The 137,500-nt window shown below is 40.8% G+C and overlaps 6 protein-coding genes and 2 non-coding genes across 10 annotated transcripts in view; 3 read left to right on the top strand and 5 right to left on the bottom strand.

The window, feature by feature from the left end:
* Nucleotides 1-20,076: 20,076 nt before the first annotated feature.
* xxylt1 (xyloside xylosyltransferase 1) lies at nt 20,077-56,778 on the bottom strand. Its single transcript, XM_041271276.1, has 4 exons — nt 55,960-56,778; nt 48,146-48,293; nt 42,078-42,210; nt 20,077-20,904 (listed from the first exon to the last, which is right to left on the bottom strand). Exons 1-4 carry the CDS (start codon nt 56,506-56,508, stop codon nt 20,508-20,510), a joined length of 1,227 nt encoding a protein of 408 aa, XP_041127210.1. The 5' UTR covers nt 56,509-56,778; the 3' UTR covers nt 20,077-20,507.
* A 166-nt stretch (nt 56,779-56,944) lies between these two features.
* Nucleotides 56,945-78,145, top strand: LOC121327021 (lisH domain-containing protein ARMC9). Of its 2 annotated transcripts, XM_041270776.1 has the most exons (26): nt 56,945-57,172; nt 57,821-57,908; nt 58,950-59,075; nt 59,272-59,442; nt 60,169-60,324; nt 60,616-60,708; nt 61,363-61,387; nt 62,011-62,168; nt 62,660-62,758; nt 63,289-63,330; nt 64,584-64,618; nt 64,888-64,999; nt 65,490-65,582; nt 65,820-65,910; nt 66,060-66,183; nt 66,523-66,662; nt 67,020-67,096; nt 67,468-67,542; nt 67,622-67,712; nt 67,870-67,925; nt 69,755-69,859; nt 70,279-70,394; nt 71,285-71,424; nt 72,308-72,419; nt 73,546-73,724; nt 77,442-78,145. In XM_041270776.1, exons 2-26 carry the CDS (start codon nt 57,858-57,860, stop codon nt 77,462-77,464), a joined length of 2,490 nt encoding a protein of 829 aa, XP_041126710.1. In that variant the 5' UTR covers nt 56,945-57,172; nt 57,821-57,857; the 3' UTR covers nt 77,465-78,145. The 2 variants fall into 2 exon arrangements, with proteins under 2 accessions (XP_041126710.1, XP_041126711.1); XM_041270777.1 differs by lacking the exon at nt 63,289-63,330.
* Nucleotides 78,146-85,558: 7,413 nt separating this feature from the next.
* On the top strand, nt 85,559-90,124 carry LOC121326744 (UDP-GlcNAc:betaGal beta-1,3-N-acetylglucosaminyltransferase 7-like). Its single transcript, XM_041270191.1, has 2 exons — nt 85,559-85,758; nt 88,869-90,124. Coding segments are annotated over exons 1-2 (1,209 nt in total). The 5' UTR covers nt 85,559-85,756; the 3' UTR covers nt 90,076-90,124.
* A 5,428-nt stretch (nt 90,125-95,552) lies between these two features.
* Nucleotides 95,553-103,688, bottom strand: LOC121326743 (nucleolin-like). Its single transcript, XM_041270190.1, has 16 exons — nt 103,577-103,688; nt 102,609-102,713; nt 102,216-102,339; nt 101,576-101,698; nt 101,148-101,267; nt 100,726-100,866; nt 100,523-100,609; nt 100,183-100,306; nt 99,949-100,085; nt 99,463-99,589; nt 98,752-98,906; nt 98,230-98,347; nt 97,573-97,718; nt 97,137-97,263; nt 96,552-96,802; nt 95,553-96,044 (listed from the first exon to the last, which is right to left on the bottom strand). The coding sequence occupies exons 1-16, from the start codon at nt 103,592-103,594 to the stop codon at nt 95,989-95,991; spliced, it is 1,959 nt and encodes a 652-aa protein (XP_041126124.1). The 5' UTR covers nt 103,595-103,688; the 3' UTR covers nt 95,553-95,988.
* LOC121327446 lies at nt 97,838-97,907 on the bottom strand. Its single transcript, XR_005951563.1, has one exon. It is a non-coding gene; the product is annotated as a small nucleolar RNA SNORD20 (small nucleolar RNA).
* LOC121327441 lies at nt 101,032-101,103 on the bottom strand. Its single transcript, XR_005951559.1, has one exon. It is a non-coding gene; the product is annotated as a small nucleolar RNA SNORD82 (small nucleolar RNA).
* A 7,597-nt stretch (nt 103,689-111,285) lies between the features above and the next one.
* LOC121326508 (C-type natriuretic peptide 4-like) lies at nt 111,286-116,677 on the bottom strand. Its single transcript, XM_041269817.1, has 3 exons — nt 116,464-116,677; nt 113,496-113,779; nt 111,286-111,723 (listed from the first exon to the last, which is right to left on the bottom strand). The coding sequence occupies exons 1-2, from the start codon at nt 116,554-116,556 to the stop codon at nt 113,522-113,524; spliced, it is 351 nt and encodes a 116-aa protein (XP_041125751.1). The 5' UTR covers nt 116,557-116,677; the 3' UTR covers nt 111,286-111,723; nt 113,496-113,521.
* An 11,723-nt stretch (nt 116,678-128,400) lies between these two features.
* The window catches only part of LOC121326805 (DIS3-like exonuclease 2), an 82,369-nt gene continuing 73,269 nt past the window's right edge, over nt 128,401-137,500 (top strand). For both annotated transcript variants that reach the window (XM_041270325.1, XM_041270323.1), the window contains exons 1-5: nt 128,401-128,509; nt 129,662-130,486; nt 132,858-133,003; nt 133,410-133,463; nt 136,763-136,864. In XM_041270325.1, the coding sequence (XP_041126259.1) occupies nt 128,416-128,509; nt 129,662-130,486; nt 132,858-133,003; nt 133,410-133,463; nt 136,763-136,864 (1,221 nt within the window). In that variant the 5' untranslated portion in view covers nt 128,401-128,415. The remainder of the gene's footprint in view (nt 128,510-129,661; nt 130,487-132,857; nt 133,004-133,409; nt 133,464-136,762; nt 136,865-137,500) is intronic.

Raw genomic sequence — 137,500 nt, 5'->3', positions numbered from 1 at the left:
TTTATAAGAAGGGGGACAGCTTTCAATAACGATGCAGGTTAAGTGAAGACCAAGCAGCCTGATCTTTATGAACTACCTACATTCAATCTGGTGTCTCTCCATCAATTGCACTTCCTACTGTCAATCTTTACATTACAATATGTTCAGTTGCTGTGCTGACCTTTTAGTGATGATGTGAACACTGAAGAATTGCACTGCTGAATAATGATTGCAAATGAAAATAATTTCAAATCCAAACCTGCATCCCCCAATGCTGCTCTCAGCCCTTGTGATCAGAGGTGGAAGCTGCTTGAAGAACAAACAGACTTTAATTAGCCATACAGGCAGCAGACAATGAAGTGCTTTTTTGCACTGAAGTACACTAGATATTTAAAAGGACATAGGTTTGAGTGGTTGTGGTATGCAGTACTATTAAAGTGCAGTTTATAAATCTTTGTATTCAGGTTTGTATGCATATGCATGAGGACTGTACGTCCCCAAAAGTATACATGAGCTACTCAACACAGCATACAATTTATTGACAAGCAGAAGGAAATTTAGACTGTGGCTGAGCGTCAGTTAAACACACATTTTAAAATAACAAAATAATACAATTAGGTTTATTTGATATTTGGGGGCAAAACATATTAAGGGTCTACCTACTTTCTTACATGAAATATTACTCAGGCGTTGGGGAATTGACATAATATTGTGTATTACAAATTCCGCTGGGACGACAGTTATGCAAGGCCAGGAGAATTGCTGCATTAGCAGCATTTAGATGTTAAATACTCAATCAGACCCAAACCAGCATGTTTTGTGGATACCAGGGTAAACAGAGCTGACTCAGTCAGTAGACACATAGGCAGTGCTGCATTTAGCAGAGAAGTAAAACAAAGAGAGGTCAGAGTCGTGGGTCAGGGCCATGTAGCATACATTGTACTGTGTTGACATTCCAGAATTCACTGCAAATATCAGAGCAATAATGATGTGGGGCAACACAGCAGATTAATGACCCGCCCTACCACAAGAACCACAGGCAAACAGACTTCCTGACTCTGTGGATCAAAGGCATGCAAACACATGCACGCTGCCATCACAATACAATTACGGTGGCACTCTCAACAGCAATCAAGTGGGCTGAATGAATTAAAGGCACTGGGAGTCTAATTCTATTGATCCAAACAGTGCAAACCCAAATACATCCTCCCTGCTTTTCTGCAGACTACACTGTTGATGCACAATTTGCTCCATTACCTCCCTAGTGGCTTGAGATAAAGACAAGCAGGTCTGATGCTGAGTTTAATTCAGAGGTGCAAACGTACCTGCTTGTACCACTAAGAGCGCTTTGTTGCATTTAAATTTCAACACATTCAGTTATGCCCTTAGGGTAACGGTACATCCTAGCTTTTATTATGCACAGCTATAATAAAAAACTAGACAGTTTTTTGTGGTTTATTTTGCATAAATTGTTCTCCAAGTATAGAAATAAAATACTGCAAGAAGGTTCCCCCCAGCTCAACCACCGGCGTTCCTCTTCTTGAACTCCACTAATGGGAAGAAGTGTGCAGAGATCTAGAATTGTGTGGGAGAAAGACCGAACCTGAAACACTTTTTTTGAAGTAGGTCAGAGCTGTGGAATATACCTCATGATATTTTGATTAATGTTACTTTAAGCAGGCCAGCCTGTACATTATACATTTCCAACAACACTGCATTATGTTGTATCTGACTACAGTGTAATTACACATTCATTGCATGTGTGGAGGTTGCACAGAGTAATTACATTATATGTGTAAATATGGTGCAATTTACAACCGCCAGCATTTTTCATGTTGTAATAAAGCGGCTGCTGCATTGTAACTACACAACCATACTGCCAGAAGCAAAACTTGAGTGTTAGTGCTCACTTAAGTGTGCCAAGATAATTGTGTAATCAGACTAGATGCATGTCTTCTTAACAAATCTCTTTCAACTACTCATTACTTGAACACCCTTTCCACATAAAATGTGATCACACCGTGTTGAAACCAAATGATTTCTCTATGTGCTTCATGCACCTCATGCTTTTTCATGATGAGCATGCATTAGGTGGATAATGTGCACCTGGGTAGAACACTGTCTTCTCTTCACCAGCGTTCGTTTGGATTCAGAACTGGAGATATGGGCTAGGAACCCTTCTGCGTAATGAGATGCAATCTCAGAGAAGGGTTTCAGAAAGGGCTGATTGTCCTTAGCTTAAACTCTGCCCTTTATTAAATCATGCAAGCTCATAACAGCCAGAGAAACACATTGCCAAACTGCATTAAATCAATTCCATGCAGTCCTTAAAGAGGTAAAGCCCATGAGGACAGCTTCTCTTCTGCAGTGAGGACCTGGAGGCCCTGGGGTTCAGCTGTGCCGGCTTTGAGAGAAAAGCAGGTGATTAGGTTACGCAACGTAGCGTTGTTGAAAGCAGTCTGGGATTCTTAAAGAGATTAACACCAGCATAGTTCACCAGGGTCAGGAATTAAACTGAACCTTCATTGAAAGGGTTCATTCAGGTCACTTTGGAATAGTATCTGCTGTACTTAGTCTACAAATTGCATTTGAATTGACCATAATAAGTGGCTCAGGATTAACTTAATAATATTAAACCCTGCAAACTTGATGTCAGTTAATCACAAACAGGATAGTACTTCTGACACAGAGGAGTGTTTTCATTTATCAGTGGCGGATCGCTATATACTAACACCATGTAAGTACGAAATCTGCTCATTTGAATTACTTTTAAAGGCAAACATACTCTGAACAGGCTAGCAGACTCAATGTAAGAGATGTGTTCTAAATGTCCCTTCCCTTTATTGATTCAAACCATGGTCGATAATAGATCTACTGAGATCAAATGAATTGGCTTTACTACATATAATGACATTGTTATTAAAGTAACTGATCTGTAACCCCCCCCCCCAATGCACAGGCTGAAGTGGTAGCAGGTGTCATCAATATCAATATAAAGCATGCAAAATATAAGGCATTCTTCCTGGTTTGTCTTGGTGCAGGTAGGTGCATCTTCTTAATGTCCTGTTTGGTATGCAGGAATCCCAGGCATTTCGTTTTCTAATTAATTCTGCAGTTTGTAAAGGTTGGTTGATTGCAGAGAGTGATACCACAGCAAACCCAAGAACACTCTTCTAAAGTAAATCCAAGCTGTAGATATACATATGTAAATGGAATGGTGTTTTTTTTTTTTTTTTTAATGCAGTTCACCTTGATCACATAGTGCCCACATGTGTATGTTTAAGGGAATTGTACTGTATTAATGCTCTCATTGGTATTTTACCAGTGATTCAAGGTGTGTTCAAAGTATAGCATTCTTCTTTTTCAATTTAAGATAAGTAATGCTGCTTTATAAAGTAAAATTAATGATGTATAATTCAAAAGATTCACAGTACACACTGCAATATCAGAATGCATTAATTACAAATCGAAATTTGTACAAGCAACTCCCTTACAGCTCCAGTAACAAGCTTTCTTTCTTTCTTTCTTTCTTTCTTTCTTTCTTTCTTTCTTTCTTTCTTTCGGTCTTTCTTTCTTTCGGTGTGGCTATGTTAAGTCTAGTGTGGTTTAATGGATATAGCCAGGTCTGGACACTGTAGACATATAGGCTATATCCATTAAACCACACTAGACTTAACATAGCCACACCGAAAGAAAGAAAGAAAGAAAGAAAGAAAGAAAGAAGGAAAGAAAGAAAGAAAGCTTGCATGTGACGCGACCCTAACCAGTTTTCAAAGACTGGCTGTGCACAGTGAGGGCTGACTCCCTCCTCAGTGATAGCAACACCAGCAAGCCTCTCACCAGATGTGGAGGGTTATAAAAAGAAAGAAAGATGAAGCAAATTGCTAACAAATGGATAAATACAGCTATTGCTATTCCCGTCAGTCTATTTTGATATACAGTCAGACTTCTGGAAATTGTATCTATTTTAGAACAATTTTTTAGAGTTCTAAAACAAAAATTGCTGTTATTTTCAAAGCAGTGGCCACATGCAACAGATTTGGGATTATTAAAATTGCAATCATACATGGCTTTTCGCTGCATTTCCTTTTTCAACATGTTACCCGAGATTAAAATAGGAATACATCAGTACAGTGTATTTTAACTGTTTTATTTATTTAAGTACAGAATAACGTCATCCACAACTTTGAAATGCTCCATCAGAGTTCTAAGAATACACATACAAGCAGCCACAGTGATACAGAGATCCAATGGGTTTATTTAGTATGGTCAGCACTAAATAGCGTGCACACTGTTATCACAGTTTGCAGGGTTTAATGTGTGCTGGATCGCATCGTATTCCAGATCTGAAAACTTTTCGTCTGACAGATGGCAATTTTAGGAGTTTGCAAATGATGAACAGTATAAAAACAAATGTATATACACAATATTAAAAAACTCATTCCTGTTTCATGAATTGAATGACAAAAGTGATATTTTAGGGTGCCAAAAACTGACTCTTCAAGAAGTGCATTAGAAAAAAAGCTACAATTAGCTTACCATGGTCACGATTAACATTAAGTGTCTAATTACTCTGAATTTACATAGTGGTTACTAAGTAAATACATGTGTACTGACACATAATTACAACAATATTATGCATAGTTACAATGTGTATGTCTTTTTTGCATGATATATGTAAGCACACAATTCTATCAGAAAAGGGGTTAAGGTTAAGGTTAGGGATAAGGTTAGGGTTAGGGTTAGAGTTAGAGTTATGGTTAGGGATAGGGTTAAGATTAAGGTTAGGGATAGGGTTAGGGTTAGGGTTAGGGATAGGGTTAGAGATAGGGATAGGGATAGGGTTAGGGTTAAGGCTATAATCAGTGGTACTCAACTCTGGCCCTCGAGAACTATTCCAGTCCTGGTCTTTATTCCAACCAGGTACTAAATTAGTTAATTACCTCTTAACAGCTTCAATTAACCACATTAAAACCTGCTTGGACTAAAAATCGTGGACTGGATTGACTTTCAAGGGCCAGAGTTGAGTACCACTGGGTTATACAATGCAAAAGGTTCACACATTAAATACATTGTAACGGTGCATAATAAAATTATAAAATATTACCGTTACCATCATAAAACAGAGACTGGGCAGGCTTTCCTGTATAATTTAAGAATGTACTTTTAAAAAGGTTCAGTGTATTTCTGTAAAAAGACCTTCCATTTCCTGGTTCTTGGATTCCAGCGGTAAGACTTTTCCACAGCAACTAATTCCTCTGCTATTTTTATCTCGCTTGTTTCCTGTTATTGTTGACTCCAGGACCTCTGATGCCATGCATTTGCACCTTTCAGCCTCTCAACTCAAATCACACTTGTGATCATTTTGATGTGCAGTAGTTAATATTTCATAGAGCTGGGGGTCTGGCGATCAGCAAGAGCTTGTGTTTTACAGATAACTACAGTAGCTGGGAACAAGCTGTGGGTTTCATAGACACTGCATTGGAAACTAAAGATAGAAATGGATTCAATGATTTTGCTTTCGGGTACTTGAATCAATTGTAAAATACTGCACCCCTTTACAACTTGCAGTGAGCTGATACCTGTAATCGAAATTGCTTTTAAGACGTATTTATCAGCAGGCATTGCATCCATCAATCAAAACAAGCTGTCCTTCCCTCATCTTTACAATTGAGCACCAAGCAATGGAAATTCACTTCTGAGTGTTTTAAAAGTGGATTGGAAGTGAATTCTCCTCTTATCCTGGGTGCTGACGCTTTTTTATCATGCAGAGGTCATAAAGCTCATACTTCTTACAGGCAATTCTGAACATGAGAATTAGCACACCCCTATTTGTTCTGTTTCGTGGGGCTAGTTTTCAAGGATCCTTTTTCTTTTTCTATGTACACTAGTCCAGAGACTTACGTTTAGCAACCTAAAGAAACGTGGCGCTCAGAACCCCTCTCTCTCTCTGTTCCGCTCCTTTTCCAGTGAATGTCATTTTTTAGTGATACATTTTCTGTACTCTTCTAGCTGTGAAGTAATAGGATGGGATTACTCAGAGGCACATGCAGTCCTGTTGGGGACTCTATACAATAATCTTTTTTGTTTTGTTAATCTTCATCGGCTGTGTATGCCTCAAACACCCACGACTCAGAAACACAAGCGACACATTCATAAGAGCTTAATGGCTCAAGATAAGACTCACAGAGGATGTTGAACCTGCCAGGGTAGCACGGCTCCGGTACGCTCTGCCCTATGTCGGGGTGTGTGTGTGTGTGTGTGTGTGTGTGTGTGTGTGTGTGTGTGTGTGTGTGTGTGTGTGTGTGGGTGTGTGTGTGTGTGTGTGTGTGTGTGTGTGTGTGTGTGTGTGTGTGTGTGTGTGTGTGTGTGTGTGTGTGTGTGTGTGTGTGTGTGTTTGTGTCGGTGTGTGTGTGTGTGTGTGTGTGTGTCGGTGTGCGTGTGTGTGTCTGTGGGTGTGTGCACAGCCAGTAGCTAACACTGCCATATTATTTATGGATTCGGACAGATGGATCAGAAGGACCTTGGGCAGACTAATCCAGCTGTGTGATCTGTGGGAAACATGCTGTTCGGGACTCTTGTTAAAAATGGCAGAGAATCAGAGGTCTGCATTCTGCAAGCTGTTAATACTGCTGCCCAATCTGTTAGAAAAGTACCAGCATGGATTAACATAGAGGTCCCAGCCCCCCAGAATAGATTAACTGCGTGTATTGAAAGCTGCGGCTCAGGATGGCACTGATGATCAGCCAACACAAACTTAAGACCCTTGGAGGCCATTAAGAATTTGGAAAAAGACAGGCATTTTTAACAGTAGCTATGGGGTTTCCCATGCTCCTGGCTTTTACCTGCATCCATGATTAGTCGGCCAGTTTTTCATTGATATCACCAGAGAGATCTTCAAAGACATGGATTTTGGGTACTTAGGTATTGCAGTTCGATTACAGTTAGTTGCACCTGAAATCTCTCCCTGTTAAGATGATATTGTTTGCAATAGGATTTTTATGGATCATTTTGCCAGAGTCATGGCTCAGCCAATGCCAGGCCTCTGAGTCATTGGTAGGGCTCTATTTGTTTCACAATTAAAACCAGGTGCCAGGTTTACTGTCAGTAAGGAAAACTTTTGTAGTATTTAATATGCTTACGATATTCTATATATATTATAATATATTATTCATATTATATATATATATAGTGTATATATATATATATATATATATATATATATATATATATATATATATTTATTTATTAATATTTATTTACATATATACATATGCACATAGATTATACCGTGATATACTACTTATTATATATATATAGGCTATATAGTTATATATATATATATATATATATATATATATATATATAGATATATATATACTAATTTTATATTATTTTACACAGGACCGTGATAGAAAACCCCTGTACTACATGTTCAGAAAGCTTGTGTCTTAACTGCTGTACATAGCCACCAAACAAGTATTTAATAGCATTTACAGTGTGTACCATTATCTCATCTCACTTACAGGAATTGTCCTGAATAGTGCCAAGCAATGGTTGTGACAAGGCATGCAGCTGCTCCACATAATGGGTGTATAAAGCAGTGGCAAAAGGAAGAAAACAAATGGGGAAAATAGAACAGTGGCAAGAGGTGGAGGCTTAGGTAACATAAACACATGTGCCAATTAATGCAAACAGGCCAGTGAACCTGTGAATTACTGAACCATTGTATGCAACAGAAGAGGCCCCTGCAATGTGCTTTTGTAAAGAATGGCAGAGACTATGAATACCTCGCCCCTGTCTCTTAATCACCAGATATTCTGCAACACGTCTGCACCACATGCCATATCAGAGGCAGATAAATGCCAATGTCTCACTCACCAGGCTCCTGATGCTGATAGATTGCTGTCATATAAAACTGCCAGGCAAGGTGCTAGCAGATTACGTCATCTAACATCATGAAGACCACAAGAACAGCTAATTATTTTCATTACTGTCTGTGAACTTTTTATATTGTACTGTACACCATGTTATTTTGGGAAGATGATAGACCTGTCTGTCAGAACCCCTAGGGGTGTGCCTGTTGTTTTTGTTGTTGTGCTACTGTTTAAGTTGTTTTGATTCAGGCTGGGATTCTTAATTATAAAACGGAAGCTGTCATTTTATATCTGGGTTTGCTGCCTTCCTTATGCAATGTGACTATTTACAACAGTTGTATTGCTGTTATATACAGTACATTCAATTCACCATGCAAGGCCATAGTCAGCTATGAGGCACCTGAGGCATGGGCCTCATTTTATTTTGTCACAAAATAAAATGCATTTCATCCCTCGTTGTGTGCGTACATTAAAAGTCCTGCTGATATCTACAGCCTCTGTACTCTTACAAATCTCTTACTGTCATTGCAGGCTACAGCAACACTGTACAGCTCAATTCATTCCACCGTAGCTGCTAGTTAAACGTGTTTGAATGGCTTCAAAACAACCAAGGATTATTAACGACTTTTTAACAGGGTGAGGCAAAGTAATAATGTTGATTAGAAAAAAATACAAATCAGCCTAATAATAAGGAATAATAAAACCCCTTGGTAGCCATAGTTTAGCAAAGCCATCTTATTAATATTGCAATTCTAACCGCTATAGAAGTGAATTATAAACTGCAGTTTAGCGACCCAGTTTATGCACATTTTAACAATTCTAACAGTAGTTTAGAGGCCACTGGTTGGGAATTTTATTAAGTTCTTTTATGTAGGGGTTTGGGAGCTTGCCCCTGATAGACACTGTAACTTTTAAGTGCCTCAGTGATTTTTCATGGCTGGCTACAGCCCTGCCATATACCCAAAAGCACATTGATACGACTGCATCCATGAACTCTTCATGTTTACCAAGACACTGTTACAATTTCCTGTTTTAAAACAATCCTCTTTTCAGTTTTAAGCAAAAGTTGCCTGTATCCCCAGAACACCCAAATAGCTCAATAGTCTAACATGAGCTAATAAAGGGGATGGGGGGGGTTTAACTTCATTAATGTTTAGCAGTTAAAAGAATGGCCGGGGAAATCCAAAAGCATTATGCAGTGTGGTACAGACCAGTACGGGTTTGAACGTCAGAACAATATGTAACACTAACTTTTTAATCTTTGACAAAAAGTCTCGGCATGTTACTCTCTCTCTCCTAACTTGCCAACCTAGATACAAAAATAAGCGTGTTAAGTGTCAAAAAGCAAGACGGAAACTCAAAAGGATTTGAAATCATCTTTGTTGGTGTTCAGCTTTACATTTGCGAGCTTAGCAGGGGAGCAGTTGCTGAAAGAACTTTAAAGACCATCATCAGTGTGTCTCTATTAAGGTTAGCACAGTGCCCCACTGAGCAAAATGTAGGCCAGCCACATCCTGGATGCTTTGTGCCCTCTCAGTGCCGCCAATTGCATGCCACAAAAAATCATCTCTGAGGTATTTAATTCCTCTGCGCACCTCCGTCCAGCTGGAATCGTATTTTTCATGTAATGCGCTTGTCAGGTGTGCTTCTCTCAGGTGCGTATCAGCGGCTGTGTGTTCTTGTACAGTACTGGTACAAAGTCTGGAAACAACAAACGATTTACAGCAAGAAGAGGATGGGGATAGTGGTGCCCATTTTCCTCAATCGGATCCATACTTATTAAATATCTTGGTATATCCCTGAATAGATAATTGTGTCCTCTTTAAAAAAACATGCTAAATATTTTAATGATCCGTTAAAACTTGAATTGAACTAGACCTGACCCAGTGGCAAAAATGAAAGGAAACTCCCCTTTGACTGAGGAAAAGTGTAAATGGAATTACAGGACAGGAGCCAAGGACAGACCAGAGAGAACAGAGGCCAATCCTAATGCTGACTACATACACATCAATAGAAGAATGCAATGTATGTTATGTTGCAAATAGCCTAAACCTACCAGTTTGTCAAGGGGATTGGATATTCAGCATTGGATTAATAGCCTCTCGTTCCACTCTCATGTTAGTGGTTAGTGGTGTCTGTGTACTGGGGAATGGCACATACACAATTGAGATTGGTCTCTTTATTCAGTCCCTGTCTCCAATGGAACAATAACCCTTCAGCTTCCTCTTTATTTTTCTGGATGTCACTTCTCCCTATTTATTGCCATTAAAGTCTCAAACACAAGGTAAAAAAAAGTATTTTATCTCCTTTCCTTTTATGCACGTTAATGGGTTTTGTCCCGCATGAACACTGAATAAGAGTTTTATTCATTCTTTGTTTCTTCGGGATCAATGAAACTCCACACAAGGTGTTTTTTTTTACTTTGTTCTCTTTCACACAGACAAATTCTGTGGTTATGAATTTTTAGCACCACATTGAATAGAAATGAGTTTGTATTGTATACTGACAATGACCCATGTTTCAGGAGTGCACAGTTGATTTGGAGCCACACAAACTGGCCTTCAAGTGCATCAGGCAGTTAATAAAAACAAGTTGTTTTTTTTCAGGGCTTCAGCTCTGGTTTCACAGAGACGATTGCATGCCTGTAATTCAGAGCACAGCAACTTGTTTTTATATAAATGCAATTGATAGCAATGTGAGGTTTGAAGATTATGACTTCATTGCCTATGATTCCAAGACGTGTCCTTTAAAACATTTCATAGTGTAGAAAAAGCTGCACTTAAAAAGCCAAAACTGAAGTTAATTGAACCAAATGACAGCATGCCTTTGATGTGTCTAATTTGCATTACTACAGTACATCTGCTATATCAGTATAGTTAGGCAGCCGCTACCCACGACTTTGCTCAATCATACTTCTTCTTGCTTTTCCAAACTGAAAAAAGTGATTTCTTGTCATGGTGTCGCATGCTGGTGGTTCTGAGAAAAATAATTCTTCAATCAAGGAAAATCTGAAAGGGCTTCAATGCTGCTTTTTTCTATCCATAAATGAGGTAGAGCTACTGACTAGGTGTGGATTATTTGCCAAGCTTGTCCAGGAACCCTTCACCCAGTAGATCCTGGAGAACTGTGGATTGCTAGAGCAAGCAATAGTATTTCCTCTAGATGAAAAAGGGACTATGCTTGGAGCTTCTTCAGAGTGCAGGGAGCATTCCATTTCTTTATAGATGCTTGGCGGTTCTTCAGAGTGCAGGGAGAATTCCATTTCTTTATAGATGCTTGGAGGTTCTTCAGAGTGCAGGGAGCATTCCATTTCTTTATAGATGCTTGGAGGTTCTTCAGAGTGCAGGGAGCATTCCATTTCTTTATAGATGCTTGGCGGTTCTTCAGAGTGCAGGGAGCATTCCATGGAAAATCTGAAAGGGCTTCAATGCTGCTTTTTTCTATCCATAAATGAGGCAGAGCTACTGACTAGGTGTGGATTATTTGCCAAGCTTGTCCAGGAACCCTTCACCCAGTAGATCCTGGAGAACTGTGGATTGCTATAGCAAGCAATAGTATTTCCTCTAGATGAAAAAGGGACAATGCTTGGAGCTTCTTCAGAGTGCAGGGAGCATTCCATTTCTTTATAAGGGTTAAAAAAAATCCTAGTTCTGTAGGGTAGGAAAAATAAATGAGCTTCAGATAATTAAAGCAAAGGTAGAACGGCTTGGAACTGGCACAGTTATATAACCCTGGGAGTTGTCCATATTAACCTGATGAAGCACTGAGGTTGTGCAGTACAGAACTGAATGGGGTTTGAAGGGGATTCAGATGAATAGGGTTAAGGACCAACTGATTGATAATGAACAACCATTACAAAAGAGCTGGGCTCGTTTGCATCCATGTTTTTAATGTCATCTCATCTCACCGATGGGACAGGACAAAATATTTAATTAATCAATCAATCTTTATTTTATATAGGGCCTTTCATAGTGGACTACCATCATAAAGCGCGTTACAAGATGCAGTAACAACAAGAAAATCCATAATACTTCAAATACAGAGAAATGTATAATACATGATATACAGTAAAAAAAAAAAAAAAACAATGTATAATACATTGGAAAGTGAATAATACATGATAATAGCATAATACATGAAATAGTACATGAAATACAGTGGAAAGTGCATAATACATGATAATAGCATAATACATGAAATAGTACATTAATTACAGTGGAAAGTGCATAATACATGATAATAGCATAATACATGAAATAGTACATTAAATACAGAGGAAAGTGCATAATATATGATGGTAAAATAATGTGTGAAGTAGTAGCAACACAGCAGCTAACAGCAGATATCAATCTTCAAGAGCATAGAAAGCAAAAGAGAACAGGTGGGTCTTGAGAGTTGATTTAAAGCGAGCGACGGTGGGAGCATCATGCACCAAAGCTGGGAGAGCGTTCCAAAGAGTCGGAGCAATGAAACTAAATAAACGTTGTCCAAGTTTTGCTTGCGGATAACAATCAGGCCAGAGAAATAAACAGCAATGCTGTGGACAGATTTAAGTAAGATTGCCCACAAGCGGAGAGATTCCCTGGTTTTAAGATTGTTGCCAACCCTCAGTGAATCATAAATTAAATAAATAAAGAACTGATTAATCTGTATTTAACCATAATCTCCACAGATGAGTGCATCTCTCTGGGTGTGTGAGAGGGAGCTTTCAGAAGACTAAAACAGAGAAAAGTGCTAAAAATAAATAAATAAAAAGAACAGATTTTTTTTTCTTGCTAATTAATGTTCAACATTTGTATTCAATATAGTTATCCTACTAAAGCTGGATTTCTATCAGCACAGCATTAAAATAAAAATGCACAGTTAAAGTTAAATAGACAGATTTTGACAATACAGTTTGCTTCACGTGTTTTTTTTCTTAGAATTATAGAAATTCAACAAAAAAAAAACGTATCTTTTAGGGGCATCCTTTTAAAGCTGGAGCAATTTGCATGTTTTTTAATTGTATTTTCTATCACAATACAATGGTACTATCAAATACTATAATGGATTATTATCAATAGAATGGGTCTCACTGTTTGGCTTTTATTTCATAGCCGTGAAACTGCACAGAACTCAATAAAGAAGAATCTGATTGCATTAGTGCGGAGATGCAGGCTGATCCACTTTCTGCAGAGAAGACTCTATCTCTGCCACTGTGCATTGAATCTTAATGCGCTGGTAGACAGCACTGCACTTGCGAACCTGACAACAGTCACCTCCTTTCTTGCTTTCTTTATGTCTCAGTGCCATCATTCCAGTTTTCACCGTGATCAGAGGCATTTAAGATACGTTGAAGCCTGACTGGGATTGGATGTGGGGATCATTGTCCTACCCGTTTCATTTCTGTCTTTCTTCTGTTTCTGGATTCTGCTAATCCCTACAATGCCCCAAATATGTGTAGAACAGAAACCCTTACTTACACCATCACACTGTCTACAGTAGGGTGAGGTGGGACAGTCTTCCACTGTGGCTTATAGCTTCAAACCTGGTGCAGGGCTACCTGCTGTCGGTACAGGACTGCTGGCTCATGCTTTGTGCAGGTATATGTAATGTATATGTAAGGTCCACAAACCCAAAGTGAGCCCTGCAAAACACGCTGTGTGCGTGTAATGAAAACATTAAATGATGTCAATAAACCCAAAGCGTGAACTGCAAATATCTACAGCTATTTCAGATATAGGCTACCTGTTCTTTCCTGAAGTCACTATAATAGTCAAAATAATTAATTTCATTTTTCAACTCAAAATTAGCGGTTTACATTTTCCCGTTAGGCAGCACTATTAACAGATTTATAAGAGCCTGATCTGAGCCGAAGAAAGGGAATACTGCATATCTTTAAGACAAGCCCTTGTTAAACACCCCTCTCCCTGCCCTTTGCCTCTATGTGTAAAGCTATGGGGTGTTAGTGAGTACTAAGAGTAGCTGGCTGTTATCGTTTACCAGCTACAGGCTTATCATTAGCATATTAGCTAATCACAATCTTAATCTCCTCAAGGCACAAGAAGAGCTGAACATCACGGTCTACGCATATCTCTCAGCAGCACAGTACATAATAACATTGAGCAAAATGCTGGCAAACAAAAATTCAAGAAGACCATTTTCAACTATAATAAAAATAATAAAAATAACTTCCAGGCAATGGATTTTGTGTTACACACACTGGGAGTGTGCTGCTTCTGCAGACACATATTGTCAGTTTGTTGCTTTCAACACTCAGCAGTACTGGGATCGTTTCCAGTGCAGAATGTCACTTTACTCTGAGTTAGGAAGAAACCATGCACAGCGTTTTCCATGTAATTATTACCTTGAGCTCAATGGAGAGCAAAAAGGGCTGTAGTTTAGACCTAGCCTCATGTAAGAAGCATGGTGTCCTGCCTGGAGCATGAGCTTTTAAATAAAAGACTTCTTTTTCAGATTGTCACATCGACTAATCAGAGGAAAAAGGCTTCCTGAGCAGATAAAGGCAGTGGAAACCTGGCTCCTGTTGTCCTGTTTTATAAGATTGTATGAAGCAGGCGTATGATTCTTCACTATCATAGTAGCAACTGGTACAGTCACTGCACTCAAACAATATCAGGAGATCAGTTTGTAACAATGACAAGGTGAGATTGTGAAAGGGATGCACGCAGACTGCAGGGGAGTCATTGAGAAAATTACAATTACTAACCCACAAGCCAGCCATGTCCTCTGTGTTATTGTCAATAATGAAAGACTGTTCATAGCTCTTCAATGCATATACCATCCAGTCATTTGCATTACAAAGTTGCATGTTCCTGTACAGGTGTTCGGTGCACAACCCAGGTCCTAATACAGTTCTAGTTTGCATGCCCTCATTTTGCAGTAGCCCCTATTAGCTTTGGAATACATTCAAAAGCATATAAATGATCTTTGGTTTATGCAATGCATGTGACTCAGTAGAGAATGAATCCACAAAACATTGCGATATCTTATTAGCCCCTCCATTCCTAAGGGTCTTCTTAAGGATCAATAATAATTATTTCAATTCTGTCTCACCTATTTTGAATAGATCTATGCAAACCCACACTACAAGCGTATTGGTAGGGTTAGGGTTAGATTCAAGTTTTCGTTTTCTCTCTTACTTGGACAACAGTTTGCAATAGTGAGAAATTCACAAGCTACAGCCAGGCATGTATATTTTTGGTCTTTTGCAAATAAACCAAATTATTTGTTTTATTTAAACATGAAATTGTTTTTGTGCCTACAGTGTAACTGGTGAACTAGATGCACCCAAGTCATTATTCTTGACATTTGAGTGGTTGCAGATTGTATAAATCATGCAATCATTCTTGCTCAGTGAGATTCCTATAAGCAGTGTTTGAAAACAAATGTAGACATCACAATCTGTCCATTCCGAACAACAGAAGCATGTGCTGGCTTCACATTACAAACACTGGCATGCTTTCTGGAGTAACTTGCTTTGTTTGGGACAGAAGCAGGTAATGAAGTCAATGGGCACTGTTTCCTAAGTTTGCTAACATTTCTGAAAAATCTGAAAAATGTTCACGCAAGTACAAAGTGTGGTTCTACACTGAACAAAAATATAAACGCAACATGTAATGTGTTGGTCCCCTGTTTCATGAGCTGAAATAAAAGAAAAATCCCAGAAATTTTTCATACACACAAAAAGCTTATTTCTCTCAAATTTACCTTTTTTCAAATTCTACAAATTCTACCTTTTTTTAAGGTATCTGTGGCCAACAGATGCATATCTGTATTCCCAGTCATGTGAAATCCATAGATTAGGGCCTAATGAATTTATTTCAATTGACTTATTTCCTTATATGAACTGTAACAGTAAAATCTTTGAAATTGTTGGATGTTGCCTTTATATTTTTGTTCAGTGTGCTTCTGTTCATCCAGTAAAACATAATAACAGCAAGTGGTTCTGCAAAAACTGCTTATTCGAACAGCTCACCACAGAAATCAGGTGCTGGCGATCATTGGTGTTGATCGGGTGAATTTTCCATTCCAAGTGAAGAAACAGCTGCTTGATTCGTGTGAATTGCTTTTTTTTTTTTTTTGGACTCCGTGGAGAGCAGCAATCCACACAAAACAAGTAGCTGTTTCTTCACTTGGAATGGAAAATTCACCCGATCAACACCAATGACCCTCACCTGTGCAGAGCGTGATCTGAATAATCGAATGACTGGTTGGTGCAGCTCTGATAATATGAAACAAATCCTAACACAATATAAATTATAGAAAAAGAAAGAGAAAGCATAACCAAGTTTTGTACTGCGGTGCCCAGGATAGAACACAAACTAGCATCTGATTCCTAGCAGGGAAGCAGAGACAGAACAGTTCACGTCTGAAGCCAATTACACTCAATATTTGTTTTGGACTCTTAATTACTCAGCAGTTGTGCATGGTGTGTGGTAATGAGTTATGAATATGTATAACAGCCTATTTCAATGTAACCTGCCCACATATAAACGGCTCATTTGCACAGACACAGCATCCTATCCTTGTTTCTCTATTTAAAGAACACTAAAGGAGCGTAAACGACTCCTACATCATATACAAAGGCAATATACAGTAACCCTGCTTCATCGTCAGCTCAACTACTTATCTAATAGACCCCTGTATGTGTTACAGAACACCTGTAGTTTTACAGTATTCTTGCACCTGGGAATTGCTGCTACTTTGTAAGTCCTTGGTCTTGTCATCAACAAGGACAAGTAGCGCTTTTAAGTGTTTCTAACTACAGTGTAATTACCCTTGTCTATACAATATGAAAGTCCTTTCTGTGACTGCCTTGGGATTTCATGGCGGTCTTGGCTTGCTGCAGAGCACTGTAGATCACTCATGCAATTGTTCCAAATTCCAAAAAATAAAATGAAAAAAGCGTTAGAGCTAAGGATAACATGTCATAAAAGAAACCCAGATTTAGAACAGTGCATTGTCAAATGAGAAATCTATAAAACACTACCATTGTATATGCAGTATATAGAGAGAAGAGGAATATAGGGTTTCAACTCGTCTTTCCAACATGCTGACCCCATTTCTCTCACTCTCACATTGGAAATAATAGATCCTCACAGCTGCACTAAAACAGTGAGCCATTAGAAGCTGCTGCCCCAGGCTGCTGATCAGAGCTGTCACACGTTGTAATGCAAGAGCAATTACCTTCTTATTTGAAGGACCTCATTATAATTAAGATATTAAATTACAGGCTTTGATTCAAGGGCTCTGTTATCTTAACAGTGCTTGATGCATCACCTAATGCTGGCCATTAGATAAGAACTATCTTGCATATGGGTAGGCACAATCTTGGACCTTACTGCTGTAGTTAGGTAGTCCCCCTGTCGTGCTGATTCAAGAGGAAGGACACTGAGGGGAGACGGGGGACGGGGACTGGGATGACTCAAGCGAGTGTCTCTGGGTATATGGCCTTAGACAAGCTGGTGCAGGGCTGAGACAGCCTATCCAGATTTAATTCTGGCAGTTTTGGGTTAGCAGTGTCCTCCAGATTGCGTGCACTGCAAAAATAATTGGTACTAGAGTTTGTTTCTCCAACCTGCTGAAAGCGTTCCAATAAAGCAGGCCTTCAGCTACAATACATTCTCCTAATGATACCTTTGGATAGAGAGACCCATCCCGAATGAACTGATAATAGAATCAGGTATCACAAAAAGTGGGTCTGTTTTTAGAGCTAGCACTGCTAGTTTGTGTGACTTGCTGACCCCTCTTGGTGAGATGAGGTAATATAGTAGATGATTTTGTAAAGCAGTTAAGATGCTGGTCTGGGAAATGCCAGCTCGTAGACTGAAAACCAGTATCCTCCAGCTTGTTACACTTGATTTCAGAGCCCCCCCCCCAAAAAAAAAAACAACCTGATCACATTAAAAAGGAGTGACATGCACCTGTTCATGCATCATTAAAGATTTCCAGATTGCCCAGCTCCCTGCAGAGCCCAGGCATCTTAACCCAGATCCACAATTACACATGAACAGGTGTGCAGTGCTGCATCGTTATCACTGTCAAGCTCACACTGCTACAGCTGGCGCAGCACTTCTCTAATGTATTTGATCCAAGGTATGCTAGGTATGGTAAAGCAGGGTGGAAGGCCAGGTTAACAAACCTGTTTAATGCATTGTGAAGGTATGGGGAAAAAACCTCTAATCTACAGTATTTAAATATACTGTATAACTCTTATGACTGGTTTAACTGGTTGGTTAGCCTTCTAAGTTCTCCTGTTAGTCACTGTGGTAAACTGGGGGAAGGGTGTGTGCAGAGCAGAGGCGTTGCACATGGGTGCACATGTGTGTGGTTGTCTGGTGATGGAAATGGTGTTTAATTGTTTGAGTGACTGAGGTATGGTTGGAAAAGTGTGGAATGTGGGCAGAAGGAAATTGAATGATTAATTGTCAATCTACCCCTGGCCACATCCTATAAAAGGAACAAAGGAAGGAATGTTTGGGGGTTGTGTAGGTGAGTGCTTGGAGCAGAGACAATAGAGTAAGGTACTGTGATAGCGAGGCTTGGGTACGGTTTTGTTTATTTGGAAGAATTCAGTGTGTATGGTATTTTTATTTAAACTGTTATTTTGTTTCTGTGTTTTTGAAAGTGCTGAACTACAAGTCCTCTGTTATTTTACTCCATTGTCTATCTTGGCTGCAAGCCACTTTACCAGTCGCACATACCAAGATGGCGAGTTCAAAGAGCCCACTCTGCACTTTCCTTTTCTAATACGTTTTGAAAGCACAACTGGCACAGGCTTTGTATTGAAAGATATCTGTACCAGTGACTCTCAGCGGATGACATCTAGAGCTGAGCTGACTCACGCTGGCAAACCCCTGCAAGGCTCAACAGCACTTCCTGCTGCACCCGTTGATTCTGGGAGACTATGTCTGGCATTGATACAAATCTGTTACATAAAGAGAGCGAAGCTGACCTGGTGGGAAACAGAACACATGAAGACAAATGTCATCAGATCCCAAGCTAAGAGGGACAGGCTCCTGCTTTAAAGCCAGCCACAGAGTTGTACTAGTTTCCAAAGGTGCCGCTTCCAAATTGTGCTACGTAATTGTGTGTGTAATGTAATATATATACACACACACAGGCAGTCATTTGATTTACATGGAAACTGTTTGTGAAAGGGTTTGATGCCCTCATTTAAGTGGTAAAAACTAGACTGGTTTGTCCACAGTGGTAAAACAAATCAGGAAAGCTATGTATGTGAGGTTTCAACTTTCATATTATCCATGTGCAATTGCAGTAAGTGTACATTCAATCATGAACTGAAGAGAAAAATATTAGTTTCAAGTCAAAGTCTTAAGCAAAGGAGTGACAAAGCTGAATGAATCTGCAAGTTTCAGCATAATTCACAGCTGCAGCGTGTTTTGGTGTGCTGTTCGTTCTGTTTACCATCAGCAGGGAGTCCTTGAGGCCTCTCCCTTGTGTCTGTGATGCAGTGAACACAAGCACACAACAGGTGGTAAAGGGGGGGCTCATTTTCCAGTTTCAGTTTTACTAATCAATTGAAACCTGCTCTCAGATGGTTTGCTGGTTTTAGAGAACCGGCCAGTAAGCTTGAATAGCAACATATTATTATTAATAGAGTTCTACTGTAGAAACAAAGACAATCGCAGACTTCCGTTATATATTTTTTGCTTTTTTCAAATTTACACATTTTATTTAAATAAGAATACAAATAATAAAAACTCTATTTTAGTTGGTCTTTAATGTCGATCAAGTAAAACACACTGCAGGTTCCGTTTAGCTTTTTCTCCCCAGTTATCATACACGTTTCAGACTAAACACCCACAACCACACTAAAGCTCAGCATGAGGAAACATGTTTCTACATTAATATAGATAGAGGTGTGTGTTTGAGACAGTTCAGGCTTCTCAACTCACATTTGCATTCTGGAACGTTTTATCTCTCCGGTACCTTCCACAGCAAGACTACACCTACCATAATTCTGTACTCTGTGATCAAATAGACATTATAGTGTAGGATTTTTAGACTTGACCCTTTATTGATCATGTGATCTATAAATCACTTAAAAACCAAGTACATTTAATACTTATCTTCTTAATCTAAATGAATTCTACAAACCGGTTATTCAAAAAAAATAAATAAATAAAAATCAGTCTAACTGGTTACATATATTATATTTAAAAGATACACTGTTCATTAAAGTTTAAACTTATTCTGAATTGACTGAATCAATAAAACGGAACTGGTGTGTATGCAAAGCATTAGTTACAGTGGTTATAAATACGACCAGCGTGCAGAATATGAAACAGAAGTCCTAAAAAAACAGAAGATTGCTGGGGCACACTGGGCAGAAAAAAAGACAATTACAAGAGGTAAGAAGACTGTTCTTGCTCTTCATCAATGTGTATCACCTCACATTACAGAAGTAATCACTGATAATTCTTATTTGGTGCAGCTTTAGATGATCTGACAGTTAGATCCTTTATCCAACGTGCTGGGGGTAGAGATTCTGGGGCCGAGGAGGGGTGCTGCAGAGCAGTTTCTGTAGATGACCCTGAAAGTAAGTGTAGCAAGCACAGTACGCTCAGTTAGAGTGAGTACTATCAGCTAAACCCTCACTGAGTTTTGGCTGTGGTGCTCCAGCCCTCAGTCGTCGGGAATGGGCGTATTGCAGTTCCCGTGGTAGATCTTGACGGGACCCTGGCAGTGGTAGTACAGCTGGAAGACGTTCCCATACCCGTGGTCCTTCCACCAGGTGCAGAGCTGCCGGTTCCACACGCAGTCCAGCACATGGAAAAGAGAGGGGTGCTCCATGCTGATCATGGTGAAGAAGTCCTGGTCGCCGAGGTGCCCTTGGAAGCGGTACTTGTCCGCCAGCCGGCCCACGCTCCGGGGCTCCAGCAGCTGGTTGTATGGTTCTGAGCGCCGCATGGCCTCAAGGTCGAGGAGCATGACCCCGCTGTTGAACCCAGGATTGCCATCTGGGGGAGGGTCACCCACTTTGGAATCAGGGTTCTCCCTGCGGTACGCCCAGAAGGTGTGCCTAGAAAGCAGGAGGAGAAACAGATTTCATCCAGCAGGCCACTGCGCTCGTTCAGCATATCAGGGAATGATACTGTGCTCTACTTATATACTTATACATTCCCATGCACTGCAGACTCTGGAGTTTTCTGGTTCTACTTTCCTATCCTAACAGACAGAGTCTGCAATGAGAGGAAAGGGATTAGGACATTGAAGAAAACACAGATGCAATGTTACAAAGAGGTATTTTACTTTTGCTTTATAGCCAAGGAAAGAGAACACAAGTGCAGTATGCAGGTGTATCCAGGAAAGGAAAGCTGGACGCTGGCTAGCACACAACAGGAACCCGCCACTCAAACCTGGTTACAAGCTCAACTTGAATAAAGAAGATACCATTCAGAACAAAAACGCACTGGAACTTTTTTGTCTTTTTGGAAGGCATATTTAGTGCTAAAGAGGTGTTTCACAAAGTGGGGACGTCCCCACAACGTGTTTTTTTTCAGGAGTTACTATCTTTGTGGGGACATTTTCTCACATTTTGTCTGCACATTGATAATACCTGCCCACACACACTTTGCATAGTTGTGATGAGGCCTACAGAGACTCCTTTAATCTCTTATGACATCAATTAGTGAGCCTTATCTCCACTATAAAATTCCACAAGGGCAACGCGGTCAGAACCAACAACTAAACACTTTCCTTTCGAGATCCACCGGGGAAAAAAGCCTAAATTAAAAGAAATTCAAGTTTTCACGGAGACCTGAAAGGTACTTGTTTTGGCTTCCACCCATCTCCCAGCAGGGCTGGTAGGGACAAGCTGTGTTTTCTGGTTGGAAATGTTATTGAGGAGGCTTTTTGTACACAAAACTACAACCTTGGTTTGCTTCCAAGCTTCCTTACTGCAGTCTCATGATTGTTATTATGGATTTAACAAAATGTACAAAATTGTAACTAAATGGAGGGGGGCCGGCAGTCAGTTTAGATCTTACAATATATACACACACAACACTTTCTTTAAAATATATATATAGAACATACGTTTTTGGTTAAGAATTACGGCTGCTAATTTTAGCTGGGTTGTTAATGTCCCTCGGAAAGGAAACATCTGGGTTACAGTGTCCGAATCCTGGAGGCTGAGAGAAAAGAAAACTGGAAATGTACTTTGCAACTGTGATTGGTTACTACAGCGATACGGTGTTGTAAAAAAAAAAAAAAAAAAAAAAAAAGAAAAAAAAAAAAAATCTGTTGTCCCTCTCAAGCCTGCAGCATACGCATGGTCACATTTTCATAAAATGTTAAAATGTCCCCAGAATAATTTCCTAAAGTTAATACACATGTTTTTTTTTCCTCTCTCTCATCAAAAGGCATATTTCGCTCTAATCAGCCTGTTCTTTCATCTGAAGCTTTCTGGAACAGAACACAAAATTGGTTTGAAAATTAGGTGAATTATCCGACTGTATATGAGAAACAGGAGAAAAAATCAAACCTTGTCCTCAAAAGGACTGCAAACCACCTAATCTCTTGAAGAGGGCTGTATACTGCTTATATGTGGTTCCTGGCACATGCAGTGTGGACAGCTAGATCCATCTATACTGTACCACAGGGAAACTGGTTTAAACTTCTTTTTTACTGTATCTCTGAACTGAAAGCTAAACAGGTTTGTGCCTGTCCAGCGCCCGGCTGTGCTGCAGGGGTGATAAGATTGTGGAAGCTGGTTCACCTCACACTGCTGCACAATAGGAGTTATGTTTCCTGTGCTGCGCTGGGCTGGGCTGGGCTGTGCACTGTAGGTAGGGAGTGGTGTAGGTAGCTTAGTACTGGTGGCACTGTGTCTTCTTTGGGACAGAACTCAGAGAACATGATTATATCAACATCAAAAAAACCAAACCTTTCCCTTGCTATTGGATAAAGCTGAGGACAGGGGCCAGGAGCGAGACAGCAGCACAATCACAACCCAGGACAAATGGCTTAACAACATCCTTGTACTTCATTTCTAACCATGAAAGCAGCCACAGTTAGCAGGATGTCAACTGGCAATGTCAGGAGTATTCTCTGCTGGGCCATCGTCAGCAAAACAACATTCCCTCTCCTGGTATGTGACACTTCATAGTAACGCGAGACACAGGCCCGTGCTAACTCCTGCCAACTTAACTCCTTCCAAAGCAAACATGCACTTTACAGCACTGCGATTGCAGCTACAGGCTGTCTGCAGCTCCTCACAATATCACAGGATATGCAGTGAACACACATGGAATTGCAGGGCACACTGTGCAGCTTTTTGTTCTAAATAATCAGCATACAGTACAGACACAACACATCCAAACGACGCCTTGCTATGTAGCTCACAGGAAGTCCACGCTTGCCTCTTCATTTTGCAAAAGCCAGTAACACTGAAAAGCAAACCCCTGTACCCTTCTCTAAACAGACTGTCTGCTGCTGTACATGCAGATGAATCAAATCATTTTGCCCGACTGTGATGCAAAAAAGCATCCAGTGCATCTTAATTACATGCGCTTGTTCCAAGCCACACAGGAATCCCATTAGCACAAGGGTTTCTTAAAGCTGCCGTACCCCACAATCAGGTTTCATTTTACAAATATCATTCATTGGTGCCCATTTACTATATGTTTCCTTCCTTCTCCATTGCTTTGTTGACAGTAGTTTGTCTACATTCCCCAACATTCGTTTTCACTCCCTCCTCCATGTGGCTAGTAGATTGTCACTGTATCAAATATTCACTAATACCAAATACCAGCTCTCCCAGTCATGTGCCTTTTATCTTCAGTGTTGCTCAAATAAATAAACTGCTGTAAGCTGACATATTTAGGTCAGAGCACAAAGTACAAGTGTGTATAGTAAGCATGCTTATTGAGGGACTGGCACAGTGACAGGTCACATGATGTAGCAGTAATCCTCTGGACGAGGAGAGTTCGGATTCACAGGCAGCTTCAGTACTGAAAAGTTCTCTCGTATGCCAAAGGCACCGGTACGTCAGAAGTTCAGGATGTCATACAGGACTGTGTTTGGTTCAGTTCTTTTATGCACTAACAGTATGTCTGGGTTGAATTTTATTTTATTCCCCCCCAGCCCTTGAATTGATATGTATGACGGCACAAAATATTCAGCGAACTGGACCGAAAATTCTATTCAAATGAATTAATTTATCAGGGACATAAAACCATTCTGTAACATAAAACTCATCTCTTCGGGGGGGGGGGGGGGGGTAATTTAGTAATCTAAATTACAAATGAGATGAGACAGAGATAGTTCAATTTGTTTTTACTAATTTCTCCCACTGAATTATTCATCATTTGATATTTCACCCTCATGAATATTCAGGAAGCTCTTTTTAAAGCAAATTCTCAATTTTGTCTTTAATCTGTTTTTAAAATGATTATTACTATTACATAACAAGGACACGTCTCCCCTCCCCCCCAAGCTTGTGAGTTGACAGCACTGATATAATATTCAGATAACTGCATGAGAAGACATCATTTTAACTTCACAACACAAGAATATATTCCCAAGTTACAGTGGCTCTCAAAAGTATTTACCCCCCTTGGACTTTTCCACATTTTATTGTGTTGCAACATGGGATCAAAATGGATCCATAATGTCAAAGTGAAAAATAAAATCTACAAATTGTTCTAAATTAATTACAAATATAAAACAGAAAATAACTGATTGCATAAGTATTCACCCTTTTGCTATGACACACCTAAATAAGCTCTGGTGTAACCAATTGTCTTTAGAAGTCACATAATTAGTTGAGTGGAGTCCACCTGTGTGCAATGAAGGTGTTTCACATGATTTCAGGTTAAATACACCTGTCTCTGGGAGGTCCCACAGTTGGTTAGTACATCTCCTAACAAAAACTACATCATGAAGACGAAGGAACATTCAACATTTCCAAGGCATTGAATATCCCCAGGAGCATAGTAAAGTCCATTATTAAGAAATCTAAAGAATATGGCACAACTGTGAATCTGTCTAGAACAGGCCGTCCTCAAAAACTGAGTATCCGCGTGAGAAGGGCACTAGTCAGGGAGGCCACCAAGAGACCTATGGCAACTCTAAAGGAGTTACATTCTTCCATGGCTGAGCTGGCAACAATAGCCTGGGTGCTTCACAAAACTGGCCTTTATGGGAGAATGGCAATAAGAAAGCCATTGTTGAAAAAAACACACATCAAATCTCGGTTACAGTTTGCCAGAAGACATGTGGGAGACTCTTAGATAAAGTGGAAGAAGATTCTATGGTCTGATGAGATCAAAATAGAGCTTTTTGGCCTCAACGCTAAGCTCTATGTTTGGCGCAAGCCTAACACTGCATATCATCCTGAGAACACCATCCCTACCGTGAAGCATGGTGGTGGCAGCATCATGCTATGGGGATGCTTCTCTGCGTCAGGGTCTGGAAAGCTTGTGAAGATAGAGGGCAAAATGGATGCAGCAAAGTCCAGAGAAATCCTGGAGGAAAACCTGCAGGAAAGTCTGCAAGAGACCTGGGACTTGGGAGAAGATTCATCTTCCAGCAGGACAATGACCCCAAACATACAGCCAAAGCCACACTGGAGTGGCTTAAAAACAAAAAGGTCAATGTCCTGGAGTGGCCCAATCAAAGCCTGGACCTCAATCCAATTGAGAATATGTGGAAAGAGTTGAAAATTGCTGTTCACCAAAGGTCCCCATCCAATTTGACGGAGCTTGAGCAATTTTACAAAGAAGAATGGGCAAAAAATGCAGTGTCCAGATGTGCAAAGCTGGTAGAGACTTATCCAAATAGACTCATGGCTGTAATTGCTGCCAAAGGTGCCTCTACCAAATATTGACTCAAGGGGGTGAATACTTATGCAATCAATTATTTTCTGTTTTGTATTTGCAATTAATTTAGAACAATTTGTAGATTTTATTTTTCACTTTGACATTATGGACTTTTTTTTTGTTGATCAGTGGCAAAAACTCCTCATTAAATCCATCTTGATTCCAACGTGGAATTGAAATGTGGAAAAGTCCAAAGGGGGGGTGAATGCTTTTGAGAGCCACTGTATGTGTGTCTGGGTAATACTGATGTGGAATTCAATTTCTCTTTAAAAATTAAAAGACTTGAGTAAACTGGGAGTTGCACAGATAAATGATGGTTTAAAAGAACCAATGCTTGAAATAAACATTACTAGAGTATTTTTCTTACTCCTAGATGTCGCATCCTAATATATATTGTTACAGTACACCTTTGCCAGTCAATTCATGGAACCCATACAGTTCATCATTTGCAAACTATACAAGTCTCGTCTATCAGACAGAAAAGGTGCTGGATCTGGAATCCAGCCCAAATGAACTCCAACATGTTTGCCAATGGCTATGACTCTCATTGCGTGTGCCTCACCATGTTCTGCACTTTACTATACTGTTCCTGTGTCTACCTGCACTGCATCTGCCAAGGTCATCCACAGCAACAAAGCAAACCTCCACAAAGTGCCATGCAGTGCCAGTGGAAAATCTGTGTCAGAGGAGGAGGGCAGTGTGTGCCGCGGCCTTCCGCTCCATCGCTCTGCACAGCAGAGACATCTGCCACCCTTCCCTCACACTGTCCCCTCTCCCTGAGCCCAGCTGTCATCGTGACCCACTAGCACGCAGGGAAACTGGTCTATTACAGCACAGCTCCAACGTCAAGAGTGAATGCCCTGGTTTAAACCCCCTGAGGAGATCCAGCAGCACTCCGATAAGCATCACTTCCTGCCTGCTCTGTCCCGTGGCTCAAACAAAAACTTTATGAGTGGGCAAAACAAAGGCACACGTTCCCTAGGTTACTGTGGAAACACGTAAAGGTTCCATCCTCTCTTAGTGTACAGCCTACCCAAGGGAAAAGGGATGCCAGAGAGCCAGTCTGGACCCACCCTATTTTTAAAAAAGAATTCCCTAGTTTGTCTCGTTTCAATTAAAGGCCTTTTAAAAGGGACACATTAATACAAAAAGTGATGATACACCACAGTTTCGGGTTTAACTGCATTTCCAAACTTTAAAAGACAGTTTCAGCAAATGACTTTTCAATAACATTAGTTGACTATAATGAGATCTTCATTATTGGATATGTTTCAGTAATATTCAATAGTGCACCGAGTTCAGAGAGCGGATTCTATTTAATTTACTACTCAGATCAATTCAAATAATTGTACACACATGCCAGATAATCCAGCTTCCAGCATAATGGTTCATTGTGTGGCACCACAGGATAAAATCAATATTTTTCAGTGCCGCTGTACTGTACCTGCTTTGTAGTTCTTTAAAAGATCGCCACAGGATTTTTTTATGTCTGTAAAGCACAAAGTACTGTGCACCCTACCTAGCAGCAGGCTGGGCATGCCACAAAAAAAAGCACCAAAAAGCATGGGATCTGTGCACTTAATGTCTTCGCTCCTTCAGCTTTCACAACTGCCTGCTGTTTTACTGCGTCTGGCTGTCAAATTTTCAGAAGTGAACCTGTCCATCAGAGTGTACTAGAACACTCAATATTACTAGTTGCGGTTTTTTGTTGTTATTTTTAAAATGCGACATTTCTCCTGGGCAACAATGCTCTACTTGCCTTTTCTAGTCTACATTTCCAAATAAAAAATAAATAAAACATATACCCAGAGCTGAATTTATGCATGCAGTCTTCTGTGTGCCTTTAGATTAAAGTTCGGTGACTTAGCAAGTTGTATTTCATTAGCTTGAGTAACAACAGAAGCACTTTTGCATACAGTGAATATTTACCAATTCAAACACAGTTAAACCTGGCAAAACATTTAAGATGATAAAACCGTAGAAGGAAGGGACCAGCAGAGAGCATCCACATGACTGATTCCCATTAGGGTTCATGCTGTCCTTTTAAGGTACTACAGTTTATAAAGTTACACCCGCCAGGTTTGGCGTGGAGTGCTCCGTCCCACCAAAAACATTACAGAAGACGGAGGAATATTGCAAAACAAAGGGGAATCCATCACAGTTACTGCTGTCTTCGAAGCCCAGCTGCTCCCTATGAAGCACATCATCCAGAAGCCAAAGCAGATGTTGCCAGACACTTAAGGACTCCTGGTTTCTGCTAAAACATAAAAGAAAACCTCTTCAAGTGTTTGAAAAATTCTCATGCAGGCTCAAACCTCGGTCAGCTGTTGCATCAAATGACGCACAACATCTCCAGTAAGTCTGCAAGAAGAATCTAGAGTTACTGTACAAGACTTAACATGGGACTGCTGCCAGCAGCCAGCTACATCATTGAGAAACCAGAAAACAATTCTGCACATTTCTGAGGGATAAAAACAATAGTGCGTTTCAAAACAAGTTGGTGTCATTTGATTGATTTATACAAGACCCGAGACAAACATCTCCTTATTAGGGAGGTCAGTACAAGACAGAAGTGTAGAAAAGACAGAAAAAAAAACAATTTAGATCAGAAACTAAGGTCACAGACACAAAATCAATATAAACTCTAGATATGATTTAAACCTAAGATACGAGAACAGTCGCAGGTAGGATTACATCAGGAATCTGCCCTGGTATTTGTAGCCCATTAAATTCAGAACACAGCTGCTTTGGGAATCAAGACTCTCTCAGATCCTGCATCTTAGGATAAGCACCATGGTTACAGTACATTAAATCAATCTTGGTGCACAAACACATTTCCGTCTTTGCAAGGCTTGTGGTATAAAGAAAAACTGTCTGGAATGAAGCAAGAACAATTTCTCCAACTGAAAAAAATAAGGTGCAATAAAAAGTAGTAAAACGTGTAGGAAAGGATACTTCACAGTGGGACAAAGCATAGTAAAACCAACAAGTATAGTTTAGATAATAGAGCTTTTCAACAGTATGTCCTGCTTATATTTACTGTGTTGAAGTGCATTGTTGTTTCTACACAAGGCTTTGATGTTGATGTCACTTCTTTAACAGAGCTGGTTTGGCACCAGTAATCAATACTGCACCCCCTCATCCTCTGAGATGCAAAAGATTGGAAACAGCATAAAGGTATCATTCCAACAAATACCCAAGCAGGGCAAGGTGAGAATGGGTCAGCACTCTCTCTAGCTTTATTCTTCACACATTGCAGCCTTGTCTTTACTTGAGCTGCAATTGGACAGCGAGGCGGCACGAGCTCGTCCCTTTGAGAACAATGCCAGGAAGCACCTCTCCGGCAGGGGATTCCCTGGGCTGGGCGACGCTGCATTGTGCTGAAGGAAAGCAGAGTTCAGTGGAAGCTGCTCATCTCAGTGATTCGGTTTCATGTCTATCTGCAGACTCTCTGGAGAAATGCAGCTCCTGGTGTCTCCTATTCATTCTTTTTATCCAAGAATGACACCATAATGGAGTTATAATAGCAACTGCCAGGGCGTAGATTCTGAATCCCTATGCCGTCTATATAAAACAATCCAGCTACATCTTGCACAAAGTGGCTTCTGTGGTTTTCAAGCAGATTAACATATTTGGTTGCACATTTGAATGAATAGATATTGATTCAATTACTTATTATTATTTTTAAATGGAAAAATCTGCCCCATTAAACCAGTTCCATAAAAACTGTTTACAAACCACCCTCTGTAGCACAAGAGGATTTAGTATACCTGAACGTTTTCGTTTCCAATATAAAATTTAGTAACAGATATTCGGATTACTCAGATATGTTTGTCAGACTCAAATGTCCTAACTATTCCCTGTGGCACACACAGTTTCTGCTTTAATGAAAACCTGCTGGATTTCAACACAGAGCAGAGTTCTGCACTCAATTAATTTACTATGACGATTACCCCAGGATGAATACTCCTGGGACACTGAAGTACTTTCCACTGTACAGCGCCTGGCCAGAAAGGCATCAGCTCCAGTTACAGTACATTTAATTCATGATCTTGCTGTGTACACACAATGTAATCAAACAGCAAAAATTACACAGAAAGCTGTACTGTATTGTCATTGTAAGGCTGAACACAAATTGGCTCTTACTTATAGCTCCCGACTACAGCGTTACAAAGGGGGAGAACTGAAACAACAACAACAACGTAGGTGGTAGTAACAGGAATCCCCCATCACAGTGTCTCGGTCCTGGGTCACTGCTAGCGCGTCTCACACAGAGTCTCGGTCCTGGGTCACTGCTAGCGCGTCTCACACAGAGTCTCGGTCCTGGGTCACTGCTAGCGCGTCTCACACAGAGTCTCGGTCCTGGGTCACTGCTAGCGCGTCTCACACAGAGTCTCGGTCCTGGGTCACTGCTAGCGCGTCTCACACAGAGTCTCGGTCCTGGGTCACTGCTAGCGCGTCTCACACAGAGTCTCGGTCCTGGGTCACTGCTAGCGCGTCTCACACAGAGTCTCGGTCCTGGGTCACTGCTAGAGCGTCTCACACAGAGTCTCGGTCCTGGGTCACTGCTAGCGCGTCTCACACAGAGTCGCGAGTCTCGGTCCTGGGTCACTGCTAGCGCGTCTCACACAGAGTCTCGGTCCTGGGTCACTGCTAGAGCGTCTCACACAGAGTCTCGGTCCTGGGTCACTGCTAGCGTTTCACACAGAGTCTCACACAGAGTCTCGGTCCTGGGTCACTGCTAGCGCGTCTCACACAGAGTCTCGGTCCTGGGTCACTGCTAGCGCGTCTCACACAGAGTCTCGGTCCTGGGTCACTGCTAGCGCGTCTCACACAGAGTCTCGGTCCTGGGTCACTGCTAGAGCGTCTCACACAGAGTCTCGGTCCTGGGTCAGTGCTAGCACGTCACTTAGGACAGTAGCGACCCCATTGACATTGTCTGCTGCACTTCCAGATGCCCTAAGCTCACTCAGCATTCCCATATCCACTGTGCCTCGGGCCAGCCAAGACAAACAGACCGGCTTGGGAGCTGATCAGGCATACTTCACAAGCACATCTTAAAACTCTTATGAAAGTTTACCATAGTAAAAGTTAACAGCAAAACTTGGTAAACATTGGTAAATGCATAGCATAGCCATGGGGAAAAGTATTGAAAAACTACAAATTACTGCGCAAATTTACTGTAATAATCTTTTAAAGGGAACACAGTAATAACAAAAATGTCCTGTCTGAATCTGAAGATGGTCACACTGCCCTGCAACACATATCGAGGCAGATGAATAAGTTAATGGGGGTTCCATCATGGGGCATTTATTTAAAACCCATTGCTAAGCCTCAAAAACAAGTTAAAAAACAACCAGTGCAGTGGTGCTGCATTTGCTGCTGATGAACACAGACAGGGTGGGATGTTTGTTTAGTGATTTCTTGGCATCTCACAGAGCTCCCAGGACCAGTATTGCATAATAATCCTGATGTTTTCAGACAGATCCATCTGTTTCTCATCTGCTGTTCTTTCTGGACATGCCAGCGCTGGGTATCACTGTTAAACACCAGGGGAGCTCCTGAGCGCTACTCACAGCTCATTATTTCAGGGGTCTTGCTCCACCAGGGGATCATGTTACCTTATCAGTTAGGAAAACACTGTCTAACAGTGAAGCGCAGGAGTGCGAATACTGGACTACACAAGATATTCACTGGCATGCAGCACTGCACTCCATTTCCTCCCAGTCAGACTGGAATCAAACCTACCCTTATGAAAGTTTACCATAGTAAAAAGATAGCAAAGTGTAGTAAAGCATGGTGAAACCATGGTAAAGCATATTAATAAACAAGGCAAACCAGGGGAAACTATGGGAAATGCACAGTATGATCATGGGAAAACTGCAAAAACACTGTGCAAAAATTCCACAGTAAAGTTTTGCAAGTCAAACCGACTTACTATAATTCCTTCCAATGTCACCACATTGAAATGCGCCAGACAGAATATAATAGGAGTCAATAAAAACAAGCTCCTGATAATAACAGCATAGGACTGACCGATTTACATGCAGGTAAGATTCTGTGCAGTATTCAAATGTAAACATTACAGTACAGCAGCACAATAGAAGTAAACTGTACTGATAGAAAACCCATATTATTACAAGAACACTGATGTAATCAGTGCACAACAGGTATCAATGCTGCTCTGTGTTTCAATGCTTGTTTTGCCATGCTGGTGACCTCATGATATACTTCCCTTATTATCACTATTTTGTCACCCTCTCTAAGGCGGTCATGAAGGGGTTGACTGTCAAAGCAAAAAGAGGTTTTCTTGTTTCAAAAACATTTTAGGAACCACAGAACTGGAAAATAGAGCAGGGATACAATGAGGCAATGTCATGAAAATGAACTAACCCATGTGACATGTCACATGATCGACTCTGCAGTATACAGTCTTAGACAGGGAGGCAACCAAACACTTTGCAGTTATCTAGTTGGCCGTAAAAGTGCTAGAAGCTGACGTTTTCCAGAGCCTGAAAGGATGACAGTTTTACTCTTGAAGGGTGAATTCAACAGGAGCATGACTCAAAACAAACTTTTCAGTTACATTTCGTTCCAGGCAGTATTGCAATAACAGGAAAACAGTCATAAAGAGATTAGCCTGATCTCAAGGAAATTTCCGTAACATTCAACAGCACCGAGGTTCAAACTCCAAAAAAACGCAGGACTTTCTGGAATCCAACAAAAATAAACAATGTAACAAAAAAATAAATAACAAAACTCTTTATTGAAAAGAAACACTGATGCAGGGAAATTAGAAACATTAGCAGCCCTGGGAAGTGTATTTAAATAAGGGTATCTACAGGCACTCAAATACAGTGAAAATCTTCTGCTTATGAAGTGTAGGAACAAGCTGACAATATCACGACGATTATAGTCACGCTTGTATCAGCCATGCTGCCAATTTTCTCCTGGCCGAACATCGCTTGGGGAAATAACAGCATAAGCCTGGCTGATTTACATGCAAGTAAGATTCTGTGCAGTATTCAAAGGCTCAAATATTGTAAGACAGGAAAACAATATACTGCTGCATGGTTTTAAAAAAAGGGTGTGCTGTACAGTAAAGTAAAACTGTACTGCATGGGTGTTCACAACACCACAGAGCCGAGCAAAGCTCTCACTCGTGGAGGGGAGTTTACAAGAACAAAGCAGAGCTTCCAGTAACAACCCAAACAGCCTGTGGTATCACAGCTATCCTGAACCCTGCATGCCTATTCTATGCAGTGTTCACGGAGAATGCTGAATAATACCTGAATGTCTGCATGCATACAAATGAAGACATCTTGTCGATACAGATATACCATCATGCAACAAACCAGAGAATTCAGAATTTGATTTTTAAATGGTCAACATTGTGCAGTTAGCTGATTAGCACGTGTCCTATTTTGAGTCAATGGAAATAATGCACACATACTAATTTGGTAGCAACATATAAGCTTTAGTAGGTAATTATGAAGTCTATGCATAGCAGTATAAAGTATAGTAAAGCCCAGTAACAGATAGTCAGCCTACAGTATTTAGTATGGTGCAAGGTTTTAATTGTACATGGGCTACTTCCAAGCCATGTTTCATACAGTAGTCTTATCATGTAATAACATTGGCAGGGATTTCCCAAAAGCGCTGGCTCGCTGCCGTGGTCCCATGCCAACCAGAACAATCAGATGAGCCTACTTGGCACTTCACAGCAGAAACAGCAGCAGCAGCCACTAAGTTCAACCGCCCTCACCGTTTAATCACAGGGGGTTTTGCTCCAGTGCGGTTCAGTCTGGGAGAGAAGCAGCGGCAGTTCAGGATGACACTGCTGTTGCTGGATAAGGGATGCAGGATTGCAGCGAAGTTCCAGGACACTCGTATCAGGGTGGGTTTTGAATTCGTTCCTCTGCTGCGCTTATGTTTCACTGTTCAAACACAGCCACTGGGGGCAGCACTGCATTAGGGCCCATCTCTAGTTGGGGGCCCTGCCTGAATTGTGAGTTTTAGCCTGCCTGTGACTTGTGTCTTACCAAGTTACCACGTCATTTTTTGTTTGTTCGATTATGGAATTCCTTTCGTTTGGTGCAATGAAGCTTTGACACTGTACTAAACAACTTTCTCTGTGGCACCTGCTGAAGTAACTAGTTGTATTTTCCACCAAGTTGCAGAAATCAGGAAAGTTTAGATGGTGTTGCTCAAGGTTCGCAAAATTGCTTGAAAATGTCACTTAAAATAAGTATCACAAAAGAAGTTTCCTCAAGATCATCTTGGGTTCCATGGTCTTTGTGAGGTCTTGAGAAGGTCTCATGTAAAGTCCTGGCTTGTAGAAGTTTGGCTGTCTGTATGAGGCAGTATATGAACGGCAGACAACAGTATCAATTTATTTCCCCACATACGCAACCTTTCGAATATATACTACCAGACCGGGTGACCGGGAAACATTACTGCAACCCAGGGGGATCAATTCTTAAAAACTAATATTACAACCCCAGTCTTGAGGTATAATGAGGGTCCCGGGGCAATAGTCAAATGGATCCAGTGCATTGGTCTGGCAGACAGCGAGCTGTTGTGCTTCAGGATACCAGGCAGACAGCTAAAAGGCTGATGCATGTCCAGTCTACACCACAGAAGCCCATTAGAGGCCAGAGCACTTTTAAAAGCTCTAAAGTGGGTCAGTGATCTAGGGTGACAGACAACACAGGAGGACAGGGCAGGCAGGCAGAAAGGGGCTTTTATATAAAAACAGTATTGCTAAACTAGACACTAATAACAAGAACACAGTAGATGTGTACACTAATGAGGCAGACACACACAAAAAAAAAATGCAGGAAACAAGCAAACAGGCATTATTGTCTACGCTCTGTGGTTTCTTTAATTAATAACCATTTTTAGAAGCTTAATGGTTATCATTTACATTAAGCTAAAGCATTTGGCAGCTCCATGTGCAAAGTGTGCAAACTCAGGCATGGAAATAAGACTCACATTGCATAGTAGTTTGATCTGTTCCTGGTTTTACTATGTTTTTAATAAGACACACCTAAGCTATACAGTGTGGCTAATCACGCTCATATTAAAACATGAAAATGATGAAACAGCTATTCCTGAAACTGCTGCAATTGCCTTTTAAAAGAGTGAAGGGCAGATCAGACTCAGCCTGTGGTTATAAAATATTGAAACTGCTCTCATTACAGCGCACTACATTGCGGTTACATCCTCTGGTGGTACTGCAGGAAGCCTTCACAAACACTGTAACAAAATAATACTACTGAAAAGATCCCATGCTTTGCTTTCTTTCTGTATACAAAAGTCACTTTTGATGAATGTCCAATCTTTAGTATGCTGCATGCTGTATCCCCGTCAGTCACAAATACATTTTTTGAAATTTTCAAACAGTTTGTCTGAACTCTATGGATTTCGAGAAGTTGCCCTGCCATAACTTTAAAAACAAATATATGTACATAATAAAAGTGACTTCATTAGATAGGACACTGAACATGGTACAATAGTGCACACAGTGACTGAAAGGGATACACAGCTACGGGGAGAATAAAACAAACACACAATTATCTGCTGTACAATAAATCTGTGTTCTTTACAGGAAAAGTGCAGAGGTACATTTTGAACCGAAAAAAATTCAACGGCAACAAAAGCATACAGGAACAGAGCAATGCATTATGCAAGAAGGTAGGAATGGATTTATTGGAACATTGCAAATGCAGATTATCCAGCACTGGTACAGCAGCGCAATCATTTCTAGTGTCACCTAAAAACCGAAGCCTGCCAAAGCAAATTACATAAATGGATGTACAAGTACTACACATACAGCAGGAGAATTTTAAAAACACTGAGTCCGGTTCCTGTTTGGGTTCACAGAGCTGGAATATTTGCAAAGAGCTTTTTGAGATATAAACTGTTCTGGGTCCTGCAGTACTTTTCAAATGCCAAGGTCTATATTTCATATTTTAGATTCAAGAACAGTTGAGGTGGTCAGAGCAAGTATTGCCTTGTTATTCCTAACATTACCTTGTAGAATGTGTTGGGTTGTTCTAGGATGGATAATCTTAGAATGAATCAATTTCTGACTTCTCCTGTCTAAAAGATTAATTCTCAAACTAAACGCAGTTGGGATTCAAGGAAACACATGTACATGGATTAGGGAGTGGTTAACATGTAGAAAACAGAAAGTACTGATTAGAGGAAAAACCTCAGAATGGAGTGTGGTAACCAGCGGCGTACCACAGGGATCAGTATTAGGTCCTCTGCTATTCCTAATCTACATTAATGATTTAGATTCTGGTATAGTAAGCAAACTTGTTAAATTTGCAGACGACACAAAAGTAGGAGGAGTGGCAAACACTGTTGCAGCAGCAAAGGTCATTCAAAATGATCTAGACAAGATTCAGAACTGGGCAGATACATGGCAAATGACATTTAATAGAGAAAAGTGTAAGGTACTGCACGCAGGAAATAAAAATGTACATTATAAATATCATATGGGAGATATTGAAATTGGAGAAGGAATCTATGAAAAAGACCTAGGAGTTTTTGTTGACTCAGAAATGTCTTCATCTAGGCAATGTGGGGAAGCTATAAAAAAGGCTAACAAGATACTCGGATACATTGTGAAAAGTGTTGAATTTAAATCAAGGGAAGTAATGTTAAAACTGTACAATGCACTTGTAAGACCTCATCTTGAATATTGTGTGCAGTTCTGGTCACCTCGCTATAAAAAAGATATTGCTGCTCTAGAAAGAGTGCAAAGAAGAGCGACCAGAATTATTCCGGGCTTAAAAGGCATGTCATATGCAGACAGGCTAAAAGAATTGAATCTGTTCAGTCTTGAACAAAGAAGACTACGTGGCGACCTAATTCAAGCATTCAAAATTCTAAAAGGTATTGACAGTGTCGACGCAAGGGACTTTTTCAGCCTGAAAAAAGAAACAAGGACCAGGGGTCACAAATGGAGTTTAGAAAAAGGGGCATTCAGAACAGAAAATAGGAGACACTTTTTTACACAGAGAATTGTGAGGGTCTGGAATCAACTCCCCAGTAATGTTGTTGAAGCTGACACCCTGGGATCCTTCAAGAAGCTGCTTGATGAGATTTTGGGATCAATAAGCTACTAACAACCAAACGAGCAAGATGGGCCGAATGGCCTCCTCTCGTTTGTAAACTTTCTTATGTTCTTATGTTCTTATGTCTTTTTGCTAGGCATATGAACGTCCGCCTACAGCTTTTTAAAAATCATAATAAAGGCTGCACCAAGCGCTAATGAAGAGCGGGACTGTTGACTTGTGTTTGAAACGTAAGCTAGTTGTTTCCCCTGAACCCTGCAGCTCTAGTTAACTATACAGGTGTAACAAAGTCTTTCTGAAAAATGTATTGTAAAGCATAAGAATGCCTCCTCAATAAAAGGTACAGCTTATTTTCCATCTTTTACTTTCCTCGCTGGAATTGCTAATTGTGACACTGTATCAACATATAATAGGTGCTTAGAATTGAGTAGAATGGAATGGCTGAACTACCTTCCATGATTTATAATAATATCTTCTTTATGAAACTTCTCATAGAGGTGTATGGTCTACATAGTACAGACAGACAGACAGTCAAACATACACACAGACAGACACAGATAGTTGAACAACAACAAGGTGACCCAGAGATAAAGCCGGATGCAATGGGCAGGAATTATGGTAACATGCCTGGTTTCAAAACAGTTTTGCTATTTAGCCTGCAGTGTTGGGTAACCAAGCTTCTCAGAAAGCTTACTCCTTCAGCTACACGGACGCTGTGAAACAACTAAACCAGTCTTGAATTGGGAACCCCCAACTAAAAGCTGGGGGACAGGAGAATCACACACAGCAGATGTATTAGGCATAACGTCTGTACTGGCAGTACTACAAGACCTGTCTCTTACCGCAACAGTAAAACAATCATTTTTTGGTGCATTGAATATGTATACTATTTTACAAAATAGAAGAGTCCAGAATTTCCTGGGATCCCCTTTGCTGTCTTCGTTACTTGCTAGCTGAGTTTGTCCTTCAAGATCGCCAGACAAAGAAACCACTTCATTTGTACGGTCAGTAGCCAGCAACAAATAAGGGCATCTGAGACTTGAAGGGGTTTGAGATCGTTCTGAACTACAGAGTGGCAACTGATCTCACCAGACAGACCCACAGGAGAATAAACGACAAGACTGGAGAAAGACAAAAATCAATGCAAACCTTATAGTAGGGAAAGGTTAAAAAAAAAAAAAAAAAAAAACTATTGAAATAGCATATCGGTCAGCAAGGAAAAGGCCTGCATTTGTTAAATGGAGTCCTTATACAGCGTATTTAACCCTTTACTGCCCATGGTATGTTCCCATACCTATTCATGCCTATGTTCTCAATGCCAATATTAGACACTGGGCAGCAAAAAGTTAAAAATGTAGAAATATTAAATTATGATGACAAACTCTCAATTAGACATTTACTCCATATATAAATGAATACTTTACAGTCGCTTGTAGTAACTACTCTCTTTGATTGCACTCATTTTTGTATGCGTGCAATCTAAGGGTGCATCCTGAGGCTGCTAAAAGATCATTTGCTTATTTTGCTCCACGGTCTTGGAATGACTTACAGTCTAAACTTAAGTTGCAGTCCCAAATAACTTGAGTACATGATTATCTAAATGAGAGTTGAGCTTGTTTTAAGTAGTTGATTACACCTGTCACTAATTGATTGTCACTAACTGATTGTTTATTATATTGAGTATGACTTATCTGTGTTTTAAATGTATTTAATTTTTATATTTGCATTTTTGTATTGTAATATGTTTTGCTGCTACCTTTCTTGGCTAGGTCTCACTTGCAAAAGAGGTTTCAATCTCAATGTGATTTCACAGTAAAATAAAAGTTTAATAATAAATGGACAGATAGCCGTGACGTTTCAACAGGGGACATTAAGCAGATTATTATTTTATAATTTTTTTAAATGCAGATTTTTTTAAGTTTCAATAGCTTCCCTGGTTTTGCATCACTTCCTGTTTTGTAGGTAACGTCACTCCCATTGGCCCTAAGGCTAAACGTTAAGTGAAGACTAAACATTGACTGAAAACGTCCATCCATCTCTGCTATCTAGCGATCTCGTTTCATCTCCTGCAGCAGTTTCCTCAATCAGAGGTCATATCCCTCCACACGGATTGCTAAAAATAAAACGGTTTCATTGTTTTTCCCTGGAAAAAATATAACACCAGGGGGATCTATCATTTCACTTCAGGCATGCCCAATGCTGGGATCAGCAGAAGCAATGCAGCCACGAGATGAAGTGTGCAGGACATCGAGGTGCCAGTAAAAACAATGAGTATGACACAAAGTACATAGAGAGTGAAAGACTGATGAGGCATAACCTACACTGCAAAACACTGGCTCCAAGCTATAGAACTATAGCTCAAATCAGAGAAACCGAGAAAATATAATTCAAGAAAGCAAGTGCTGGTGGATAGGGCTGTAAAGATGAATTGTGATATTGTATTTACACGGTATATCGTATCATAATAGAGGTCTACATCACTTGTATCGTGAAACAAGACCAAAAGCACAGCTCATTGCAGCTTACCAAATAGTTCTCGAATGAAGAGGAACTGTTTTATCCTTTGTATGGATACATGCTGTCTTCATCTCATTACACTGTTCATCATTAAATCATTATTCCATCTTGAGCGCATATCTTGCAATCTTCCCAGAGAGATTACATTGGCTCTGCTCCTCTGCCAATAGCCAGAGCGGAGGGGGTTTGTGTTGCAGCCTGGCACAACCCAACCAAAGCAAAGAAGTTCCCTTCAGACAGGCATGTGTTTCCACCAGCCTCTGTCTTCTCCTCCTCACAATCCTAATGGGTTTGTTTTTTTGTCTTCACACCGCAGTCCGCATTAAAATCCCTCCTTGAGCAGAATTTCACAGCTGAAAGCTGCGGGGCATCAATCAATCTGAGCACTTTAAACAAGCAAGCCTTTATTAATGTATCTGTCAAACTGCAAATACAAAGTGAGAGCTATCTCTACCATGTACATCTCCTGGCCCTACACAGACGGCATGCACATGGACAAATGTCACTATCACAGGGCAACCTCCATACTCCCCCAGATTATAATGCACGAACCGATCCTGTAACATGCCCTGCCCTCTATTACCTGGTGGACCGCTGGCACGTGTCACTTATACATGTTGCTACCAACTAACTGCTACAAATGGAAACTGATCAATGTACATTTTATTATCTGTCTAAAACAGTACATTCAGCTCCTAACCAGACAGAAATGAGATCTCAATCTTAAAATTCTACGTGGTGCAAAACTTTTGGCCACAGCTGGACACTACAGGCAAGATACTTTGCACATATTTCTATCAGGCAGGCCATACTTCTTTTTAAAGAGACTTACTAATCTGAAATTCTGGAGATCTGACAAGATAAAAGGTTCTTGAATACCATATGAGGAATTAGTGCTGGTACATTAAAATTAAGAAGAACGCCGGCATGCTGATCAAAATATGATGAATAAGACATGGGAGCGGCTCTGTTACCAAAATCAGACAGCAGTTCAGCTGCCCACTTCTGAGAATTTGTATGAAATACTCTGTCTGTTCCAAATTTAATTTCCATTGCACATGTCAGGAATGCACAGGAGCAGGATGAATGGGTCTACAGTACTGATTCCTCAGAAGCTGTATCCCACTGGGGCCAGAAGTGGGAGTGTGAGTGGGACTGTACAGGGAGTGTAACCCATTACCTGTTCACAAGAAGCAGGGTATGAACCATGCAAACCCAACATTAGTTGAGGAGTAATGTCCAAGGGGATGTTCTTTAAGCCAGCACACCCTTATAAAACCTGACCCTGGTAAAGGTTGCTGCTTTCCCATGCTGATGCTAGCTATTTACCAATTTATCGTGGTTTGCCTAATAAGCTGTAACATACATTCTATGCTTCATAGTGCTTACCCATCTAGACCTGCAAGATGCACGTTAATCCTGACCTGATCACCCTGACAAATAATCTGGAGGATAGGCCAACAGCACCAGACTAATTGAAGGGACAGGCATGATAGGCTACTATAACAACAGATTTATATCAAAATAAAAAAATACAGTAACAGCAAGTTCTAACAACAATTGCACTATTTTACTTCTGATTGATATGCGGTTATACAGGCAAGGAAAAGCTGTCTCAGGGTAGATGAAGGGTGAGGGATGGGGTGAACCCAGTGGCTGGGTCTTCAGCCCCACCTAGTGGATTCAGATAAAAAGTACAGTTCAGGTACCAAAAAAGGTCACAGTTTAAAAAGATAAAAGGTAGGTGTATGAAATGACCCAATCAAACGCTTCAGTACTTCTCTCACACACCCACGCGGTATTGAAGAGAAGGCTAAGATTACACTCACTCTGATACCCAGCACAAAGCTCTGCATGTCTTTTAAGAAATGTGGCATCCTTAAAGACTCAGAAGAGATCACATTAAATTCGTCATTTTAAAATATACGCTCTGTTTAGTTTTGTACTGGTTTTCCTGTCCCATTGCCCGAGGAATTCGGAGAAGCCCTTTCCTCGCTCTCTCAGTGACAACGGAGCCCCCGTGCCAGTCGTTCGCAGCTCTGAACTTGCTCGTTTGCTCGTTTGCTTGTTTGTTTAAAACGCGCTGTTTGAAATTCAAGAGGCGGCTGCAGTGGCCTCTGCTAAAAGCGATGTCAAAGACCCGAAAACAAAACACATTCCAAACATGCATTGTCCTCCAGGAATGAGTCAAGCAGAACAATACCGCCAGAGATATCCTGTTATTCCGTGACCTCCAGGATACGAAATCGTGCAGAGTTTCCTGCGTTTTTATTCCAAGTCAAGGTTTAACTGGAGCGAGCAGCAGAAACCACAGCAGGTCACTTTTACACTGTGTGGTGTTTGTAACAATCATTCCAGCATTTCCCTTATGGTTCACTAGACAGTTCTCTGTTGTCATAACTGCAATCCCAGTACAGCACAGACTGTAGCAGATATGCACATCTCAAATGCTATTTAAAAACATCCGGGTGTTGCAATATGAGAAACAGTATGAACACACAATGCACTTGACCTGTATATGACCCTCCCCCACTAAGACACATATACGCTATATAAAACAAGACCTTGAGAGGTTTGTCTTCTGCAGTCATAAAACACAACTCCTGAGTTCCGCTAACCCACTAAAGACATAGAAAATGTGTGAATGTAAATGCAATGAATACACAGTCAGTTCCACTCATGACTCCCTGCCAGACCCTTCTGTGTGTCCTGCATGGACCGGGAGCTGCTGCTGCCATAGCGACACTCCCGTCACCACGGCGATATACCTGTAAACCGGCTGCATCTCCCTGGCAATCCCGATGACGGCTCCGGCAGGGAAGTGGTTAAACTGCTCGAACAGCTCCCGGATGTTGGTCTTGTACTTCAGGTCCAAGTCTAACTGCACGATCCGCTTGATTTCTGAGAGGGGAAGAGAAGGGAGGAGGACTGAGAGTGATGCAGACACACAGCGCACTGCCCTTCAGTGCACACAAGTTCGGTGAAGCAAGATTAATTTGATTCAGCGTATCACTTGTAAAACAGATCCAAAAGAGGTGAAGAACTCTGAGGTGGTACACAAAGGGCCTGACTGTAACTACAGAACGAGAAAAGGCCATTCGGCCCATCAAGATTTCCCTCGTTAGCTCACCATTCTCCCCTACTGGAGGGATCTCATTTAAAAGCATCTAGTCTTTTTATAAAAGTTCCCAGTGTTTTTGATTCTACTATGTGTCGTGGTCAGCTATTCCATGCTTTTATAACTCTGTGTAAGAAAGTGCTTCCTATCTTCTGTTCTAAACTTACTCACCAGAAAGAAAACAAATCTGGATTTTAATACAACACAGTGCTTGCAAGTTCAAACCAATCCTCAAATGACCATCACTCATAAGAGACATGGCTGGGGAGCTGACGTGTGCAATGGGAAGAGCTTCAAGGCATAGAGAGGAAAAATTGTGCATGTGCTATCTAATCCCTGTAGGACCCACACAGCTAGCGTTCTGAACTGTTATCCAGGTGCAGAGCACCACAGCCTGCTCAATGACATGCACCAGTCAGCAGGGTTTAACCATTTGGAAAGCAAGTAAACAAGGAGATGTGAAGAGAGGATTCATAGCTCACTGAATCTATCCTCAGGGGGTCAGAGACTGACTGTGCTGTACGGCAGCGGCAAACGCGGGCTGGTAATACTGGGATTTCTGGCAAAACATCCGACGCTCATTGAAGACGCGGCTGGAGGGCCATCCAGACCAAGGGGCTGAACAGCATCAGCGGCTGGAGGGCCACCCAGGATAGTCACAGATGAGCTGCGGTGTGCGATCCCTCTCCCCTCTCAGGAGCCCAAGCTGTTTGTGATAAAGTCCACTGACAGCTGGTCTGGGAGTCGGACACACCACCGGCACTCAATTTATTCACTCCCCTGGTCAGACTGGAACCAGCACAGAGACGGCTGCCAAAAGCTTCAAAGAGAGAAAGCCATCATTATATACCAATGTACAAATATGCCCTCCCAGATCAAGAGAGATGCAGCGTCTCTCCAATGTGAATCAATGACAAATTAAAAAATAAAAACCACGATGAGAATAGCCGCGTTTCAGCGTGTTGGAGCCACAGTCAGTATAAAGTGTCTGCATGAGTATCTACTACAGACCAGAGAGCTTGCATGGTTATCTACTACAGACCAGAAAGCCTGCAGGCGTATCTACTACAGACCAGAGAGCCTGCATGCGTATCTACTACAGACTAGAGAGCCTGCATGCGTATCTACTACAGACTAGAGAGCCTGCATGCGTATCTACTACAGACCAGAGAGCCTGCATGCGTATCTACTACAGACCAGAAAGCCTGCAGGCGTATCTACTACAGACCAGAGAGCTTGCATTGTTATCTACTACAGACCAGAGAGCCTGCATGCGTATCTACTACAGACCAGAGAGCCTGCATGCGTATCTACTACAGACCAGAAAGCCTGCAGGCGTATCTACTACAGACCAGAGAGCTTGCATTGTTATCTACTACAGACCAGAGAGCCTGCATGCGCATCTACTACAGACCAGAGAGCTTGCACTGTTATCTACTACAGAGAGCTTTCATGCATATCTACTACAGATCAGAGAGCCCCTCTTAGCAACAGTTGCTCAAAGGTACACAGATTACGATTAGAAAGAAAGTTCACAAACTTTCTATGATTCTGTTTCAGGTTCAAAATGACCCCCAGTGTAACAGTTTGTCTCAGTGCATGCTTTGTGCATCAGCAGCAGCACAGTGGAGATGGTTATTTGCTCGCCTCAGGCCCCCTGGCTGTACTGCATTAAGGCTCGGGTATCTTCTCACATTAAAGATTCAACTCACTTTCATAATAAACTGTCCTGGATGTTGAAAGTGACGAAAGCTGCAAGTATTAGCACTGCTGTGTCAGCATGGCAACGAGAAAATGAAGCTCAACTATCTTTCAGTGCAGTCACTGGGATCAAATGGGAGTTTGGTCCGTCTCAAAGGGAATCCTGACTGATAGGGTTTCAGTGGAGAGACTGCCATGATTGATTTTGTGATTAAAGAAAAAAGAGAGAGACTTGCTGGGTCTTAGTTGCAGAGTCTGGATTTGACCCATTGGGCCTTACTTTGAAGTGCAAACTTTTCAGAGAGGAATTAAATAATTTAAATGGTATAAAACAAAAAAAATGACTCATAATGATGAACATATATCTGATTATGATTACATCCACAGCACATCTGAATTGCAAAAGGTAGCACAGGAAAAGCCTCGCTTCTGAGGAGGAGACAGGCTTTTCTCACTCCACATCTGATTGGCGGTTTTGTTCAGAGTATTGATCGGAATCTGTACCACACTAAAAATGCTTGTTTAAGGACTGCTCTTTATAGAGTGTCTATAAACATCCTTGCATTCTAAACAGTGCTTTGGAAAATGAGAACGAACGAGAGCGATTACCCCCGATCCCCCACTCAGTTGTGATCCGATCTGCCTCGGCTTCGCACCTAGCGCCGCGCCCCCTCCCATGTAAGAGACAGCGGAATGGGCCTGCTCTGTATTGACAAATCCTGAGCAGGAACCCACTTGATCGCTGGAACAAGCCTCGAGGGGCAGAGGTTGGAAGTAATGCGAGCTGACCCTCACCCTCCCGGTGTCCGCAGTCATGTTTGATTGCCAAGCCAGCTCTGCGACTCCTGGGAACTACTAAAGAAGAAGAAGCAGAAGCAGCAGCAGCAGTAGGCACTGGTGTAAGGCGTTTAAAGCTTGGTTCTCATTTACTGAGCTTACGGCTTTTAGAAATCAGAATTTAACATTGTAGCTAATTATTAAAATAGTGAGTTTTCAATTGCTTTGATGATTTCTAATGACTGGTGAGTATCCTGGTGGATCCTGATTCTCCCTGGATATAGGGGGGGTGCTGTTTCAATATATGTATGTCTTAAAAGTGCATTATATACTAAAGTACAGTATATACTAGTACATTAATACTATATACAATGCTGCGATGAAGACGACCCAGTTGAACAGGAACCCGTTTTTGAAGTCACAAACATAGCTGTGCTTTCTCATGCATGTTGCTGAATAGTTGCACACAACCTTCACTCAGCTTATTTAGGCCAAGCAGATCAGACAACACATCGATTGAATGCATTCATTTGCATGCTGACTGGAGGATAAGGGGTTAACTTATTGTATTGACATTCTCTAAACTAAAACTTCGAGCAGACAAATGTTTGGTCAAACAAATGACCTCCACCCTCTATATACAAGCACACTGAATCAGCGAGCCTGTGTCTGCTTTAGGAGGGCCTGACGTGCATCTTTGGAAAAGAAAATGCACACTTAAAAAGAATAAAATAAAGAGCGCAAGGCTGGCTGCAAAGCAAAAGCAGCAGGACTTCATAGTACCTTGCCCTACTTTGTGCCTGGAACTGCTCAACATATTCATAGAGAGAGACAGGAGGGCTGTTTTGATCTTGTAAAAGCACAAAGCCAGATGGTGCAGAGAAGAGAAAAAAAACAAAAATACCAGGAAAAATACCAGGAAAAATGATGACACCCCCCACTCCCCCACCCACCCACACACCCACACACCCACACAGGTAAAAATGCTGTTGCAAATCGAAATCTCTGCTTATTCACAGCAACTGGCTGGACTTCTTTGCAATGCAACACCAAGGCACAATTCAAGACAAACAGTGACACATTGTGGCCTTATTTATTTATTTAATTTTTTTACAATGCTAGAAATCTCATACTGTCACTATACGGGATTAAAACAGTTAATAAATGGGATTTTAGTAATGTTTGATAGTGACTGGGTCTCAGACTATTCCAAATTCTTTGCTGTTTTCATTCGTGTTGAGTAAAAATAAACTAATTTCTCTTGTGACCTAAAAAAACAAAACACGTTAAACAAATTGGATGGGGAGCGCTTAACCCTCTTACAACAATGTCTGTAGTGTAATTAGAGAAAGAGGCTTTATCTAATCCAGAAAACAAAAGGGCTACTCCACATTTCAAGTGGCACAATTACTGTACTTATTGACCTACATTTGAACCGGGCCCCAGAGCATACAAAGTAATAAAACACGCCCGATGAGCATGTGAATAACAAGGTGAGCAAAAAGACAGACACGACAGTGAAGAGAGTTGATTTATAAAAATAAAAGACTCATTTTCACTTAATTAGGCTCCAGATGGAAATGAAGGTGCCGCTTGTTGCAGGTGACAAACAGCTTTTCAAACCCGCAGTGGAGGCAGAAAAAGTGTCTCTTTTGTTCACACATTCTCTTTTGCTTGTTATATTTTTTGCCTACTGTTCAGCTCTGCAAGTTATCATGCGGCTCCAGTCCTGACCTTAGCACCCCCTGCCTGCCGTTCAATCCTGGGCCTCTGTGCAGCAGATCACTGGGGGATTAATCGAGACCATCTGAGCCGGATTTGAACCCGGGTCTGCAGGGCATCACAGGCTTGTGAATCTGTCCGCTGTGCCACATATCCCTTTAATAATACTTTCAAATATGACCAGGCTCACAGATGAATCGGCGGCACCTGCATTAAGATCTGGAGAGTGTCAGGGATCGAGTCAGCCAGCTTCATTCAGGCAGAAACCAGGCACCTAGCTGGAATTGTTCACAGCTGTTATAATCAAGTACAACACGGGTAAATCAAACTAAATGAACATAACGTTGATGTGAATTGTGAATTTTTTTTTTTCTTTTTCTCTTTTTTTTTTTTTAAGGCAACATCGGGTATTAGCCTCATGCATCATAATGATCCACTGTCATTTTTGTATTAGTCAGGGCATGGTTTCATTCTGACAAGTCTGCAAGGGTTTTAAATTGTTCTGGAGGGATCAATTACTGTACCAGAGCCTCGTAACTCCTTCAGGGAAGTTGGGAGTGGAAATCTGTAGCTAAAAGATCCCAAAGAGTCATGTGAAGCTTGTTTACGCACTGGCTCTGTGCATCACTAGCATGGTCAATTCTTGCTAACTTCAACAGAAATGTGCCTTTCATGAGTGCCCCCTCTCCTCTCCATGGACAGGTTCAAATTTTATTCATGGTCGAGTCTCCTCAGTGGCTTCCCAGGGCCTCAGTGTGTTTGAGAGGAGCAGTCGGAGGGGACACCCTGTCTGGCTTTGATCTGCAAGGCCCCATGGCAGGGGTTCCAGCGACCAAATCTGAACTCCACTCTGCCTGCACCCTGCAAACATTATATCCAGCTCTACTACTGACTTGCAAGTGCATTGAGAGGGTAGACGTCTCCAAATATCAATACAATAAATTTTACATTTTCTTATACTTTTGCATGATATTGTTATACCATACTGAGAATGCTGCTCTAATATATATTTTTTGTTGTTGCATTTTTTGCTGCTTCTTCCTGACTTTGAATATTGCTAGATGAATCTTAGTTACCAGCCACTGTGCTTGCATTCTCATTCTAGAAACTGTCCAGCCTGTGACCTTTCAACTCCATAGCGCTAGATGCTCTATACAGCACTATATTACACAGCTCTGTACAATAAGAAGACAAAAAAAATGAAATGCCAGACATTTAGACCAAAAGTCTTTCTCAAGGTCTTCAAAGAGTTTCGGGTCACGTTTCAATTATTTTTTTCTCGAGCTGAAGAAGGCACTCCTTTACTGAGTCTAAAGGAGAACAGTATAAACATTATTTTTTTACGTATTTACACACAACCTCAGACTGGGACCTAGGAGTCCTGTAAGGTTCCAGAGTGATTTCCAAAAGCACCTGTTAACAAACCTGAAAGGTTCAGAGCAATGGTCTACACCCCTAGCTCTGCTCTGTGTTTTGTTAGCTATGGAGGACAGTGATGAGAAAGTGGCGTGTGCTCACCTGCTGGCATGATGCGGTGCATGGCGACAGACAGGAAGAAGATGGAGTCACTGTAGTAGGTTCCTGAACCAGCGCTGAAGTGCTTCTGCATGGCCTCCACGATGGGAAACAGCTTCTCCGTCAGTGCCTTGACATTGTGGAAGCTGACCTGAGAAGAGACACAGAGCACAGCACGACGTGAGAACGCTCGCCTCTCACACACCCTGGAGGAGACGCTGAGCACTGCTTGTGTGTCATTGATCACGCTCCTTCTCCTGAGGGACAAAAAACATAATGTTTCACTTTTGTTCCGATAAAATAAAATACTTACGGTATCAAGTAAATTACACTTTAAATAGATTACTTTTTTTTTTTTTTATGTCAGCCTGTCAAGAGAGGTCAACAGATCGCTGGTACGAGGGTGGAAATAACACTCCTATTGCATAGCAGTTTCACACATTCTAGGACTCATTACAAGCTTGATTAGTCCAAGTGTACAGGTATCAAGCTCAGGTGTGTTCTATTAATCTCACAGTACACCAGGAATAGATCAAACTCCTATGCAATGGTAGTATTGGTGAATGACCGTCACCAACACACACAGGGCCCTGTGAAGATCCAAGCTGGCACGCTCCTCTGCTATTGTCAAAAAAGCCACTTAAGAGTTCAGAGTAAGCACCATGTGTCGAGGACAGAGCTGCCAGGAACAAGGCTTTCAGTCTGACAACAACAAGAATGGACTAGAAAGACTGACAATGTGTGACGTATGTTAACTGGCAGCACTGTCCTGTGGGGGGGTATAGATAAGGATAATGACACACCAACAAAAGAATGTGGGGGGGGAGGTGGGGGGGTATAGATAAGGATTATATACTATGGGGGGGGGGGGGGGGGAGGGGGGGGGATATAGATAAGGATATATAGCACCCAACCCCCTCCCCCCACCCCATATCTAGATAAGGATATATAAGCACCCACACCCCCTGGGTGGTGGGGGATCTATCCTTATATTCGAGTTATATAGCTATCTAGATAAGGATATATAGATGCTGTAGGTACAAGTGAAAGACTTTAATACGGGCATCAAAAGTGTGAATTCACAGCAGACCACACTGATGTTACCTTGTTTTTTACAGGTGAGAAAACCACTTTCATAATTCTTTCGTTCTGAGCCATTATTCTGCAGCTGTGTGGGGGCGAGAAAATGCTAAACACTGCGTAACACAGAAAGGTATTTCCCTGCAGCTCCCCCTGCCGCCTACATCACTAAGCAGGATGGCAGTATAGTCTCTCATGCATGGACAGTACCAGCCTGGCTGGCGTGAGGCGTGTTTTGAAGCAGCAGTGACTCCTCTGTAGGCGTCGACTTGCTGTATTGCGGGGTCTAGCAGTGGGAGGGAGCATCTCAGTACAGACAGCTAAACCCTGCTCTGTATGACTCATTCCCCCAAATCCTTACTGGAAGCCTTGAGGTTGTGTGCAGCAGTTGCTGTTTTTGGCTTTCGAATGTGTAGGATGTGTATGTGTGCGTTCTTGAAACCCGTACCGGCTTGCTGATATATTTGATAATATCTTCTTGCCTTGCTAGATTCCACTGGTTTTTTTGTATTATTTTAAATTAGTTCAAAATACAACATTACATCCATGCTGTTAACTGCAGCCAAACAGCCAGAAGTTCACTGAAGTGATCAAACTTCATCCAGGGTGAAACAAAACACAATGACAATTGTTTGCTGCCCGCTGGCAGGCAGCTATTAAGTAATTGTGATGAAGCAATGCGTTTCACCACAGAGGTTTGTTAATATGACGATGGGCTTTGCTGTATCAGATCCAAATGAAGAGGCACGGTTCAACTTGTAATCCCTTCTACATTAAAGCACAGATTGAAACCAGTGTCTTGTGGGAGGCATGTGCAGCGACTGGATCTGAATCATCATCAGGGATCCTAGTCTTCCGCAGTAAAAAAAAAAGAAATTATCCGATAAAAAAAAAAAAAAAAGAAAATCGGAGAGTAAAATAAACAGGTTAAAAATTAGTTTTCCCTGCCACTCATCAGCTGTCTTGTCCTTTTCTATTGGCGCTTTACTGTTACGTGTGTTTGATGAAACCAAAACAACTTTTTATGAAAGGAAAATAAAAGTGGATTTTTTGTAAACTAAATTCGTATGAAGCTTAGAAGGGTCACTTAAGGACTCTAGAAGATTTCAAAGATCCTAACGCTCAAACTGCCAGGCAAATATTCAATTATTTCAGCATGCACTGCTTGAAATGCAGCCAGTGGCAAAAATGAATCGGTCATTAGAACCAGTAGAAAACCTACTGGCAGCAGTCTTTTGGGGGTTTCCTATTCCCAGTGCAAATTCTACTGCCAGTAAGAAGCCCCACAAACACTGGAGTATATGCCACACATACATTATGAGACAACGCTATGCAAACCAGCTGGGGCATTTGACATGTCAAGTGATGAACTGTGCAGGGTATACTAGCCCCAGAGCAGTCAGCCATACAAGGAGTGCAAGAAAGTGTTCAACAGTTTGAAAGGGTACATAAGAAATAGTCATTGGTTTGAAAGAATGCAAGACAGATTAAAACATGAGAACTGAATACTAAAAAGTTATTCAATGCTAGAACTTCAGGGACAGGGGTAGAAATATACTGTAGCCTATTGCTTATTATGTGTTTTATAAGTCATTTGTCAAAACAGTGTTTGATTGATGAGCAGTTCTGATGCATGCATAAACCTGTATGAATGCAGTGTGCAGTGCTGCATTGACGTGCAGATCTGATGCATGTCATGTATCTGAAGTGATCAATGTACAAGTTGTGTACAAAGTATCTAACAAACCTGCTGGAAATGACCTACCCAGACAAGCCTGGGTCAAGCTGAACAGACTAAGAACTGGACATGGCCGTTACCAGGCCACCCTACACAAGTGGGGTCTCACTGATGACCCAATTTGAGAATGCATTGACGGCAAGGAGCAGCCAGCCGACCGCATTCTATACACCTGCCCTCGCTTCAGGTGCCCCAGCAACATGTTAAGCTCATACGAAAATATATGCGAGACGCACTGTGCATCTACAGTACATAAACAGAACTCTGCAACCGGAGCAGCCCATCCCAAACAGTGAACATTTACTTCATCAGCCGCACTTAACTGAGCAAAACAGACGGGACATGCAGGTTCAAATAGAAAAACAAAGCAGATGCAAATCTATGTAAATAATATTTACATAGATTGCAAATATAGCAAACATCTAAAATACCTCTACAGTAAGATAACAGTAAACTAGTTGAACAAATATCATGCTTTTTTTATTGAAAACATCATATAAGTGATATACCAATGCAATACTGTAGGGCAGTAGCAGTTTTTACTGATGTGCATTTTTGAGTGGATTGATATTTTCTATAGAGCAATAGCAGCCTGACTGCAATTTAAAAGGTAAAGCAGTAAACAAGTGAAACAAATAAACTACAGGGAATTCAATTACCTTTCAGGGTTAACTGACAAACAGAGCAATGATCCTCTCTTTATTGAGCGCAGTACAAGCAGTTGTGAAATTAAAAGGAGATGTTTACCAGCAACTCACTACCTGATCCAGCTGGAGGAGAAACACTGGGATTAGTGCAGGGAAGCTGGCTGGGCTCTTGTCTGCCTGGCGATGGAGAGTGACCCAATTCAGAGCAGGCATGCTTCCTTGGCACCAGAGCCTGGTAATGAAACGCACTACTAACAGCGCCAGCCAAGACTATCCCCAATGCAAGCCTGCCAGCATCTCCACTGCTAAGTGGCGCCAATGGATCATTCCAGTTAAAATGCAACTGTTAGTATTACAAGATATCAAGTGAAACTCAAAGACTCTGAGAAACCAGTTACAAAAGTAACACCCAGAGCAGAAGCAGGATATTTAAACCCATTTTACTAACGGTCCCATTCACACTTATCTTGAACTGAACTTTTTTGCTTCTTTGCAATGTGAAAACAGCATCATCTGAGTTGACATCCAAGCACACTAGCTAACTTCTTCAGCATTGAAGTGTGATGTGTGATGTGAATTTACTGGGGAATTCTCTTCCAAATACACTGTATTGAGTACATTGTGTAACATTACAAGTTACCAAAACAAGATACAAACTCCTCCTCCCAGCAGGACACTCGGGTAGAAGCAGGACCTCGCCCTGGAAACTACGCTGCACCTCACCTGGCAATCGACAGCGCATTGCAGGTCTCAGGGGGCTAGACAGAGAACATTGTGCACCGTGTCTGTAAATGAGACACAGGACAGAAAATAGATTCCACAGCTTCTGCAGGTGCCAGTCAATACACATGAGGACCTTTGCGTGTGCAGATGGCTATTTTTACAACCGCAGCGGCCCCAAGCATCTGATGTGTCGAACTGTCGAAAGACCTGGGGATGTTACATTGGGTTTGCAAAGGAACGTCAATCTCAGGATTAGATATCTCACACATCATCATGCGAGTGGTACAGCCGAAATCACACTTGTGACGATGGTGCATCCTTACAGTAACTGTGTGCGAGGCAGGCAATGCATTTTGGTGCACTGATGTTACCGATTCTGACCCCAACTGCAAACAGGCAATGTTAAAAACCCCTGAAGCAGCTTCTGTGAAGATCTCTTTTTGTACAGTGGTTAGGAGGATTGCTTCGGAGAGCGTGGGTGGCAGTTGGCATCTGTGCTTTGCATCAATCAAACCATGCCAACAACAGATCCAATTGTTCCCTCCTTACTTTAGATTATGGTTTGCAGTAAGCAGATGAAGTATATCCACCAAGTGCTCTGCAGTGCTGTACAGTAATCACAATAATACTACAAAGGCAGCTGCACAGTGGATTACTGCAGGATGAGCAGTCTGTAGCCAGAACCAGCTTGCTGTATAGGCTCTGTCAATAAGATGTGTGTGTGGATAAGATGACATAACCTCCTTGGGACTGCAAGTTTTCTGAGATTAGAGCTGTGCAAGCTGGTTACCTTTAGGATATAGCTCACAAACGATTGCCTGCCACCTGTATCGTATAATCTGTGCATGTGGAATTTTGTTATATATAAAAGCTGCATAACCCTGAAAGTCAGTTTCAATCACATTGCCTCAGCAGGACTTCTAGAGAGATTACAGTAAGATGTTCAGTTGGCAGGGGCTTCCATACCCTTGACTGTACAAGTTACTAATGTTTCACAAGACAGAGCCATGTATGGAATATTAGTCTTTAATCTTAAAATATATGGATGTGTCCATGTGTCTTTGTAAAAACATCGAAAAAAACAAATCCTGTTTACAGCAAAACAAAAGAAAACTGTTTTTTTAATCTTTACAGTAAACAGTCTCTGCTGGGTGCAGCTCTGGTTTAAACCAACAGTTTAACGTGTCTGAAATATCTGACCAGCGATCGCTTTTCCCAATTGACCGAAGCCGTTTTTATGAAGCAATTCTCAGAGGAGGAATAATGCAAGTCCACAGTCTCACTGCTCCTGCCATACATCCTGTGCAGTGCTGTATATGAGGAGTACACTGCTGGCAGCTGGTTCAAGTCATATGAGGACAATTACACTGGATTAGGCTGCTCAGCACGCTGGCACACATTCTAAACTATGTTTAAGGACTGCACTACTTCGAATTATGAACAAGGTGTGGCAAGGCTTTAAAAGGTGCCAACCCTTCAGGCACATTTTAAAGTTCTATACCATAAGCGTGGAGGTATTTGTTGTATCTGATTAGCAACAGGATCACCGTGTTTTGTTGTCCCAATGAACGTTCTGTGCTGTACTTGTGTTTTTAAGGATAGGCAGATTTTTGAAACACAGCACGTCATTTAAACAGCCACTTCCTGTAATGTAGGTCACCCTCACTCCAATCACTATGGTACACGTTCATTTTATTTTCACCATTCACCTCCACCTATCCCATCACTCCCCTGTAACACTGCATGTGTAATGTAGAGCTGTAAAGTAATAACATACTAACTTGTTTTTTTTTTTTTTTTTTTTTTTATTCAGTTAGTTCAAAATGATAAATATAGTCAGTTGGAATTTGAAAAAAAAAAAAAAGTATATTCAAGATCATGAAAACCCCACCCGTAACTACTGGCAACAGTGCACAAGCCGAGTACTGGGGTGGCACTTTAAAACATTAAAGATTACACCTTGAAACAATCAATTAAATAATGTACTGCCATCTCCACCCATACGCCACTCAGGCAACCAAAACAAAGGAGCAGGCTTTCAGTCTTGAGGGTAGGGGAGCGTGTGGCCAGCCTGATAACTAACAAGCGTTGTAAAGTGCAACACTGCCCCCTAGTGCCTCATACTGGATATTACATTCTGAAACACAGAGAGCAAACATGTCACAGCATGTTAGCACTGCCTAGAACTGCTATTCAAATCGCCCTGCCTGCACATGCAACACTGCGTGCTCATCATCATGTACCTGTGTTTGAAGAGCACACGGTTATGTATTCAGATTCCAAGATGTTTAGTAAGCACGCTGCCTGACTGGGGGGAAACAGGCAACAAGAGCCCCATTGTAGAGGATTATGGTATACTGAAACCTACTGTTTTATAAACTATTGCTCAGAAAATTGACTGGAATCAGGGATGGAAATAAGACTTCTGTTGCATAGCAGTTTGATCCATTCCAGGTTTTACTATAATAAGACACACCTCAGCTATTCACCTACTGTATACACTGTGGCTAATCAAGCTCATAGTAAAACCTGGAATGGGTGAAAATGCAATGCAATATGAGTCTTATATCCATCCCTAGGAATAACAACAACAATAAAAAAATTAGTCACACCCTTGTTATGATGTTATAACACTAGCCACTACAGTCTGCTTAGTCATTTACCAGGTACTTCAAAAAAGGGATGGGGACAGTAGACTACAAGCTAGTACTGGTCTCACTTTAAAAAGTGACAGTGTCCTAAAATCATGCTGGGCTTTGTGTGTGTCAGTTCCCAACATTCTTCCCGAAATGAACCCTCCGTGCCCTGTGCTCTATTAGAAACCAGACTCTGTGTTTCTCACTGTGTTTACATCCAGGTAATGGAACTTGCTATACAAGTGTCACCCCCTTAGGGAATCCTACTTGTCAAACAGGTGTGTTCTGGAACCTGTCTGCAGCAGCAGGGGGTCCAATGGCAGCTGCAATCTCTGTTGCAAGCTGTAACTGTGGGAAAGCAACTGGAAACAAATAAGGAAGGCGTTTTTGTATTGCATTTACTGCTGATAGAACTGAAAGAAATGTATTTTATAGCCCAGAACTCCAGGGATTGAGGGCGATTACAGTACAGGTGTAAAGATATAGGGTCAATATAAAGTTAGAGTTACAACTGGTTCCAAAGTAATCACATGGTTGGAACATGTCCATAAACAATGTTCTTCATGTTATTAAGACTGAGAAGTGGCCAAACTGCAGTTATTGATAGCTGAGACATCTGTAACAAGGGAAGGTGGTGAGGCAAGGGAAAGGTTACTGTGGGTTATGTTAAGATTTTAAAATCTAAAAAGTTGTTACTAAACCTTTAGGAATTTGAACAGAAGTTTAGTGAGGTTTTTTGTGGGTTTTTTTTTTGTGCAGAGCACATCACAGGTTTACGGCAATCGGATGCATTTAAAACTGTGTTAGATAATGACATTATGCGTTTAGAATTGTGTTGCAAAGGGACTGGGCGGAAAAACCCTAACTCTAAACCTGCAAGAACACTGATACACCTGTGATGGTAAAACAAATAGTTGAGCAACACATTCTTGGCACGGTTTAATTGGCTTTTAATCAATCAAAAACCTGGCCGGTCCAAAATGGCACCCCTACCTCACACCGGAAGGTGGCGCCCTGCAGCAAGTCTTTCAGCATCTTTTCCCCGATCTCTCTGCTCGGTTCGTCGCTCACAAAATGCAGGGTCAAGACTTCCCCGTCCTCGAACCTGGCATGCTTCAGCATCGATCTCATGGCAATCTGGAACTTGTGCTGCAGCGACTGGCTCTTGTCCACTTTGGCGAACATCATAATCGCGTGAAAATACCGCGGACGCTCCTCCTCCGGCGTCCCTCTCTTCCACGCCGCTGCGTTAACACTGTCCGTGCTCGCTGTGCCAGCGTCTCGCACGCTTGCAGCTGCTGCAGCTTTTGAATCGCGGTGCTCGGTTTTGGTATCGGGGGAGAGATCGCAGTCGTTGCTGTTTGCGTGGTTGGCATGAGTCTCTTTGATACGCTTGGTAGTGCTGGAAAAGTTCTGTCGATCCGATCCGAAACTGTAAAATGCAACAACAGCCAGCGCGGCTGCGATAACCAGCACTGTCTGGTAATATCGGACTGTGCTGACCCGACCCATTGCGTTTGAGAGCAGCCTCGGGATGCCCATGGTATCCCTACAAGAAGCCCAGATATCGTGATTGCGTGGGATTTCCTGTGCACTGCACTACTTCTCCCCCAAACTATCGCTAGCTGTCTTCTAGCTCCAGGAAGGAGCCATGCTGGACCGGAGTCGCATAAAACACGTGGGCGGGGTTATCCTAACGTCACTGCTCAGAGCAACGCCCTGGATAGGAAGAATATACACGACAATTTTGTAAAGTTCCCTAATGTTTATCGTGTTTGTTGTCGTTCAAGCATTTTTCTTTTTTGTAACTCCCAGTTGGTTGTTTTAACAACAATTCATAAATAAAACATTGACAATTCATAAATAAAACATTGTTATAGTTTTTGCAACATAGGGGAGATATATATATATATATATAATCAGAACTGTCTGGGACATTGTGGTTCCACCATTCGCCGCTGGTGGCGCTGTTGCTGCTCGGTTGCTAAGAACGTCTGTTTTCCGGCAGCTGGCTGGTCTCGGTTGCCTGGCGTCACTTGGAAGCGTCTTCCTCGTATGGTTGCTATCAGGACGCGAAAGAAACAACCTACTTCTGGGGGCTCGATTTAAAATATCTATGAAATGTAATATTGTTATTCTGAGAATTAAGGGCATTTAACAATGTGATGTTGACAAAACGGGAGCGGATTTGATTTCCTTCTACTCGGTAAGATTGGACATTTTTTATGTCGGGGCGGAACGTGCATCGTTGCATTCAAAGGGGGCCTTCTCGCTGTAATGCTGGTTGCGTTCACGATAAGCGTCTGATGCTAATTTCAGTAAATTGTGTATTTTTCTAAACATTAAAGTAATACAGCAGTGTTTATTTATTGCATGCGTTTTCTTCAACGACACCAAACCGCCTTGATTGTGCCCGTTTAGCTACGATTGTAAAACTTGACTGATTTGTTATACAATTTTGCAAGTGATTTAGTAGAATTAAAGTCCCTTTGTATCATCCATTGACGTTAATTGCTGTCACTGCATATTCGTGTTTGTTTTGCAGCATATTTTGGGTGAATTGCTTAAATAACTGCAGTAAGTTTGCGTTAGGAATCATTCCATGTATATCCTTTCTCTCGAAAAAAAATTGAAATTCACATTCTTTTTCATGTAGAATTGGCAAAATGATGTAAAAAAATGCATTTCCCCTTGTGTATGCATAGCAAATCAGTTTTGTGTCATTGACAGACACGTGCAGGTAGCTATCATCGGTGTGTGTTTTGATTTGCTTTAAATGTGATGCTTCTTTGAGTTAGATGTGTATGCTGTTGCTGTTGCCATCTACACTGTACAATGTTGCTATCAATTCCAGAGACTTTGGATATGAAAGGGCACAGACATATTTGACAATGGGGGATGTCTTGGCTTATGAATCTGACCTCCTTGGTCTAGTTAAGGAGGTAGGTGATTTGAAAGCTCTCGTCACACCAACTAAATGAATCATATACCAAGCATCAAAATAAACTTATTGCTATTATAACACGTTCATTTTCCAAACAAAATAAGGTATGAACATTGATGAAATGTTTTTTATTTCTTTTTAATCACTTGATCATTCATCCTTAACCATGACACGCTTGAGTGACTATGCCTGAAGCATATGCACGTAATCACCTAATTAGTGAGGCAGTTGATTGGACACTGGATATGGAGTGATTTCGGCTGTTATATTGCAAGCTTGAATAAAAGAAATTAAAAAAGAAAAAAAAACAACAATATGCAACGTCTGTCGAGAGCAACACCTTCGTGAAATCTGCATGTTGGAGGCTGGACTAGGGCAGTGTACTGTGGCTCGCCGTCTTGGGTCAAACCTGGCGTGACGGTATAACCAGACACACTCTGCCAATGACAGGCCACGAACTGGGAGACCAAGAGTCACAACACCTGCCCATGATCGACAGATCATTTTGCAGCATCTTCCCGATGTCAGTTGTTAATCAGCACAACAAAAAGTCACTGCACCAGCTCTAAAACAGAATTTGTCATTTTTCAATAACATCTAGTAAATTTTATCCAAATATAAGTGATATGTTTCTTTTGATGCTCAGTATATATCACTTTATCACACCACAGTTTCTTAAGGTGGTTTATAATAAGTTAAATATTGATTATCTTATAAATAATGAGGTGTTCCTGCTGTTGAATCTTGCAATGTCACCGGCTTGTCATACTCGTGTGATACGTAGGGAGTGTATCCGTCTTTTCACCGAAATGCAATTTGCACCATTTAAACTGTTAATTTAACATAGCTAATGTAAGTTGAACCTTACAGTTTTTTTCTGTAAGTTTACTAGATGTTTTTCATTTGAACAAAAAGCTGATCAAATTGTCTTCTGGTGAAAAGAGCTTGATAAGCATGTCAACATTTTCTCTTTTCAACAGTTTGAAACACAGGAAGAAAACACACATGACACCTTTTTTTCTCCCCTCTGTATTTCAAGTATTTAGCATTTGGTGATTTTGAGGAAACTGTGAAAGTTTTCGAGAAAGAATGCAAGAATAAAGGAAAGCCTGTTCCGAAAAGTGCAAGAAATGTCTTGCGAGATTCAAAAACCTTAATTATTCAGGTAAGGAGCCCCTTCCTCATATAACGCATCACAATTACTGATATAGAATATTTCAATCTGAATAACTCTTTTCGGATCTTCTTGGTGATCAGATTAGCATCTTTGACTTGCACGCTTGTGTGTCCTGTGGTTGGTTCTTTGTTAAGTAGATTATATCAGAGACTTCAATAGTACACGTTTCTTTGGTGCTGAGCAGAAGGATATGATTACCTCGTTTGAAGATGGAGATATGAAGGTGTTCCTGGACCTGTGGGCAGAACATGTTCCAGCTCAGGTTCGAGACTGTGACCTTCTCGCCCAGAAGCTGGAGTTCTATCTGCACATACACTTTGCCGTCTACCCTCTGAAAAATCCCCTGGGGAAGCTTGTAAGATATATATTTTATCGTAACCAGATCGCTATGCTTCTAATATTTTCCATTTCAACATAAGTAGCGTCATATGTAATTTGCAACACTGCATTGTTTTAAAGAGAGTGTGATCTCCCCCTGGTGGTAGTGATGTAGATACAAGGAAAAATATGAGGGCCTCGTTATATATGATCCATTCCATTAACCTTTCTAGATGCAATTTAGCACTATGTGTGTGCAGGGGGATTTCTGGAACTTGCAGATCCCGCTATCTTAAAATAAATATGTAAATTCAATTCAATTAAAGGTGGATAGTGTGGCTCTTGAGTGACAATGGAAAAACAGCCAGTGTAGCCACCAGGTGTCTCAGTTGCTTCACACAGACAATCCAGCTCAAAGTCTGCTCCAATATTGATGCAGTGGACATGCACAATGAAGCTGCTTGTTACATATCCTCTTTTAAAATGTAGTTGTTTTTTGTAAATATTTTCAACACTGAGCTTTCTGTTTTAAAAAAAAAAAAAAAAAACTTTTGCAGGGTGAGCATTTTTTAGTTTACTTTCTCGATTTAGAACCTGTTATTCAGACTCCAGTTTCACTTGCATTACTTTTCTTCTTGGTCATAAAAGCAAAAAAAAAAAAAAATAACATTGCGTATAGGTGAAATAGTGCATCAGGTGATCAGTGAAACACCTTAGCAGAGAGTTGCTAGATTTGGATTTGATGGATTTGTTCCCTGTGCAGGACAGGGAGGATTTGGATGAAAGGATCATTCACTTTAAGCATTACCTGGAGACCAGAGGAGCAGCACTGAGCCAGACCACAGAGTTTCTGCCGTTCTACGCCCTGCCCTTCGTACCCAACCCCACAGTGCACCCCTCCTTCAAGGAACTCTTCCAGGTACATCTTTAACACTTCCCAACAGCTGAGAACCGCAAGCACAAGAAAGGACACTGCTGGCTGTAAATATTGCTTTGCCTGTACTATTCATTCTTCACAGCATGTTTGCACTTTAACAAAATGTTCGGTATTGGATCATCTGGGCGTAGTATGTTAAGCACATGAAACACGAGGCAACTTTTAGGGAAATTCTTCTAGCAACCATTGATGCAACTTGTAAGTGGCATTCTAAGTTATTTCATTGTGAATAGTTAAAGCCGCAATATCAGCAAACCATGTTGTTTTCTGTAGGAATCTTGGACTCCTGAGTTGAAGAGGAGACTGGAATCATTTCTGTCTGTGACACTGAAAGCCTGCAGTACGCCAAAGCTTCTCACTCTATATGTATCCTTCTCTGGGATAGCACTAACACTGAGTTAACTATTGTGGTAAAAATACATTTACGTATCTAGGCACATTTGTTTTTCCTATTTTCCTGACCTGGTTAAACACTGTTAATATTTTCTGTGATGTAATCTTGTAAGTAGTCTTACAAAAGCCAGTTATGTTAATTAAATGTCAGCTGCTGTAAGAAGACTGAGGCTTCCCTGATCATATAACAGGCAACGTTCGTTTAAAAGAGCTGCATTCCTGGATTTTCATAATACTGTTCATGTGATCATTCAATTCTGAAAGACCATTGGACTAAATGCTCAATATGTCTGTCAGAATCAACCAATTGCCTTAGGAACAGATTATTAAAATTGCATGGGAGTGGATCAGAAGTCTCCATAGGTAGGTATGCTAGTAGGTGCAGTCTTGACTTGGTGAATGTGTCTCTGCTTTAGAGAAGGCTAAACATCTGTCTGAGAAAGGCCCTGAGTTTGCACACTTGAGTCATATTTGATGTGCATACCTTTCTATTCCGAAACTAAAATGCTAAAAGGAATGGGCTGGACCAGTTAGGAAGGTCAGTACTTGGATGTATAGTGGGGTAATGCATTGGGAAATATTGACTTACTGAGTGCTTTGAGCTTTCCTTTAACTTCAAAACCACAGAAGGAGAACAGGCAAGGCAATAAAGGTAATAAGGTTCCCTCATATCCCCTTTTTATTCAAGTGTGTCTTTACAACAGGATTAGCAAACAGCTACAAAACATTAAACAGATGACATCAAGACACCGTTAATCAATTGCTTTGGATACCAGAAGTCCAGAAATCCAGAACCCCTCTTAGAAGTCATGAAGAGGTTTATTGTTAGGACCATGCTGCAAAAGTTAATTTAGTTTGATTATACTCACCAGGTTATGTGGGTCACATTCATTCTGGTGTACAGGGTGGCTATATTACACATTACGTTGACTGCTGAGACTGTTGCTGTGGAAAAAATATTCAAATCCAAACTGAAGGACGCTATTCCCCTAGACTAGGTATCGACAAATATTGCAGCCAGTGACATTTATCGACAGGCTTTGCCCATTGCCTTCATCCGACAGTCTTTGTTACTGTGCTGTGCAGCACAAGCGTGAAAGGGCCACGTGACTCTAAATCCACCTTGTGGTTTTTGGGTGTCCTCTGAATTTGGGTTTCTCTCACTCTACCTCCTAGTAGACATCATTCAGAGTGGTCCTGATGTATTTGTTACATGTATGTCCTTCTTAATCCTCCAGTTGAGCATTGACTCCATTGTGTCATTGTCTGCCACAGAGGCGCTGAACAGTTTGCAGCAGCAGCTGCTGGAGGCGGAGAGGAAAGCTGCGACCTACATGAAAAAGTACAAGAAGATGCAGGCTGACTACCACAACCTCATTGGGGTCACCGCAGAGCTGGTGGACTCACTGGAGGCTGCTGTGAATGGCACAATGGTAAGCCGTGTGTCTTCTGCACATCAAAAACGGTCTGAGTCATTTGTACCTCCTGCAGTCACCTGTGTGGGACTTGGACAGATCTTTAAATCTTTGGAAGTCACCAGTGTGTTTTTGTCTTTATAGCTGCTGTAGACAGTACACTTTCAGGCTAGTGAAGGAAGGTCAACCCACTGCTATGAAAGTATACAGTGGGTGGTTCTTTTCTTTCTGTTGCAGCTACAGCATTCATGATAACATTGTCTTGGAAACTCAGATGTTTCAGATTCATTTAATGGACACCTGTATGAGAGTTGTAACGTCAAGTGATTCCCCAGGTGTCTGTAGATCTGTAGATTGCATTTTGTATTGCTTCAAGGTCAAAGCAATCCAGGATCCAGGATGGTCTTTTTCTGGAAGTTACTGTACTAGCCTGGTCCTTATTATAAGCCTAGTTCAGAAGGTCCCTATTGTTTGTGGATGTTAACCCTCTGCCTTGTTCTCCTTGCCAGATCACACCTGAATATCTCCAGAGTGTCTGTGTGCGTCTGTTTAGCAATCAGATTAGACAAAGCGTGGCCCAGAGCATTGACTTCACAAGGCCTGGGACGGTAGGTGTATTGCATTTTATTACTTGTGATGTAACTGTTACCTCTAACAGGAGCATTTTCCTAATCTGGTTTCACGTAAGAAAGACATTGGAGTGGAATTCAAGGAAAAAACTGTGATGCATGTATCATATTATGTCTGTTTAAGATTAACAACCAAGTCCAGATCAGAGGCACAAACTGGAAGACAGTTTACCTTTTGCCTTTGTGAAATTTATATTCTGTTTGTTTGGGTGGAAACAAGTATGTTTCACTGCGTCTTTCCTCCAGGTAAATTGCAGTGTTTTAGTTACCCCAGACAAACTTTATTTACAGCATAGGAATTCTGGAACAGCAGGGGTAGTTTTATTTTGGCTTTCTTACTTCTATAATGTGTATGTATATATATATATATATATATATATATATATATATATATATATATATATATATATATATATATATATATATATATATTATATTTTTTTTAAAGCATTTGTATTTATCTAAAATCTTATATAACTATTCTTTTTTGTGAATGTCTATCCTTAAAGGGATATTACTCTATGAGCCCTTATGACAATGATGGTGGATATGTAAGTTACCTACAGTTTCTTCATTTCCCCTCACACTGTCTTGCTTGCACTTTGCCATCCCCTGTCTTTGGCATATTCAGTAGGTCATCAGCTCCAATGTGCACCCTGACGCAAACGTAGTCAGTTTCTTGAAGTTTCATTCTTTCTGCAAGACAATCTAAAGGGCATCTGCTAGCATGGCCTCAGACTAAAGAAGACTAAAACGTGTTTAGGGCACTAATGTGCTTATATGAGCCTGCATGCAATGCTCCAAATTGCAGTAGCTCCTTTCTTTCAACATCATCATTTGTATATAAGCTTTGTTGAAGTTTTGCAATGGTCGAGCCATTCCAGGTTTTCATGATTGCTTTACTTGTAAGTGGCTCAAAAGCTGGAATGGCTTTCCAGTGGGATTCTTCAATTTCACCCTGAAAAACACATCACACAGCAGTCTGAGCCCTTTGCAAGTTTTACTGGGAACCTAGTAAAACCAGGGGTGGCCCAGACTGCTACAGTTTTGTCTTTTGGATCCATTGTAAACCTGCAGATGGATCTGGTGCCCCCCTGTGGTTACCTTTTAAATCTGTATAGAGCATGCAATATATTATTTTAATTCTGTATAAGGCATTCAATGCATTCTTTTAATTCTGTGTCGTATGTCTCCGGATGAGGAATGGGGATACTGTAGTTTAACTTTGTGCTTCATGGTAAATGCTCAGCAAAGGCTAGACATGTCCTGTGCAATACTGTGTACTTACTGCATGGTCCTGAAAGCTGGTTCAGCATGGACCCAGGGGTTCAGCATGTCTGTGGGCAGGTTTACCAGCCCTTTAACCTTAACCCTAAATGTTTTCATTGTTTCCAGGGGGATAGTCGTGGTAAGTTTTTGGCCGTATAAGGAAACATTGTTGAAAGGTTAAATTTCTATGGTTTTACTGTTTTACGATACAACAGCAACAATATATTATGGAATGTCTAGGATTCCCTTAAAAGTAAATAATCACCTCTTGCAAAAGTATTTTATTGAGCGATTCATAGCAGGCACCATAACTATGCATTTTCTATTACTGAAGAATAGATTCTGTAATCGTGACAGTCAAACCAACAAAAGAATAAAGAACATATTATCGATCTTCTGTTTCTAGTTAGAACACTTTTAGAATTTTTGTATTTCATTTAGTCATTTTGCTCAGTTTAGTAGCTCTTCTGAATGGAAGCCTCTCCAGATTACTAATAGGTACTAATCCCTTGCTTTCTCTGCCTTGTTTATCCAGGCATCGTCCTTGCTGAGAGCATCCATTGCCCCTCCGTAAGTAGACTTGTTATTTTTTAAATATGTCCTCTGAATCCGACAGCCAGATCACCCTAGAGAAGAGGGTTGCTATTGTAATGTAAATGAGTAAGAAATGTACTCAAAGTTTGAACCCTAATCCATGAAAATTGGTTTTCAAATTAGTGTGTGGATCTCTTTCTTGCAGAAGTCTAGCATTGAGAAGGTGCAGCAGTGCTATGAAATCAGGTGCCCTGAACAAGTGTTAATGCAGTCCTGTAAATACATTTGAGTTTTTTTTCTGTTAGGAAGTCCACAGACGTGCCGTTGCTGCCCTCCTTGGCCTACAAGAAGCTGAAGAAAGACCTGATTTACGGAACCGATCGTCTGAAGGCCCTGCTGTTGCAAGCGCTTCGCTGGGTGAGTTTGCCCCTCTCTGGAACATGCCAAAAATAATAAGAGGTGGAGTAATGATTGAATATTTAGACAGTAATTCAGGTTATTTTGCACTGAAAAACAGCCAAGAACTTATTTGAGTCTGCTTTGACCCTGTGAGAGAGAATTTTTCAGAAATGTTGGAACCAAAAATGGTTTCACCAGATCTGAATTCAACAAGTTCATGTATTTAAATACATTTTTGTTTGCCCTTAGTTTAAATACATATTGCTGTGAAGTAGACCTGTGTTTCCTTTTGAAAGCTTCCCAGGGTAGTAGAGACATTAGTCCCATAGAGATCCAGCAGAGAGCCTGTGCCTGTTTTTATGTATGTTACATTTGTACTTTGCATAAAAAAGTCTGTCATTTTTGTAATACTTGTTACAAACTGTTACCACCCTCTTCAGAGATTTGTTCTCAGTGGAGTAGCACTGACGTTGCATATCAAAACCTTCTAACATTTTAAATTCTTTAGAGATTAACCAGATCACTCCATGGAGAGCAGAGGGAGACTGTCCTGCAGGCTTACATCGGCAACGATTTGCTTGACTGCCACAGCAACCACCAGGTTTTAGTTTTAGTTTATTAAGGATTCCTCCGGAAGAGAGCCAGGTCGACGTATTCTTTATCTTCCTGCATTTTGTTTAATGTTCTGCATTTGTCTTTATTACTATGCTATTCTATTTCAAGTTTTGTTTACATTTTATTTGGCTGTTTAGAAAGAATCCAATTTGAACCTTTTTAATGTTCTGTTGCCTTTATTCAGTGCCAGATGTACTTAACATGGTGCTACTTTGCTTCACAGAGAAATGTACTTCAGCTGCTCAATTCCAAGAGCGAGGTTGTCCGACAGTACATGGCACGGCTGATCAACGCTTTCGCCTCACTCGCAGACGGTAACCCCGCATCCCAATTCCCACATAGCATTAAAAACGCTGATATTGCTAACTGAAAGACTGAACAAGCTGCTTATTAATGAGCTTTGGGTTTTGAGATGGTTGAAGTGTTTCTGTATTTAAGTCTGTTTTGTGTGTTGCTGTCCCAGGGCGCATGTATCTGTCCCAGAGCCCTGTGTTATTAACCATGTTGGAGAACACGGTGAAGGCAGAGGAGAAGGATTCGCCCACAAGGGAGAATGTGCTGGGTGCACTGCAGAAGCTCAGCCTACGGTAATTACACCAGCTGCTAGAACTGAACTCTGAGCACTGTTGGAAGAAGAGACCCTTGCTTCTCCTCTCCCAAACTTGAATGCACTGACAACACTAGAATAGGAATGTATATAAGCAGCATCGAAGCAGAAGATAAGAAAGAGAGTCTTCTCTGTCCTTGTGACCTTCTTCAGGGCAAAGTAACATAAGAAGTAAGTGGTTCTAGGATTCTGAAACCTAGAAATTGAACAGCATCCTAGCATGATGAAGGAGGGAACTGAATTACCATGTTTACAAATGTGGAATTTAACACATTTCAAACCCGGCTTTGCTGACCTATTTAAATAATACCATTTACAGGCGCAGTCTGCAGTCTCTTATGATCGGGGGTGAGATTATACTGTGGCTGGTGAATCTGCTGGAGGATGCAGACTGTCTTTCCGATTACACCTTGGAGTACTCTGTGGCTCTGCTGATGAACCTGTGCCTCAGGACAGCAGGTACTGTGTAATACTGCGCTCAGTGAGAGCATTCAGCCACATGGTGGGGGAATGCAGGGCACTGGGTTATGGTGAGAATATCCTGTGGTTTTACATGCAGAGGTGCAGTCATTCATATAGTAAGACATCTTTATTTTGGATGGCTACACCTAAACTTCATTACTACATTAATCATACAGTATTGAGTAGAAACAGTTCCTAAATGCGGAATCTTGCCTGTTAAAGGCCAAATTCAGACTGCTACCATAACTTGATTACAGTGTGATTGCAGTAACCCTAACTGCTTTTGCTTTTTAAAGTTTTTTTTTTTATTTATTGCTTGACCATTTAATATTTTGTTAATTAAAATAAATTCAGGAAAGAAGAAATGTGCAGAACATGCTGCACACGTGCTGAAGGTTTTGTCTGATCTTCTGGGGCACGATAACCATGAGGTAAGTGGAACATGAATAATGTTTTTTTGCAAGAGTGAATTGGAATTGGTTAGACGAGTTTGTGTCCTCCTCAATGAATGGGTAAAACAGCATGTTTTCTAAGAAGATCTGTGTTGCAAGAGGCTGCCAAAAGAGAAAAGCTATGGTTTAAAAAAAAGAAAAAACCCGCTTTCTGATCAAAAGTGTCTCCCGACGAAACAACAGTCACTTTTAAACAGATGTTGGTTGTGTGTAAAGTATTCTGTATTGTTAACCAAAAACCTGGCTGGCTTTTGATAATTGATGTTATTGTGTGATATGAAAGTCACTTGCAAGTGAACGTCCATGTGTGTTGCCTTGACGTTGTTTAATTTTTGTTTTTTGTTTTTTAGATTCGCCCCTATGTGAACGGCGCTCTCTACAGCATTCTGGCTGTTCCTTCAGTCCGGGAGGAGGCGAGAGCCATGGTGAGCAACACTCCAGGACTGCAACACAGTATCTGGAACCCGGCTGTTTTACTGAGTTCATTTATCTTTGTTGTTGCAGGGAATGGAAGAGCTCCTGAGGTGCTTCAGCAAGGAAGGGAACGCTGAGATGAACAGGCAGATTGAGTTTATCATCAAGCAGCTCAATTCAGGTTGCTAAATATCCCAGTTCTGGTTCACATGCAGTAATATTAATCGCAAATAAAGTTTGCAAATTCCATTTTGTTTGTTTTTCTATGTTAAAAACACGAATCCCTAGACTTCGCCTTCGTGCCAGTATTGAAGTTATTTTCTGCTTTCTTTTTCCAGAAGACGTTTCAGAAGACGGGGTTGACTCGGACGATGAAGATGAAGATGATGATGAAGTAGGTGTGGAGCTGTTGTGAAAGACTCTGTTGTGCAAAGTAGGATGATGGTTTTTTTGCCAGCTTGACATTTTGCAGAGAGAAGCTACAAAATGTGTAATTAAATTATAATGTGTTGTGGGTGCCCAGTGGCTAGTAAAGGCACTACCACATGGAGGTCAGGTTGAGTCGTGCGATCAGGAGCTTGACGGTTTGAATCAAGGTCATGCTGAGTTGTTGATCTTGGCTGGGGTTCCACAGAGAGGGCTGCATTGGCCCTTGCGCCCATGTTGGTTAGGGTGGGGGAATCGTGTGGGGTTGTTGAGCCTCCCCGCACTGTAGCAACCCGCACCGGCCAGCAAAGCGATTGGCATTCCAAGCTTCAGCCCTCGGGTAGGTAGGTGAAAAGTAGCACCAGGGGTGACTCTAGGATTGGTCGTTTTAAATTGGGGAGAAAATCTGTTAAAATTTGTAAACATAAGAATTGTGTACAATTCGTATGTATTTTCAGCAACAAAAAAATCTACCTGTCTTTTATTGAATATTAATAATAAATAATCTTTTAGTTTTATATAGTGCCTTTCATAATGGCCGACCATTATAAAATGCATTACAAGATACGAGACTAGATTGACAGGTTTTAAACTTCGGATTGAGCTTTGCAGTTAACAGTTTTATTATCTCTCCCGGAGGAATGTATATCCTCCAGCAATGTTGATTTAATTTATACCTACCTCTTAATAACAGCTAATCTAGATGGTGATGAAACTTTATATGAACAATCCCTGCACAAACCCTTAAGTATATCCAAGAGGTGAATAGATTGAGTCACACATTATGAATAGATGGCAGAACAATTCCACAGCTTTGTTACCAGCACAGTTATTTTGTGGGTTATAATTTTATATGCAGTCTATGTATGTAATAATGTGCTCATTGTTTCCAAGAGGAAATAGGTCAGTACTGTTCTTAATGTCATCCAGTAAAAAAACATAATCTTACCTCCAATCAATTTGATAACCCTGGCGAAACAGGTAAAAAGAGTAAAAACAGCTTCAGGTAACTGATCTACAGCTTCATTATTTATCATTGCCCGATGCCTTATCAAACAATGTAGCATTCCATCATGGTCTACAGAATATTACATTTGCTATATCACAATGACAGTCTAATATTTCAAAATTGAAATAACAACTATTAGCATCTGTGCCAGCTAAAAGCATACTTCTTGATTTCTAGGTTTTCAATTTGACCTACTTTATCACTGTAAACGAAGCTACTGTAGAGCACTAGTCTAAAGTGAGATTTGACTGAGGAGACTAGAAGCCCTTACTCTATGGATCTGCAAAGTGTGTGAGAAATCGTAACCCGCTTTGAGCATACTCATTCAAAACAGCATTGGACAGAAGCAGTCACGTCACTTCAAAACCTAACATGCATAGATAACTGTCCTTGAAGCCTGACAAATATGACGCTGTTACAGCTGAGCATCATGTTTATGATTAATTTGAACTCTCCATTAAAATCATAATCAAAAATCCAACCAAGTCAACTTGAAGTCCTGGACAGGTTAGCAGAGATGTCATGGCGTTGCTTCCAACAGGTGTGTTTGAGATTGGCCCCCACTGTTTCCAATGCTCTGTGTTGGCATCGTTATTAGACTTGACTCAGTAGATCGTGTGTAGAAGGGTAGCTTTGTTAATGTTTGAATGTAGCTTGGTCATTGTTTTTGCACTGTGTCTTCCTGTAGATCTACCAGAACCATTTCCTATAACCATATTGTGGGCTTTGAGGGACTTGTGTCTTAACCAGGCCCATCTCTGATTAACTATAATGTGCTTTTTTCACAGGAAGATCAGGATGCGATGGAAGCAGATTTGGACAAAGAGGAGGTTCTTCAGCCCCAGCCCAGGGAACTGTCTGGAGAGACATTGCTGACCACAGAGTACCTGGGAGTAAGTGTTGTCTGTGAGGGTCAGTCAAGCCACAGATTAGTCTTTGATAAACTAGAAACTGACTCAAGTTAGCATTCAAGTAATCTTAAGGTTTATCACCAAGAAGCCAGGCAGCTGACTAAAGTACTTTATTCTGAAGATCGGCTATAGCTCTGTGTCAGGGCATTGGTATGTTCTATTGTACCAATGTGTCTACAGCAAGGGTGCAGGATTGTTAGGTGGCAGATGGATCTCATCTGTTGAGCAGATCAATGCATCTGAATGAAATTCCCCGCCCTGCCATTTATAAATAAGGAGGCTGCTTTCCACAGGCAGGCACAGGCTTATTTTTGCATGATGGGCCCCGATGGGTGTTCACAGCTTGTCTACTCTAAGGAATTGTTTTGTAGCAAGCTTATTTGTTAACTGACCCTTGCTAGATAATGACTAACATGGTGAAGGCAAAGAGGAAGATGGCACCAGCCCTGAGCCACGTCATTGACGAGCCACTGCAACGACCAGTCACACCCAGCTCCCACAGGACCACCTTTGCACAGTGAGTCCACCTTTACACAGTTTCCACGGGCCCCAGGGCTAGCCGGTATTACCCTATTCCATGGCTGCAGAAAACTGTTATAACCAGGGTGTTTGTGCTCTACAATCAAATAATTTAGTATTCATTCGTTTGGTTTTACCCACGTATGATCTGTATGCAGTAGTTTGGTTAGTGTGGGACAGGTCTGTTTTTGTTTCACTTTTCAAATTCAAATGTATTTATTTAAGCAGGATATAGAACCCTGGTTAAATAAATACAATCGAGGTTTACATCTAATTTCAAGGGGGTCCTGGCACTTTTACTGCTAGGGTGGGACAAATAGGCAGAGTGAAGTCGACCGACTCCTCTAAAGTACAACAACGAGTCGATGTCCAAACTGGGATTCAAACCCAGGATTTGCTAGGTTTTTGGCTTCCTTTGAAAAGTGTTGTTATCCACTCGGGTAGATAAGTCAATACTACAGCAGCTAGAAGGAATGTTATGACACATTTCCAGCGCCTGCACTTATCTGTCTGTGAAATCTGGGCTCCATAATAATGAGAAATGTTTTGTGGCTCAGGATTAGGTATTTTGGGTTTGCGTGTATTCCCCTGTGAGTAAAGAGATAATAAGTCTCATGTCTGTAGCAGCAAGACGGTTGAAAGCTCATTGAAACAGAATCAAGACTAACTATTGAGGAAGTGATAGAGGAAAGCATTCTTTCCATTTATAAAGTTTAGAGAAATAAAGTACTCTGTAGACGAGGTTTAACGTTGTAGTTGCTGGAGCAAGCTTGGTGGCTTCTTGGGTCACTGCATTGTTGGTTCACTTTGTGTTTTTAAAGAAGGTAATATTTTTATGATACCCAAGGGTTTGTTCAGTTTTTTCTTTTCTCCTCTCAATCTTTTTAGCGAATCCAGGCCCAGCAGTGATTCCCATTACTCAAGTAACATGAACATAAGTAAAGACGTCCAGTCGAGGCACAGCGCTCGCCCTCCGACTCGCAGTGGGAGTCGACCCAACACCTCTGACTACTGCAGCCTTGCCATGTGTGAGTGTGGCTGGGGGGATGCGGGAGGGAGTGGTGGCTGTTTCACCGCTTTGGGAAAGCAGTCGAGGACAGTGACGAACATTATTCACTCCGAGAATGAGCATTAGCATATGGTTGAGTTGTGATTGCTGTCACACACCTTAACCTGCACTCAAAAATAGAGGAATATTTTCATAAGAGGAAGCGTACCACTATCCAGACACAGTATGTTTTGAATAACGGCACCACATGTGTCCTTGGTAGAGTGTTTTAATTTCCGCCTGTTCGAGTGAGACCCATGCCAAAGAGATGTTCTGCTGTGACTTACTGCTTTTCAAATTTATTTCAAAGAGATTTATTTTCTTTGATGTGGCCTTGCTGCTTAAAGGGGACTATGTAACCTTTTTAAACATGAATGCAGAATTCTTTTTTTATTTTGTGCTGTGTTGTGTTTTGTTCTATCCTGTATATGAATCTATCAAGTCTCCCGTTGAATAGGTGTGCTTAATTTTTATTTTAATATTTTTATTGGATCCGTAATTATAAAATGACACATAATAAGCAGGCATTTGAATGGATATGTTTTCTGCAATAATATTAGATATTTTTTTTAATGTTATATACAACTGTCTTGAATAATTTAGTGCTGACACATGCTTATCATGCGAGCCATATACTTTCAACACTAATAGCTCTAGATAAGTGATGGTTTCTTATTATTGATCTGAAGATTGGTACAGTCTATAAATACAATTAAAAATGGAATATATAAACTTCAGCGTCGGGATACGGTTAGTTCTCTGATAACGGTGATACAGCAATGTCTTCAGAATGTTAGCAAAGGTATCTATAAGCAGAGTTTTGCCTCTTGTCATTCACACCTTTTTATTTTTTCCCCCCATAGCCGTGGACACAGAAGCCTCTAGACTTTTCTCCCCGGGTTCAGGGATTAAGCAGCAATTTGAGGCTCTTTCTCTCCAGTCGATATCAGACCAGACACCTGAAGAGCCCAGCAGGTAGGCAAACAAAAGCATGTCACTAATTCAGATAATAGAGCCACCTAGTAATACATTTATTAATCTCTAGGCTGTAAAGGTTTATGGGATAAAGTGACCGTGTCATCAATCCTAATCCATTTTGGCAGCTAGACCTTTATTTTTTTTCACAGACCAGCGTTCCTATATTTTCTGTTATAAATCACTAATGGGAAATTGGCCGATCACTGTTAAGTTTGAATGCATCTTATCCAGTGTGCAGATCTCATCCCGAGCATAGGTAAGATAAGATATGACTCAGTTTGTTAAAAAAACAAAAAAAACACACCTCCCACCCAAGCTGCAATTATGTATTAGAGACACCCTACACACAACATTTGAACTTGTGTTATATTGTAATCCTCCACGAGGATCTACTGCAAGTTTCTCACATTTTTCTCAGAGTAACTGGGAGAAGCGTCTATCTGTTCTGACTCAGCAGGATTGTTCAGAGCAGGTTGATTAAATATCTGTAAAACAGCATTCCAGAGAGGAGCTCCATTAAATGCCTGCAAATCCTTTAAGCCTTTTGTGCTCCCGTAGTGGTCTTCTGTTAATAAGATGGACTTTACCGCCAGTTTAATTAAGTGTGGTGCCACTAGACTCGCAATAATGCTCGTATCGTTTAAAAAAACTAAAAAAGCTTAAATCTATAGTCTCCTTCCTTTTTCTCTAATAATTCTCTATTAGCCTTTTTTATAGCAATCCAGTGAAACTTAAGATGTAATTTTGGAAAGAAGTAATGTAATTTTTTTGCCAACAATATCTGTTGTCCAGCTGCTGCCAAAAACCATTAAAGTTGAAGCCAGGGATGGATTACGTATAATTTGAACCACCAGATCTAGGAGTAGCCCTAAGTTCTGAATCATTAACCAGGAACTGTTACAGATTGTCAAAACGATGGTGAAGCAAAAAACACTGCCAGAGTTATATTGGGGTTCATTTTATTGTGATCAAAAGCCAGCCTGGAGAGAAATCTCTTGTGCTGCTGACATCTATTTTGCAGTACATATGCTCATATATACTCTGCTTTGGGGTGGGGATTCAGCAGAGCCACATTACATTGGCTAGATGAATATTAAACTGCATTAAGTATTGTGTTTTTTAGTTATGGTGACTTCAACCCTGGATTCTCCAGTCACCCCAAGATTCCTCAGACCCCTGAGGTTTTAAGCCCAAGCCCCCGAAAGCACCGGACCCCGACCATTGCACCCCAGTTCTCCCAGTCTGGACCACAGCAGACCAGTCGGCCCAGCTCCGCAGGATCTTCTGGGAGGAGCAGACAGAGTAAGCACTTTTATCGGGGCATTGCAAAGGAAGCAAACAAAATGTTCCGTGTGTTAGGATTAAACAAAGGGTTCAGTGTGTTAGGATTAACAAAGGGTTCCATGTGTAAGGATTAAACTAAGGGTTCAGTGTGTTAGGATTAACAAAGGGTTCCATGTGTAAGGATTAAACTAAGGGTTCCGTGTGTTAGGATTAACAAAGGGTTCCATGTGTAAGGATTAAACTAAGGGTTCCGTGTGTAAGGATTAAACTAAGGGTTCCGTGTGTTAGGATTAACAAAGGGTTCCATGTGTAAGGATTAAACTAAGGGTTCCGTGTGTAAGGATTAAACTAAGGGTTCCGTGTGTTAGGATTAACAAAGGGTTCTGTGTGTTTTAAAATGCTCCGCATCACCGTCAAGCACTTGTAAAATTCAGTTGACTTCTGTTCAACATTTGTTTTTGTTTTTTTTTTATTTTTTATTACCTGTCCTAAAATGATAACTTCTCAGGGTTGTAGTCAGAGTGTACTTAGTTAGAAATCAAATGCCCGGTAGTACCAGTTTGCCACTGTGTCCCATGGTTCCTTTTTAAAGAAATGATGTGTACAGTGTTGACCTGTTGAAATTTAGCCAGACAAAATGCTGCTAGTATTGAGACCTATGAATGAGAAGGTAGCTCCCATCCCCTTGCTATCTGCAGCTTCTCTGAAAGACTGCAACAGGATACAATATAGTGAAAACACGGCTGCAAAAATGCAATGATATAAAATGCCTATATGTGTGGACTACAGGTTTCAACTTCAGTTGCAATGTGAATGAAAGATTTTGTAGTCTATTTAACTATACAGGTGTGCATTGCATTGATAATATTTTCATATTAGTTTCAGTGTCTGGAAGACAAAACCCATGTCAAAGCTTTTAAGTGCCTTGGTTGATGGATCGGTTTGAATCCCTTAGCAAAAAGCCTTCGCCAAAAACCAAGTTAGAATTTGTACTTAACCTTTTTTTTCATGGTAGAGAACTGAAACAAAGTCGTCAATTGCACAAAAATGCACAAAAGCTAGCAGGAAACAATTCAGTGCCGTCTGTTTGCAGCCATGAGTATTGATGTGCAGTGACTGAATCGGCCTTAAAACCCTAAATTTGGTTTCTGCTACAGCAGTCCAGACGTGCTGTCTGTACTGCTTCCCACAGCACAGAAAACAAATGGAGAGAATGGAACCGGCACTAGCAGGCTTCAAATCCATTAGAACCTGCAAATGTTTTGAACAGAGTGTTGTTTGTTTGTGTCTTCATGTTGTTCTGCATGAGGCTGGTACAATTGCATCAGACACTGTGCTGTTTATGGGATAGTGCTACATAAAGAAATATACTGGAATTTACATTAGTGGGTTCAATAATGCAGCAGTAATGTAATTCTATTGTACACTGGAAGTAGTGAAGTTATGCTGCATACTTCCAACTCAGTTTAATGGCACAGAATGATTGAGATCTGCAGTAGAAACCAGCCACACTCTGCAACTCTGACCCATGATACTAGGATACAGATGGTAGATGTGCAAAAGCATAATCAGGGCTGAAGATAGAAACCAGGAACGGGGAACAACCCACGGCTTTCTTTCCATCTATTTTTCTGGAATAATAAAGCATGCTTAATCTTAACTTCCCTATCATATTAGGAACCACTTCATATTGTTTTGATTCTTTGCTACATAATATAGGCCTATATTGTGTTTTAAAGTATAATTTTCTGTTGATCTATAATGTGTAAATCATCCAACCATGATGTATTCCAAAATCTGAAGCAGTTAATATGCAGTGACACTTTTTGTACCCCATAGTGCCAATTCTAATGGTTTCTCATAAGGTATTCTTAGTGTTACATTCATTTCCTTTTTTCTCTTGACCACCCAATTTGCCTGCCAGCCGCAAGATTAAAAGCATGGCCTAGCCCAAGACTGTCACTACAGTATATTTCTCTTCTAGCTAGTGCTGCTCAAAGAAATTGGAAGCTTCAGTTCCAAAGCTGTTGAGATCACAGCAGTATTTTTAGAGTAACATCTCCCTTTGTTTCAATCTGACACAGAGTCAGAAAACAATCAGCCTGGTGAATGGACCCTGGTTATGCAAGCTTTATAGGGCAAAACAAGACTGGAAGTTCCCTGCTCCCAATGTTTCCTGAAATTCCTCAAGTGGGGGGGGTGGGGGGGGTGGGGGGGGTGGGGGGGGTGGGGGGGGGGGGGGGGCCTTGAGATCCATATAGTACCTGTAAAAACAGTGCATACATTTACATGATCCCAGTTATCCATATAGTACCTGTAAAAACAGTGCATACATTTACATGATCCCAGTTATCCATATAGTACCTGTAAAAACAGTGCAGACATTTACATGATCCCAGTTATCCATATAGTACCTGTAAAAACAGTGCAGACATTTACATGATCCCAGTTATCCATATAGTACCTGTAAAAACAGTGCACAGACCTCAGTTTTGAAGATTTATGGTGCTGCAGGCTGTTTTGTTTTGTGCACAAATTGAGGCTATTGTGCTTATAGAAATGTTTCAAAACGTGCAGGTGTCATAACAAAGAGTGCTCGGCTGCCAGATTTGATAGATCCGAGCGGGCTGGTGCCCTGGACTGCTGACGTCAGTTCTGCCATTGCTTCCTGTCCCTTGGAAGGGTTCTTGTGAGCCTGTGGCTTTTTGCAAATCAAATGCTGAGTGCTATTTCCTCTTGCCAAAAGCTTTTTTTCCTGGCACATGCTGAAAAGGAAGAGTGGATGTGTAACAAATACAAAACAAAAGGGCTTTTTGTAAGATGGTTTTTAGTGATTAAGTGGCAGTTTGTTTTATTTATTTATTTATTTATTTTAACCATACTGTGTCTCTTGATTTGGAAAAATAAGTTTTGAGGTCAGCTTGCTAGATTATACAAGGTCACACAATTGTGTATTTTGAGGCCATGTGAGTGGAATAATATTGCAGCACAGTTTGGAATGTGTTAGTGTTGTGTGAAGTTCTATAGGGGGCATTGTCTTTGTTTATAGCACTATGTTACAATACCGATCAATTATTGCCACACCAGACAGGATTCCTTTAATTTGCACAGTATTATGTTACAGACATGCAAACAGTTTTCATGGCACAATATGTCAGACTTTATTTTTAAATGCGACTTTATTTAAATAAATAAATACATTTGCTATAAAAAAAGTCCCAAAAATGTTCACAAAAAGGGTACTTAAATAAAGGATGTATTTATGCAGCAATGTGGATGCCTACAAATACTGTGAAGTACAAGGTAGGTACTTTCACGTGTCCAGTCAGATGGGGACTAAACTTTTTTTTTTTTTTTGTAAATATTTAACCCTGTGGCTACTATTATCTAGAGCAGTTGTACTCTACTCTATCCCTTGATATATTCCAGTCCTGGTCTTTATTCCAACCAGTTGCTAAATTAGTTCATTGAATAGCTTCAGTTAACCACATTAGAACCTGCTTGGAGTAAAAACCTGGACTGGATTAGATCTCAAGGGCCACAGTTGAGTACCTCTGATTTAGACGTCCTTGTATGTTATGCTGTGTAACAAGTTGCTGTCTTTATACAAATGCATTATTACCACGTTGTTGTATCCAAAAAAGGTTGGTAAGGGTTAAAACTCAGTGGCTTTCTGCTAGCTTGTTCCTGACAAGCCGTTTAGTCATTTATTTTCTTCTTTTCTTTATTTCACAGGCAGCCAGTCATACAGGAAATGAAAACAGACCTTTCGGCACGGGAGTCAGCTGACCCCGAGACTCCAGAGATTGATCCAGCTTCATGTAACCCCATCCAGATCACAGCAGCAGAGACTTCAGCAGCATTGAGACGCGGAACAATCCATCAGATTGTAGCTCCAGCTGCTCATAGAACTGCTTTGTAATACTGGAATATGGAAGACTCTCTGCAATAAGTGTAACAAACACCTTTTATTGTGTTGCTGTTAACACTGCAGGTGTTCGCTTTCATGCTGATGAATCATCTTGTCATTTTTTGGAGCAGATTGTATTTCAAATACTACCTTCTTTCAAGATGGAAGAGTGCCCTTTACAAATAGAAAAAAAAAGAGGGGGTCAAATATAATCCACGTCGTAAAGGGAAACCGTTTATCAAAAAATAAAAAATAAAAAAAAATAAAAATCTGTTCTTGAGAAATACCATAAAGAGCTTCTGAGGATGTCCTCGTGGCAGGAAGAAAACAAATAAAATAGTTTTGGTATTTTTCAAAAAATATTTCCTTCCTTGGGTGTTGGGGGGGGATGCGATTCCCAATAAAAAAAAAAAAAAACAGGATTACTAGCTTGTTTTCTGTTTAGTTATTTTTTGTCATTAATTCACAGCCCTAGAGAAAGACTAAAACACACTTCTAAGTAAATAATCTAAATTTGGGACACCAGTCCGACTACACACACAAAAGCAGATAAATCCAAGTTCGTGGTAGTATTGTGTACTCCATAGATTGCCAGTGCAACCAGATAAAGGCCGATAGTCATTTTGTTGTTGCACAGGGTTCAAATTTCCTTATAAAGCATATTATCTAGCATAGCTGTATAATAAAATGAATTGGGAGGTATTGTTGTTTCCTGTTTATCTACAGCGCTCCTGTTCTACTCTCTTCCTACCCCCTGAGTATTGTTGACTCGGCCACGTTACTTACTGGTTCAGTCTATCCAGCATCACAAGATTGCAGTGGCTCTCCAGACCTGCACACCTGGGCTTCCCATGCCTTTAATGTGGGAAGCGGTCATTGAGTTCCATCCAGATGGCACCGGTTAGCTCTTGGAGTTTCTGGGGAATAGTGGTAAATGCAGCTTAAGCACCAGGATTATTGTGTGTAATTGTATTGTTCACTTTACATTATAGGGACTATTGCACTGTGTCCACCAATGAATTGTTCCCTTGAGACCCTGGGTGCCTATGGCATCTTCAGATATGCTGTTTGTTTCATAACCGTATGATCATTTGGAGCACTGGAATAATTGCATAATAATTGATGGGTGTTTTGGACAGATTGCAAATCGTGTGTAAATCTCATATAATCTATACATTTTGTGAAACTGCAATATTTCAAAAGTAAATTAATATGATGTTTCTGAAAATGCTGGTTTGTCCCGTTTTGAAATGTAATTTGTGAAGAGGCATGAATGAATCATGTTTGAAACCCTTTGTCCTTTGCTGTACTGCATGTAAATGTACCCAGTGTGCTGTTTTACCCAGTCCAGTTATTGCTTGTTTTTACTCCTGTGTTATTTCAATGTTTTATAAGAAGGATGGATTTGTTTATCTTGTCCTGGAAACAGAAAATGAAAGGTCTTTCAAACGGTCTCCATTATGAACACTTGGCAGTGAACTCAGACAGCCTGTAGCTACGCACGTCCTTCAAGTTAATTTTTTAATCGACCATCATAGACCTCTGTTTTATATATTTTATTTAACGTGCATGTTTTCTTAGTTATTCTTGTGTGGACAGGATTTTCAAGTAACTTTTGCAAAGGCATTCTATTAATTTCAATATTTTCTATGAAGAATACTGTATTCTGTTTTGTGTGTTGTGATATATGTTGATAGCCATAAATTGTCTAGTTATTTTTGTAAATGAACTGTAATAAGTTTCTTTAAATATTCTAAAATTCTTTGAATGTTCAATGTTATGCATGTCAGTTTTATTACTAATACCAGTTCAGATACAAATCTAGTCACAATGTACATTCTCTTGGGATTTTAAAGGGGTATAAAAACTTTGATAGCTGAACATTAAAGAAAAAAAAATCAGTTCTGAACAGTATGTAGCAGAGATACAAGCTAAACTGACCAAGTACTTGGATGTTCTCAGACTTCGCTGCAGTATTCATATAGAGATCTATGCAAAAAGTGTTTTTAATTCAACTGTTCTATATGGTTGGTGACTTCATTAACAGGCTAGAAAAGATTGATGCACACCCAACTTTAATTAATCTGTCACACAAAGAAAATATGAATACCCCAAAGTGGCAGTATCGGCCAAAAGCATACTGTTTTCAGACATGGCTGCAAGGAGATGTCAAGGTTACTGTGCTGGTAGGCATTCGCTTGCATGTGTTGTGTGTCCTCAGCAACTTGCAAAGTGACTCAGCTCAATAAACGTTTATCTTGGCAGAAAATGGAACGGAGATTTTCTTAAAAGTTAAGAGCCCAATTTTTTAATGTTTTACTGCCAGTTGTTATTGCTAATTACAATTGTAAAACAAAAAAAAAAAAGCAATTTCAGAAGACTAACAAGGCCTGAATTGCGAGTCCGAGGATTGTTTTCTGGTGTGTTAACTTCACTGTGTGATTCTTCATTTTGTACTTTCTACAAATTATTCTTTTAATGTGCAAAACGACTTCTAGTTTGTGCAATCCTCGGCCACAGGCTTCTACCAAACATCTTTTATAAAAGGCCAGCTCTGCTAAAGAAAAGGTTTTAACATGTTTTATTGGATCTAACCCAAGTTTATTAGCAAAACCTTCTGTATATGACACGTTGTTTTTCTCATCGGAATTAAATCACATCCTGTTGCTGGGTTCCTTCGTGTGTTCTTTAAATAACCTCTCCACTGTGGAAGAGTGATGAAAACACCTGGGCATTAAACTATACTGCAGGGCTAACAATAAACAGAGAAAGTTACCAGGGAAGGCAAGAGAGGTTGAGTGGGTGGTATGGGGTGGGCAGGAACTTGGACTTTAATGTATTTTTTAACCTCTTTACATGGTTGTGTAATTTGGATCATCTGGGTTAAGTCTGTTTCATTGGAAACTTGTGGCAGTAAAGTGCAGAAGCTGTATGTGCAGAGACATAAACCATCCCTAATGTGTGGCTGTATAAGTGCCTTGGAAGAATGGAAGGTATATTACTGGCTTGGTGAGTAGACCGGCTGGGATTTGGGGTCAGCAGATTGCTATAAAACACTACAAGCTGCTAATGCGTTCCATCAGTTCCAGGGAAATGCACTGACACTCGGGAAACTGAAATATTTTACTAAGTGAACTGGACAGGCAGGCAGACACATTTCTGCACTAGCACTCACAGCAGGGAGATCCCATCATTGATCATTGATGCCAATCGTGCTTTTCAAAGCCCAAAGGCTGGTGGGCGTAAGAAGCCATAATCATTTTTAAACTGGACAATAATCCAATTGTACTGTGCATCATCATGCCAGGAAGTCAGGTGAACACGGTCAATACAAGTCACAGTCAAATCTGTGTGGAGCTGTTTAATAGTGTGTTAGAAGGGCTGCCATGGCAATTGTTCAATAAATTACAATGCTAGAGAGAAAGAAATGGGGGTTATATATGGCTTTCTTTAATACTTTCTACCCAGTCTCCGTGGTTTTTAAGGACAATCTGTAGAAACCTATAACACCATTCGCACAACTCAACAGGTAAAATGTTTTCTTTTTCTCATCTAGACCCACAGATAGATGCATTGACACTCGCACAGCATTCATATTTTTTTATAAACACAATGTTGTGTGAATGCATCAATGTCAGCACAATGCAAGGAAACAGGCTTTGCTGTGAGTCTGCAGAACGGGATGTGGACAACGACAAACACAGCTGCCCGTGGCACAGAATCCCAACCGTCTGACCAGGTGCGATCCTTACCCCTGCACTGCACATTGTTCCGATACGAAGGGATGTCAGGAAGTACAGAGTATTCCTGTTCCAGTAAATAGAAACAAAATACAGGATTCCTTTAAAAATAACACTATCACTTGTAAACAGGTTGCACCAAAAGAAACTCACTTTGCATGTCCACCAAAGTCTCTGGCATACCTAAGGATGAGTGGTGCTCGTACACACTGTAGTGTGCACGACTTGCTGTTAGGTTGCATACCACCATGCTACCTATTCATTTTAGAGCTTCAGCTCTCTCTGTCTCTCCTCTGCTCCGTGGAAGTCGTCAACATGAGACAAGCCGGGCACCGTGCCTGAGGGACAGGACTGTTTATTATTTGGATGATCTGTCTTAAATTTCTCAGAAATTCCGCAGAGATACTGGCCAGTATTGTTAGGAAATCGAAGATGCTCTTATCTGCCCTCGCCCTCCCCACCCCCGCCCTAATCTTTGTGGAGCAGAGCAATCTTCCCCTAATAATGGGCTCCACTGCAGTGTTCAAAGTCACCTGGAACAATGACTCTCATGCCAGAGGTTCAGTGATTCCATTTTTATTTTCCCTCTCTATTTCCTGGCTGCCTCTGGTATGACATTGATTAAACATTGCTTTAAAAGTGAAAAAGAACTTCAAGCCATGTCTCAAACAAAACCTTATTTTAAACAAGTTTATGAACAGGGTCCTCAAGCCCTCCTTCATACAAACAAACCATAAAAAAGAAACACAGGCTGTATTGCTGGCTGTTCAATATTTGCTCAAAAATCTTGTCCCTGAAGCCCCCTCCCCCCCTCCTCCTCCGCCTCTCCCAGGAACGCTCTAAACAGACTGCATGTCAGCAGTAATGTCATTGTCTGAAATGCATATCGAGATCCAGACAAGGTAAGATAAAGGATTAGTCCTGTCCAGGGGCACGAACTGTAGTGTCTGTCGTGACCTCTTATTCATTAAGATCAATGTGGGGCGCGTGTTTCTTCCTGTGGGCTTTCCTGGTCAGCTGGTACAGCCCAGTTAGTAGCTGTCATGTATACACACGCCAGGGTCTCGTTTACCATGAACGTGTAGTTAAAAGGGTATTGGACACAACATAGCCCAGGAGCACGTGGCTATATTAAAGCAAAGTTAAATAGCGGCCATGAGCAATTAAGGGTTTTGCTATGAAGTCGGAATTAAAGATATTGAAGGCCCCGATACGTTTATTTTTAGTTCTACAATAAAACCCCTGAATGTTAAGGCACAGATAGTCTATATTTCTTCCGCACCCCCAGCACCCCTAGTTCCAGCGCCCTTGCCTAGAAACATTCGTCTTCTGTTGTTGGTGCCCCTTGGTTTTGTTAGCGCTGTAGTAGTTTCTATATTGGCTGTGGCACATCTGCAATTTGTAAGGAACTGGTGTAGTGTTATTTTCAGGTACATGGTAAGAAGTGGTACCCAGCGACTGCGCTTGCTAGGGTGTGTCTAAACAATGCCTAAACAACTTCCATTAAGAAAGCAAGGAATATCCTATTCAAATCTGGTACGTTATGCTGTTTTCATCTTTTACATCTTTTTAAATTGAATCTATCATATCTTACAGTCTTTTAACACCACTGTTAATGTAACTTATCATATTTTTCCACCATTAAGAAAATAGTATACAAATATTATTTTTTTTATTTTATTTATTTATTTATTTATTTTACTTGTGCAACTTTGTGTGGACTTCTTTTTAGAAAAAAAAAATGATTTTCTGTTTCCAGTTTAGGTTTGCAAAAAAATTATGTATAATTAATGGCAAATGAACCTCTGTTTGACAATAGGAAAACACCCGTCAGATCGCAATTGATTGCACCTGTACCAAAATATGACAGGGTACCACTTTCAACGTGAGCGTGTACCACCTTCTGACATTACACGGGTCAGGTACCGCATTCTGACAATGTACCACTTTCTAACACGGCACCGGTTAGGCAGGAGCAGTTTTAACACCTTTGTCTTTATAATGACGAGCAGAGGAGTATGCTTTCGTTCACTTCAAGTTAAACGAATCAGTAATTATTTACAAACGTAAACATTTTTCATATATTCCACTTGATTTTAAGCACACACCTCAACCTTTAGAGAATGAATAATAATAACGAAATTGTGTCGCCCAAACAAGTCTAAGTGGTGAAATCTCTGAGCGTTCATAGGACCCCTGCTTACAGGAGACAGCTTGAACTTGAGGTGTAGGACGCACGAAGAAAATTGATAAAGATGCAATTTTGAAAGATAGGTTACATTTGCATTGTGCAGTGGTCTGGTAGCTCTCCAACACACACACACACACACACACACACACACTAAAACAAGGAGTCAGAAAAGTGTAATCTAAAAAAAAGTGTAATCTAAAAAAAAGTGTAATCTAAAAAAAAAAATAAATAAAAAGCAATACATTCTTCAATAGTTTTATTGTACCAACCACAAAAACATGATTTAATTTTTGGAATCGTTTTTAAATGTAATCTCTGAATTTGTTTAGTTTTTGTATTTATTTAATTGAATTTAATGAATCACCTTTGCAGAGTAAATCGAAACGTAATTCCCACAGGGAGTCTACAGGTGAGTCAAAACTGCTTCTGCATCTGCCTATTTGTTTTTACTTTATATGGGGATGGGGGGGGGATTACATCCTCGTGGACTGGAAGAGAGTTTATATATCCATATATGAGGTCGCCATGAATGAAAGGGTTAATAAACTGAACTACAGATTGAGGGCCAGGATTCATAAAAAAATAATTTAAAAACACACACACACATATATATATATATATATATATATATATATATATATATATATATATATATATATATATATATATATATATTAATGTGTGTGTTTAAATAACGTTATGTGAAGACTAACTCTCTTATGAACATGCGTTTCTCGTGGCTCGCCGCCTGTTTTCACTAGCTGCCCACTGAACGAGGCAGTGTGGTGCTCAAGTCATAGGCCCACGCTTTCCCCAGTGACTGAACAGCATATAAAAGACTGCGCTGTGTGCCAAGGGGCTGCGCCATGAAAAGACGCTGTGTTCATCGTTCCAGCGCAGGAGCGGCATGCACAGAAACCGGTCCGCAGGGTAATCGGGAGCACGTCTCTACAAACTGCAGGATACACATGGCCAGGAAGGGATAGCTGGAATTCCACAGGAAATAGGGAGAGAAAAAATACCCTCTGTTTCTGGTAGTTAAGTGAAACTGGATTACTAACTGGCCAATACAGCAGTGTGTAGGACCTGACCAAAGTACAAATTGTCCCAGCTATTAAACAGGGCGTGTAGGGTTTACGTTGAGAAGCACGGCTGAGAGGTCCTGTCGTTCAAAGTGTACAGTAGAATCTCCTTTCACTAACATAAGAGACTGAGTGAACTGCACATACCTATTGTATGTATATTGCAATTGGCAATATTGAGATTTTAACTGGCATCCCTCACGTCTTATAAGAAACTATTTTCAAAGCCTTTGCTCCATTCTTCAATAAACACCTAATTCATCTTACAAAACCACATCACAACGATTAAACTGTACGTTTCAAGTCCTCGTCAGCGCTCTCAAAGTGCTTTGTTTCTTATTTTGTAACATTAACATGTTTCTGTTCTTCTTTCAAAAATACAGGACTTAATTAAATAATGGAGGAAGCGCTTTGAAAATATGGCCGAAGTTGCGTTGACAAACGTTTCGCATTTCCTTCGTCTGAGTGTTGTTCTATAAGTTTTGATGCATGAACCAAAATCATACTGCAGCTGTAATGTCAGAATTCGGTCCTGTGATAGTACCTGCAAAGTTGCAACCCTAAACGTCATTTGGGCACGTCCGCGTGGAGGTGTCCATTCAATCGTCCATCTGTGTCAATATATATATATATATATATATATATATATATATATATATATATATATATATATATATATATATATATAACTTTGAGTCAGGAGGCGGGGGTACACTTACCAGAAACGAGCTTCCAGTCGTACAAAGGTCAGCAGGTTTAAAGGTCCCGGAGTCAGTGTCAGTGTGTGTGTGTGTGTGTGTGTGTGTGTGTGTGTGTGTGTGTGTGTGTGGTGTGTGTGTGTGTGTGTGTGTGTGTGTGTGTGTGTGTGTGTGTGTGTGTGTGTGTGTGTGTGTGTGTGTGTGTGTGTGTGTGTGTGTGTGTGTGTGTGAAGCGGTGCGTTGATCAGAGGGCGGTGTGCGCACTTCAGTGGAGAGATACACACTTTGGCAACGCATTTGATTCTAGGAGCTCAAGCAGCGCGCAACGGGGTCGCTTCCGAAGCAGTCAGAGATTCGAGTCCGTCCGAAAGATCGCCGTTTCATTTTCGTAACTGTATTATATTTCCAATACAGTATCGTTTAAAAAAAATGTAAGTATAGATTTCTGCGCGTGTTTCACCTCGATGTGTGTGTGCCATTGTGTGTTTTTTCAACGAGTGCGTATTTATTTTTATTTTTTTTATCAAGTGTTACTGGGGTACAGAATCAGTAATACGTTTTGTTTTCCGTATTTTATTTATTATTTAGTGCCTTTCCAAAAAAGCACAACTATTGTTGAAGAATCCATGTATTCTCAATGGGGTAGTTCTTCTTGCTAACAGATGCAGTAATAAAAGCCGCCGTAACGCAGAGTGATGTGCATTCTGTCTCTAGTGAGAGAAACACCTATAAACAAAATTGTTTGATCGGGACCCTGCATTGATCATTTAAAAAAACGATGGAGAGAAACTATAACGTGGCTGCCTACAAGACAGAGCTTTATTGAACATCTAGGGTATTTCTATCCCAGCTGTGGCAGCGCCATTCAAGTTACATTTTAAACTTGACTTCTCTTTTATTATATATAAGGTTTAACAATATATATCATACAGCATGCAAACTGTCTGTTCTGTGTGTTTGCAGCCCATATACTTCTTGTAAATGCGTTGTTTACTCCACTGCTGTGTACATTTTAAATAGTCTATCGATAGATAGATAGATTCACAGCAGTGGTGTGTATTTTATGTGAAAAAGACCTTGTTCCCTTGTTACGTGCATATTATACACGAATTTATGTTGCTTGCGATTTGGATCCATGTACAAAAAAAGCCCTGTTTCGCCGGAGATGTGTCAGCCCCTATGATCTGTTAATCATTGCAGTAAGAACACTGGCGTGCGTATTTAACGTATTCTTCCTTACTGGCATAACCAAATGCCGCACCATATAATAAATTGCTGCACAATAGAAATGTCAAGGTGTTGAAACTGTCATTTATATTTTTCAGATAAAGGTGCAGGCGAGATAGTTACATTTCCTAAGGGAATACGATAGAGGCTGTATTGAGATTAAAAATTCAATTTGCTGCTGTGATTTCTACGAAAACTAATTTAACGTTATTAAATTGCATTTTAACTGCATTCTTTTTACTTACATATTTGCATGTGGGTCAGTGGTTGCCATCGCTCCAGGAAGTGGAGCTGGATGAGTTATTGTATTCACTAGCCAGGAGGGGGACTGGGGGGAATGGTTGTTGGCAGAGATTATTGTCAGGGGAGCCTACAAGCCTGCCTGTCTGGGTAGGGGTTACTGTAGATCAGCAGGACTACTGAGGCAGCACTGCATTTATTTATTTATTTTAAATAAATAGCTAAATGAGTCAAAGTGAGGGCTATAGAATGTGAACAAAATACTTTTAAAATTATGTATAAATTAGAAAAATATACTTTTAATGTGAAGCACTACACAGTATCTCACAGCTCTGAAACACTGCACAGTATCTCACAGCTCTGAAACACTGCACAGTATCTCACAGCTCTGAAACACTGCACAGTATCTCACAGCTCTGAAACACTGCACAGTATCTCACAGCTCTGAAACACTGCACAGTATCTCACAGCTCTGACAGCTCTGAAACACTGCACAGTATCTCACAGCTCTGAAACACTGCACAGTATCTCACAGCTCTGAAACACTGCACAGTATCTCACAGCTCTGTGAAACACTGCACAGTATCTCACAGCTCTGAAACACTGCACAGTATCTCACAGCTCTGAAACACTGCACAGTATCTCACAGCTCTGCACTGCACAGTATCTCACAGCTCTGAAACACTGCACAGTATCTCACAGCTCTGAAACACTGCACAGTATCTCACAGCTCTGAAACACTGCACAGTATCTCACAGCTCTGAAACACACAGTATCTCACAGCTCTGCACACAGTATCTCACAGCTCTGAAACACTGCACAGTATCTCACAGCTCTGAAACACTGCACAGTATCTCACAGCTCTGAAACACTGCACAGTATCTCACAGCTCTGAAACACTGCACAGTATCTCACAGCTCTGCACTGCACAGTATCTCACAGCTCTGAAACACTGCACAGTATCTCACAGCTCTGAAACACTGCACAGTATCTCACAGCTCTGACAGTATCACAGCTCTGCACACAGTATCTCACAGCTCTGAAACACTGCACAGTATCTCACAGCTCTGAAACACTGCACAGTATCTCACAGCTCTGAAACACTGCACAGTATCTCACAGCTCTGAAACACTGCACAGTATCTCACAGCTCTGCACTGCACAGTATCTCACAGCTCTGAAACACTGCACAGTATCTCACAGCTCTGAAACACTGCACAGTATCTCACAGCTCTGTGAAACACTGCACAGTATCTCACAGCTCTGAAACACTGCACAGTATCTCACAGCTCTGAAACACTGCACAGTATCTCACAGCTCTGAAACACTGCACAGTATCTCACAGCTCTGCACTGCACAGTATCTCACAGCTCTGAAACACTGCACAGTATCTCACAGCTCTGAAACACTGCACAGTATCTCACAGCTCTGAAACACTGCACAGTATCTCACAGCTCTGTGAAACACTGCACAGTATCTCACAGCTCTGAAACACTGCACAGTATCTCACAGCTCTGAAACACTGCACAGTATCTCACAGCTCTGAAACACTGCACAGTATCTCACAGCTCTGAAACACTGCACAGTATATCATAGCTCTCTTCCAGCTGCTGTGACTATTGTAACCAAGAAAGATTTATTGAAATACAGTCACACCTGTTCCAAAGAGGTAATGTATTCACAAAGGTTCATCAGTCTCCCATGTTAAATCGCATATAAAATAGAACATTTAAAAAAACAGGGCTAAACATTAAAAGCAGGCTTTTGAAAGTCATTGTGCTATGGAAGAGTGTCATGTTTTGCTTGGGAAACACCTCTCTATCACACATAAATAGGTCAAACATAGCAGAGGTGATGTAAGGTTTTTGGTAACCTGACCTTTAGCGGATATTCTCATTGTACCCACTACAGGCTGTTTAATTCTTTTGTCTAAGAAAAGAAAAGAAAACCTGAATGGAATGCAGGGAGCTGGAAATAATGTCTGAAGGACGCATTGGTTACGCTGTAGTAAGCATGTGGCTAATTTATTGAGGCGATTTAAATATTTTCATTTTCTTTTTTTTTTTAACTTTTAGGTTGAGCACCAGAGAACGATGGAATATCTGCAAAAGTGTGTGCGTGATGTCTTTCATCATCGTGGCGACTCTGACCATCGCGCAAAGGGGCACCACCACCAGCGGAGACCATCTTCCAATGCAGCTTTCACAGGGAGAGCTCAAAACCCAGAAGCGAAACGCCCTCCCCGGGGGGCACAACTTCTGGAAACAAAAGAAACACGAGGCTACCACCGAAGAAGCCACAGTGACCTACGACAGACCCCAGAGCCGAACTTGGGATGTGACCACCACCAACTGCACTGCCAACTTGAACTTCACCCACATGGAGTGGTTTGGTGGCCTGGAGTCTAATTTTAAGCAGTTTCTCTTCTACAGACACTGCAGATATTTCCCCATGGTCATCAACCACCCCGAGAAGTGCAGTGGAGACGTCTACCTCTTGATTGTCATCAAGTCCATCATAACGCAGCACGACCGCAGGGAGGTCATCAGGAAGACCTGGGGCAAGGAGATGGAGGTCAACGGCAATAAGGTCAAGACCTTGTTCCTCCTGGGGGCCGCCTCCAAGGAGGGTGAGCAAGCCAATCACCAGAAGCTCCTGGAGTATGAAGACTACATCTACGGCGACATCCTGCAATGGGACTTCATGGATAGCTTCTTCAATCTCACTCTGAAAGAGGTCCACTTCTTGAAATGGTTTTCCACCTACTGCGAAAACGTGCAGTACATATTCAAAGGCGATGACGACGTTTTCGTCAACACAGAGAACATCATGGAGTTTCTGGATGGTAGCAAGGTTACAAATCTGTTTGTTGGGGACGTGCTGTACAGGGCAAAACCCATTAGAAAGAAGGACAATAAATATTACATCCCCCATGCCCTGTATAATAAAACACACTACCCACCCTATGCTGGGGGAGGGGGATTTCTGATGGGCGGGCATGTGGCTAGAAAATTATATGGAGCTTCGGAAACCTTGGATCTCTATCCCATTGATGACGTCTTCCTTGGAATGTGTCTGGAAGTTCTGCATGTGACTCCTGTCAAGCACGACGGCTTCAAAACCTTTGGGATTGTGAAGAACAAGAACAGCAAAATGAACAGAGAACCTTGCTTTTTCAAAAGCTTAATAGTGATCCACAAGCTGCTCCCTCCAGAACTCATGCACATGTGGAGTCTGGTCAAGAGAAACCTTGTTTGCTCACGGAAAATAGAGGTTTTATAGCCGTCTGGATGCTTTACAAGCAGCAGGAGTCTAGGGGACTGACTGCACTGTGAAAAACTCTTTATATTTGAGCCGACTCAAAGATAAGTACTCCGTCTATGGAGGAGAACACATGGACATTTGAATTATTTAATGTATGTACTGTACTGTCAGGGTTACATCCCTGTGTGGGCCAGCTTTGTTTTGTTTTTTTTAGTCATTATTTTATTTAGGTGACAGAATCTGGGTAGGCATAAAAAGACCAAATAGCCGAATGCACATCCCATACTGGTCCATACCGACAGGTATGCAGTAAAGAATGTACAGTTTACTACCCAAGGGGAAGTCATGAGCCAAAAGGGGAAAACATTTTATATCCAACCGAAAATAAATATACAGACTCTGTCCCCTTACTGGATGGATAGGATCTCTACATCTTTACAATGGGGAGGAATACCCCGCCTCCAATGCTGCAGAGTGTTTGTCCAGGAAAGCTTGTCACTTTAAGTAGCGTCGTTAGTAATGATATACAAAATCTTTTTTTATAGATTTCAGATGGGATGCTCCCCAAGCATGTGCAGATCTTCTTCTCAAAGGGAGCAGTTTGAAGTGTCTCTACCTCACAAGGCGTCATTCATATGGTCTCAGCAATTAAACGTGTCCCTGCTTTTCAGAACCAACACGCTAGAAGTAAAATAGTTTTATGAGAAGTGTCCTTAAGAAATCAGTGACATTTATAAAATAATAATAATAATAATAATAATAATAATAATAATGCAAAAAAAAACGTTCTTATATATATATATATATATATATATAGATGATATATATATATATATATATATATATATATATATATATATATACTGAGCATCAAAAGAAACTTATCACTTATATTTGGATAAATTTCACTAGATGTGATCGTTCTCGAGCAGGTGAAGTGACTTTTTATTGTGCTGAACAATTGACATCATGAAGATGCTGCAAAATGATCTGCCAATCTTGGGCAGGTGGTGTGACTCTTGGTCTCCCAGTTTGCGGCCTGTCAATGACAGAGTCTGTCTGGTTATACGGTCTCGCCAGGTTTGAAATTGTTGGCTGTGAACAACCAAGACAGCGAGCCGCAGTACACTGCCCTAGTCCAGCCTCCAACATGCCAGTTGTGCTTAATCAAGCTAGCAATTCCATATCCAGAGTCCTGTCTCACTAATTAAGTGATTACGAGCATATGCTTCAGTCATAGTCATTCAAGCGTGTCATGGTCAAGGATGAATGATCGAGTGATTCAAAAGAAACCAAAAACATTTTGTCACTGTCCATCATTTATATACCTTATTTTTATAATAATAGTGATGTTTCTTTTGATGCTTGTGTGTGTGTGTGTGTGTGTGTGTGTGTGTGTGTGTGTGTATGTATATATATATATATATATATATATATATATATATATATAAATCAAAGACTGAATATACAAAGAGAAGCAAGTACTGGTGTGTAAGTTATTGCTGGGCTTCGCTTTTCTTCTGCACATTTCAAGCTGATATACAATGAAGTTTAAAGTCAAATTTTTCACTGTCTTTGTAAATGTGAATAAAGAATTAAAATCTAATGAATTGTAATGGAATGCTGTTAAGAGCACAATGACTTTGTTGTAAACCTGAACAAATACAAATGTTTGAGCAGTAATATAATGTTGTTTGTAAATAAATACCTTTTAAAAAGAAACCTGTAATAACTGTTCCCCTTGGGTGTTCATTTTATCGATATACTTCTTTTTTTTTTCAGGAGATGAAAGTTTTAGGTCATAGATAATATACAGTAGATATATATATATATATATATATATATATATATATATATATATATATATAGTGGTTTGCATAAGTATTCACCCCCCCGAGCGTACTCCACGACGCTTTCAAATTAGACTTTATATGTAGAATCTACACAAACTACTCCACATTGATGAAAAAAAATGCATATAGAATACAAATAAGTAAGATTTACAGAGAAAAACAGATTTCAGTTGCATAAGTATTCAGACCCTTTATAATATAATTTGTTACAAAGGCACATGGAATGAGTAAGGGTAATAAAGCCAACGTGAATTAACAGGGCTGAATTCAAAACAGGCATATTCCAGTGTTATTCCTGTGGTGTTTATGAATTTAGGACCATCATTTGAAAGTGTTCCACTGTGTCTTCCTGCCAGACCCCTTTCAAGCAGCTGTTGTTTGGAAAGGGTGTCCACACTGTCCTGCATGTGAGATGCTAGAACCACAGCTCCAGGTTTTCTAATTACGGCTCCTGTTTGTCGTTTGAAATTGGATCACTGTTTGAACTTCGCAGTACAGAGATCCACTTGCGAGACTTCACACTTTGCCTCCTGGACAGTGTGCAAACGTTCGGCGCAGCAGGGACATGGCTACAGGTTCTTTTGATCTTATCCACTTCTTCTTGTCACGTGACTACTACGGTTGCAGGCAGGCAACAAAATGGAATGCAAAGCCACTGAATTGCCTTACTCAAAACTCCAGGGCTGACAGCAGGAGGGACAACAAAGGGCATGACCTCTTCCTCCGACTTGAAGTTTACTAAAGTAAATACACACAGTGGTTTTGCATTTTGCCATGCTTATGCTATGCGTTTACCCTGCTGATGATCTTTGGGTACAAGATTAGCTCCACCTTACAGAAACACACACACACACACGCACCTGATGTGCCTCAGAGCGGTCAGTCAATCAGCACGTGGAGTGTTGGTTATTTTAGGGTGTGTTGAATCTTATTGCAACTGCTGATGGTAAATGAAAACTTGCTTATCTTCAAAATGTTCATTTATGAGTTTCCAGGATTTCATTTTTCATTATTTGGGATTCTTTCTGTCTCAGAAAAATTAGTTTTGGTAGATTCAGTAAACTTATAGCACTTGTACTAGCATTCTAAATATTTTTAGTAGTGGAATTGGTTCTTTCAGGTCACTTAGTAAAGAGTTTTGGTTACATATAAAAGAAAGGATAGAGTGGAAAGACAGCAGACTTCTGGTATGAGAAACTCAGTTAACAGGTGCTTCCATATCCAAGACTTCACCAATTGCTTCAAAAGTGACTGATGTGCTGCAGACTCACCCCAAACACAGATCCTGTACACCTGAAAACAGATACATGACCAAATGGACGAGCGGCTGATGTGTTTACATGAATGGGACACATTTCATAACTCACAAGCACTTCCTGAGCAGCTCCGGGCAGGGAAGGTGTGATTCTTCAACGGTCCCCTTCATCCCCATCTCCCAGTCCTGCTCCTCTTGCTTTCAGCAGCTCTGCTAAGTGGCGTCAGCTAACACAACCAGCCATTATAGCACGCCCCAGGAGCAAAAAGAATCAGTTCAGTGGCTCAGTTTCCTCGATGAAAGAAGCAGAAAGCCACCTTTTCTTTTGCTAAGAGCTCGCTTGTGTAAACAATGACAGCTCAGTGAATAAAGAGATTGTCAGCTGCCTCGTTCAGCAAGGTCGTCCATGAAGTCACTGGAACATTTCACTCTGCTGAAGGGAAAAGAAGCCTACCCGTTAAAGACACTGAGCCATAGGTAGCAATTGCCTAAGACAGGTTCAGTAAGGCAATACTTTAAAAAACATTACGTACTACTAGCCAAATGTTGTGTTTTATAAAATCTGGGGCATGCATGGAAGAAGTAGAAACATTCACCAGATGAACTTCATGTGCTGAAAAAATAAAGGTGTTCCTAATGTCAGCCAGTGTATCTCAGTAGCAAACTCGTCCTCCAGCTGCAGATAAAGCCGGTGAATGAGAAATGAGAGCTTTCTCCTCTCCCATCATCACATCTTTGAATGACACTGGTGGGGCAGGGTGTGGAAACATGCTTTCAGCAGAATCTCGGGAGCACTCGTCATTATAAACGATCGCACCGCTATCCGGAACTAGACTGTGCAGGACTAGTTTCCTTCTGTCTCATTGAAGATCATTTTAATGTGTTTCTGATAGATGCATGGTTCATTGTACTTAGTTGTTTTTTGCCCTCCACTACACACACTGGTGGTATGAAGGCTATTCAATAATGTCAGCACACCAGAGTGCAATTATAGGACAAACATCTCATTACAGACATTTAACAGATATTAAACTAAACTGGACTTTAAACTCAATTAACAGGAAGGCACTTTCCACACTGGCAAGTGTCCCTACTTATCAGGTAACCAAGTTGTGCTCACATTGAATAGAGAGGGGAGAAGAAACAAAGAACTGTGCAATTCTGACCTTAAATCTGCATCATTCGATAGATAAACCAAAATGTGTACACCGTTTCTCTGGAGCTGACAGTAGTTGGTTAACATTCAAGGTAGTCATGTCTCAACTCCTGCCATAGCATTAAAGCACAACTTGTACTCGTGTCCCAATTAAAGTCCGACCCATAGCCAAAAGAATATTTCAGTTCTGATAACTAATTAAACAAGTCTGCCACCTAGTGGAATAAGACTGCCAAAGCAATTTCATAAATTCTGCAGTTTAAATAGACAACTTGCAATGCAATCTGGTGGTCATAGCTATACTAGCTGACAAAACCCAGAGACGTCCAATGTTAAAAATCAGTTTATAGAAGTCTGTAAACGTTAGTAATTCTACCCCCTCCAAAAAAAAAAAAAAAAAAAAATCTTATTTGATTCACAGTAGTCATGATTCCCACACTGGACCTGTTTTGCTGGTCATCAATATTAAACTGATTAACCAGTGCCCTAAAAACACACATTTGTGTTCTTTAGAGAACTACTACTTCTTATTACCAACCATACAATTTAGAAACCTGAAATGGTTTAAACCCTTTCCAGTCCATTTATTCAGCACTTGCCAGGTGCATCAGGTCCAATTTATTTTCACATGTGCTGTTTAAAATCAACCCCCCCAGAGTTAAACAGGTTTAAAAGGCACCCCACCCCTTGTTTTTTTCACACACCTCTTTATTAGACATACATACTGATATAGCCTCATTTTATCACCAAACACCTCAATAACATGATCAAGCTTGTTTTATTACTATAATATCTCAAAGCTCTGCAATATTCTTTGCACGCTGGACACAGAAGCTGCTGTCTATGTGGCTATCACTTTTTTTTTTTTTTTATCAGTCTCCTATCGGTCTCACTCTGCCATTGAAAAAGTTTTCTTGGCTTTTACCACAAATACAACTAGAGAACTGTACTTTACGTCTTTGATGATGTCGGACTGGAAAGGGAAAATTTTAAATGTTGGACCTGGTCCAACATAGGACCGCAAAAGGTTAAGGGCCATCAAGTTCTTGCACCACATTTATGTCCTATGATAATGTATACGTGGCTAAACAGCAGTCAGGATTGAGGGCACATCTTCAATCAGCAGCACAGGTCAGTAAACATTTATGCTTTTGACATGACACAAATAACCTCAAAAAATGAAGAGCACACCGAGTCAATGACCACCTCAAAAGATTCTAAACACCCAAGACGCCTTCAGGTCCATTTTAATCATCTGTCCATTACAATCTGCCAAGCACATTTTGTAAAACATTCTGCATTTACAGTGAACTAAAAAAAAAATATATATATATAAAGGAAAGACGGCACTTTTTACAAAAGGTAAAATGAAGTTATACAAATCGTCGCATGTACAATATGTACCAAGCCAACAGGGCGTTAAAGTGGGTGGTCTTCACATTCCATTTTACTCCTTTGAAAAAGTTCATGGGGAGAAGGAGATGGAAACAGGCAGCCCGAACATATCACAAACAGCTCTCTTCATCTACTGGGTTGTCGTTACATTTAGATATTTACGAATTCTGGAATGTCCAAAGGCTCTGTCACGGCACATGGAGGAAATAATAAATCAAGATGAAAACAGAGTCCGTTTGAAAACAAAACAAAAGTAGAAGATAACTATAGATTTAATTATCAAACTTTATCTTCTTTCCCTGGGGTTTTCCAAATCCACCTCCTCTACCTGCAATGAATACGAGAGCATGTCAGTGAACTGCCCAAGAGCATGATAAAACAGCAAGCAGACCACATGACTATCCAATACATTTCACACGATTTCTCAGGAGGATAAAATCATGTCTTACCAAAAAGATACAACAGCTTGGTTAGTGGAACAGTAATTAAAATAAGTAAAACAAAAAAGTACAACCTGATCCATTTAAACTTTGAAAAATGACTGGTTTATATACATCTCTACCTAGTTTATATCATAAAAATTTATAACAGTCTTGGATGTTTAAAGGACCACTAAACCAGACTGCCCATGTGCACAGTAAACACCATCAGGTTTGAATATTGTTTTCATTCCAAAACACTAAAGTTGCCAACATGCAGCTTCCATCACATTAAAAGCTTGTTGCGCAAGGTGAATGCCAACATCCAGCAGTGCCAAGTGTCAACTAGTAAAAGCCTGAGGTTACGCAGGTCAGGATTATCCCCCCCACTGCCAAATGAGTTGGGCTGTTCTCACCTCCAAAGCCTCCGCGACTGCCCCCTCTGCCTCCCCGGAATCCTCCGCCTCCTCTGCCGAATCCCCCCCGTCCTCCCCTGCCACCTCCTCGGCCGCCGAACCCTCCACGACCCCCAAAGCCTCCACGCTGACCCTCTCCCTTCGGCCTGGCATAGTCTAGCGTCACTTTGCTGCCGTCGATCTCAGAGTCCTCCATTGCCTCCTTGGCAGCCTTGCAGACCTGCTCAGAGTCGAAGTCAACAAAGCCAAACCTGAAGGAAAGGAATAAAAAAGGGAGACGTTTAAAAAAGGCTTGCAGTCAGTCAAACAAACCAATATGCAACAATCCTTTTAAAATAACATGGATTAAGTGAATGCCATGCAAGAGATCAAACGCATGTTGAAAGAAAATGCTACGTTGCATATTTATCTAAGCCACACAAAGCAGACAAGCAAGACAGAAATGATCAAGCTTGAAGAACACACATCATCAGCTTATCTATGCACCCAATACACAGTAATTAATTCTTGGGACACATTTACTAAGACTGGACATGACACTTGTGATTACAGGTTTCACTTAAGTTTAACTGAAACCAAGCTTACCCTTTAGATGAACCAGTCTCCTTATCCGTAACTATTCTGGCTGCAATGGCACCATCAAAGGAGTCTCTCAATGTCTGATCTGTGGTGTCCTCAGAAAGACCTCCGACAAAAAGGGTTTTTGAGGGGCCTGAAGAAAGAAGAAAATGGTCAGACAGAAGTTACACCTCCAAGAGGAACGCTTCGGCAGGGAGGCTGTTCCAAGGAGCAGGTATGCTGTATAAACACCCGGTAGAAGGACAAGCCAGCACCAAAACTGGGACTAGTGTACTGTAGGTGGAAATCCAGAAACACTAGAGAGTGTCAAAACGTGTCTAGTTTTACTAGTGTATTTTTTATTTTAGACGATTGACCGACATCCCCCCCCCCCCCCCCCGGAACAGCAGACTGCCCCCAAACCAACTTGAATTTGAGCACTAACAATACAAACTGTACTTACCACCTGCTCCTCTACCACCTTCAAATTTCTGCCCACTGGACTGGCTGAACTCCAGTCTGATCGTTCTGCCTTCAACCTCTGTGTTGTTGCAGTTTTCAAGGGCTTCTTTAGCATCTTCGACATTTTCAAATTCAACAAAAGCAAAACTATACAGGGAGTGGGAATAGAAAAGGTACAGGAAGCATTTAGAATAGTGTTAGACAACTACTAAGTTCCACATTAAAACAGGTGTAAGACACCCCACCATCACAAAGCAGTCCTTAGGCTAGATCAGTACTTGACTATCTTGAATAAATATCCTCATGATTTCTCAGAGAGTCTATTCATCATTTCTAGCCACAAGCACTACACCTACAGGACACTTGTATTTGGCATTAAGGTTGGCTTTGTTCTAGCAACTACTTAATGCAGTTAGTGATACACTGCAATAAAAAGAGAACAGCATTTCATAAACAGCTGTTATTTACATTCAGTGGCAAGTTATTTGGTCTTAACTATGGGTGCAATTAACTACAAAATAATGGATGGCAAATTCCTTTTCAATCTTTTTTTGATTAAGGCTCTTGCTTTGATTAACAGCCAAATTACCCGTCTAGGGGGAGAGGGAGGACAGATAGAGAACAAGTGATCAGGAAGTTTTATCGCAGCCAAACTTACCCTTTGGGTCTGCCATTGTTCTGTGGTATTCTGAAAGAGACTGCTTTCTCGAATGTGCTCTGCAGGACCTCTTCTGTGGCAGTGTACGCCAGGTTATTCACAACAAGAGTCTTGGATTCTGTGGGAGGGGTGGGGAGATAATGAAAAAGGTGCTGAGGTGGGTTTAACTAACCCAAGCGTGCTACAAACAAATGTTCTGCATGGCAAATTACCTAGCAACACTAGTACTCTATGTAGATGTCATTTCAGTTTGAGTCACATTATCATATCTAGCCACCCAATGCAAATCAGAAAGCTCAACTAGATACTGGATAGGCTAGCTCTTCCAGTTCCAGTCCATTATGGGACTTTGTGCCAAACGTGGCTTGGCTCAATTACTTAATTGATCCTGACTAACAAAAGTCTTGCTATGGATCAGACTGAAGACATGGTTGCCTACCTACCAACTTAACCAGATTTCAGTAAATGTAGCAGTTTTAGTTTCAGTATTTGCTTGTGCATGAGTTACTGATTCATCCTTACCAGCCCCAGCGGGTCTGCCTGCTTTCTGGTAGTTCTGCTGGCTTTTGTCTCCAGTGAAATCCAGGATCACAGATCTGCCTTCAATATCCATACCCTGCTTTTCTTCCAAGACCTTCTCCGCTGCAGCTTCGTTCTTAAATTCAACGTACGCAATTCTGTTTAAAAAAAAAAGTTTGGCCTTTTTAAATGTGCTAGGAAAATAATCTTGGTAAAAGCAAGCTAATCAAAGACAAAACAACCTCAAAACTAACACTCGTTCACTAAAATAAGTGGGTTTCACAGAGCGTGACTGGCACTAGTCGTAAGCCCCTTTCACACTGGCACTCCTACCCAGGTCCGGACCTGGGTCTCAATCCAGCATAGTGTGAAACCGCATACCTGGGTTCAGGATATGGGTTGACACTTTGACCTGGGTTGAGCAACAAAATAGTTGACAGCTGTTCTTAAGCAGACAATAGCAAACAGCCACACCTGCGGTCAGCTTCACTTCACAAGGAACGTTTAACCTTATTGTTTACTAGTGTCTGTCAAGCCCGCTTTCTGACCCGGGTAGATCATGCCGGCAAGAGAAGGGGATCTAGGAGTTCCTTACCCAAGGTTAACAGATAGTCCAACATGCATGCTAATCAGCGTCTAATATGTGTCGTTAACAGGCTTGCTCAACGTTGACATATACAAAACAGTAGAAGTGCCTTCTCTTTAAACCCTTACCCTCTGCTGGAGCCGTCCCTGCCCTGGGGGATGCGGACATCTACAGCACTGTCAAAAACTGTCTTCAGAGCCTCAGTTGTTACAGAGTAAGGGAGGTTCTTCACAAACAGGGTACGGGCATCTCTCTCTGCAAGTGGATAAAGACACCATCATAATAAAACGCAGGACTACGGTAGTGTTTGCAAGTCAAAATTGAAACTCGACATGTCTCAAATGTGCAGGTTCTGGAAAAACAGGGATGCAAGCATGCTTCTATCGAGACATGCTTTGCAGATAATTGCCAACGCACGTGAATATCTGCTATAACACTCATCTTTCAAAACTGTACTTTACTTGGACATCAAAAGGTGAACAGCCATTTATGGAATCTGAAACAACCACTATAAAAAGTTGTACTCTAGCACATACAATATTAGTGGAATTTGGAAAAAACATCTAGTGGGGAAAATAAAACAGATCAAGCATGCAATGGGGGATTCAGCCTACCTTTCTTGTTGTCCTGAGAGTTCTCCTTGCTCTTTGCCTTGTCCAGTCTGACTTCCTGGCCAAGGACCTTCTTTCCATTCAGTTCCAGGGCTTTTTCCAAATCTTCCTCAGTTGCAAAGTCAACATACCCAAATTTCCTAACCCCCAAAAAAGAAATTTGTGTATTAAATCATGCAGTGCGAATGAGCACACAGGATTTTATTTTTTTTGCATTCGCTGACAAGACAGACTTACTTGGCCATCCCAATCCTGATGTCCTGAACCTCGAGATCTTTTTTGGCAAAAAATGTGCTGAGGGCTTCTTTGAGTTCATCGAAGTCTTTGCTGGTGTTCAAATTACCAACGAAGAGAGAGAAACCTGAAGACAAAAAAAAAAAAGCTCATGACCAGAGTCAATTCTGCACATACAGCGAGAACAAACCTCGCCCCTACAGTGCAAGCTTTTACCAGCAAGACCACAGCACATTACAAATATAAAATGGCAACAAATCAGTATTTAGTTCCTTAATGCTGATCACATGTGCAAGTCTGTTGCACTTGTTAGAACCCATTAAAAAAGCATGCAGGAGCATACCTTCACCAGACTTGGCTTTCTTTGCTGGAGGGGTTTCTGCCTTTGATGGCTCAGCCTTCTTTCTCTTTCCTGGTGTCTGTGCAGGTGCTGAAACACACAAAATGGTGAGTATTGACCAGAGCAAGTAGACCCCCTCACCCCCCCATGGGCCTCTTAATTACTGCCAGAAATTCTTTATAAGATGCTTTCAACAGATTACTTACTTTCATCCTCACTCTCCTCCTCCTCCTCCTCCTCATCGTCATCATCATCCTCCTCAGATTCCTCCTGGACCTTTACCATACCAGCCTTCTTTCCCTTGGCTGCAGGTGCTGGGGCTGTGTCCATAGCCTCCTCTTCAGACTCTAAAAAAGTGCAAAACAATTAAATCAGTAAGTGCATAAACGTAAAACTGTAGCTAGATGTATGATCACCGATAAGAGATTAAAAAGACAGTTCTACTTAATGTTCAGTTAACCTTAGCCAGCAGTACTCTTTGGTCACCTAAAGATATTCACTTAAAATACACTGCACATCAGAGTTATAAAAAAGTGACATCACATACTTCAGTATTAAGTCCCTTAGAGCTCATCATGTATGCAGTTGCATTTGTTGCAGTTCCCCCCGGGTTTAGCAAGACCCTTACCTTCATCCTCCTCCTCCTCTGAAGACTCTTCCTTTTTAGCCAGCTTGGCTGGAGTCACTTTCATAGCAGCCTTAGCTGGGGTCTTCTTGGGGGGTGGTGGAGCTTCCTCCTCAGACTCTTCTGTAAATGAAACAGATGTTAAAACCCTCCAGTAGTCATTGAGTATGCAAGCTGGCACAGACCAGCTGCAACCACACAACCTGCAAAACTATGCTTGAGTTAAGACCGTTGTAACCATTTCAGTTTTGAGGTCCTGCACATTCACGTAGCGTCAAAATTCGTGTTGGAACCTCAAATAATTTGTGTTTGAGTCTTGAAAAAGGAAGGACTATAGCACTAAAAATTGTATACAATATTGCACCCAGCTTCATGCAACCGATTAACCCTTCCTCCAGCTGACGTATTGCCTACAGGTGTGACGAACTCACCATCCTCCTCTTCGGACTCTGCCTTTTTCACTGGTGCAGCCTTCTTTGCAGGAGTAGCTTTCTTTTTTGCAGGAGTGGCCTTGCCTTTCTTGGGTGGTGGCACTTCTTCCTCAGACTCTTCATCTGGAACAAACCGCAGCATTACGCATACATTCAGACTGTGCTGCGCACTGCTTTGCCCAACTTTTCAAATGGCTCTACTAACGAGACTGTTTCAACAGAGACCACTACCATAAGACGAGTGGCATGAAAACCTGCCCTACATTCTTTCACAAGGTAAATGCTGTTGCACCCTAATAAAAGAACCACAGCATACACTCCAATGCATGTTTCCAAAGAGCCTTTTGCAGGGTGAAAACCAGACCTAGTCAAGTGTTTCTAAAGTACATTTATATGATCTGGAGGCAGAGGTTTGTCTTAAATAATGTGTTGCTTCCCCATAGCAGCATCAACCTACAGAAGCAAACCAGACATTCATGTTGTAATAGCAGCAATCAGTTCAGAGTACAGCTAGCTGGATTGCAGGTGACCTTTAAATACATAAACAATGGTAGTTCTGAAATCCATGTGTGTGTGCACGGCTTGAATTTCTAACAGAGAATTTACAATTAAAAACTAAGGTTTGCTGTTCCAAGCCTACCTGAATCTTCCTCCTCATCTTCCTCCTCCTCGCTTTCTTCCTTTTTTGTCACCTTCCCGTTCTTGGCAGCTTTGGTTACTTTGGCAGGTGTTGCAACCTTCTTAACTGCCTTTGGAAGAAGAACCTGAAAAATTAAATCATTGGTGTACACAACACAGACAAGCTAGACACTCAAGACTACTATGGCTGTGCCTTAATATTTATCCATGTTCTTTAAAATCTTCACACCAAGTGTGACTTGTGGTGGGCACCAAAAAGCTTTGATTCAATAACTTAATGTATCCATATACCACTGAAGAGAAGCTGCTACTACCAGTACCAACAGGCACCCTCGCTATTGGTAAACCCCCTAGGCACCGATCTCCCACGTGGCCAGCTGGATTCCCCTCATACCTCTTCCACCCCGCACTCTTCTTCGCTGGAGTCCTCCTCTTCGGAATCGACATCTTTTGGGGGTGGTGGTGCTGCCTTTTTCGGTTTAGTTTGTTTCTTCGCTGCCTAATAAATAAATGTTTTTTTTTGTAAAGACCAGTATAGCACACAGTAAACCCCGCCCTGAGCTCCAAGCGAACTCCACGCCCCTGAGGTTAGGTCCTACAGCCTGTTAAATGCAAATACCTGAAATATTCCCTCTAATGCCTCATACTACCTTAATAAAGCAGCTGCCCCCGACACAGAATTCACGCTGCAGCTAAAACGAGACGCGCGGAACACAAGGGAGCCCACGTGGTGCTCGGCGGGGCCTAACCGCCGTCTGAACCCTCACCCGCGACTACGTACTCATTCCACACTGCTTTAAAACTACAGTTTGAGTAAAGAAATACGCTATATAACCAATGTGTGCGTCTTGAAAAAGCTTTACATAAACTCAATACGTGCCGCTACACATGATTTATACATTAAAAACACACACTATATAAAGTTTCTTCCACCGTGATACTTCGGTTATCGAACTCAATTAGTACATAAAACTGGAAAAAAAGGCAAGGAAATGCGCGCTTTCGCAATGAAGGCGAGCAGACACGGAACAATGCCTTCCCGAGTGTGCGCGCATGGCCATTTTGTAAAGAGCAGCGGCACACCGCCCGAAAACAGGCGTAAAGGGAAACATGGCTGTCTTTATATCTGGGTCGACTGAAAACAACCCACTACTGCGCAGTTAACCCAACTGCACTTTACACCGGATTAAAAAAAAAAGAAATCTGAATTTCAACACTGTCACCTGCGACCCCAACACAGTAAAACAAACGGGGTATCGATCTTGAGAGCCATTATCTAAAACACAGAAATAAACGCAAACTTCTCAATTCTGCTCCTCTCCTGGAAACCAAACGGCGATGTGTAGCACAGCTGCGACTTACCTTTGCCAGTTTCACCATATTTGCAGACGTTGCGATCTGATCAATCGATGTTCAGATGGTATAAAATGCGACCTGTTTGTTTGTTTGTTTGTTTGTTTGTTTGTTTGTTTGTTTGTTTGTTTGGGCGCGCGACGAGACGCACGTGGACGAACGATAGAGCTCGAGCTGCGCTGGAAGGTGAAAGACAGAGACGCGAGGGGGCTCGCGGTCTAATCACTTCATAGCACGCGCGCCCCCGCCCCCCTCACACGTGACGCCTCGCGGCCAATCAGCGCGGCCCGTCCCTCCGCGGGAGTGAGCACAGCCACCCCGTGGACGCGCAAGCCCAACCCTCCCGCCAATCAGAAGGGATTGTTTTTTTTTTTTTTTTTTTTAGTCTGGAGCCGTGGCCGTGCACCAATCACAGAGAGTCCTCCCGCTCCCAAGCGAGTTGCGATTGGCGAGTAGCGCTTATAATTAAAAGGGTAAGAGCTTTCCAACCAACCGCGTTTCAAAAACACTCTCTCGGCTTCTGCACCCAACCAATCAGAAGGCAGCTTTGCTGGAGCTCTGTGCTTAGCCAGCTGAACCCAACACGTGGGGACAAGTAGACGCGACCATGTTTGTTTGTGGTTCAAGATAAGGGGAGCTGGCAGTTTCCGTGCACAAATAATTGAAGTGTTTCTACCATACGTGTTGTGTCATTCTTTATACAGAATAGTACAGTTCATCTAAAAAAGGTTATTCATATTGGCCCTATGATTACGCTAAATTTGACATTTTTTTTAAGAATAGTCACTGTTATGTTATAATCGGTGTAGCCATGCTAATTAACTGCATATTGTATATTAGGTGGGACTTGTTTTTTGTAGATTAATGCTTATCTAATGTGTCGAGACGCTGTACCAGCAGGTACCTGTACACGTTTTACTGGAAATCGCCCCACCTGGCTTTGAGAATGTTAAAAACAATACAATATACCTTTAGAAAAATGACACTGACCTGCTATTAATAACATTACACGAAAATGATGTTTTGTCAATACGGTACAGGTTGTTGTGGGGGGAAATAAATGTCTTAAAGATACACAATTACAGGAAGTATGGAATCACACGCCTGCGACTCCACTGCGCTGAGATCGCTCGATCTCGTTTGATTTCGGACGCTGAGCCCCGTCGGGCCTGTTTAGTATTTCGCTGGGGACCGCCTTGGAAATCCAGGCGCTGCATTTTATTCACGGCCAGTAGGTGGCGCAATATCAACATGTTTTACAGCATTAACATCAACACATAACTACAGAATTAAAAACAGACTAACATGGACTGCACAGTATTAACAGAGTTTTGTTTTAGCTTTCTTTTTTTAATCAGAACTATTTCTGGACTAGTTTATTATAGTCTGTTTTTTCTTCACTGTTGATTATTATTGATCACCATACCGTAGAATTGCGGTATTGAAATGACTGCAGAGTCGATTGTATTATAACGGCATCAAACACATTTGGTTAAGAACATAAGAACATAAGAAAGTTTACAAACGAGAGGAGGCCATTCGGCCCATCTTGCTCGTTTGGTTGTTAGTAGCTTATTGATCCCAAAATCTCATCAAGCAGCTTCTTGAAGGATCCCAGGGTGTCAGCTTCAACAACATTACTGGGGAGTTGATTCCAGACCCTCACAATTCTCTGTGTAAAAAAGTGTCTCCTATTTTCTATTCTGAATGCCCCTTTTTCTAAACTCCATTTGTGACCCCTGGTCCTTGTTTCTTTTTTCAGGCTGAAAAAGTCCCTTGGGTCGACACTGTCAATACCTTTTAGAATTTTGAATGCTTGAATTAGGTCGCCACGTAGTCTTCTTTGTTCAAGACTGAACAGATTCAATTCTTTTAGCCTGTCTGCATATGACATGCCTTTTAAGCCCGGAATAATTCTGGTCGCTCTTCTTTGCACTCTTTCTAGAGCAGCAATATCTTTTTTATAGCGCGGTGACCAGAACTGCACACAATATTCAAGATGAGGTCTTACTAGTGCATTGTACAGTTTTAACATTACTTCCCTTGATTTAAATTCAACACTTTTCACAATGTATCCGAGCATCTTGTTAGCCTTTTTTATAGCTTCCCCACATTGTCTAGATGAAGACATTTCTGAGTCAACAAAAACTCCTAGGTTTTTTTCATAGATTCCTTCTCCAATTTCAATATCTCCCATATGATATTTATAATGTACATTTTTATTTCCTGCGTGCAGTACCTTACACTTTTCTCTATTAAATGTCATTTGCCATGTGTCTGCCCAGTTCTGAATCTTGTCTAGATCATTTTGAATGACCTTTGCTGCTGCAACAGTGTTTGCCACTCCTCCTACTTTTGTGTCGTCTGCAAATTTAACAAGTTTGCTTACTATACCAGAATCTAAATCATTAATGTAGATTAGGAATAGCAGAGGACCTAATACTGATCCCTGTGGTACACCGCTGGTTACCACACTCCATTCTGAGGTTTTTCCTCTAATCAGTACTTTCTGTTTTCTACATGTTAACCACTCCCTAATCCATGTACATGTGTTTCCTTGAATCCCAACTGCGTTCAGTTTGAGAATTAATCTTTTATGTGGGACTTTGTCAAAAGCTTTCTGGAAATCTAAATAAACCATGTCATATGCTTTGCAATTATCCATTATCGATGTTGCATCCTCAAAAAAATCAAGCAAGTTAGTTAGGCACGATCTCCCTTTCCTAAAACCATGTTGACTGTCTCCCAGTACCCTGTTACCATATAGGTAATTTTCCATTTTGGATCTTATTATAGTTTCCATAAGTTTGCATATAATAGAAGTCAGGCTTACTGGTCTGTAGTTACCTGGTTCAGTTTTGTTTCCCTTTTTGTGGATCGGTATTACGTTTGCAATTTTCCAGTCTGTCGGTACCACCCCTGTGTCAAGAGACTGCTGCATGATCTTGGTTAGCGGTTTGTAAATTACTTCTTTCATTTCTTTGAGTACTACTGGGAGGATCTCATCCGGCCCAGGGGATTTGTTTATTTTAAGAGCTCCTAGTCCCTTTAACACTTCTGCCTCAGTTATGCTAAAGTTATTTAAAACTGGACAGGAACTGGATGACATGTGGGGCATGTTGTCAGTATCTTCCTTTGTAAAAACTTGTGAAAAGTAATCATTTAACATATTTGCTATTTTTTTTTCTTCATCTACGATTTTGCCATTTGTATCTCTTAAACATTTAATCTCCTCTTTGAATGTTCTCTTGCTGTTGTAATATTGGAAAAACATTTTGGAATTGGTTTTAGCTCCCTTAGCAGTGTTTATTTCTATTTCTCTCTTGGCCTTTCTAACTTCCTTTTTGACTTGCGTTTGCAGTTCTGTGTACTCTTTCTGCGTACTTTCTTTTTGGTCCTTTTTTAATGCTCTGTAAAGTGCCTTTTTTCGCTGAATATTTTTTTTAATTGATCTATTAAACCATTTTGGCAATTTAGTTTTACATTTAGATTTGTCTACTTTAGGGATATTTTATGTTTATATATAAATGTTTTATGAAACACACTAAAACGTCCATCATTTTCAAAAGCCGATGAATTTTAATTTTAATTTTATTTTTTAGCTGGAACAGTACTAAGAAACGTACATTAGACATTGGTCTGATTGTGCCTGTAATACAGTTACAGACTTTGACCACAAGAGGGCACTGGATCTTTCGATTTGAATACACGTTTTCTGTGTCCAGTACTCAGTTGGGAATTTACATTAATCCAATTCCTCTGGGAGCCAAACAGTATTTTATTAAATACGGGGGAAACAATGTTATGCACCCACAAACACAGATAATTGTAACTGTGTATAATTTCGGATCCACGCTTGAAAGGCGGTAGTGTAATCAAACTGCAGTTTATTGTAGCTGCAGTGTACTAAAACCAAACTGACGTGTCGTCCCTCCCCCGTCATGACAATTTAAGGTGTGCAGGCAGCACAGTACTCAGTAATCAGTGATACACAAGCAATAGCCGCTCGTGTGTGGAAATGTTAGATTGGGCATCTTAAACAACTTCTAAAATGGCGCATTTCTCTTACTATTTTAAATTAATTGCATGTGCGGCCTATTAAAGTCATCACTTCAATTAGACAGCCACTAAATTGCCTATTTTGACATTTTTTTCATGATGTTCCTTAACTTTTACAGCTGGGTGATTTGATATGCACAACAAATCAAAAATACAAAAGCAATGGAGTGTTCTAATACATGCGCACACTGCAGTATACTGTAAACATGTCGTAATGATAAGTATGACCGCTTTAATTTATCATACTGCCACCTGGTGGACATGTGGAAAGGGCAGTTAATACAAGTTGATTGAAGAGCCTGAAGTCTGTGTCACGTCTCTGACTTGGATGACAAATATTACACATGGCGTCGACACGGCACGGAAACCATCCAGAAAGCAGTCATCAGCCTATTTCTGTGGGGTTTTTTGGGCGTGTTTGACCCGATCGGGTAATTTTATTAACGAGCACCGAAGAGGTCTGTCGCTTCTTGTGTTTGCAGCTGGTTCCCAAAGTGTACGTCGTTTAAACACAGTGGACCGTGTAACTCACGGCTCAAACTCTTACACGCACCCTATTTCTCTTGTCTTGTAAATATTATTAATTGTTTTTTTCTACCGCCTCGCCAGGCAGCTGGTGGTGTCATTATGTGTTCTGATTTTTTTATTTGATTTTTTTTGCAGACAGAAGCACCCTGCACAGAGAGGCTAGTTGAAAATTCCAGCTGAGCCAAGGTGAAAACACTGACTGATTGCCGCACATAAGCGAAATTTAAAAACGCACAAACAATAAATCACTCTGCAACCTTACACGTCAAAGATCTAAAGAGGCAGCTTTAAGGCAATGTGCCTTAACAATGTAGCGTTTACACATTTAAGAATTGCTTTAATATATTAAATTAAATTATGTTACCTGTAGTCCTCTATTTGACAGGTTTAGTTTGTGAAAATACCCAGGGCTGACACTTCGTACTGTAATTCTAAAAGTACGCTTTATTTATTTTAGCACGGTGTCTGTCTGAAATAGGATCCCACCTATAGGATTCTTTGAAACAAGCGGAACCGTTTTTTTATGTGTAAATGTAACGATACACAAAAGTGGTGAGGACTTGGGCAGCCACATTTAAAAATGTAATTGTGTTACCATCGCTCAACATATTTAAAATAAGACACGTGCATTACTAATTCTATACAGAACACAGTCTGTGAGAACCCTAATACACATTCCATATTCTGCAGTACCACTAGGTGGCAATATATTATAAGGAATAGTAGAGAACCCGGCCAGAAAAAACAATGGTTGCAGGTGTCTGGACTGTCCGTGCATTATTTAGGAAGCACTGAGCTACAAATCTGTTATACAGGTGCACTGTGGTAACCATGACATCAGCATAGCAACATGTAGTGAAAGAATAGTGGCAGCATAGCAGTATCCTTGCCTGCATGATAAAGCACTATCCTAGCTGAGTATCCTAGCCGTGCATGATAAAGCACTTTAAAAGTGATGGTAGATACATAATAATCTTTATATAGCGCCTTTCATAATGGACCACCATCACAAAGTGCTTTACAAGATATGAGACAAGGAGTGTGAACTATGCATCAGCTGCAGAATCATTTACAAGAACGTCTCACTGAAAGATGGAGTAGAAGGAGGGCAAGTGACTTGCTTGGGGTCACACAGGGAGTCATTGGCTAAGCTGGGATTTGAACTGGGGACCTCCTGGTTAGAAGCCTGTTTCTTTAATCACTGGTCCACACAGACCCCTAGCTAGTGTACATGGTATACTCGTGGTAAACTTTAAAGTTACAGTGCAGGTTTAGTGAGGTCAAGTGTCATAAAAGCGCCACATTGGCTTGTTTATGCCTCATTGTGCTCAGATCAGCAGCAATGTTTTAGTTTTTTTTTTAATTTTGTTTTTATACTGTACAGTGCTAGGTTTATTAGATTTCTTCCAATGCATCTTTGAACTGTTTGATGTTTTGTACCAGATTTCCCATGATTTGTTTGCCATTGTGTGCCTCTTGTAAACCTTAGAATGGAGCAGGGGAGAAATGTTCACTTTACAGGAGAGACCAGTGCTGCCACTCATTAAAATCTGTACAGAAAGCACCACAGGACCTGCTGACAATCCGGAGCATCATTCAGAGGACACGTTTTCACTGCATGGAGTGCCCCCTGCTGTTTGAAGTCATGCACAATGGGCCCTGAGTTCATTTGTTTTGCTTGACCAATTCTAACCTATACCCCTTATTGTGTACGTTATGTCAAACTGGTCCACAGCACCTATAATGACTGGAGTCGTCGTCTTCTTCTTCTTGAAAAAACGTACACATGACATCCGGGTGTGTGGTGTGTAAAACAAGTTAGTTAAACAAATCATTTACTGTGCTTCAAAAGTGTGGAGGTAACACTTTGAAAAGAGTCCTTGCTCCTATTAAAATCAAGTTGCTGTGTTCATTTGAACACTTGCTGTTCCACCCAGTATTACCCATACCGTATTAAACCGCTGTGTAAAAAAGTGCCTCCTATTTTCTGTTCTGAATGCCCCTTTATCTAATCTCTGTTTGTTTCTTTTTTCAGGTCGAAAAAGTCCCTTGGGTCGACATTGTCAGTACCTTTTACAATTTTGAATGCTTGAATCAGATCGCCGTGTCGTCTTCTTTGTTCAGGACTGAATAGCTTTGATTCCTTTAGCCTGTCTGCATATGACATGCCTTTTGAACCCAGAATAATTCTGGTTGCTTTTCTTTGCACTCTTTCTAGTTTCTGTTTGCATTCACAATGGGACTTATTCACAAGCTCACCCTTTAAAAGTGCCTATTTTAATGCTCTAAATCATAACAGATTTTAATACCGCCACTCTATAATGTGCAAGCCTCACTCTATTGTTACCTTCCTATAAATCAGCCTTGGGGAAAATCCCCAGTGAGTTTCCTATAGAAATATTCATTCGTTTAGATGATTTTCTTAAAAGCCTGTTTTACGATTAAAGAAGGTTTTTTATTAAACCTTTCGATAAAGAGCTAGCAGTATATTAGTGCCTTAAAACACTTCAAAAGAAATCTGAAATAAGGCATGATAATGATAATAATTATAAAGCTTACCGCGGTCAATTTACACAATCATTGTGCAGTTTTTCCCATGCTTTTTCCATGGTAAAACTAGGCATTTCCCATAGTTACTTTTTAATATGCAATACCATACCTCCCTGTGCTTTACAATGCTTCCCTGTGCTTTACCAGACCTCTCTGTGCTTTACAATGCTTCCCTGTGCTTTACCAGACCTCTCTGTGCTTTACAACGCTTCCCTGTGCTTTACCAGACCTCTGTGCTTTACAATGCTTCCCTGTGCTTTACCATACTTGTCTGTACTTTACAATGCTTCCCTATGCTTTACCATACCTCTCTGTGCTTTACAATGCTTCCCTATGCTTTACCAGACCTCTCTGTGCTTTACAATGCTTCCCTATGCTTTACCAGACCTCTCTGTGCTTTACAGTGCTTTCCTGTGCTTTACCACACCTCTCTATGCTTTACAGTGTTTCCCTGTGCTTTACCATGCTTCCGCTGTGCTGCATTACACTTTGCTATGCTTCGTGATGGGGGTTCAGTGTCCTTGTTTAGGTGGGAGCGAGTAAGGTGCATTCTGCAAAACAAACTGGAAGACACTGGGAAGTGCATGTGGAATGTTTCTTTTTTCTTTTTTTTTAACATTTACAGCTATTTAAGACAAAAAGTTACAAACGTATTTGACCTGCAGTTTGCATCAATTTCAAAAAAATGTTACATAAATAAAACTCATATTCATAAATATCTCTTTATAAACATATAAATAGTTTTTAAACATAAATACATTTATGCAGGAATGAAGTACATGAATGTACAGCAGCGACAATAATATACAGCTTTGCATTATTAGATTCTACAACACGGTCCGCTGTTTTGTTGCGTATGTGTTTATTGTGATGGTTTTCAGGATCTTCAGTAACGCTGGTGAAGACGGTTCTTCGTACCGGAATTCGAACCTATCAGTTTCTTGAATAAGGATGGTATTGTTCTATTGTTCTGAGCAACTAAAACAAAGTTGTCCAAAACCCATCTTCCAATGAGTGCCCTAAATAAAAAAAAAAATCACATATTCAGGTTTCAAATACACAATAAACCCCACGCAAGGTTTTTCTTAAAAGTAATTAATTATGAAAAATAATAATAATAAACACCAGTTTATTCCCCTCCCCTAAAAAAAATACACATTTTTTCTATTCAGTTAAAAAAATGCATAAATAAAAAAAGAGAAGTTTAAAGTATTTGAATTGACTGAAGTCTATGATGTTCTTCATCTGAGCTCTGTGCAGCACTGTGTACATCTGAAACCATTTTTACTTTCTGTCAGTCTGTCTGCCTGACTTGTTGACATGATTTCCCATTCAGAATACAGAAATGGAGGTGGGATTGAAGTACAAGCTGTCCTGTGCAAGTATTTATCACACTGGTCAACAAGTCTTTCCTCTATACTTCTTTTCATGGCAGTTGTATTCACTCTTTCTGTATACTATGTGTACAGCTCCCTGTAAACCAGTTCATGCAGCAGCTATATAGCAATCTCATAACTTCATTAACTGTCAGGTATAAGATTACAGGGCAGCCCTGAGAACTATCTATTAAATAGAGCTCCTGGCTGCAAAACTCGGCCCCTGAGCCTCCATAGGATTGTGCCCATCTTTGCCTCCCCTTTGATTACACGGAGCTCTTTAAGAAAGGGATATAGTGGCAAAAGCTAATGGCATTGCTTTAGGCAACAACAGGGAGACAGCCTTCAAGGCTAACATATGCCCATCAGTCTAATGGAATTGAGTGATATATGTATAAAAAGTGTAGACCCCTACTGCCAAGTTGAACCATCATGCATCCAATACAGTGACTAATAAATCTGCAATGACAAAGGGTTCCCACTGTTCATGGCGCAGCGCTACGTTGTTTTCTGCTTATCTGCTGTTTCTGGTAATAACGGTCTTTGTCTATGCTGTGCATCTTAATATACTGTACACTTTGTAAGGGTATTGTGAGTTATTGCAGTCACTCAGCTTGAAGAGTAGGATTCCGCTCTGCTTTGGTGTTTCAGTTTCAATGCAATGTCCTGCTTTGCTTTGCTCCGTTATATTGTTACCCTAATCATGCAGAAATGCCATTTAGCTTTTTCAGCAGCAAAGCTTTTTAAACACGAGCGGCATGGGATGATCTCCTTTGTAGGGAAGAGTGTTTTGGGTGCTCCAGAGTATCGATGAATGGGTTTGACAGCATCGAGCGCTATTCATGTGGCTTTGTTCATTGGTTTGTTTTATTAACAGCCACATTGATTAAAAAATAAAAGATATGCTCACTTGAGTGGGTTTGTACACCTGGGAGACCAGGGATAAATACTTAAATACACAATTAAACTGGGGCTCTAAAGACTCTTTACGTAATTAATATTGGACCGTTTGTGTAAAGAGATGTCAAACAGCAGGGCAGGTCATATTTCAGTGATTTAATTTGACACTGGATTCAACTGAACAGACCATTTGTGTGTAATTTAGCTTGCTATTTTATAGCATGTAAGCATATTTATTAGCTTACTTGACTGATTTTGAAAAAAAAAAAAAAGGTCCTGATCTTCAAGATCCGTCAGTTCAGAAGTCTGCAATGCCTGACTCTAACAAATAATTACAAAAAAAAAAACAGTGGCTAACTCCCAAAGGTCAATTTTTTGCCTACGTGCCTAGGAATAAACTACAACACATTCTGCTTATAGTGCACTTAGTCAGTCGACACATGACATTGGTCAAATCAAGCCTAATTATAGTCTGTGCTATTATCTTGATACCAGGGTATTTTAATTCTACTCACCGCCTCCCCAACTGTGTGCCGTAGCTCTAACAGCCCAGCCCGCTCATGGATCCTATTCTGTCCAGCTTGAGTCCGAAGCAGCCTTTGGACAGACCCTTCTTGTGGATGCCTTTGTATTTCCTGGGGTTGGGGTGATCGTTCATGATGCGAGCCCAGGTCGCTTTAGCCCTGGCGTCCAGACGCAGGTCCCTGAGGAGTCGTACTCTCGAATTTTCAAGTCTCAAGTCCCGCTCCCCGGACGTCAGATATTCAGAAAGCTCCTCGCCTAGTAAACTGGTCAGGGACTACAAAACAAAGGGAAAGGGGAATGAGCAACACTCGCTCACTCACTCACTCAACACATTAATGTACTAGTACACGAATTGGAAACAATAGCAATGACTATCTTCAATCAATCATGTCATTTAAGATTTATATTCTTGTATAGGGTGCCTGTCTGTATTCAAAATGTAACTGACATGTAGTCGTACATCACCCTGACCCCATACTGTACCTCCAGCGCAGACACACACACACACACACACACTCTTCTCTGCACCCAACGCAATGCCTTACATTTCTTCGTGTGCTTTCAGTGGTTAGGTGTGCTTGTTGGTAATTGGGTTTCTAATGATATTTGTGTCTCTGTTGTAAAGTTTTGATGCTTTATAGGGTAGCCCTGCAGTATGTACAATTCTGGATGTATTTGATCAGAGAACACGCTGTGTTCATGTTGAGCAACATGTACATGGCTGCGTTGTTCTCAATCAGGTCTATGTGTTGTCTTCTCAGTCAGGTCTATGTGTTGTCGTCTTCTCAATCAGGTCTATGTGTTGTCTCTAATCAGTGGAACACTCTTTTAGTTTTCTTGTATGTATGTATTGTTATTTGCAGTATTAACCTGCTATGGTGGGGAATGCCTGGTTTCAGGTGCACCTGTCAAATGAGTCTAAAGTATATCCAGAATAAACCAAAGAGCCTTCTACTGTGCTAACAAATAGATATTTGGACAGCAGTTCTAAGAAAGGGTCACCCTTTACCCTAAGGGGCACTGTCTGTGTTACAGCTAAATAACAATCGTGCCCCCCCCCCCCCCCCCCCCCCCCCCCACACACACACACACACACACACACACACACACTTAATGAGATGGGTTTTTAATTTGTTTAAGGGTATTTTTAAAGACAACATTACTTTTTAATAGTGTTTAATTTACTATAATATCAATAAACATTAACAACAAAATGAACAGGGTGCGTTAATGTGTTTCAAGCTCGTCGTTAACACAGACAGGAAAAGTGGCAATTAAAACAATGTGTTAATGTTCGCACTCTAACAGCCATTTTAATACAGCAGCATCGGCAACTTGCTTTGATTTGTACTAATTCTTTAAGTATCTAATTGAACACAGTGTGAGCGAAGCTGTATAGCAGGCTCTACGTGTAGAAATAGTGCTGATAACAAACTGTACAGCCTAAACCATCATTAATAAAAAAACACATGCTGGGTTTTAACTGAAAACAACTGAGAATATGATGTTATTTGGTAGCACATTGCTTTCTAGGCTAGCCTATTGTTTTAATATACTCGGGGATAATGTCAGAAATACCCGTGCACGGTATAGACATATATTGCGGTATATAGTGGTAAAAGAATATAGAGAGGTGCAGTAAATCAAATCTCCGAGGTTGGTTCGACTTTAAGCGGTTTCCCGATCCCCGACGTGCCTGTGGCTTGCCCGTCAATGACTCTAACAATGCCCGTGCCAGCAAGTGTCACTGCTACTACAGCGCAACATTGGTACAAGCGCGCTACACTGCATTGCTGCTAAATGCACTGCACCCTCCGCGACAGAAGTTCCAGCTGGATTATGTTATTAAACGTGAAGTTTATACCGATCGTCTAAACATACGCATTTGGAACGTAACGTGATTTGGGGTACCATTAAAAGCTACCATACTGTGGCAGAAGCGTTGCCCAGCCACTAAAGCAGCAGGGAGTCTGTATCTGGGAGAGCGCAGTGTGGGTACCACCAGATTTTCTTGAAGGAAAGAGATGCGCGGGTTTGCACGAAAATGTGAAGGGAGTCCCGTTACTGCTGCCTCTATGTGACTTGCCCACCAGCCTTGCTACAACAGACTGGCAAAAACACATGTTTTGACCAATATCTTCCAAATATGCAAAACAGTCACTCGCATGTTCTATAGTTACAGCACCCTCGCTTTGCCGAGATTATACACATTGCTATTTATTTATATGAATTGTTATGTACAAAAAGTTTACAAACCTCCACACTAAAAATAAATAAATAAATAAATAATACGTATTGTGGTAGAATAATGGTTATTTGAATTGCTTTCATACACAAATCCAGTAATGTAATATAATGTAATATAAACAAGAAACCAAGTCCGTGTTGTCAAACCTGTTTTTACAAAACTAGACTTTCATTCATTAAAATAACATCGATTTAAGATCCCTCCACCTACACCTATAAATTAAACCCATGATTTGACGCCTTGCCTTCCAGCACAAGGCGGACTTACTTCGTTTACAGGCTGAAGCGTATATACCCTAAGCACTATTCCATCCTGCCCCGTGTCACCAGGCTGCCCCTCCGTCTAATCTAAATGAATGAACCTTTGCATTGATTTTTTTTTATTTTAATGAATGAAAACTGTACACAAAGCACGTCCCTTTCATCCAGACCTGCAACTCTCTCAAGCGACACAGTATGTGGGCACCTAGCACCCCTGGCACCAATACCTTATTAACTGAGCCTGTCTGCTTGTACTCGAGTCTGTATATCATCCTGGATTTAAACACACACACACACACACACACACACACACACACACACACACTCTCTCTCTCTCTCTCTCTCTCTCTCTCTCTCTCTCTCTCTCTCTCTCTCTCTCTCTCTCTATATATATATATATATATATATATATATATATATATATAATATATACACAACATTTTAAGGTACCTTCTGTTGTGACTCCGTCAATGGTTTTGCCTCCATGCTCACGGAAAGCAGGGTCACCAATAGTCCACAAGCTACCAAATGCGTGAGATTCATCGTGTTTCTCTTGGTTTCCAAAGTTGTGTCTGCTTCGTGTCAAATTTGATTGGGAAGCGTTGTAGCTGTGCGTTCTCTCGCCTTGCTCTGCTCCTTGGTTCTTACAAGCCTGTCTGCCTCTCTGCCTCCCCATTCGCTCCTTTTATAACCGCTGGTGATGTCAGTCTCGCTTTGATCGTATCAGCTACTTTTTTTTTCATTCGCTTTTGCATTGTTTACTTTGTGGCCAATTTAAGATGGAATTACATCTTCGCGTTCTTCTATGATGCTCTGTGTCCTCTCTGGAAATCTTGGCTCTTTTCAACTTTGTTTTAATAAAATCATTTCTTTTCGGTTTGTGTGTGCTTGTGTGTAGAAGTTTCACTTGTGCATTGGTATAGCCAGTTACACACACTATATGGTACAATAATATATTGGAATGCAGTAATTAAAATGAGAAATTCATTTATCAATGTGATGGATTTTTTGCTGGTAATAAACGGTCCAAGCCTCCTCATTTATTTTAATTCTTATGAGCTGAAATTTAAGACAGTTTTCTTTAACAATTGGAAAAAAAAAACTTTAATATTAAAGGTGTTCGAAAGGTTTTTTTTTTTTTTTTTTTTTAATATAAATTAATATTGCCATCCAGGATACTGTTGTCGAAAATTATATTGACAGTCTCCTCCCGTTTACAAGGGCGCCTCTGTACGCATTAATCAATACAAACTCTATACATTTCTCCAGGATAAAGGTTTCAGTTTAACATCAAATAATAGGCTATAGGAAAAAAAAGCTTTTGTAAAACAAAAAACGATAAGCATTATCAAAAAATAAATAAATAAACAAACTGACTTTTTTTCGATCAGAATGTTTTGTGTTTCCCAATTTGACGGACAAACGGACATTAGAAACCTATTCGATAAGGGCTAATTTTTTACTTAAACACATTAACAACGCACTTTCACGCTGCAGCGAGTATATTATAATATACGTATACGTTATCATAATGTATACATGTATTAGGGAAGCTGTAGTCTGTTAGAATGCGACGGTATATTATAAATGTTATGATATATCCATTGAATATCGTTTGTTTAAAACCATTACAACATAAAACGTGTTAACAGGGAGCTGGGATTGTGAATCGTCTGAATCGTCACTTAGCCTATCGATTCTGCTTTTCACGCACAGTAAAACAAATACTAATGTAACCCTTAGGGAGGATTTGTGAACAGCCATAAGGATACAAGCATCCCCTGTGGTTACGCGAGGACGGGTAGCCTATCTGCAGTAAAGTCCAATGAAAACGTATATCTCATTTAAGAACTTCAAAAGGGAGCAAAAGGGCTTTGCAAGTGATGAAATGGGCAACCACAGCAAGCGAGGCGTTTTAGTGTAAACATGTTTCATTTAAACAAATAACAATGTGAATACTAATAGCAATTATAACTTAAACAGCAGTAATAGTGCATCCTTACCTACAGTGTAGTAGGCTATTGGAATTTACTTTAATCACTACCAACTGGCTCATAAATAGAAATTTATACCAACAATTCTTTTTAAAGTAGCATTTCGTATCCTTCTTCTATATATTACAGATAATTCTCAATTACGATTTATTTAATTTTGAAGTACAGACTTACATATAACAATTATCCGTGTGTTTATAATTGTGTTTAAATTGGTTGCGACCTCTTAAACTTATCTACTCGGGAAGTCCAGCTGTTGCCTATCCGGCGCAGTACTTTCCCTGGGTTGACGCATTGTGTTTTACCTCATTTTGTTTCAGTTAACAATTACATGAATGACTAAGTGAATTAATGAATGCGCAGATTAATGCTAATGGAAGTTCTCGTAATGGTTTCAAAAACTACTTTTTTCAATTCTGTCTTGGAACTGCCTGGTTCATTGGCAACAACGGGCTGTGCACAGCACCTGCTTGGCAGACCGCTTGTAAATTCAGCAGCTAAGTAACTGGCAAGACCCTTCAATTCATGCAAACAGCGACCCGCTGAAAGCTCTCAAGATTATTAGATTGAGGACTCGGCTCCTAACAGAATCTTGCCTGGATATGCTGATCGGCTCGTGCTAGGACAGGCTGTTCAAAATGTGGTCAGAGCGTTTGTTTGAATTACAATGTTCTTTGGAATACAAGAAAACACCATTTATATATTAATAAGAAACCTATATATATTATTGATATAATATATATATATATCTAATATATAAAACACAAACCAAAAAGTAATCCTTTATCACTGGATATAATAATAAAACTTGCTTTATGTGACCAGGTAGAGTTGAAGTTCTAATAATTATTTCTGTGTTTTTATTTTTTATGTTGGTTGTTTATTTGCCAATATGGTTAATTTCAGTTTTACATTTTATTTGATGCATAACTGCTTTATAATAAAATATTACAGCTAAAACCTTATTTTTCAGTTTATGGGGACATTTTAGTTTTGGAACAACGCATACATAAGGAAAATGTATCAATATGCCTCTATCAAAAAGATTGGGCGCACACCTAGACTTGTGCTGCTGTAGCAGTTCAGAATCTGCAAAAGACATGCAACTTCATGCTCTGCTTGGAACAGAATAAATACCACACAAACACACACACACTAAAGTAAACAAGCATACAAAATAACAATTGAGATAATTGCCAGTAACAGAATTAAAGCTGCAGTAAGCCAATAACTGCAGACAGATGTAAATGAGATGTCAAGGTCCAGTTTTAATGCTGAGTACTGTATAATGTGATAACCTGTAATGTGCTATTTTATGATGCAATACTTTGTACTGTGATATTTTGTAACAATTGTAAGTCACCCTGGATAAGGGCGTGTGCTAAGAAATAAAAAATAATATTTTCACTAGTACAGTAATTATATTTCAGGTATTTGCCTCTTTTGCAATTTTTGTCCACCTGGTGGCACTGTTTGCTATTGTAGAATTCTGTTGGTGTGCAGCTTTAAAATGGAAATAAATTCAAATCAGAGGTCTACCCAAACATTAGGGCACGGCTTGCTAATACATATCCCGAATAAGTCAGCTAATGAAGAAGGCTTCCAGTAAAATAACGAGTGTCACTGATGAGCGCAAATCACAGAAACAATTAAGGTGTCTGACATTTCCAATTCTCAACAGGCTGCCGTTGCAAGACGCCACACCAGTGATCCAGTGAGGTTGCAGGTCAATGCTTCAGCACAATTAGCTACTGTATGGTTTTCTAATTATACTGCCAACGAACAACAAACGAATACAGCACAGTGTATGCAGAATCAGGCATCAGTTTCTTTAAGTTACCAAATGAGAAAGTGCAAAACAACCATGTACTTTACTGAAGTATTATATATGTGTGGACAGAGCATTCCAAACATTCCTCCAGTTACATTAATACTGTATTCTGAAAAAAGAAGCTTGAAGACACCCGAGAAATTATTTTAAGCACTATTACACCTGTGCCTTTGGTTGCTAATCGTATTGAGATCTTGACTACCTTTCCCCATTCTCCTAGCCCTAGCTTTTTAGGTCAGTTTTGTTACCGTTAGTTTTTATCTTTGATTCCAATGTGAATTTAACCTGCGATTGATAAGAAATTCTTCAGTATCAAATAACCCCCAAATTGGTAAAGATGAAAGTCTTCCTTTCTTATTTTTAAACGAAATAAAGCACATTAAACTACTATACTAATACTGTGCAAATAAAATATGATGCATTGCTTCTGTGTGATCTGCACATGACAATTAGAGAGTGGAAAAGCCTGATTTGAAAACAACAGAAGAGCAATTAGTGGGTTTCCCATTTTAGCTGATTACGTGTCTGGGTTTCTTAAGAGTGACAAAGGGACATGTTCTTCCACAGAAACACACAAAGCAAGGAAAGCCGTTGTGGATCTTACTCTGGCTGTAAGAGTTTGGTCACAGGGCTCTCTTATTAACTTTAAGATCATTTCACTGCTGGCTGTAGACTGCTATTTGGCTGCTGGTCTAGTCTTTGATTTCAGCAGACCAGAATGTCACGTTTACATCATGACCAGGCATGCATTAACTCCTCCATGCATTAACACCTCCATGCATTAACTCTGGCATGTATGGTGACCTCATATGTGGACAGATACAAAACCTCTCCTCTACTTTTATAAGGGGACATATAGAAGACGCACCACAGCCTCACATGAGGATGCCATTTGTTCCACATGTAAAGCTATTGGGGACGGGGGGAGAGGAAAGAAAAACAATTCCAATGACAAACATATTTATTATGTGCCCAAAACTATTTTTTTCATCTAATTTCAACATTTCCTGCATGAAAGGGTTAAGCCAGGGTTTATTGCTATAGATATGGTCCTGCTAACAATACTGTAAACCCTAAAAAGTAACAGTACATTTTGACTTTGCTTTGCACAATCTCAAGTTGAAGCAGAAACAGCAGAATTTGATGGGTTTGAATATAAAGTTGCTCCGAGATAGTCTTCATTTTCACAAGGCTTATCATTAAAAGAATCCATGAAACACTCAGCAATAAATAATACGAAGCTCATTTGCAAGACAACTCTGGCTAGAGGGGAGACAGGCAATACTTTAAAGGGCAAATAACAACGTTCACAATTACAGCAGGTGCAAAGAGTAAACAATATCTTTTATCATAATGTATCCACAAGAACCCCAGACACACCTGACTCATTTCACCAAAAGCTGATGAAACATCTCATGGATAACAATCTGCTTGAATCTCTTCAGTCTGGCTTCTGGCTGCTTCACACTACTGAAACTGCTCTGCTCCGGATTGGGAATGAGCTCCTGCATAATGCTGATGCTGTGCTCCCTCTGTGTTTGTCCTCCTTGACCTATTCTTCTTCTTATTAATTTCTTAGCAGGCACCCTTACCCAGGATGACTTATAGTGGTATACACAAAATGCATATCAAGAATTGCAGTACAATTAAGAGCAAGACCAAAATACAGTGGCTTCAGTCCTAGTAAGAGCAAATACAAAACACAGTATGATTTGCTATAGGCGCAGTTCAAGAGCAGATAACAGTGTTGATAGTTACATCAGGGATAGATACGAGTGCAGGTGAATTACAAGATACTGCAGATTGGGTTAAGTTCAGGAATAAATACAGTAATATAAGGAGCAGATAAGTGTAAATTAAAGTGATTTAAATGCAGAGTGCTATATTGTCCAGAAGGGAAGAGTTGGGTTTTGCAGGTGTTGTCTGAAGAGGTCTGTCTTGAGGAGGCGCTGGAAGGTGGTCAGGGACTGGGAAGTCCTGACAATCGTAGGAAAGTCGTTCTCTTACCTATCTGGACGCATGCACTCTGTTTTCTATGCTGGATGCAGTGATGTTGCAAACCCGTCACTTGTTGTGTCCCTCAAGGGTCTGTTCTTGGGCCAACATGTAAATGCTTCCCTTGGGTCACCTCATCTGCCAACACAGCCTCATGTTTCACTCCTATGCTGATGACACCCAGCTCTACTTAAAATTCAACCTGGAAGCGCTTCTGCAATGGTCCGGCAAGGCCTGGATGTCTGCCAATTTTCAACAGCTCAACACTAGCAAATCTGAACTCCTTCTAGTAGGATCTAAAACTCAACTTAAGAATCTCAATATAGTAACCCTGAACCTTGGAAACTGTCTGCTGCTGCCTTTCCCCACTGTATGAAGCCTTGGTGTATTTCTTGACAGTAACCTCTCCTTTGATGCCCATCTCCTCCATGATCAAATCCTCCTCCTACCATCTTCGAAACACCTCTGTCAACAGAAAACAAAGTCTGCCCCTACCTTTCCCTCCGGGATGCGGAGATACTCTGTCATGCATTTGTCTCCTTTCGACTAGACTCCCGTCTTGCCCAGCTGCACTGGCTACCTGTAAGATTCAGGATTACTTTCAAAACTCTCCTGCTCATCTACAATGCCCTTCATTAGTACCTCTTCAACTTGCTGACCTGCTAAGTCCCTGCTCGCAAGCTGAAGTCCTCCGACTCTGGTCTGCTCGTTATCCCCAAGCAAAAGTGCACCACACATGGAGAACGCTCGTTTACCTTCATGGCTCCGACTCTTGGAACTCTCTCCCAGCTTTGGTGCGTGATGCTTCCACCGTCACTCGCTTTAAATCAACTCTCAAGACCCACTTGTTCTCTTTTGCTTTCCATGCTGTTTAAGTCTGATATCTGTTATTAGCCGTTATGTCATTGCTACTTTTTTTCCTCGCATACACAATGTTTTACAATTATTTTTACATCCTAGCCCTGTATTTAATGTATTATGCATTGTTTTTCACTGTATTTAATGTAATATGCTATTTTTTTTTACTGTATCTTGAAAAGCTCTTTGTGATGGTGGTCCATTATGAAAGGCACTATATAAAATAAAGATTAATTGATTGATTGATAAAACTGGGTATCCTAACCCATACAGACAACTACAAGTCCCAGAATCCCTTGCACGCACACTGTCAAGCTGCAGAAGGGATATTTGTCTTTCCCACGCAGGCAGACTGAGCCGCTTACACCTTTTCCTGTGAATGACGGAGGTTGAAGATTCCAACAGTTTTCTATTGGAAAAAAGTGATCATGTGGAAGTGCGGCTGTGAGAACGGGACTCACTGAGCGGTTCTCATGACAGATGTGTCAGTGAGGCCGGCGGCCCAGATGTGAGCCTGCCTCGTGTCCCTTTGAGTGCCTGCGGACCGATGACTTCATGCTGTGTATTTTAATATAGCCGCTCAGATACATTTTTGTAATGCCGCAAGTGTGGGATAACAACTCTTTTTTTTCTTCTTCTTCTTCTTCTTGTTTAATGATGTTACAGATTTTTCCTAGTGACATCATAAAGGATATTGAGAGTTTTGAAGCCGAGACCACAAAATGCATAATTCTTTATATGTTTTTTTTTTCTTCTTTTCGCTCGCCTTTCATGTGGCGGAAAAACAGAAAGACCTAATGGTTTACATCAGGGTGTCACATCAGTCCTGCCAACAGAGGACCCAGGGCTCTACATATCCTACTTGTGTCTTTACAAAAATAATGTGCTGTTCCCCACTCCTTGGGTTTGTGCAATACCAACTACAAGCCTATTACACTCCTATAAATAACAACTTAATTATGCTGCTGCATTTTTATTGCGTTTTGCAGCATGCGCTTCTGAAGTGTCACACATGTGGGATCATTCAGATTCTCTTCCCAGGACATGGATCCAATCCGGAGAGGCAGGAGCCCCGCTGATGTAACAGCTCCACCAGGTTGTCTATAGGGAGAGGGTTTGGAGGGCAAGAGAGACTTGGGAATGAAACATAAATTCACAAAGTCTAGACAGAACATGCTATTCTGCTCACCAGTTAATTATATCTGACAGGCTTCCGATATGCAAACATTCTCAAAAACCAAGTCTTCTGGTCTTAATCAGAAAGAACACTTGAGTGCTGATGCTCACTTCAGTGTGCTCTCTCAATTTGAAAAAAAACTTGGCATTTCGTAGTGAGCACTAACACGCATGTTGTTCGTGAATTCGTCAGTTTAAGCCAACCGTGTTTAATTATTAAGTGTAACCAACTAAAACCCTGACCAGGTCATAAAGCCCTTGTTTGTACAGCCCTTGTTAAACCTGGAGCAGAGCCATACTTCAGCACCACAGCTGTCAAATTCTACTATAAGGTTTTACATTATTAAAGGACACAGGACTTTTCTATGGCATTAATCACCCTTACCTGAGCCTGATGCAAACATACTCTTCCCATATTCTTTACCGTTCTTACAATGCTAATGTACACTTTGTCTTACCACAGTATAGCAGACACAACTTGGATTGGTGTTGACTGAAACTTTCACGTTTGAGTTTTCTTACAAAAAGATTGTACATAGATACATTTTGCAAAAAAGCTGAAGCCAGAAGGAGTGAATTGTATCAGGGCCTGCTGTGAACTGCCTCGGGAGGGATGAGGAAACGGCACCCCTCAGGACAAGGGCTATCCCGGCTAGGAGACTTCAAGGGCTATCCCGGCTAGGAGACTTCAAATCTGGGATGGTTTCACAGATGTTTTCTGTTCAGAAAGAATCGTATTTTTTGGTTTTGGTCAAAACTGTAGGGCTGGACCATTGAGCATAGGGAAGAATGGAGTACGAACACACCTGTAACAAAAACCAAATTCGACAAAGCAGTGCCACCAAAAGTAGTGAGAGGATAGTCTAAAATTAGTGAGAATGTTCCATAACATGTAATGTAATGTTCTGTAAAGTATCCACAGGTCAATGATCCCATAAAAAAGTTAGCTGTAATGTCTCACTGAGCGCTACTTTAATGAAATGATGTAATAGCTAACATCTTTGTAAATTGCAATTCCATAACCACAGATGATGTTTTAGTTAGCTTATTTTTATCCCTCATACAACCATGGCTTGGACTGCATATCCACAATAGAAAACTGAAGGGTTAATTTTCCTATTTATCAATTCCTAAAAAATAATTTTCTCCTGCTGTGGCTTTGGAAAGATGGAAAATAAGACATGTTGCCCTGGTGTATTGGACCAATGAGTGTTTGCGGTCTGCATTTTCAAACCAGTCCCTAAAGCTCTGGTCCAGACTCTTCCAGATATGCCACAGGGGCTGTCTGCCTACCGCTGGCTCAGGGTTGCTACGTGTCTCTGTTTTCCCTGGATCATCCCGGTTTTGAGGAAGGTGTCCTGGGAATTTAATGTGCCTTCCTAGGACACAAGTTAGATTAATCTAGATACAATATTACTGCAACTTATGCACACAGTTAATTGACTTTCAGTACTACAGCAGTAATACTATCATGTTTGCTAGTTGATGAATAGAGGATGTCTAAAGAGAGTTTACACTTTTAACAACTCCCATCTGTTCAGGTGCTGTTTTTTTTTGTATCTCAGAGGTGGCAACCCTACGCTGGTTCCATCTGCAGTCTACATTCCAATCTGCAAGTGGACGTCACACAACAATTACAATAACTTTGCATTCTACTGGTGGCAAACTATTTTGTACAACCTGCAATGTTCCACTGGATCACATACGTCAAGCTACGATCCAGCAGCATTTAGACAGACAGCAATCAAAAACGAAACAGGTTGTGGATAGTGCATTGCTTCAAAACAAAAAGGTAAAAAAATAAAACCTTTTTCTGAAACAGCTCAAGACTGACGACAACAGTTGAGACTGATTTAAACGAAAATAATATGTAAAAAATACATTAACAAAGCAGGTTACTCTTGATCTCTGTATCATCATCATCATCCTGTATTTGTTCACAGACGCATATTCTCAGTTACTTATAGATGCAACAACACAGATTACGTTGTTCACAGTAAGTAATTTCATGGAATATTTGATTTCATTAAAATATTATCGATTTGTTTTCAAACCTACTGCATACGATTGCCACCTGGCCACATAATTAGTCTAGCAGCTAGGATCAAAAATTTTGAAAGGTTCACCCATAAAGCTTGACAATTTCAGATGGTGCATTTCAGACTCTGACATAAAGAAAGTCTGTCTTTGAAGAAGGGATATTTCCAGATAATCTAATCTACTGTACTACATTGATACAACAAATCAATTTACCTGCAGAAATTAAACTTCAAGAGGATGTCTGGGTGGTTTGAAACCTGATTCTTCTCAGCATTTGTCTAAAATCAGCATCATAAAAATGACAACTGGATGATTTTAACATTTATTTATCAGTATTTACTTCTTAACAGTCTTGTCATGTGAATAAAATACAGTATGCGTCTCAAAGCATTAATTAGCCTTCAAGACTATGAGAAATGAGCGATAGTTAAGATTCATCATTGTTCTCAGAGTCAGACAAGGCTTCAGCAGGTGTTGGTGCATTCTTCATTATCACAAGAGCAAGCAGCTTTGCAGTGACATTGTGCAAATGCCAAGACTCCTGCAGGAGGTGGGGTTTCTTTCATCAGCACTGGGGTAAGCTCTCCACCATCATCACCTTTCCATCCATTGTCAGCTAGTGATGGGAGATTCAAACTGCTCTGCAGCATGCAGTTGTACGAAACATTGACAGATCAGAGGCTTGGAGGTTTTGAAAAGAATCGTTCCTAGAAGTTTCTCAGAAAGATTTCCAAATGTACAACGATCACTTCCGTCAGTGCAAACCATGCAAACGATCATCATGAAGTCGACCCGCTGGATCTGTTGGGTTTGGTGTTTCTGGCAAACTGTGGTCTTGTTCTAACCAAGACATGGTTGCACTTTTGATTGTTTTGCGGAAAGATCCATCCAAATTGAAGAGTGACAAAGGAACAGGGGGAAGCTCATGCTTAAGGAGGTCATGAACATCAACATCTCCAGCTTGTGTTATCACTGTGAGTTTGCTGAACATTTGTCTGTCAATGTTTCTGTTTTTTTTAGTCTGTTTAGAAGAAATAGTCTTGTTGAGACTGGCAAATGCGAGACTTGATTAAAGGCTGCTTGTTTTCTGAAGATAAACCAGCTTCAACCTCAAATGGATTGGGCATGCTCTCACTCACAGTCTTGACAATTCTTTCCACATGCAAACCTACGGTGAGTATTCATTCATAGGTAGCTAACTACGACTTTTTACTACCCAGCTCTATACTCAGCAGTAAGCATAAAAAACCAGCCAGTAATAAACAGCACTGGTAATAATTATGTTTTTATATTCACAATAACAACCAGTGCAGGTGATAAAGCATAGTTTGCTCTCTGTCTCAGTTTGGCATCTTCTGTGGGAATATGCATTATTAATAATATGCATTATTAATAATTGCAGTATTAATAATCAGTAGCAGTAACGAAATGCATGAATTAACCCTGACATTCACCCACACTTATTTCAAGTTTCACACACAAAATAATAATGTTCACCCTTAAACAAAATCAAAAATATACATACACAAAATGATATAGGCCATAAAACATTAGCTGTTGATCATAATTGGATGGCTAGTTTTAAACATGTTTTTGATAGATTTTGAACAGGGATATTTACTACATCTTACCTTCAATGAAAACAAGTGACCCAAATCATGTGATGGGGTGCTGGGTCAAGTCTCCCAACATTCTGGAGGCGCATCCACTTTTAGAGCTCCCCCTGGCTGCCAAACACTATAATTGTTTTGGGAAAAGATACAGAGAGCATCATAACAGAATGTATTAAAAACGTACTGCTTGAGACTGTATATGGTAAATAGCCAAACAGTGCGATTCTGTCGTTCTATACTAGAGATTTGTGGACTTTCCCGTTTAACCTCGTGGTTAAGTTTGTATTTATTGGTGTCTTCCTGCTTCACACAGTTTCGTCCAATCAGACAAACACAGCAAAACAGCGAGCTGTAGAGGTCTGATTGACGGAATCGATCGTTACTGGTAGTTATTCAGGTCCCCGGACAGGTGTGCGCTTTTGTGAACTAGTAAACAAAACCATTGCATCCCTTTAGCGACAGACCGTGCAATTCACACTCACTTTACCTGTTCAATAAAATCAATGAACGTGAAAAACATGACGTCAGTCACGTGGCCTCTGTTTGGTCTTACATCTCCTCTTAACATCCTGTCGTAATACAATTTAAAAACAGCTATGTATCGTGTAGTATTTGGTTTACTACTAGGAGTATTGACAAAAAAAATCCTACATTTAACTTTTTAGACAGCTTTTAAGTGGGAGAGAACGTCATAGCGCTGAAGAAACAAACCAATCTTTTTTTTTCCTGTAATATGCATCAGTTTTGCAGCACAGTCTTGTACGTAACTATTTATTTTAGATACAAATAAAATCAAATTAACTACTGTACCACTGACTTCAACTGTAATGCAATACACACAGCCTTGAGGGAATTCATTACCCAGAAACCACTGCGACACTGCTGTTACGAGTTCATGCCGGTGAAGTCTTCCCCGGAACAAAACCTTACTCTGCAAACTTGTGAAAGAGAGATTGGTGGAACAGACACAAACCGATTCGTTTTAAAAGGTATGGTATTCGACCGTCTTAATTTTATTAATATACACTTAAATTCTGGAGTGTTTCCCAGCTCGTGGTTTTTAATTAGTGGACTGTGCATTTTGCCTCTGCATCAATCACCCGTGGACACTGTGTGTGCTTAAACCTTTGTAACCTACAATGTCGAGCAATGCCGCTATGGGCAGCTGTGCGAGAATAAAATAACCCTATAGCTAAACTACACGTTTCTGTTTTAATTTACTGAATTTTAATGTCCTTGCATATTTTTTACTGCACCCCCATCTTGTTGTTTTTCTTAATTTTTACTCATATTCTTGCATTTCTGTATTCATCCAATTTTGCTGCTATATTAATTAAAGTGCGGCCTTTACTGAATGTTTTTTGACGGCATTACTAAAATGTGGTAATTGAACAATAGCGCCATAGCTCAAGATAAAACGTCAACATTAATGACGTTTACTATTTACAATAATTAACGCAACAAATATCAACCGCTGTGCATCTGATAAACATGTTCGTGTTTCACCACGATCGATTGTTAATCCTCAGTAAAATGGATGCAAAGCACGGTGAAATTGGCAGACCAACATTTTGACTTTGTTATTGAAAAGCCTCGTTTTATAAACTCGGTAGAGGCTTTTACACTATCAGCAGCCTACTACATTGGTGCGCAGCGTTGTTGACTTTACCAACCGCGGTGCCTTGTTCATCAATATCAGTAATCAAATCTTGCCAGCTCTCTGTCATTTCCAGTTTGCTGTTCAGAAGGATGCCTTAGTTAATGTACAAATTGTATTTATATGCAAATGAGAAGTGAGAAGGTGCCTGCATTCATAAACATGTCCTTCCTTAATTGTGCGTGTGCATGATGTTTTGGAAGCAGTTAATCTATTCGGAGCCTAAACATATTGTTCTTGATGATCTGAAATGTCACCTATTCCTTCAGAGCGCTGGAGGTTATCCTGTCTTAAATGTTAAAAACGCCAGCACGACATGCCTAAGAAATGATACATGAGTCATACAGCATCAATGCTAAAAATATTCTATGCTCTTATTAGCAATGCTATTATCAACTGTATTTTTGCGTTCTACCCTGCTACCCTGTACCCATGTTCAGTTCGGTTTAGACCATGAATAACATCTTGCTGTGAATCTCTGCAGGCTCAAACCAGTACAGCATGGAGCATCGCAGACAGACCAAGGGCTGTAACCCATCTCGGGAGTTCAGAGGTGGGCAGAACCACATGGCAGCACCCCAAAAGGACGCCTACTCCAGGCTGCTAAGCCAGCACCACAGCAGCAAGTTCCGTTCCTACCTCAACCAGTTTGCCCAGCAGCAGCAACAGATAGAGGAAAGCCATGGGCTCGCTGTTTCCGACCCCATCCCAGACACCTCGGAAGCTCGTTCACGGAAAGGGGAAAACGAGATGAGGGAGACTGGGGCTAGGAATGGGTACTCCGCTTCCCCAAATAAGGGGGCGCAAGCTGAGAGCACCCTTTCCCTGTATATGAAGAAACTGAATGAACATGGGGAAGCTGGGGAGACCGTGTCGGTACAGCAGGGCATGGCTGTCAGGCAGAGGCACAGCAAAAGGAAGGATACCAACACCAGCCAGGATGGAGACGTGGAATCTGGGGGTGAGGGAAAACAGACGGGCTCAAAGACTCGGCATCACGATGCTTCTTCATTCAGGGGGCCTTCTGTGGAAATACCAAGGCTGCCGGATACCACTGGGAACAAAGGGATGGCCCGTTCTCCAAGACGAGGTGCTGTTTTCCCAAACCACAGCAGCGGTGGAGGCCCTGAGAGCGTGCAGGAGCAGGACAAGAAGAAAAAATTGAAGAAGACTCAGAAGAAAGGCCGTCGTGACTTGAGGCAGGACGGGTCTGAATGTTCGGATGGGGATTTGGTGCCTGCAGGGCAGGTTCCACGTAGTGCTGAGAAGCAGTCTCTCTCTGATAGAATGACTGCAAGCCAGTCCCCAGGTAAGGCAAAAACCAGATCTAGTGGTTGTAGGAGTGGGGGATATCCTGGGTTTGATTACCTACACAAATAGATTTGTGGATTTTGACTTTTTATCCCTTCACAAAAAAAAAAGTACACGCCTAGTGCTTTGTTTTTAAGACTTTATATAAGTGGGACAAGTGGAGAGTGGCCTGTAGAGCAGCGGTTCCCAAACTTTTGATTCACATACCCCCTTCCAGAGCTATCAACTGTCTGCGTACCCCTAACATACAGGGTTATTTTAATGTATTGTAGTGGTCTGCACTATTGGAGGGAAACAGACTCAGGTAGACCAGATGGGATTCGAAATCGACTCTCTTAATTACTGACCAAAATAAAATTAATAAACAGTGAGTCCCTGTTCGGGCAGGGGTTCACGCCAATATAGCAAAACTATCTCCACGCTCCCTACTCTTTCGCTCGCTTTACTCGTCTTTCTCTAACTCGCACTTGCTTTTACTTTCTCTGTTCTTCTTGAGCACTTGCAGACACTGTCTGTTCTTCGTTTATGTCTTGGGGTAGGCCCTGTTCTTCAGCCTCACTCTCTGTCCCTTACATCTTCAACAGCTCCAGTCTCTATCTGCTCGCATTCTCCCTACTTATAGCCTCAGGGGAGGGTCGCCAACCACATGCACACGCACTCCATATGCACACACACACACACACACACACACACAGTAAAGACTTGCCATGTACCCTTACAATACACAAGGCATAATAAACAAGACAAACGCAATGTTCAGGACAATGCCATCGCTAAGGTCGTTACAGTATGCTTTCATAGTACACATATACAATATAAATGACTAGAATAATATAAATAGTGCTTCTGATTTTTGGTTCTAACTGATAAAGCCGTATAAAACACCACTGATACAAAAAAAATGAAATTGGTGTATAATAAACACTGGAAATGTTTAATCCAGTTCATGTTGACTTCATCACCACTTTCCCACTTAAAAAAACAAAAACCTAACACATAAAAAACAAACTACCTTTCCCAGTGCAGCTGGGCAGTGTCCCTCGATCCTTTCTGTCTATCAAAAAACCGCAGGAGAATGTGCTCATGACCATAAGGATTTCGTTGTGGAAGACAGCAAAGGAAAGAAGGTACAACTTAAGTGTGTCGAGTTACTACTATTGTGACAGAAATAAAACAACCAAGCATTTTGTAAAGTAACCGAGAAATAATAAATTCATGCAGTATATGATAAGCAAACGCCCCGAGAAATACTATTTGTATAAAACTCGAAAATAGCTAAAAATAAGCACCAAAATATGTAATTAATAAAAACGAAAAAGTTCTAAGTATATAATTCGTACTGTACGGTGGTTGGTGGTGATGGCTCTGTACGTCATTGTCTCTGCGTGTCTTTGTTCTCATTGGTATCTCTTGGAGGTTTGCAATAAGCAAGTGTGTGGTGAACCGAAGTGTCCCGCTGCGTGATTGTCTTGCACGGCACAGCAAACTAACAAGCTAGTGTCACTCGTCATTTCACACCAGAAGTTAAAAGGAATTCCCAATACGGTTTAAAGATTTGAGTCTGACAAGTTATGAGAATGCAAAAAAAAAACTAAAAATGTTTGCTATTACACAGTTTGTCCCGCATGCCCCCTGGGCACGGTATGCGTACCACAGTTTGGGAACTTCTGGTGAGGAGTATATAACTGCTGTGGTAATTTAAGGGTGTCTCTCCCCGATTGGCCACCACTCCGCCTCTGTGCTTGAGTTGTGGGCATGATGGTGACACTCAGCCCTGCAGGGGTATCAACTCATTGTGCAGGCCTTTTGATGCAAGATCGTAATATTGAATAGCATATTGTCTATCCCGACAAATGAAGGTGTGCATGTTCAGATTGAATAACATTTAATTTAAGCAAAGGTCTCGCATAATACTAGTGCTGGCAATGTGAACAACCCCCCATTGCGCTAATTGTGCATTATTAAGGCACTGTACCTAATAGCACTCCCAGCCTAATCACTTCAGATCTGTCAGAAAAAAAGCTTTAACCTCAATTCCCTTCAGCTTATTACATTATATACCTATTGGCTGAGCTGCAACGTCTAGCACTATGCAGTTTAATTGATGACTTGGATCATTTATTATAATCTGATCCAGAACTGTTGTAGTAATGGATCTGTACAGAGAAGTACATCAAAACATTTCAGTAGTCACAGGGATGGAGAGAAGACTCCCATTGCATATCAGTTTGCTTCATTCCTAGTTTTTAGTATTCAATCTCAAATTAAAACCTGGATTGGGTGAGTGATATTGATGACTTGTCCAACTTTCCCAAAACAGTGTAAAACAGTGCTGACCTTGTCTTGATTTTGTATGTGTGTGTTTCCAGGTAGAGGCTCCGGTTCTAATGTGACTCCCAGTGACAATGGTAGACACAGGAACAATCCAGGCAGAGGAAGGAAGAGGCAAGTGTTTGAACCTTACATGACACCTCAGGATGTGTCCGCAGGACTGAAGAGATCGGAGCTTCTTCAGGTAGGGAGAAGTCTTTCTGGGATTCACAAGTCTGTACTCGGAGAAGTGGACGATTTTGCAATTGTTTGGAATGATCATTTTGGGGGCGGGAAGGGAAGCATTGTAAACCTGTACTAGTTTGTGTGTTTTTTTATTTATTAATGTTTTATTTTGTTTGATTAATGAAAGCTTGTGAACTGTTGATCAATCACACGTTGTCTGGAAATCATAAGACTTTTCGCATTTATATGAAGTTTTGTAATACCAAGGTAATTAACTGTTTCAGTGAATGCATTGATCAGTTTAACTGATTTCACAGGTTTGTTTAATGCTTTGTATTTGGGGTTCGATTTATCCTTTTTTTTTTTTTTTTTTTTTTTTAACAGCGATGAAATGCTTGCAATAATGTCTACTTTCTTCTTTACAGGGTCCGTTGAGAATTAACCCCAAAAAGTACCATGAGGCCTTCATTCCTTCTCCTGTAAGTAATGCCTGCAAGCGCTTCTCAGTCTTGAGTTAAATTGAATAAACCACCTGAGACTCCGTGAATGAACTTGTATTCCTTTCTCCAGTCGTAACGCATCCTGGGGTTGATTGATTTAATGAAAGGTAGTGTAGTCCCTTTTTGTAAGCTACATATCCTGATAAACCACCGTTTTGAATGAAAAGATTCTTGACTTGTTATAAATGATCTTGCTGGTAAACATTGGCAGCCCTCCAGTGAAATATACCTACTGTGGCCGCGCTCAGGAAGGTAAAAGAGCAAATCTTTATCTGGTGGGTGTAACACAATTTTCCAGAAACCGGGGGCATCTTTAAAAGTGAAAGGAGTGGGCAGCCTTTGTCTTCTGTTGCATTTTTACGGCACGCAAGACTTTCTGCTCGACTTGCAATAAAAGCAGTCTGTCTCAAATCCCAAATTTAACGGCTTTATTAATCAAACTGACGAATATGAAGCGTGTTCTGAGAGCCTAATTCTTACCTATTGTGCTGCCTTAGCAGTGACAGGGTGGCATTTGAAAACCATGGCAATGGATAATGGAGACTGCCATATCTCCGAGGCTTGTGTGTCAAGAGTCAGATTATTATAAAACCAATGTTTTACTCGGTTCTCTACTTGGTTGGAAGCCTAGTTCAGAGAGGTCAGTAAGCTTGTGGACTTCATAGGGAATTGACGAGAAAGACGAGTCAATTTAGGTGACTCGATAGCCAGTGGCAACCATTTGCTTCTGGGGGTTTCGCATCTAAGGTTTGTAGTGAGCCATTCCTTTTGATAAAGATTTTCTGTTTAGCTTGTGACTAACATATGCTGCCCCATTTATAATTTTTTTTTCCCTGAATTGTACCAGGGTCTCAGTTGGGAATACCTCATAGCTGTAACTGTCACCTGTGTTCTAGAAAACCCAGGCTTGTAACACAGTGAGAGAAATGCCTCTAGGTTATATATGTTTCCATTTAATTGAAAGAAAATAACACTGCAATGCAGGTTAGTTTGGATAGGGGCCTGAAACAGCAAGCTCTCATGCCAGAACTGTTAGTAGCCAAAATGAAAAGTTTGACAAGGAACAGATTGGCCAGGTAATGTTTAATTCAAGCCCTGCTTTCTTGTTCAGTGTTATTAACGTCTGCCTCAAGTACAGAAAGGGTTTTTGACGTGGGTCTGAGGGAATGGTTTGGGTTAACCTGCACAGGTTCTGGTCTGGCCTGCATTCATTTAAAGTCATGTTGCCACAGATGTTTTACTGCTAATCTCATGTGTGCTTGAAATAAAGTAAATACAAAAAAAAGTAAATAAATAAATTAAAATATAACTGTTTACTTGCAGCCCCCTAACTTGCCAGTGTTCCACTCTCAACCCACACTGCGGCCTTCACCTTGCTTGTTTAGGTGCAGAGTGGCATGCACGAGTGATGTTAAACAGTGCTCATCAAATTGACTTTGTGAAAGGATATTAAGTATTGTGTTGTACTGCATTCTCCTTGCATCTGCTTATTCCAAGCGCCAAAGAAGAAGGCGTTTATCCTGAAAGCCAGGCATCTCTGCAATTGCATTGCAGGCAGTGCCTTACTGGAAGAGGCTGCACCTCTGTAGGTTGAAGTTCCAGGAGTCCCTTTTGGGTGGTGAGGAATTCTAGCAGTGAATGCCACGAAAAAAATCTGTCATATCTGTGATGATCAAATGGGAAATTGAGACTCTTAACCCCAACTCAAGATACCTAACATGGCAGAAGCTGTACAAAAAAAATATGTACCTTTTAGAAAGCTGAACTTGAAGTGACCTCGTAAGGGTCCTGCTTCCACCCAGTTTCACAGCTGGAAGGATTGGTGCACCAATCCTTCCAGCTGTGAAAAAAAAAGTGGCTTGCACACCCCCTCCTCCCTACCGTGATGCTGTGGTCATGCAGTGGCTGATTCAAACCAGGGATTTTCTGACTCTGTCTGCAGCTTTTACCACCAGATCAAAGGCTTTCTATTAAATGCAATTGGGTTTAAAAATAAGTCCTCAAATAGCAGATCTGTTTAATGAGGAGTTGGTGGCTCTATTCCTGCAAACAACCCCCCCCGGTAGAATACTGCCTAGAAAGTGCTTTATATATATATATAAATTCCATGAGTCACGAGTAACATGTGTTGCACTGTATCTTTTTATTTTTTATTTTGTTTTGCCAACAAAATACGTATTTTAAGTACGGAAGGGAAAACTGAGTGATCCGGTTATCTACAATAAAAAAATAGTTCCTCTGGGGCTCCATGCCCCTCCTCTGCAGTGCCTGAATCAACCATCAGATAGGGTGGGGCTTTGTACTTCACTGCCGTTTGTCATCACATTAGCGCCTGGCTGCATGCCTGCGGTGCTGGTACTGAACTTTAAACATTGTGACCAAGAGCATTGGTGTATGACATGCTTCGCTTAATCCAAAAATAATCCCCCCCCACCCCCCCAAAAAAAAAAAAAAATTAAAAAATAGCCAAAACCACTGTGAACCTCTTTAAGGATCTTGTCCTTAAGGATTTCAGTTGGTAGAAGAAAGAACAAAACAGCATTTGGTATTGATGTACTAAGTTTTTATTTTGAATGAAAGCTTTGATTTATTGTAGTAATGCTTGAGTACCACTCTGTGTCAATACTGCATGACCCGGGCAGCTGTTTTTATTATTATTATTATTTTTTTTTTTTTTTTTTTTTTTTTTTACCTCCCCCTGTGCTTTCAAGTACAACTGTCAGGGTTGGAAATGCTACGGATCCAACCAAAAAATCTTCCTGGTGATCTGGTTTGGAGTGTTAAGAGGTCAGGAATATGAGACTTCAAATAAAGAAATTAAATAAATGTAAAACCAAAATACAAGTGGACCTTGACCTACGCCAGTGGTTAATAACAGGAGGTTGTCAGGTTCTGGTAATTACTAAACATTGCTTATTGACAGCGTATACTGTATACAGCTGCCCCTTGCGTGACACCCCATCGATAATTACTGGCATCTCTCGATTTCAAAGGTAGAAATTTCCACCCACCTTAATTCAGGGTACAATCTGCCTGCCTCCATGGTATGCGAGAATGCGCTACGGTTGTCAATGCTTTATTGAAGTGCATCTGTGGATGTGCAGAGTGCTGTAGCTTTTGTACCTAGTTATCCAGCGACTCTGTGGGATGGTCAATGCATTGCAGTCCTGGCATGCCAGTACTGTAGTAATGCCCCTGTTTGTTTTGTGTCTGCAGTGTACTGTAAAGCCCTGTGAAACCTCACCTTGCTCTTATTATCCCCCTGCTGTGCTCCTCAGGATGGGCTCCGGGATATCTTCATTGACGGGATTGTGCCTCGGAACAGAGCTCTGAACGGCGACGTGGTCGTGGTCAAACTCCTCCCGAGAGAGCAGTGGAAGGTGTGTGGAGTTTACTTATCTGATTTTATTCCCCCACCATGGTGAAACTGTCATAAGAACATGAGCCAGTTTGCAACAAGAGAAGGCTGTCCAGCCTATCAATGCTACCCCTATTCGAGTCGCTGACGGATCTCAAAACTTCAAGTTGGGTCTTAAAAACATCCCAATGATTCCGCTTCAACAGGTGTGTGCAGTTGAAATGAAACATGTTTTAAAAAAAAATAAAAAATTAATGGTTTTAATTTTATGAAACACAAGTCCAAGTACCTAAACTCGGGTTGTTTCAATGAAAATAAATACAGTAACAAACGAACAAAATATAAAATTCTCCTACTTTCACCAGAAGGTGTTTTGTTTTTTTTTCCCGTTTGACCACATGGCTATCTGCACCAGTTCAAATACGAGGGCCCCTCGATTTATTCAGTGTGTTGCAGAAGCATGCTTACCGCTGCTTCGCCTGCATTATGCTTTAGCAGCGCCTTGCATAACCCTCAAACTATCTGACAATATTGAGTGATTATTCCCTGTGTGTGACCTGGCAGCAGCTTATCGAACCAGGTCCCTCTGTACCTGCCCCTCCTCCATGAACTCGTCTTCTCCGTGTTCTCTCCTGCCTTTCCTCCCTGGAGGGGCCTT

This window comes from Polyodon spathula, chromosome 14 (genome assembly GCF_017654505.1).
Source record: "Polyodon spathula isolate WHYD16114869_AA chromosome 14, ASM1765450v1, whole genome shotgun sequence".
In the NCBI taxonomy this organism is placed as follows: Eukaryota; Metazoa; Chordata; class Actinopteri; order Acipenseriformes; family Polyodontidae; genus Polyodon; species Polyodon spathula.
The sequence above is the reverse complement of the archived record's forward strand: the minus strand, read 5'-3'. Positions and strand labels throughout refer to the sequence as shown.

Coding starts and splice junctions, on each gene's coding strand:
- xxylt1 (XM_041271276.1), bottom strand. CDS start 56,508: ATGGGCATCCCGAGGCTGCTCTCAAACGCAATGGGTCGGGTCAGCACA. Junction 42,211..48,145: donor GCACCGCATCATGCCAGCAG/GTGAGCACACGC, acceptor TTCCCCTCTCAG/AAATCAAGCGGATCGTGCAG. Junction 20,905..42,077: donor GAGATGCAGCCGGTTTACAG/GTATATCGCCGT, acceptor CCTGCTTTCTAG/GCACACCTTCTGGGCGTACC.
- LOC121327021 (XM_041270776.1), top strand. CDS start 57,858: ATGGGGGATGTCTTGGCTTATGAATCTGACCTCCTTGGTCTAGTTAAG. Junction 59,443..60,168: donor AAAATCCCCTGGGGAAGCTT/GTAAGATATATA, acceptor TTCCCTGTGCAG/GACAGGGAGGATTTGGATGA. Junction 60,325..60,615: donor CCTTCAAGGAACTCTTCCAG/GTACATCTTTAA, acceptor TGTTTTCTGTAG/GAATCTTGGACTCCTGAGTT.
- LOC121326743 (XM_041270190.1), bottom strand. Junction 96,803..97,136: donor GAGACTGGTTCATCTAAAGG/GTAAGCTTGGTT, acceptor CCTTTCCTTCAG/GTTTGGCTTTGTTGACTTCG. Junction 96,045..96,551: donor CAGTCGCGGAGGCTTTGGAG/GTGAGAACAGCC, acceptor TATTCATTGCAG/GTAGAGGAGGTGGATTTGGA.
- LOC121326508 (XM_041269817.1), bottom strand. CDS start 116,556: ATGAATCTCACGCATTTGGTAGCTTGTGGACTATTGGTGACCCTGCTT. Junction 113,780..116,463: donor TGACGGAGTCACAACAGAAG/GTACCTTAAAAT, acceptor TTTGTTTTGTAG/TCCCTGACCAGTTTACTAGG.